We start from the raw sequence: 144,179 nt of genomic DNA on the forward strand, positions 1-144,179 counted from the left end.
CACTCTTTCAATCCACTAAGGACTTACATTTTAGATTTATCAGCTAATTTCAGCCAAATTGCATTGTGATCGTCGGAATAATTTTTTTTATTAAAAAAAAAAAACATTTTTTGAAAAGATTTAAAGTCCTTTGGGCAATTTTTCCTAGGACCAAAAGGTGAAAAGTTACGCTCATTTGAACAAACCCTGTATGACCAAAATGTCCAACTTAGACTCGGCCAGTTCCTGACCGATAGAATTGAACATTTATAAGTTATCTCACTGGATACAAAATTATATAATTATAATATATAATTTGTTAGTATAAAACATTTTTTCAAATGTTTGGTATTTGTACTGGCAACACTTAATTTTTTAGTTGTCAATTATACAATTTTGAAATAACATTTCAATTAATTTTTGTAAAAAAGGAAACAAAAAGATATTAAAGATAGTATAAACAGGAGCGTGGAGACAATTCGATACCGGAAGATAAGGTAATTAAACATTAATTTTGTTATAGCAAAGATTTAAACATATGTATGTATATTCATAAATCCATATTTTTTCATTTTTGTATATAGATTTTATTAAAGGATCTAATAAAGGAACGTGTTGATCAAATAGAGGACAAGAATACGGACACAAACACCAACCAAAGGAAGAAAAAAATATGGATGGAACAGCAAGAAAAGTGTATTAATTTTATTAATTTAAGATTAGTTAATAAGATTAGAATTTCTAGTTTCAACAATTTATGTCACTGAAATCGCTGTGGTCCACTGCGATGAAAATTCAAGCAACAAAAGGAAATGAGGGACTATCGTAGAGAGATTCTTAAAACTGGGGGAGGACCAAAACCGGTTGAATCTACATTATTGGCCAACGAACTTAGCGTTTGGTTACTAAATGAGTTCGTGGTTGATACTAATGTCGGGACAAGAAGACAATGCAGCAGTAAATATTGTTAGCTCAGCTAGGCTTGCCAGACGTACTGTTTTCAGCAGTACGCGTACTTTTTTTTAGTAATTGTACTTTTTACTGCATAACCCTTAAAGAAGTACGCAATTGTACTTCTTTTTAGTAATTGTACTTTTTATACCCTACACCACTTTAGTGGGGAGGGTATATTGGGTTTGTGCTGATGTTTGTAACGCACAATAATATTGGTCCTATACCCACCTTAAAGTATACCAATCGGCTCAGAATCAAGAATCAATTTTCTGAGTCGATTTAGCTATGTCCGTCCGTCCATGTAAACCTTGTAATCAAACTACAGGTCGCAATTTTGAAGATAATTCAATGAAATTTGGTACATGATCATCTATTGTCCCAGGGACGAAGCCTATTGAAAATGGTTAAGATCGGTCCATTATTTCACCTAGCCCCCATACAACTGAACCCCCCAATAGGGCTTGTAATCCTTGTAATCAAACTACAGGTCGCAATTTTGAAGATAATTCAATGAAATTTGGTACATGATCTTCCTATTGAAAATGGTTAACAACGGTCCATTATTTCACCTAGCCCCCATACAACTGAACCCCTCGAATAGGGCTTTTAAAACTTGTAATCAAACTACAGGTCGCAATTTTGGAGATAATTCAATGAAATTTGGCACATGATCTTTTATGGCACCGTAGACGAAGCCTATTGAAAATGGTTACCATCGGTCCATTATTTCACCTAGCCCCCATGCAACTAAACCCCCGAATAGGGCTTTTAAAATTTGTAATCAAACTACAGGTCGCAATTTTGGAGATAATTCAATGAAATTTGGCACATGATCTTTTATGGTACCATAGATGAAGCCTGTTGAAAATGGTTTACATCGGTCCATTATTTCACCTAGCCCCCATACAACTGAACCCGCCGAATAGGGCTTTTAAGTTCATAATTATGTTTAATATACTCATATCTCGACAAAAAGCTGCAATAACCAAGTTGTATACAAGACTTGATGACCCCCACGAATTCTATAATAATAGGTTCTCATATGACACTAGCCCCTATGAAAAGCCCCCATCAAAATTTCACTTAAGTGTCCACAATTTTATTCAACAATAAACGGCTTAAGTATGTATATCTAAGGCAAGGTACAATTCAACTTAAATGCTTTATTATGGCAACTAAATCACATTATATTTTTGTCAAAGGTGTAGGGTATTATATGGTCGGCCTCGCCCGACTATAATTTCTTACTTGTTTTGTACTTTTTTTATTTTACCATAATTTTATAGGTTCAAATATGACCATAGGCAAATAGTCTATAAAATCGCTATTAATAATTCTCATCTATTTGAAAGTGGATTTATTAAGCTTAAAAAGGCATGATGTTTGAATGCCTTTGTCTTGTATAAAATAATGCGTTTATTAAAAAAACTTTGAAGTTATTAATATTTGATTTAGAAATTAACGTACTGAAAGTTTTTAATGAATTTTCGACATAAAAAAATACTGAACGTCTGAAGGACATGTTTGAATGTTAAAATCTAGCCCAGCAATTATAAAAATGTATCCGGCCATTCAAATTTTTCGAAAATAAAGTATCTGAGGAAGTTGTAAGAAAGTCATAGACTTGTAATAATTGATATGTTTTAAATAATGAAAGAGTTGACAAATGGCAAATTTGAATAACAGAATAAAAATTTTATGAGTTCTTAGACAAATGTTTTTTTATATAATTAATTTTATATCGGTATAAGTATGCTTCCATTTAAAAAATAATAAGTTTGAAAAACTTTAACCCTCTATAACTCAACATCTCCAAATTTCAAATTTTCTACAAAATAGCAGCACAAATTTAATAAAATACGTATTTTTTAATTGTTAATTTACCCAGCAAAATAAAAGGAGGTATTTTTGTAAATTTGAAATTTTTTGAAGAAAAAATATAAATTAATAACACACAGAAAAAAATTACAATTGTTAATAAGTAACAAAAGTAAATTGTTGAAGTCAATTTAAGTTGAAAACAATATTTTTTATAAAAGTATTTATAAATGTTCACATAATAACAATTTTACACTTCTGGAATAGAAATAATATACATGTACGTATGTGTCAAACAAAATTTACTAAAATCTTTTTAAATTTTCTATTTAAATGAAAAATAAATTAGAATAATATACAAAAAAAAAATCATTAATAAATTTCAATATTTAGTCACTGAACCCATAGAAGGATAAAAAAACTAATATTTTGGTATAATGGTCTCTGGTAGGATTTTTCTTTTATAAACTCAAATCCCCGGGTGGAATTGACTACGATGCTGGTGTTAAGTCTCACAAAGAGAACGTGTATTGGCCGATGATTGGGATAACTTTTATAACTCTTGTAAGGACTGTTAAAATAGATTCGCTTCATGAATAGTCTATTTAGACCGTTTAAACAAGAATGATTTTCTCCTATTGCAAATGGATTTTGGGTGATGGTCCGCAAATACATTTCTTATTTTGAATGGAATAAAATAGGTACAATTTATGAACTCTCCTACATACATCAAGACGAAATCTGCGAATGTCTCTCATTTATACTTCTCTAAAAAATGTAGGAGCTGTTCCTAATCAAACAGTAAACTATGAGCGTGCAAATTACTTTGATGCCCTTAAGTTTAAGATAAGTATATCTTGCCTCTAATATGTATATTAAATAAAATTGATTCTTATTTGCATATTACAGTTTGGTATGCGAAAATTTCACAAAACCAAGAAAAATCTTTGGCATAGTTTGGTCATGTTGTCTCTGAGTACATGACTGCCGCAAGGGCACCGATCTTTAGCCAAGAACTTTATATACAAAGAATGATATATGTACGTCTTTTACAGGAGATTTGTGCATGATTACATGACTTCCACGAGGACACTGATCTTTAGCCAAGAACTTCTTTATCTACAAAGACGTGCATACATCTTTTACAGGTGATTTGGTCAATTATATAATTTAGCAAAGTAAAAACAATTTTCATTTACTACTTACATATTCTTACTATGTATTATTAATAAAGATATTTATTCTTAACAAAATATTAAAAAAATAAAAACTAAATTGCATTTTTACTTATTGATGGAAAATGTACTTTAAAAAGCAACAAAAATTTGTTTAATATGAAAAACCCATTGTAACAATATAATTGCTGATTGCTAACAAATTTGTTTTTCAATATGACTAATATGTTCATATAGTAGCATATAGGCGAAAGGGATTGTCAAAGACCTAAGTCCCCTGTCAAAAACCTAACTGGTGAGAATGTATTAGTAGAAGCACAAAAATAAACATAGTTGTTCAAAAGATACTAAATAATAAATGCATTTTTGATGCCTTATTTTTTGTATATTATTACTGGGATTTCATATACTAGTGAATGAAAATAATAGTTAATTAATTTTCTTAGAAGATATTTCATCTTAAAACATATTATAAACACGTATTTTTGTTATTTTTTTTCTGCACTAATGGACAAAGAAAAAAAGTATGTGAAATACTTTTTCCATTTTCAATACGAAAATTTACAACTTTTCTTTTTTCAGTTTTAATTAAAATGAAATGTCAAAGAATAAAAAATATTTTTTTTTTCGTTTGTAAAATATAACTTATTTTCGGGGAATTAAATACATTAAAAGTGTGGCAAAAAATAATAAATATTAAGTTTAAGTGATAAGAAAACCTATTAAGTGCTAATATCCTCGCAATTTCGCGATGAAAATTTGAAGGTTTGTGAGTGCGTTTAATGTGTTTTATTCTCTCAGAACTCGTCTGTGTGAAGATAATAACAAATTTTGTTTGACAACCACTTCAGTTTCGCCTATATCCCTACTATATGAATATGTTGTTGAAAAAAAATTTTGAGATTTAACAAACCTAAGTAACAAAAATAATTATTGTATCTACAAAAACGGTTGTTGATGCCTATTCAATTAAAAAATTAATTGTATTGACGAATTTAGTAATTAATATGACAATTGATTTGTCGTAATTTTTTTCTGTGCACCCGAATATTAATTGTTATAAATTAGTTATCAAATGAGTTTGTTGTGAAAAATCATAACAACCAATGTCAATCTTGCCTTTTTCGAACAATTCAATTGAAATTTTTTTAAAATAAACAATTGTACTTTGTTTTTACTCAATTGTGCTGCTTTTTTAACCACTATGTACGTTTTTTGTTGATTTCAAATCTGGCAAGCCTAAGCTCAGCTGAAATAAAAAATGAATTTACCTCAATAAAGAAAAAGGTAAAATTATTAATACTTATATATAAAAAATAAAAAATTAGATATATCATGTGATTTTAAAATATGTTTTTAGAAGAAACCAAAAAAATATGCACGACGAAAAAACTAAATCCATTGCTAATATAGATACGCAATGCCGCAAAGAGCTCCACATTCTGCAAGTTGAAAATGAGAAAAAAAGAGGTTTAAATCTGGATCTAGAAAATAAATTGCTCAGATCCAAAATAATGATTAACAAAAACAAATTGGATGGTAAGTATTTCGTTTGATATTTTTATTATTATAAAAATTTATATTAATAAATGCATACATATAAAAAGTTAAAAGTGTTTTTAAATAAAAACTATTTAAAATAATTTTTGACCGAGTATCTTGTTGTTCCGTCCAATTATTTTGATTTTCTTCCATTATATTTTGTATATCAATTGTCACATCTATGTTAGAATCATTTTAAAAAAATATATTTTTTACAGATTGGGAAAAAATGCAAGCAAAAGAAAATAGTTTAAAATTAATGAAATGTTTATATTTTTAACAAAATTGTATAATTATACATATAATACCTATACTTTAGCTGTTTAAAATTCCTCAACAAATTTTGTTGAGCTATAAATTTAAGAAGTGGTCCTAACCACCGTTCTATTCTTCCAAGTCACCGTATGGAATTTTTTCGACCATGATTTATTTCAGACCTCTGTGCTGCGAACGGTTTTGCATTTGATAGGTTATCTTCCTCAAGCTCCCTTCCCTTTATAGCAAGTATGTACATTCGCTTATTGTTGATTATCCCTGAGTGATGTTGCGTCCTCATGATTTAGAGTTTACCACTTTTAGAGTATTCGTCCAACTTTGAACCCCTCTAACTCTGGCAGTTCTTGGCCGATAGAGCTAAAAATTTATAAGTTGTCTCACTTGGTACAAAATTGACCAAATTTTGAGGAATACACGTTATCCCTTTAAACAGATTTTTTCGTCTTTCAATAAAAGACTCTGATTCAAAGAGATATTTAGTCAGTAAATTTAGATCTTTTTCAAAAAAAAACTGATTTGGTGATATTAACTCACTACACACTAGAATATTCAGTAAAACGACATGTAAAAATTTTCAAATAAAATAAAAAATTCTAATAGTGTAGATACAATATGTAATGATGTAATACGTAATGAGTCTTACTAAAAAGTTTTTGAAAATTTTCCAAACATTTGCATTTTTCATTTTACCAGTGCCCCTGTTCTGCAACTTTCGAGTCGAGAAAAAGACATTGAAATATTAGAGTATTTAAATACATTTAATAGCCCGATAATAATCTATTTTTTACAAACGAAAAAAATATTTTTTATTTTTTTTGACATTAAATTTTTATTGTTAAAATTAAAACTGAAATAAGACAATGTTGTAAATTTTCGTATGGTACAAGAAAAAAATATTTTAAATAAATTATTTATTTTTACATATTAAAAATCCAACATACATTCTTCTAAAATGATTTTAGATAAATTATGTTTGCAAAATATTTAAAGAAATCTTTTAAAATAAAAATTTAAATGTAATATTTTTTTTCAATATTAGGACACCTCGGCTATGTTAAATTTTTAAAACGATCCTATTTCTTCATTTGAGTTCCGATTTAAAAAAAATTTCGTATATAGAATCTCCTCATCGAGCACTATAAAAAATGTCGTAGCAGTAAATTATCTCTTATAGTTTAGGAGATATTCGCATTTGAAAATTAAAATTTTTAGCGTCCTTACTTTAGTTTTTTGATAATAGCGGGTCCAAATATTCCCGATTTTCGGCATTTTTTCTTTATTCGCTTAACAACAAGTTTATATATCAAGCAGTGAAAGAATTATGTAAAAATCATGACTGAGTCCAAAGTTATAGGCATTTTAATTTAAAAAATTAAAAAAAGGCGATTTTTTGCCATTTTTTTGGGAAAAAAGTATCTTTTTCTTTTTAAGTTATCTAAAAAGTTTCTAAGAAGATGTATATAGAATTTATACTTTTTGGAAAGCTGACTTTACATAAAATACGATAAATGAAACAAAACCTAAAAATTTTTGATACCGAGGGGACCAGGTCCATCCAAAAAAACCCTATTTTTTATGGAAAATTCAATTTTGAGCAAAAATTCTCAAATGTCATAGTCGATATCAAATTATAGTGACCTGTTTTATATGACCCAATATGTTCTTAATCATTTTGTAACGGGTTTCGATAACCCCGCCCCTGGTATGGATATAATAGGCAAAAAATCCCATTTTAAGTGACAAATTAATTAGGGAAAACTCAACATCTTTTAGGAAATTTACCTAGCACTATTATTTTCATCCATAAGGTTAACTCTTAAATTTGTTACATATATGGATGAAAATAATAGTGCTAGGTAAATTTTCTAAAAGATGTTGAGTTTTCCCTAATTAATTTGTCACTTAAAAAACATTAGGTAGGCATGTTATATATCAATGGAAAGGTAATTTTGTCTATTTTTCAAAACTGTAAATAATAAAAAAAAAATTAAAAAATGTGTTTTATTAAGTTTTTGCGAAGATACAAATTTTTCAAATTGCAATAGGTAGATTTTTTTACTCAAAATCCAAAATTAAATAAAAATTTCGAATTTTCTTATTAGAAATCCCGGAATTCCCGGAATTAAAAAATTCGCGGAATACTTTTTAAAAAAAAAATTAAAAATGTGTATTATTAAGTTTTTGCGAAGATACAAATTTTTCAAATTGCAATAAAAATTTTATTTATGAATATTTTTTGATGAAATTTTACAGTTAGGTAGATTTTTTTACTCAAAATCCAAAATTAAATAAAAATTTCGAATTTTCTTATTAGAAATCCCGGAATTCCCAAAAAAGTTTTAAAAAATCCCAAAAATGGGATTTTTTGGTTTTTTGCCTATTATATCCATACCAGGGGCGGGGTTATCGAAACCCGTTACAAAATGATTAAGAACATATTGGGTCATATAAAACAGGTCACTATAATTTGATATCGACTATGCGATTTGAGAATTTTTGCTCAAAATTGAATTTTCCATAAAAAATATGGTTTTTTTGGATGAACCTGGTCCCCTCGGTATCAAAAATTTTTAGGTTTTGTTTCATTTATCGTATTTTATTTAAAGTCAGCTTTCCAAAAAGTATAAATTCTATATACATCTTCTTAGAAACTTTTTAGATAACTTAAAAAGAAAAAGATACATTTTTCTCAAAAAAATGGCAAAAAATCGCCTTTTTTTAATTTTTTAAATTAAAATGCCTATAACTTTGGACTCAGTCATGATTTTTACATAATTCTAAAGAAAAAATGAAGAAAATCGGGAATATTTGGACCCGCTATTATCAAAAAACTAAAGTAAGGACGCTAAAAATTTTAAAATTTTAATTTTCAAATGCGAATATCTCCTAAACTATAAGAGATAATTTACTGCTACGACGACATTTTTTATAGTGCTCGATGAGGAGATTCTATATACGAAATTTTTTTAAATCGGAACTCAAATGAAGAAATAGGATCGTTTCAAAAATTTAACATAGCCGAGGTGTCCTAATTTGAGGACCCCCCGCCGGGCCCCTAGTTGGCCTATAAGGTCCAAATTCAAAACCTAAACTCGACAACACCTCCTCTTTGTGCATACCAAATTTCATCAAAATCGGATTAACCGTTTAGAAGTTACCGAATTATTTCCCTCTTTTTTTTTCCTATACCACTGTGCAGCAGACATATGTAGGTACAGCGTTTCACTTCTTGATGTTCAGTGACTGAACCCATTACAATTAACCAAAATATATTTAAATTACGTGTGTTCACCCTGTTTTAAACAAGACGATTATGAATTTTTCGAATTTTTTTTCGATTCGAAAGTTACAGACACAGAGCTGTGTTTTATACAAGCAACAACAAAATAATATATTTTGGAATTGTCAAGAAAATAAATATTAATTTACAAATTTTTATTATAAATTTGAAAAAAGAAATAAACAATAAAACAATTAAATTAATGACGAACAATTATGGATGACCAATATACTATGTATAAATATCGGTTCGATTGTTAAGGTAAGATTTTATTGATAGCAGCCTTGTCAACAATTATAATTTTCAAGGTTGATTGGAACCGATATGCAAAATTATTTATTTAATTTTATAAGCAAATTAATTAATTTTATATTATATTTGCTGTTCTTAGAGTACAGCCGTGCAAAATATTTGGTAATTATTTTTTTCATATTGTTCAACTTTAAAAAACTATTCGTTATTGGTTCTGTGAAATGCAGTTTAGATACATATGTATGTATGTATTTGTGCTTTTAGTGTATACGGTATAGTATTTGTGGTGAAAAATTTAGCTAGGAAAAACTGCGAGTTAATTTTTTATTAATTTTTTAGAAAATATGTCGACTGTGGAATATGAATAATATCTGGGGTTCAGCCAAATAAATGAAGTTGTTGCAAAATATTGGATGTAGTATTTCATCGTGAAGCGTCATTTAGCTATGAAGGAGAATAAATTGAAAAAAATTGGACAATGCATCACAGTGGAACAAATATATACATTTGTCAGAAGTAAATTAAATTTATATTGTTGTCTTTTCTCAAAAAATAAATATTTATACACCAAATCTGAACAAACTATCCTCTATTGGATTTATATTATTAGTCCAATTTCGGCGTTTGTATTTTATTTCATTTAAACTGTCCAAAATTATATGTAGTCTTAATTTTTAATTTTATAGAATTCTGGAGCATATATTTAATATTATACCTATGTAGGTCCTAGGATTACAACAACTTTTGGACTTTTATCCTACTATCCTAGATAGTATTACGTCATATAATATCTTACCATTTCTACTCTATTGAAGAAATATTGTTGTAAAGAAAATGGAAACTAAATACTAGTTAAAAGGCTAAAGAAAAAATTATTAATTTTATATGTAAAATTTTTGCAGTTTTTTTAATAATACTTCAGCAATTATTAATATTAGTAAATTAATATACATAAATCAGAACCATAAATTGTTGAATGAAAAATATCTATTCTAATGATCGAATAGGAACTATTTTATTATAATTATAATATTTATTCTAATCTTATTTTACTTTTCATTACAAAAAATATATATAATTAATTTAAAATATTTTCGGTCTATTCTCATTGTAATATGACATAAATATATCTTACATAGTTCTAAATATGTATACTGTAGTTTTCAAAAAAGTTATCAATACGAAAAGAATACTACTAATTATAATATATTTACAAATTATGTTTTCCAATACAGCACGTTATAGAACACCATGTATGAATGCCGGATATTCCGAAGTTCACTAATCCGATAGACCACATCTTTGTCTAAAATATCACTATACATCTCTAATGGATCAGATCACAAATAAAAAAGATATGAATTAAATTCCGTTAAATTGGGGTTTTCTCCCACTGTGCGTTGTGAAGGTCACCAAGCACAATCTTTTAGTCATTACATATATAAGTAAAATAGCATTTAACTAAAAATTACATCTTTTAACAGGTTCATCCTGCCATTCACATCTACATGATTGAAATAAAATCTGAATTTATCCTAACTCCCGAAGCATCCTCGGAGAATCTATTGCCGAAAGATATCTACAACCTTTGAAATCTGCAATGTTCAGAGATAAGGTTTTCGTCACCATCTCTGTTATTAATTCCACATGTTTTACATTAGACGTTATTATTTCCCTTTAGAACACTTAAAAACGTGCAGCAAGAATGCCAAAGGCGTTTTCCGCTACTCGTCGCGACGTGCCCTTGACATACGGTTGGTAAAAATTTAGTTTTCCTTACAGTTCCTTCGCTCATACGGCTTTAAAATCCTTGTGTTCAAACGGAAAGCATCGTCCGCCAGAAGAATCACCCTATTGAATCCTTTGTAATTGAAATAGTAAGATCTTTCTGCAGCCTTCGGATTAAAGGCTATATGCTTGAGTCTAAAATGACTTTATATACATATGTATGTAGATATATATCGAGGGACTATATTCATTAGTCTAGTATCTAAAATAACATAAGTTTTCAACTATAAAATACTAAATCAAAAAAATAAATAACAAAAGAAAGCGGGAAAAAGGATGAGAAAGAAATTCTACAAACTAAATTTCAATATGGTGGAAAAACAATTTTAGAAAAACAAATTAATATATTAAAAGGAAATAATAGCAAATATTTGCAGAGAATAGAAAAGGAATTTAAAGAAACAGGAAATATTATAGAAAAAAAGGTACAAGTTATCTTTTGGAATGTGGTAAAAACCCACATTCTAAAAGATTTGATACAAAAGTGAAAACATTTGCTTTAGGTATATACTTCCTGTCACCAATGTGCTATAAGTATTTAAAAACAGACGTGGCGGACACTAGGACACTTCATGAATTTGCCTCGGAGTGGCCTCAGGACTGAAAAAGTCCCATCTTCGTTTATTACAGATGAGGGCAAACAACTTATTTGACGAAAAAGTACGTTACTACATCTTGTGAAGACTTCGAAGACTATGGTGATGGAAATAGAACGTCTAGAATAGCCACTAGTGTAATGTTTATTTTTGTTCAAGGAATAAGTGGACAGTCTTGGAAACAACCAGTTTGTTAATACTTTGTTCACAATCGTTGTAATGCTAAAGCAAGAAAAAATATCTTTTTGAAGTTATTGAAGGCTTACAAAGTACTGGTCTTATGTCTGTTCATTAAGCGACCAGGGAAGGAACTTTGTCAGTTTATTTAATTATTAAATGTTTCGTGAGAGACTGATTGTAAAATAAATCAATACACTAAAAATATTTGTCATGCATGATAATCCACATTTAATAAAAAGTACTAGAAATTGTTTAGTGAATCCTGAAAATAACAAGGGTCTTCATTTAAGCGTTCAAAACCCTCGTAAACTGAGCATGTTTCCATTCTCGCAATTGAAATGTATGGGGATTGATTTGCACAACCCAATTAAGTTTGAGCGACTATTTAGACTGGCAAACTTCATCGGTATCTTTGTGCATTTATGTATAAAACCGCTTTGTAATTTTCAAATTTAATTTTTTTTAGTCTTGAATAAAAACACATTTTTTGTTTATTTTATAATTTCGTTTGACATTATTTTAAAATGTTTACAAATGTTGTAATTGAACAGAATTTGAACAGGGGTTTCATGAAACAAGTCGAATAAAGTTGCCCACTTGCACAAATGGCAAACTTAATTCTTTAAAAGAAAACCCTTTGTGTATTTTTTGAAGACTGTGTTGGAAGGATATTGAATATTTTTATGATATTGATTCGAATTTAGATATAAGGTGTGCTCCTAAAATAACTGATATACACATAAAGTTCCATAGACTTCAAAGTATGAAAGTTCGTCTTGTAACTCAAGTTTTTAGTAACACAGTGGTTTCCGCAATGAATACACTCTAAGGCACCAAGTATTCCTAATACAAGCGTGGGAGGGAAAATTTTATTTTTTTACTTATTTTCTTTTTTTCCTCATTTTTATATTTTGTATGAAAAATTTTCGGTTCCCCCGGGGATCCGCGCCTATCCGAATACTTCCCAATATCTCATTTTTAATAATTTATTTGATATACGCAACAATTCAAATCCAAATCCGTTTGAAAAGGATTTGTTTTGTGGAAGTGAAAATTATTTTTTTTAATTCAACAGACAAAATTAAAATTATTAAAGTAATCGACAACACGAATAAGACATTACAAATAGGTTTTCATATGTTGTCGGTTGGATTCTCAACAATGAATCCCTAGTTGAATTGGTTGAGCATTTAAAAGACTGTGATTTTAAAAATATTGCAACTAGCTGTTTATGTCAGAATTATTTCGAGATTTTTTTGGAAACACAAATAGTGTATTCGACAATGTTTAGTTGGATTCTTTATTTCACATATATTTTTTTAATAAACTGGACAACTGATTATATATTAAAATGATACTGACTTATGGTGATTTTTTTTTTTTTGGCATAAATAATGTAGCCCTAAAAACCTGAAAATATGCTACATGTTTCATCCTGAATTTAATCAAAGGGTTAGAAGTGCAGCACTATTGAAACAGCTGTTCTGGTTATTGTAGCTATATCGAAAAAATCCAAAAAAATGCTAAAGCCCATGGTAAAAATACTATTATTTTTTTTTCTTTAAAACATTCTTCGTAAAGTTAGCTTTCCGAAAATAATAAATAATTTTATTGGAAATTATTTGGATAATTAAAAAAAATATTTTTTCATTTTGTATATAATCATTAGTTTCAAAATCGTTAATTACTTAAAAAACGCTAAATGGATAAAAAAAACAACCTAAATAATTGCATAAAGGGCAATGATTTTTGTTCTTTTATGATCGTTTAAAATGCAACACATTATGAGGTTTTGTGTAACCTCTAATAAGTGCTACAAAACATGTTGGCAAAATTTTTTATCAGAAAAGAAATCACCATTAGATGATTCCACACACCATACTGCCTTCCTGTGGGTTATTAGCATTCATAAACAATGGACGAACATTACCGTAAATAAAACTTATCGGAACATTGGTAAACGACGAAACATTGGTAAATGGGCTAGCTTGAGATCACGGACTTTGTACAGCAATATTTTTTGTTATACAGACTTTTATTCGAAAATTGCTGTTAAAATAAGAAATTCATAATTGGGCGATTAAAATCTCTTTTTCTTAAATCTTCTTGATAAATACTTAAATTTTTTTAGATTGTGTTTTAAAAGTAATGTTGCAGTTCCTCTTGACCCCCAGTACAAATCGTCCATGGAATATTTGTATTTTTATTATTTCTTAATATTGTTTTCAATTTTCTAAATTTTCGAATTTATTTTTTGTTTTACTATTTTTAGAATGTCAATCATTTTTTAACAATTTTGTATTTCATTTGATTGTGAGTACCGAATTAGGCTTTTCCTTCATAACAGAATTTTTTATAATTATAACTAATTGTACCATTGAAGTAACTAAGAACATGTTTTAACCATAATATATTTTAATGCAATTGAATTTTCGGTAACAGTTACCAATAATTATAGTTAAAATGAAAAACAAAATAAAAATTAAAACTATTTGATATTGGGCCATAATTAGGCTTGCCAGATTTGAAATCAACGAAAAACGTACATCGAATAAAAAAGTACAATTGTTTATTTTCAAAAAAAATTAATTAAATTGTTCTAAAAACGCTATATTGACATTGGTTGCTATGATTTTTCACAAAAAACTTATATAAAACTAATTTATGGCAATAAAATTAATCCAATTACAAATCATTTTATTAATATTAGTGTGCTATTAATTTATATATTTTCTTTAAAAAGTGTAAAATTCCCTAAATTTTAGTTTCGTTTGTTTACATTTTCAAATATTAACCATTTGTTGTGAACATATGTTTGATATCTTTTTATGGAGAAAAAATGTCCAGTAAAATATAAAAATTCTCTATCTCTAACTGTTACAACAACGTTACAACTTTTACTCTGTTATTTAAATTTGTCATTCTTCAAACATCCTAAGATACCTAATTTTCGAAAAATTAGCCACCCTGCTACGAAAAATAAGAATGGTAGTATAGTTTTTTAAAAATCGTTCCACAGCGGAACTGGATAAAGCTATCGACGGAGCATTATGCATTACATTTTAACATTCAAACATGTCCTTCACATTTGCAGTCTTTTTTTATGCCGAAAATTCATTAAAAACTTTCATTACAGTGATATCTTAATCAAAATTTAACAACTTTAAAGTATTTTGAAGAAACCCTCTATTTTATGCATGACAAATGCATCGAAACCTCTTATAGTTGAATTTGCCTTTCTGAGCTTAGTAAATCCACTTTCAAACTATGTATCTCTGAAGTCCTTAAATAGCGATTCTATAGAATATTTGTATATGGTCATGATTACATCTATACAATTATGGTTAAATTCAAAAAAGAAGTACAAAAAGAAGTACAAATACTAAAAAGAAGTACATTTGCGTACTTCTTTATGGGTTATGCAGTTAAAAGTACAATTACTAAAAAGAAGTACGCGTACTGCTGAAAACAGTACGTCTGGCAAGCCTAGCCATAATCATAGTCATCAAAAAAGTATACTTTAAGAATCATTTATTAAAATGTATACTTTTCAGCTACTATAGACGAGAAAAGGCCTACTTTTTCGGCTAAAGTCAGTTTTATACTTAAAACAAGCTGAAGTTGTTTTTAACAAAGTTAACATCGCTTTAACTCTATCATCTGTTTGTCATTTATCAAAAGTTACAAAATCAAAACAAACCAAAAACAAACGTTGTATGAATTACAATTGCTCGAACTTGAATTCGATTACAATTATATTTATAACAAACAATAAAATATTAATAACAATTATAAAATAAAAGCTCTTGCAACCGAATTTCAACCAATCTGTTTTCACTGTGTATTTAAGAGTTCATTCATGGAAATATATAATTTCTTTACAAAATTTCATTTAAATGATTTTTTGAAGATTTGTTAAAAAAAATTTTAAAAATATTTGTATTTACAATGGAAAATTTGTGATTATAGTCATAGAGAAACGCATAGAAGAGAAACATGTCATTATTTTTTTGAAAACATAAAGTAGGCCCTTCACACATATGGATACTATGAATTCACCACACCACCCATGGTAAAAATATCAAGGTAGTGTCATTCTCTCTTTTTGTAGCCATATTAACGTTCTGACGTTTACTGGTATTTTAAGAAATCGTGCTACCATACCTTTCAAAATTATGTATACCAATTTTTCAATTGTTTATTATATTTCAAACTAAAAAAATATTTAAACTAACAAACTTCAATAATAAAAAAATTAGAAAAAATATCAATAATCAGAAATTCAAATACATATGTAAGTGATTTATAATGAGCTGCCTATTTCCTGCATGTGAAAACACTAAGCATCTTTGCAAGGATACGGAAATTAAAATTTTCAAATTTCCTGCTTTACCATATATTCGGGGAAAGTGGCTTAATGCCTGTAAATTAAATGAGTCTCAGTTGCCAAAAGTTCCATACATATGTTCTCTTCATTTTGTAAAAAAAGACATCGTCGTGGGTAATAAATGCAAATTAAATATAAATGCAATTCCCTCTAATGAATGGTAATTATGTGACAATATTAGTGCAATTTTTAAGTAAATATTTAAATTTTTAGTTTACCAAGCAATATTTGTGATGATAATAATTCATTTAAAGAAAATGAAGAATATTTGGATATCTGTAATAGGTATGTAGATGCACATACATATATAGTTATATAGATGCATAATTGGAATTAAAATGTGTTTCTCAAGTGTAACTTATCCATTATTTTACGTAGCCGCCATTCAAAAGTCTTTTAGACCAGTGGACTATCTATAGTCCATATTGAAGTCTATAGTACCATAGTCTAATTTACATTATAAACTTTAGTATATTTGTTAAAGTCTATTATTCAGAGTACACTATAATCGTCCACTAATCTACAGGCTCAACTATAGTCTAGAATCTAGTCTCTAGCCCAGGCTGTGCTCTAGTATATTTCAGACTAGTCTATATCACATTACTAAACTATTGACTAGACTATAGTCTAGTCTACAGTCTACATCATAGTGTAGTTTACATTCTGAATTTTAGTCTATATACATACTAAACTAGGTATTATATATAGCAAAGCGAATATATAACTACTACCTTTCATGTTTTTCTTTTAATTGCAAATATACAATTTAGAAACAATGAAAATCCATCAGCAATTTCAAGAAAAGTATTGCTACTAAAACTGAGTAAGTCATTTCACCATTTAATACTACTGGTTACAATTACATATTTTCATATTAAACATTATATAGCGTTTTACTCGAAGACTACCGCTTCACTAGTTCTTTGGCAGATAACGAAATTCGCGATCTTAAACAAAAAGTCGCAACTTTAGAGCTTCAAATTTCCACATTACAAAAACAAGAAAATATTTTGACTCCAAAAAATCTAAGATATAACAAAGAAGATATCTCAGAAGCAATAAGAATTTATGCTGCAGGCCCACGTTGTTATAAGCTACTACGCAGAAAAGGTCACCCTTTACCATCACCTGCAACACTCCGCAAATGGGGCTCTATAATACATGTCGAGCCTGGAATACAAAGTCAAATCATATGCCAGATGGGAGCTTTTGATATAACATTGGAAGAAAAATTGTGTGTCATATAATTCGATGAGATGAAATGCCGACGACCGGAAAAAATTATATTATATTAGAACCTCAACGAATGGTACAAGTTATCATGGAACCTGGCTTAAGAGCTAGCTGGAAGCAGCCAATTTTTTTCAACTTCAACTTTAAAATGAAAAAAGAGGTGTTATTATTATTATTATTGCGGCAGTAAGTGACTTAGGGCCAGAAAATCAGCAAATGTGGACATTTCATCGTCTAAGCCCTACTTTACGCATCCTTCCGATGGTAATAAATTAGTATATGTGTTTGCTGATGTACCACATCTAATTAAATTGCTGCGGAATCATTTTATCGACAGTGGCTTTATGTTTAAGTGTAAATTGTTAACAAAATACGCTATCGGACAAAATAAAGTGTAAAAGAGTATGATCACAAATTTTCTCTTAAAATCAAGTGTAAAAGAGAAAGTAGATAATTGTTTTTTGATATCCCGTTATAGATAATTATATTATTTATATTTTACAAGCAAAATTATTTAGGTCAGTCTTTCTTTTTATGTGCATAGGACAAAATATTAAAGGCAAGTAAAATATAAGTGCGACAAAATAAAGTGTAATTTTTGGTGCAAAATATTTTAACTTTTTTTCCAAAAATTTTTTAAAAATAAAAAGGTAAGTTAATTTATGATATCTCTTTTTTCAAAATACATTAAAGTTTTTTATATTAGAAACTGATCAAATGGTTAAAATTAACATTTAATTAATCAATTTTACCAGACGGCCAAAATGAAGCCTTTGTCCACAGAAATTAAAGATTTATTGGTAAAAGATCGTGAAAATGGGATGAAATTCAAGGAATTGGCCAAAAGATATAAAATTTCATTATCAGGAGCACGAAATATAGTAAACATGTACAAAATAAGAAAGTCAAACGAAAGTTTAAAGAAGTTCTGTGGAAGAAAATTAAAGACTACAAAAAAAGATGATGGCCATATTGCAATTCTAGCGAAAAAAAATCCTTTTATATCAGCTAGAATGGTTAAAGAAGAATTAAAATTAAATATTTCACGCAGTACGATTCAAAGGAGACTCAACCAAACTGGCTTAAGAAATTTCTATTCGAAGAAAAAGCCCCTGTTGCGTGCTGCTAATATAAGAAAGAGACTAGAATTTGCAAAAAAGTACGTAAATATGCCCGAATCGTTTTGGAATCGAATTATTTGGTCAGATGAATCTAAGTTTGAATTAAAAAATACAAAACGTCGACAACGTGTATGGTGCGAGCCTTCCCAAAGACTGAAGTCGAAAAATATTACCCACACGGTTAAACATGGTGGTGGAAGTCTTATGGTATGGGGCTGTTTCTCAGCCGGGGGAGCGGGTAGACTTGTAAAAATCGATTCAAAAATGACTGGGGAGCATTACGTAGGCATTTTGAAAGATAATTTAAGGAGTAGTGCAGAAGATATGGGCTTGGGGGAGTTCATCTTTCAACAAGATAATGACCCCAAGCATACGAGCAAGGTGGCAAAAAACTTTTTTAAAGAAAATAATATCGAGCAATTGGAATGGCCTGCTCGGAGCCCCGACCTGAATCCAATAGAACATTTGTGGACTGTTCTAGATGACAAAATTCCGTTAGAATCCCGGAGAAACATCAATTTATTTTGGGAAAGGATGCAGGAGGAATGGAATGCGATTCCAAATAATGTCTTAAACAATTTGGCTCTAAGTATGCCAAAACGTCTTAAGGAGGTAATACTTAATAAAGGAGGAGCAACAAAATATTAAATTTTTTTATATGTCATATATAAAATAATATAACATAAAATTTACACTTTATTTTGTCCAACAAAATAATGATGTTAGTTTAATTTTTTAAGTCAAATAGAAAAATGTGAAGTAAAATAATTTTTTTTATTATTATTTTTATAGTATTTTGTACTACCTAAATGAATTAAAAGTTAATTTTTATATAACATAATCATTTCACAAGTTTTTTAATGAAAAAATACTGCATAGGCACTTTTGCACTTTATTTTGTCCGATAGTGTATATGGTGAAAGAACTTTTATCTCTAAGCAATTCCGACCTTAATATAACAAAGAATTTTTCTGTAGATATGTTGAATGTGAAAGTAGCAGGCAGTTTAAAGTTATATTTTTGACAACATTTTTAGTTTATGTTGTCCCTTTTCAACAAAAAGGTCATAACTTTTAGGACTTTTGTTTGTCTCTTGGGTTATTAGCGAACTAAGAAAACTAATCTTTCTCTTACAGCGAGACAAAAAGTTAAAAATGCCACAAAATTGTTCTCACACACTAATGCAACGGCATTTATCAGATGTGCACAACTAGGCATATGCAGAGATGCTGACGACTTTGTGTTGTGTGCTGAAATTTTCCAGACAATCAACGATTGGTTCGATATATTTAATTCAAGAACAGCTCAAAAAGCAAGGCTTATGGGTTATCGCTGGCAGAGCAAAACCAAGTTTTGAATTCAATGAGCGAAATTGTACTTAATTTTTTTCCACCCCGTCATAGAGGCAACTTCTTACCCTTCCAGCGAGCAATTTTGCAAAATAATAATGCACTGCCACAGTTGCTAAAATATGTGGAACAGATGTACGGATGTAAATATATTTTAACATAAAAGTTAAATCAAGATTGCATGGAAAACTTCTTTAGTGCTATACGTGCAAAAGGTGGGTTGCATGACCACCCATCCCCGCTTGAATTTAAATATAGATTAAGAAGTTATCTTCTAGGTATAACATATAACATATTAATGTATTTTTAACCATTCATTGACATATACCTATATGTCAAGAAGAGCAACTAGAGACAAATAATTTATATGTATTTTTTATTCTTAAACTTAACATTTTTTACAGATTATAGAGCAGCAAGAATCTGAAAACTTTTTGGAAGATCTCAACAATTTCAATGACATTGAAATGGATGGGTTAGAAAATTTTGCGGGGTATTTCATTTCAAAAATGGGCTTAAAAGAATTTGGTTTCCAAACTTTCGAAAAATGTGATCAAAATTACACGTACATTAACTTAAAATCTGAAGGTGGTCTTTATAAGCCAAATAACGAATTTTTGCCAAAAATTGAAAACTTAAATCAGATTTTTATTAAATTTAATGGTAATTCTTTAAATACTAATCCAAATTTTATGAGTATTTTAATATCCATGTCAAATTTATTATTAGATGAGAAAATAGCTAAAAGATGTTATTTAGGGCAGAACTTTCTTTAAAATTCGATTTTAAATAGAAATTTAAAAAATTGTAAAAATGACCACGCAAATAAAAAGATTAAAAAAATTACGACACAATAAAATATTTTACAAAATTTGATTTAAGTCTTTTATTAAATTGGGATTCGCTAAAAAGGTCAAACATTTAAATATACTTTGCTTCAGATAAATTATTATTCAAAACATCACTTGTTGTGACTTCATTTTTTCATTACAGGTTCTTATAATAATTTCCAATAAATATTTTCCCATTTACTAAAAGTGGCAACGCCTTTTTTATTTGTTTATAAAAAGCTAAATTTCAAAAATACCAGTAAACTTCAAACAATTTTTTGAGAGAGAGAAATGACACTACCTTCATATTTTTATCATGATACCACCTGTTAAAGTTCCCCACATTCATTTGTCAAAAAGATTGTAAATAATAAATTAAATATTTTTAATTTTCAATTAAAAGATATTAACATTAAAATATGTACTTTCACTTACTCGTCATGATTGTCATTTATGTTTTTTCCCAGTTATTGGAGAGGACGCTTCGATATGCACTGTGGTTTAAATCCAAAATCGTTGGAAGATTTATGAAAGGAGAACTTTGTATTTCTGAATAAGTTCGCTGATATTGCCGAAAAGACAGCGGATACATCAGTAGATCAAAATACGAATTCTTCAAATAAGCCAAAGACATTTTTCTCACTCACAGAGCAAATACTATGGTAAGTGTGCTGTGGATAGAACCCTAAATATACCCTGACATGGTATCTGTTGTCTCGACAGTTCGGTATTAATTATAGACTTTATCGTGATTCAGACTTTTAACCAACATTCTCTTCCCGTGTGTTTGGGTTTAAACGGCAACTTGCACCCCGAAGTATGTCAATAAGTAATATGTATGTAAAATTAACGTTTTATTCATTTTAAGATGGCAAACATATTGTCTTTCGAGCAAAATCAATGGATGGTTTTTACTCATAATATTACCTTAACGAAGTAGATTGAGTAGATTCTTTGAATATTGTAGTATATTTTGTATCACTAGTTAATTTTATAAAATACTTGATTTTAGGAACGCTAATTTCATCAAGTATAGTGTTGAAGTTAAATAAGTATCTGATTTTGATACAAACTTAAAAAAAAACAAATCCAAATCCCACAATATACATAACGGAAAAGTAGTAGTTTTGCCATTAAATTTCTTGTATACATATACTCGTTAGATAAAGTTTTAAAAGTTAAGTTTGTATAGTATGCGAAATTAATACATTTTAATCTTTAAAACTCAACACCAAAAGAAAGCTCCTATGTGTTCTTGCAACATAGAAAGGCTCAACTGTTTAACAAAGGTTAAGTATGATAGTCAGAGACTGAAAATAACTGGGCCACATAACCAAAGTGATTGAATTGTGATTTATTTTTGTTTTTTAAAATAAATCACTCAGAATAACAGTTATAAAATGATTTTTACTTAAATGGTTTACTATAACCTTTACTACTTTTGTTTTGTTACTTATGTTTTTGGCTGAGCACTTGGTTCTTGCATTCCTCTTTTCTCTTGCTTATACGAGAGTGGGAGAGTACATTGTTGTTGTTTGCTATGATTTCTGAAGAAAGTATGTGTGTCCTAATAGTGTATTTACATTTGCGATTTATTGTTTTGCTTTTAAAAATAAAAATCATAAGCAAATCTTTTCAAAAATGTTTACAAAATAAAAATCAATTGTAGCGAGTTATTTTGTATTTCTTTTCGGTTTCTCTCAACCACTCTCTGTGATAAACTGCAAAAACACAATTATAAATGGTGATCACAGCAATTAACCTTATAAAAACAAAGTGGACCCGTTATTTTCAGTCTCTGATGATAGTACTGCAAGGCTGACTTCCAAAACGTCAGTTGCTTTGTATACGAACAAAGTATAGTGTTTCATAACGCCGCAGTACAAAACATTGACAATGCATACTGTTTCAAAACGTCATCGACAAGTATTAGAAACGCAGCGAAATGGCAATCAGCGCATCAGTTTTAAAGTTGATGCTTGTTAAAATTATTTGCTGAACAATATTTTGCATCTTCTATATTTTAGAATATGAAAATAAACAAAGCATCGTTGCAATGTTTTGAAACTTTACATGTGTACAAGATTTAAATACCGCAGTGAAATTGTGTTTAAACTTTGTATTAGTTTGGAAGTCAGCCCAATTTGTTTTGGACGTCAGCCCAATTGCTCACTCCTCAAGCAATTTTCAAGTTCCAATATCTTTAGAAAGTAAAATTAAGAAGATAAATAAATTTAATTAAATAACGTAATAATCTCGATAGCATATTAAAAATGTCAAATTAAGGCCTTATACAAATTTCAACCCCGTATTTTGATGCAAATGAAACAATGGAAAACTATTATAATACCGCTAATGTTCACTCCTCAAGCTATTTTCAAATTCCAATATCTTTAGAAAGAAAAAGTAAGAACACAAATGCATTTTATTAAATAGTTTATTAATGCCGATATCAAATTAAATACTAAATTAAGGCCCTACACAAATTCCAAACTCGTATTTTAATGCAAATGATACAATCAATATTAACGGGGTCCGAAATTTGACGAATGTTAGTACAGATTCATTATACATATGTGGATACAAGTGTACAAACAGTGTACTTATATTTACAATTTTAGTGATGAATTATTAAAATGTAGTATAATGGAAGAAAATAAAACACTTAAATACAAGTTTTTCAGAAAATACGCTAAACTGATGGGCAAGAAAACTTCAGTTTCGTGAAGGCTTTCAAACTAATTTAATAACACTAATGAAAGAGGAATTTCTTTCGCCTATTGAAAAGATTTGTGTTGTTTGTTTTGACGAAATGAAGGTGAAATTTGCATATGCACATGATCCCAGTACTGATTGTATACGTTTTGGAAACAATTTTTTTTTACACAAAAATGGATAAAAATTTACTATACAAAATAATTACTACATTAAAATGCAGCATTTGAAGTTGTGATATGGGGCCTACAAATCAATCTCTTTTAAAGGAACTTAATATAAATACAAGTAAGATTTTTTTAGTTCTTCATTTTCATTACAAAATTTGTTTACACTGTTTTGAAAATCCAACAAACCCAGAAAAGCCTATTTTTGTATTTGCCGACCCTCCACATCTTATTAAACTGATAAGGAATCATTTTCTTGAAACAGGTATATATTATTCAAAAATATTAATAAATGATTTTATATATTATCCGTATGGGAATAAAATTGATGTACAAAACAATATACTTAATACAATGACCTCATTAATGAGTGAAGTAATTATACCAGGAAAAAATCTATTATTCAATTTCAAAAGGTGTTAAATTACTAATAAATCTTTTCAAGAATTTTACCAATATTTGAATAGAAAACATTCAATTGAGTATATTATAATAAGCCGCCTCAATCAGGATATTGTGGTCTTGACGACCACCCAAGTCCCATACAATTTATTTATAGGTTTCGAAAATATTTACTAGGTAAATGAAATACATGTTTATTTATATAAATATTTGTATATCTTAATGAAATATTTATTAACAGCCAAAACCAATGAACTGATGAAACTGACAAATTCCCATTTGAAAAATCATGTTTGCAATACACCAATGAAAATATTGAAGAATTGGAAAAAGCAGGAGGATGAATTGACTAGTGTAATTGAAAACGATTTTGATTGTTTTGAGGATGATGCATTAGAATATGTAGCAGGGTATATAATTCAAAAATTAAAACTAAAAAATTCGGAATCAACAAATAACGAAGAAGGCTTCAATTGGGTCAACCGAATTTTCAAAGGAGGACTCAAAAAACCCAATATTGCTTTTTCAAACAATTTAAAGGATCTTGAAAATGTGCTCAGAAATGTAAATGGTGATTCGATTATTACCGTTAATAATTTTACTAAATATTTGTTAGATAAAAGTTCTCAAAATGTTTTACCGAAAATGTAAAGCCGTTTTTCTTTAAAATAATAATGCATTTTCGAATGAACTTTAGCAATATTTAGTAGACCCAAATTATGGGTTTATAATGGTAGATGTAGGCACCAATGGCAGAGCAAGCAACGCTGCCGCTTTTAATGCATCCACTATCGGTAATGCCATTACAAATTTTTTCTGAACTTCCCTGAAAACGAAGAACTTAGTGCCGGTCCACACACAGAAACTTTGGTTGAGAAACTTTTTCTTAATTCTCTTTTAAAGTTTCCTTAATGTCTACACATAGAAACTTTTGTTTCAGAAAATACGTGTTAAAATATTGTATATAAGTTTCCGACGATGCCTTTACATTGTCTTCAAGAATCTTAAAGCCAGACAGCCAAAGACAAGATAAGGAAAATACAGTATTGATTTATAATTTGTCGCGAACACGTCGAGTCGTGGAAAATAAATTCGGCATACTAGCAAACAGACTTAAAATTTTCTTTAAAGATATCAATTTTTGGCTTGTTGTGCCCCTTACAATTTCATACTTAGAAATTTCGAAGAATAGCATTCTACAACTATCACCGATTTTTGTAGTTTAGACATTCTTCCATTAAGTAAGAAGAATCTATCAATAAATTTTACTTTTAATTTTTGTAACACAAATTTATATAATAAAATGTATTTTCATAATTAAATTTTTCACATTTAATTGTCTTTGTTTCTTTTTCTATTCAAATAGGAGCATCATGATCTTTGTTTTGACTTCATCTTTAAGATCCTTGTCTGCTATTTCTTTCATATTAACTTTATTAGGCTCTCATCATATTTTGGTTGGTTAACGGATTCCTTGAGCATGGAAATAACATTGCTTGCATCTTTCAGTAAGCTATCGCAAGTTGTTAAGAGCTCTTGTCTGTAGTCAGATATGTTTTCGGTGAAATTCTAACTTCTTTCCTTTTTCATTCGGATTGTAAAATTGTATATGTACATGCAACCAAAATCATTTAAATGTTTCGAAGTTGGCTTACGTCTCATGATCTCATGATCTTCACAAGGTAAACGAGTTTTGCTCCGAAAGAAGTAATAATTTCATTCATTCGTCGATTGACTCAGTACCATTATCAGTATGCAAAACTTATTTATATTTCCACTAGTCTGATTCTCTAAAAGCTTTTTAAGTTCTTAAAATATTCCAACAACTTGCTATTTTGACTTTAGAAAGTATCCAAAAACTCAATAAACAACTAGAACTACTAAAGGAAACTTACTCCATAAGACTACATAAGTCGGAATGAACAATTTCTAAAAGTTCTGTTGCTCTAGATCCACGATCTGTAAATGGCAATCGACTGACTTTTCCATTCATACTTGTACGGTATAAGTACTTGTACGGTATAAGTTTCATCAAAAGAATATGTCTAACAATGACGTTAAGTCCCTAATCGGCAAAGAGCTTTGTTTAGAGCCTTCTTGCACTCTTAATTTCACACGCTTGTATGCTTACACATGTATAAAAAACGATAAAAACCTGTAAGAGAACTTATTTTTTACTCTCTACCGATGTATGGGTTGAATGTATAATTGGAGAATAGTATCAAAAAATTGAAATGAGTTTTAGCAATAAAACTTTACAAAGAGGAAAAATCTCTTCGCGAAATACCTAAAATTTTTGACAGAAGCCATTGTACTTTTCGTCTAAACGAGAATTAAAATTTGTTCTTGCCGAGAAATGGGAAAAATTTAACCGACTTTTTGTCGCAAGTTAATGGAAAGCATGTCTAAGAGGTAAGAGACGGTGATTAAATCTAAGCGTCTTCATACAGATGGACTTTTTTTTATTATATAGTTAATGATGTACGACTTTGACTTTTAAATGTACTTTCTTAAATTTATATTAAATTTTTGTTAACCTTTTCTTTTGTATCAAATAATGATTTATTTTATTACTAAAACTACCAATAAATTTTTTATGGAGTGTACGAGATTGACTTTAAACCACTGTATATTGTATAATCCAAAAAACGTCGTCTCGAAAAAAATGGCTTTCAATGTTTAATGTCATTTTACTATTTTTTAAATAACTTTTAAACAAATGAAAGGATTTCAAAAATTAAACCAGATTCAGATAGTAGAGATTAATACGTTTCTTATCTAGATTTAGTTTTTAATTATCTAATATTAGTGAAAACTTCAGTTTAAGTTTTTACGTTTACGAAAAAAATTTCATCTCACACAGAAAATAATGGATATATTTGAAATTTGATAAATCTATATGAAAGACTTTAGTATGACGCATGTTTTGCAGACCTCACTTCAAAAAAATCGAATTTTGGATTATGCTCACTAAGTCTTGTAGTAAATGAGCGATATCATCTACTAGTGACCTTGTTACAATCATTTTAATTATCGATTAGAATCAAAAATTACCTTGTGTTGATGCTTGACTTTTGTTGAAATTTACAATAAATTTCAATGAATATCGGGAATATAATATGTAAACTTCCATTGCTCCCAGCCAGATAACGAAGTTTTTTCAATATTTAAAATATTTTTCTCAAATTTTAAAAATTATTTTTTCGACAATCCAATCAACGAGCTCTTAATGTATTAAGGTTTATTGAAAAAGTAAAAAAATATTTAAAATACATTTTAATTATAAATGAATACTCGATTAGTATATTAATTCATTCGTTTTGAAAATGTAAATATGTATTACTTATAAAAATCGAATGCGGAAAGCCATTTAAGATTCCTGATTAAAGCCAAACTTCAATAACATAAAGTACACTAATTACGATTTTATTAACATTCTTATTAAGTGATGGACTTGCTGTTTGTGAAAGTATTTAATGAATAAATTATGTAACTCAAATTACAATTACAAGCATGTGTTATTTATGGTCGACGAACTTTGAACTCATTTAAATGCCACCAAGAATAATAATTACAAACACACATAGACATTTGAATTATTTGTACACTTAATGTATTCTTAAAGGAACCTTGTATTTACTTATTTTTTATACATATATATCGTCACCTAAAACGCAAACGGCCCTATCTAACATTTTTAAAATTTTACAGGAGAAGCAAAAAATTATTTAAATTGAAAAGTTTGTTTCTATCGACGCGATTTATTTCTTGTAAATAAACAAATTGTTTAATAGTGAAACCTATCATTTGTTATGATAGTTGACAATGGCGTATATAAAAATGTTTAAATGGGATTTTTTACCTTTAATATTTAATTGTTTTTGTAGTTAGGGGCTTTTGTTTTTTGTCAATAAAATCGAATTTTGGTCGGAGGAGCCCAATTTTTGGTGTGGACATTTGTTTGTTTACATTAGAATCAACAATAAAATCGATTTTGAATTTTTGGTTAGTTAGAGTCGTTCGCGTTTCAGGTGACGATATGTACATATGGATACTACATACATATTACTACTACATATTACTCACCTGACATTTACCAGTAGGATTTTGAGTTAACTAAAAACAAACTTATGGTTAACCACAAATGAGTCAGAGGTGACAAAAACTAAAATACTATTCAGTTTTTCAATGTAATGTTATAGGAACGAGTCAGTACTCACTCTCTATACATCACTTTCAGTTAACCAGAAGTTACTTCATGATGAGTAAGCTTCCAATGCATAAATAAAAGATCAGCTGTGAATTACTTGTGCAATTTTCTTATATTTTTATACTATTTTTACCAAATTATTACTGATTATAAATGCAATCTATATGCAGCAACATTTCATATCTATATACTACAATATCTTATGTCTTATATTCCTCAAAATGTTAATTTATTAATAATAAATTCATTTTCCATTGCTAAAAATAATTTTCATGTTCATAATTTAATTTTTTCTATACAAATTGTTTGACAAATTTGTTATGAGTTTCTATTTTATTTTTATACCCACCATCAAAAAAGATGGGGAATATATTGTTTCTGTCATTCCATTTGTAATATTGGCCATAGACCCACAGAAGTATATATATTGTGGGTCCTTATTAAATTCTAAGACGATCTAGCCATGTCCGTCCGTCTGTTGAAATCACGATAGAGTCCACCCGGGAGGAGCTAGTTGAAATTCGGCACAGCCGAATATAAAACTCTTACTTCTTTATTTAAAATTTTATTAAAATGTTTGTTCATTTTCTCGATAATTTTTGAGTTACTTTGAAGCTAGTCATAATAAGTTGGCAAACAGTTAATTTGATTTTTAGTTAACTCACAAAATCCTACAGGGTTACTATAACATGAGAAAATTGTTCCCTAATACAGATAATCAATATTAAAATTCAAGCCATATAAAATATATTGAAATTAAATATGGACGCACCAAGGTTGCCGAAATTAAAATTCAGTCAGTCCAATTGCACTGGCTAAATAATCGCCTAATGTTGAAAAACTACAAAAAAGCTACAGTTGAAGATAATAGCAGATGCTCCTGGAACATTGGCAATAGTAATAGCCATAGGGATCATAATGTCCCCAAAATACGCGAGGAGATCAAACTCCAAATTTTATTTATTTTAACAATTTGTTGACAAAAAGGGCTATGTCCGATGGTTAATTTACAATTTTTATTATACCCACCATCAAAAAAGATTGGGGTATATTGATTTTGTCTTTCCGTGTGTAAAACATCGAAATATTGGTCATAGGCCCACAAAAGTATATATATATATTCTGGGTCCTTATTAAATTCTAAGACGATCTAGCCATGTCTGTCCATCTGTCTGTCTGTTGAAAGCACGATAGAGTCGAACGGAACGAGATAGAGGATTGAAATTTTCCACAAATATTCTCTATAGGTAAGGTTTGTTTGGTATTGAAAATGGACAATATCGGTCCACGTTTTCGGATAACCCCCATTCAAGTGGACCCCCGAAAAACAACCAACCACACCACATTACTGGCTTAAAAATACCAGAAAAGTGATGAAATTCGACACACGTATGTTTTATACGAGGGAAAACCTCTCTACCAAATGTATTGAGGATCGGTCCATAAGAAAATTACTTTAGCGATATTTGCTGAATTAAAAATACGTGAACAGTTATGAAATTTTATATAAGAAACATTTATAGGAACGTAAATCTTCCTTCCGAATTTCATGCGGAAAGTGTCGGGAAGTGATATTTAATGTAATGATGTTTTGTATGAACCAAAATGGGTCTAAAAAAATTTTATGAAAAACGGTGAATTATTAACCCTATCTCTCATATAAGGTCCTCTTCAGTTAATTTGATGAGCAAACCTCGATGTTTATAGGGGATCATTCCTTTTAAGGCATACAGTTTGGTGGTGGGTATATGAGATTCGGCACAGCCGAATATAACACTCTCACTTGTTTTTTTTTTCTATATATCGAAATTTTGAAAGAAAATAGATTTAATTTTGTATCTTTCTTCAGTAGTACTGGTAAAATTTTTGAAAATAAACCTTGATTTTTGGGGCCCTTGCACTTTTTTGGGAACCTAACAATCAACTCAGAAAAAATTTAATAAAGTGGAACCTCGATTTTCCGTAATATTCGGGACCGCATTCTGTATAATCAATTTTCTCGGATAATTGAGTACCAATTTTGGCTAGTTTTTAAATATGTAGATATCATCATCATCATCATATATATTAATACGCAAAGCCAAAACGATTGGGAACATTTTCCGGCTCTATTACTTGACCGATTTTGTTGATTCTTTTTTTGATGAATGCAGATTCGCGAGCCTCACTGCAGAATCTATATATGATCAAAATCGGTTCAGTATTTTCGGAAATATAAGCGTTTAAAGTTTCTACCAATACACAATCACACAAACATGTGCTTGAATTAAAAAATATAAAACAAAATAAGTAAGCAAAACAACAACACTGTTTTTTCATAAAAGAGAGGAGAGTGTAAAAACAAGTTACTTCTCTGTTGATGGTTTATTTTTGTATTTTGCAAATTGCAATGATATTTTTCTTGTTGTTTTTAATAAGATTTTTTAAACTAATAAGTTTACAGACAGGCTTAGACAAAGCGAAAATATGATTTTATTGTTTTTTATTTTTTAAAAGTGTAAAGTGATAAATTTTGAATGTAATAATGATATATTATATTAATGATGTAAGATACAAGAGGATGATGATGTTTGACCTGGGAAACATTGGTGGGACAACAATTCTACATAAATGTTAGTTTTTATTGATTTTAAAGATTTTAATGATGGACAAAAACAAAGCCTTTTAAAATATAAGTAGGATAGTTTAGTTTGTCATGTCGGTACATGATACACCGTAATAAATGAATCAGTATATCGCTAATACGTAGGTTTAGCACAGTGAGGATTTGATGATATTCTTCTTTTTCCGGTTATTCTAACCAATTAGGAAAAAGGCGGTTGCTTACATGTATATGTTTTATAAAAATAGAAAAATGTTGAAACGGGTCAAATATAAATTATGGTTGATGACTGCCCTTTCTTAAGGTGGTATTAGAGTAAAATACATGTCGTCTAATACCACCTTTAGCAATTTATCGTTTATTATTCTTTTACTTGCAATTAAACTTACATACATACATATGTTAATATAAGGCTGGAATTTATAGTATTACTTAAATAATTATGAAAAATTAAATAATAACTAAATCTTAGTCTTATCTCCAGATACAAGAATCTATCCCTGTTTCAAGATCTCTCTTGCCTATGCACTTCTATGCGAAAGCTAATAGAATGCCTTATAAAAGGAAGTAAAGATATTTATTAAAACTTAAAAAAACAATAATTTAAAACTTTCATTCCAAAAAAAGATCTTTTTATTTTATTCAAAAAACAAAAACCCGGAAAAAATTCCACTTTTGATCGGAATGAAATCCTTTTACAGTCCTGATAGCAATAATTGAAAAATTGAATTTTAAATGAAATTTTGTTAGATCGTAATTTGCAATGTACTTCTGAAGGACTACTTCAAGTCTACCTTCTGCGGAAAAACATAGTTACAAAAGATGAAAACACAGAAGATACGTTGAATTTTGGTTATTAAAATCTATGTCCAGTTTTGAAAAAAAGCTTATAGGTTTGGATTCTGTGCGCTCTTGAGAATATTAATCTATTTTTGTTTTTGTTATCTGTCAGCTATAAAAACCAAAAAACAAATTTGGATAGTTTCATAAACAAATAATGATTTTTCGAATTCAATTGTTACAGCCCTATTGAAAATATTTTTAGCGGTTTGTACTTTTCTAATTCCTCTTAAAAAATTACAATTTTACTTCCAAATAACTATAAAAAATATATTATAAAAATTTATTCTTGAGAATGACTTCAGGAGTAATGAATTTGGAATCAAATTAAAGAGACATTCCGCCTATAAATAATCTGTGTTAAAATCATCACTTCTCTAGGTCTTTTCTTTTTTTTTTTTTGCTGGGATATAGAGATATAGGTTGAATATTATTACAGGTTACAAAGGAATAGTGCTGGGCAGGTTCGACATTGTTTACGACAAGGGGCATTGATGATTGCTGGAGGAATTGGCAGATTGTTAAACATAGGACAATATCATATTGTAAGGAATGAATATATCATATTGTAAGTTTTGCAAAGATTTTATGAACTTTTATGTAGGGGATAATAAATCGAAAAAAGGATTGTTCGTTGTTTTGCTTTTAAAAATGTTCAAATATTTTTGAAAAATATGTTGCATAAATAATTTTAGAACTTAGATTTTAAACATCTTTCAGAATTTTAACCAAATTTTATCACATTTTCTAAAAGAATACGTTGATCAAAGCAAGTTATACGCATTGATAATAGCAATTGTAATAAATTTTTTCAGACATTTGGACTATAAAAGTACGGTTTTATTTTGCAGTATAAGAATAAAATCTTTACTTCAATGGTGCCGGTCGAATTTCGGCCGCGGGGCGAACTCTAGTTTATCTATATAATTAATAGGCAAGACGATTTTTTGTGACCCCTTTTACTCTTACAGTATACATCTGATCTTGGCAAAAATTATATCATTTTAAAGGTATTTGTTCGCAGATGTGCACAATATATATATTAATGAGATCGGTTCAGAATTTTAGGAGCTATAAGAGTTTAAAGTTGTTACTAATACATAGAAACAATAGTCACACGTACGTATTCTTGAAATTAAAAACAAACAAAGCAAGAAACAAAACAAAAAAAGTAAACAACACGGCTTTTTGAAAAAAGAGAGGAGAGTGCAGAAACGTTTAACTTCTCTGTTGCTGTTTGATTTTTGTATTTTGCATGATATTTGTTTTTGTTGTTGTTTTTAATAAGGCTTAGGTAATGCGAAAATAGGATTTTATTGTTTTATATTTTTGTGTAAAGTGCTAAGTTGTGAATGAGATAATGATCTATTTTGTTATAATATCGTTACGATTGTTACCAAATCGAAAGGAATATTTTTATAAGAAGTAGGACTTCAGTTTTATATTCAGAGTTTTCGATTGGAAGTTTTTCGTTATTTAAACTTTTCAAAATAGTTAAATTGAAGGACATTCCCGAGGAAACAACGAACTGGGAATATAAAAACATGCGTAAATAATGCTTGGGGACACCTAAAGAAATGCCAAACAATGTACTGATATTGGTGTTTGAACTGGAAAATTATTGGTAGGACATCAGTACCGGAATTCAGTAATTTTTTTTTTAATTTTAAGTATTGATATCTAAAAGTAATGACAAATATCAGTTACATAAACGAATTTCCCTAACTTTTTAACAACCGTAGAATATTTTAAAGACAAATATCGGAAAAATATAAGAATGTCAAAAGTTATGTATTGAAATATTTTTAAAATATAAAATTATTAACGTGAACTTTTAATTTATTTTTTACTTTTTCGATTATGTTTAACGAAAAAAATCGGTGAAATGAAGTTCAGAATACATACCACATAACGACAAAATGTTGTAGTTAAAAAAAATACTGAATTGCGGTACATAATTATTAGTTTTGATTGATTTGGAAGATTTAAATGATGGATTAACGAAATGAATTAAGAAATAAAAATAGCCTGTAAAAAATATAAGTAAAGTTTAGTTGGTCATGCCGGTATATGATACACCGCAATAAATGGATATGTATATCGCTTATATGCAGGTTTAGCACAGCGAGGACTTGATGATATTCTTCTTTTTTTGGGCTATTCTAACCAATTAGGAAATAGTAGTGTAAAGTGAAAACTGTAAGTTGAATATGTGATGGTTATTTGTTATATAAAAATAGATACAAGTTGAAACTACTAAATATAAATCATGTCTTTTGGGATGAAGAGTGTTTAACCGTACTTAGCAATTTATCGTTTATTATTAATTTACTTGCTATTAAAGCTTGCATATATTAACAAAAGACTGAAATTTATAGTTTATTAATGTTTTCTTTCAAACAGTACTTGAGAAATTAAGGCCTTATTATGCATATACAAAATCAGTGTGTAATTGGAAGCCAATGCATATCGTTATGCGGTTCTATATGAAGGCTAATAAAAGGCCCATTAGAAGGCCTCATAGAATATCTACTATTAAATTCTATTAGAAGACATTAAAATTGAATAAATGTATGTCTGCTGAAGTCTTTGTCGAGTGTTATAAGGGAAAATTTATACAACATATACCTGTTGGATGGACTACTAATGACATCCAAATAAAATTTATTTATAATTAGATAAGACATTATTTATTTTAAATATTTTTACTGTTTTCACAAATTATTTAGAACATTTCAACTCTGTATTTTGAACAGCTAACATTTCTTTACTGGTGTGTACACTGTACAGTAGAGTACTCCAGCATTGTGAAAGATGCGTAAATATGTAGGGGATAATAAGTCGATAGAAGAAATGTTCGTTATTTTTTATTATTTTTAAAATAGTTGAAATACTTTTGTAAAACAAGTTGTATAACTAATTTTGAGAATTGAGGTTTTAAACTTCTGATGGAAGTTTTACTAAAACCCATCACATTTTCTAAAAGAAAACATTATTCAAAGCAAATTATACACTTTGATAATATCAATAAAGTTAATTTTTTACCACAGATTTGAACTACAAAAATAGGGTTTTATTTTAGCTTATTTATGCAATTTTTCCAGCATTGGTTCTGGTCGAATTTCGACCGCTGGGCGAACTCTAGTATTAATTAATGTACATATTTATATATAAAACTAAATAATTCAACGATTTTATTTACATATATATATACTATGTTTCAGACAATAAAAAATAATCTCCAATAAAGCAAAATTTCACAATCTGTTTATTAAAAAAATTTTACATGTTAATATGAATAATTGTATTCGTTGTTGAATTCTTTAATTAACGTCGATTACATGTTCCAATACTCCACTGGCACTTGGGATTTCCAGCATCAATACCCGTAACATTCCTGTAGCCATTTATACTTCGACGACTTTGATCGTACCTCTCCACGGAACACATTATATAATCATTTTGATACAGTATGACTTTATCGTCGACAAATTTTACAGTCCAAATGTGATTATATGGATTGCTATTGTATGATGGATATCCAGCGATCTTGTTATCAGAATTTTCCATCATATAATAGTAGACATTATAGGTAGTACCCAATAATGTTATTTTGAAATCGTCCAAATTCGTTGCCGTCCCCTCAACTAAATCAGCTTTCGTATGACCAGTACTATCAATACTGTTCTTATCATACCACAACCAGAGATAACGACTTTTAGCATCGACAAAACTATTTACAGCGGAGTAAAGGAATTCAGAAGATTCAATATTTAACATACAAAAATAGGGCCTGAACAATAAATATTTCAAATAATCAGGCAACTGGTCTATGGCTCTTTCAACGCCACTTTTCAGTTGGGCTTCAAGGTTATTGAAAAAAACGTTATTTTTAATTGCTAATATTGTTAATGCAAATTTTTGCAGATACTTATTATGGAAGTAGCCCTTTGAATTGTGTATTGCGTTTAAGATTAGCTGAGTTCTTACCATCAGTTCAAATTCATTTTCATTAGATTTGTAAATTTGTAATAGATCATCAATTAATTTATGGGGAGCTTTGTCGTTGTAAACTTGTTTAATAGCATCCTCAAATATGTCCTCCACCAGAGGGGTCTCGTAGTTGTTTCTTAGAGTTTTGTAGATGACATTTAGTTTTTCAAGCTGAATAAAAGATCCATTCGAACTCAATACTTCAGATAACATATTTGCATTTTCCTCCCGTAGGTATCGACGCGTAGAGTAGTGTAATTCAGATAATGCTGCTTGTTTTCTTTCGATTTCTCTATACATTTTAGTCGCCTCCAAAATATCATTTGTATTGTTGTTTTGCCTTCTCTTCCAAAGATCGAGCAAATCATTATCGAAATCTTCTACGTCATTTATATTTTCACATGATGCAATGTTTAATACGAATAAATAAAAGAAAAATATTAAAAATTTATGGCGATATTTTAATGTGATCATGTCGAAAGTTTACACTGGAATAAAAAAATATACTTGTTTAAATTGTCTTCGTAAGTATGTATGTACATTAGGTATGTCCCAAAATGAAAGTTGCTGATGTTCCCACCGAAAATGAAAATTTGGTTCATTCTAAGACACCATTTCTCAAAATTTTTGTCCTGACGTCACTATTTGGGGAGCTGGATCAAAGGATAAAAAGGTCCTTTTTCAAGGTTTTTATGATTTTTATCATATTTTTTGCAAATAGACTATATGCAAATTAAGTATCATATGAAAGTCTTTGTGCGACGATTTGACGATTTTGTATACAACTCATAATAATTTGTAATATCGTAATTTTTCGGAAAATTTTTAAGTTTTTAAAATTTTTACATAATATTGTTTAATGTAATTAATTGAAATTATTACATTATAAACCTTATATAATTTCATCGAAATGGTTTTTTCTGTTTTTCGAAATTCGATATGTTTTGTATTTTATTTAAATATTTTTAATCCTATTTTCTCACTGGTATTGTGCTAGTTATATTTATCTAACGTACATAATATGTACATCCACATACCCGCAATTTCATTAGCTTTACATTGGTATATAATACTTTATGGTTTTATTCTACTATAGATCATATCTATATCTAAGCATCTACTTGTTTGTTATACTTGCTTTATGAATAACGGTTTGTATGTGTTGTTTACATTATTTTGCAATGTTTTGGTATAATGGTATAATATAATATAAAAATGAATGTGTGTTTGTATTTATGTTTGTTTGGACTTTATAGACTGCTAAACGGCTGGACCGATTTTCCTGAAATTTTGACAGTGTCTTCCTGTGTGTCTGGAAGGAACTATAGGCTACTTTTTATTTTAAAATTTCATATGGGCAAAGTGCCACGCCCACATACATAATAAGTATTTAAAATCACATATCTCAGAAACAGCAACAGCTAGAGTTCTCAAATTTTGTATGGACAACTTTGACATCCACATGAACATATGGGCGTAAAATCGGCGGACTAGCTATAGTGGGCGTGGCCCCTCCATATAAAGAAAACCTTAAATTAGTATATCTAAGAAAATATAACAGCTAGAGTCCTCCAATTTTTCGGAGCTACTTTAGAATCAACAATAGAATACTTAGGACAAAAAAGAGCGGACTAGCAATAGGGGGGCGTGGCACCTCCCATATGAATTAAATACAAAAAATCGTTTATTTTGGAAACTATTGGAGCTGGAATCTTTAAATTTTGCACACGGCACATTAACATTACCTCCCATATGAATTAAATAAAAAATTAATTTTTCTTGGAAACTATTAGAGGTAGAATATTAAAATTAACATAAAAGTGAACATTTGGAGGTAAAATTTGCGGACATTCATTTGGGGTTCTTAAACCTCTCATATCAATTAAATACAAAAATGTGTATATTTATATACATTTTACCTCTAATAGTTTCTCAGATATATCTGGGAAACTATAAGAACTAAAATCCTTAAATTTTTCGCCAACAACTCTGACATGTGAATAATTGAATCTAGAATCCTAAAATTTTGCACAAAGAATTTTCACATTCTTGTGAACATGGGAAGTACCATACCCCTATTGTGGACTATCAAAAGGAGCTACGGTACCTCCCACATGCATTAAAATAAAAATTCGTACAACTGGGAAACTAATAGAACTAGAATCTTCAAAAATCGTAAAGTGCGGTTTCTATTTATACTATTTTTAGGGTAGCAAAGCACACTGGGTATAGCTAGTAGGGGTATATAAATTCAAATAAACTTCGCTCTAGATTGCATTTTGAAAAACGGAAAAAAACATTTCCGTAGATTTTATTGAGGATTGTCATGTATTAATTTTAACGAATTATCTTAAATTCATCTGTGTTAAAATGTAAAAAATCTGAAAATTTCCTGAAAAATTAGAAGATTTCGATTATTTTTGCAGTTTCAGAAAAATTTCTGATATGCAATTTAAAGCGTCTCTCAGGGATCTTTCTAATGATACCAATATTTCATATCATTCCTTTGGAAGAAATGTGAAAAAATCATAAAAACCTCAAAAAAGGACCTTTTTATCCTTTGATCCAGCTCACCAAATATTGACGCCAGGACAAAAGTTTTGAGAAATGGTATCTTAGAATTAATTAAGCTTTAATTTTAGTTGGGAACATTGACACCTTATTTTTCGTCCATACAAGCGGGCCACCCTAATGTACATAAATAGTATATTTTGTTATTTGCAATGGTGATAAGAAACGAAAATCACAAATTAAATTTTGTATAACTATGTATATTTTACTGTATTAATTTAATTCCATTACTATGTGAAGTTTTTTTCATTTGTTATATTTTTAATATATGGAGTTTGACATCATCGGTTGTGTGAAAGAATATTTTTTTTATATGGAGTTTGACACCTTAGACAAAAATTTTCATGAATTATAAACATTCTGCTGTTAAAATGACATCACCTTTTTAGATGCGCCTTGTAAAAGCATTTACACACTATCACAAAAAACTATTTCTATCTCTTTCAACACAAGTTTCACACTAATTTTTTAGCTGTAGTTTATACATACACTAGCTATACCCAGTGTGCTTTGCTACCCTAAAAGCAATATAAATGAAAAATCTTCTTAATAATTTTGAAGATTCTAACTGTAATGTTTTCCAGAGATGCATTTTTTCCGAACGTTAATTAAGATTTTAATGTAATCGATGACAAAGTAAAAAAAAAATCTAATATTTTCCCAGATATACGAAATTTTGTATTTAATTCATATAGGGGGTGCCAAGACCCCATTGAAAGTCCGCCCGTTATTCTCTAAATGTTCACATTAATGTCAAAGATCTTCATGTAGAATTTGAAGATTCTAGCTAGTTTCTCAGATATACGAATTTTTCTATTTAATTCATATGGGAACTCACAGCCCCCAGATGAAAGTCCGCCCTTTTTTTCTCCAAAATGTTCATATGTATAATAAAGTTCTTCTTGCAATATTTGAAGAATCTTGTTCTATTAGTTTCCCAGATAAGCGAAATTTTGTATTTAATTCATATGTGAGGTGCCAAGCCCCCCATTGAAAGTCCGCTCTTTTTTCTCCAAAATGTTCAGATGAATATTTAAGTTCTTAGTACAAAATTTGAAGAATTTAGTTCTATTAGTTTCCCAGAAAAACCAATTTTTGTGTTTTATTAATATGGGAGGTACTGCTCCCCTCATGGGTAGTCCGCCAATTTATTTCCCAAAATGTTTACATGGATGTTAAAGTTACTCGTGCAAATTTTTAATATTCTAACTATAATAGTTTCTAAGATAAACGAATTTTTGTATTTATATGGGAGGTGCCACGCCCCCTAATGCTAATCCACCCACTGTTTATCTTAAATAATTATATTGATACTAAAGTTGCCCCGACAAAATTTGAAGACTCTAACTATTATATTATCTCAGATATACTAATTTAATATTTTCTTAATATGGGCGTGGCACGTCGCCCACATGAAATTTCAACATAAAAAGTAGCCTATAGTTCCTTCCAGACAAACAGGAAGAAACTGTGAAAATTTCAGGAAAATCGGTCCAGCCGTTTAGCAGTCTATAAAGCACAAACAAACAAACATACATACATACACACTTTCATTTTTATATATACATAGATATGTATGTATATCTCTTCATGCACAAGTTTCACAAAAACTAGACAACATCTGATTTTAGACTTTTTTAAACGTCAAAGGTGACACCACTATATACTTTGTGACACTATTCTAGCAAGGTATGTTATTTGTAATGTAATTTCATTGTTAGTAGGAACATCATCATCACCATATTTCTTCTCCATAAAAACAGGGTCATCATGATGTAAAATTAAGGATTTTTAATGCATTTCGTGTACAATTTCTTCTGCCTTAAGATTATTTATTTTCAAGATATACTTGCACCTTGTGCTACAGGCCACAATTTTCAAGATATTTTGAGTTTTTCTGCACAAGGAAGATTGCCTATTGAAAATGGTTTAAATCGGTCCATTATTTCACTTAGCCCCCATACAACCTGACCTTCTGATTTTGGGTTTTTAACACATAACTACGTCAAATATACTACTATCTTATCAATAATTGGCAGAATTATGTTTTATATAATGATCGGCCGTCGTTTGACCCTAGCCCCCATACAAACCCCCCTTTAAAAAATATCTTAAACGTCCAAAAATTTGCTTATCACCATTAGTATCGCGATGAAATTCAGCATAACTAACCTTTATATAAAATACATCCCTCTTCCCAATTTGAATGAAAACAATCCACTGTGCACCAGCGGCATGTGTTGATCTACTCGCTAGTCATGTGTCGTCGTCATCCTGCGATTGTGAGCCAATGACTACTATAGAAGGGGGTACCTTACCTTCAAACAACCTCAACATGTGGGCGACATCATTACCAAGTCTATACCCCACCAAAATCCGTTATCTGGGGCACAGAGGAAGAAGAATTGCTCCACAATACCATATTAAGACTCTTTTTTTAATCTCTTCTAAGACGAGGAGAATCGTATTTGCCGATGAGTCGAACATGGTATGGATGGACCATGAAACTCCTAATTAACTCTCATTTCCACTTGGTATAATGAGTGCAAGAGAGGAACCGAAAAGGAAAGAAAGGGATAAATATTTATCCTTAAAGTAAACACAGGAACTAAAAAGGACACGCATACACAGATAAATATTTACTAAACCTGGCACTTGATATAACTGGTGCCATAAAGGAACCTATATGGAAAGAAATATAAAAAAAATGCTTATGTAAAGTCAAATTGTGACTTTAGTGGCAATAGTACGAAAGGTTTTGAATTGAATTGATATATTTAAAATTCTGGCTACAGCATCCATATGACAGACATTATAACGCATGCGCTAAATTTTCACAGCATCTGTCAAAAAAAAAAAATTTAAAAAAAACATACAAAATTTTCACTAAGTCAGTGTCGTATTGAACAAATTAAAAATGAATAAAATAAATTAATTTAATAAAGTTGAAATAAACAAAAATTAAACATTTATGATTAAACGCATTCACGGCGCCATAATTAAACTTACAACAACATAACAAGTTCTAGTAAAACTGTTAAAAAATGCGTTTGTATGTGAAACGTAAAAGTGGAAATGGTGAACTCAACCTGAGTTATGAGTATGTTTAGAGTACAAAATCCATTTCGTAATTATTTGTATGTATGTGTGAATGAGTGTATGCGTGTCTTTTTTAGTTCCTGTGTTTACTTTAAGGATTGTATGTACATATGTATGTATGTTTTACATGTTTGTGTTCATGAAAAAGGATTCTAAAGTCACAAAAATGCAAATAAAATTTTGTATTGACACTGAATATTTGTAATCTTATAAGAAAAAATGTTCTTTATTTATTAAACAGGATAAATATTGAACAAATTAGCTTAGAGATGCAAAGATTTCAAGCCAATTATTATTTATCCGTTTATGAACGGAAAATAATAATATGTATCAATTATAAGACGATTTTTCTGATGTTATTTTTTGTGATACCCTTAGAATTATCATTCCTTTATGTTGAGAGTTTTTACATAAAGGAGAATTGATTCTCTCCCTAATTTCGTTGACTATGTGTTTCCTGCGGTCCCCGTGAGAACCAAACGATATTTCTAATAAAACCGATCATATTTACTAGTGATGCATTTCTGACGGCCATACCTAAATTAAAGCGTTGAGTTCCATACAAATTCGTTGAAAACAAAAACAAATTACAAGTAACGCAACGCTTTTATTTCGGTATGACCGTGAGACAGTCCAGATCATAGAAAAAAGAGTTCTACCAAGGTAGAGTAGTATGTGCTCCTGTAAGGCTTGGCAGTCACATAGAAGGCTTTGTACCAATTCCTCTTCTTCCTCATCCAAACAACTTCTACAGTAGCTATAACGTGGATAGCCCATACATTCCGTCATACATATGTATGTCCAATCATACAGTGCCCAGTACCCTTGAGAAGCCTAATCGAGTTCTTATTAAAAGTCAAGAGAGTCTTAGTTCTATACTTTGTCAGAATGTGCCAGAGCAGTCTCGATATTCTGCAAGTGGTGATATCTGACCACCTGAGTTCAGTCTCACTCAAATCCCAGTCATCCATCAATTTCGATAAGGTCACCAGGGGAGTGTGAATATCCTTTTGCGCAAGGGTTGAGTCTAAGGACAATCCTTCGATTGTGCATTCATCAGATATTTTATTTCCCCGGATGCCCTCATGTCCTGGAACCCATAGCAACTCAACTTGCTGTGTCAGTTGTGCCAATGATTGAATACAATTGAGAAGACATTTCGACTTAATAACGCTGGAGTTAAGAGACTTGAGTGATGTAAGGCTGTCCAAGTAGATATGTATGGTCGAATTTTCGAGATTCAGTTCCCGGATTCTTCTCGCTGCTGTATCGATGTCATATATGTCTGCCCGCAAGACCGTGCAAATTGACAGATAGTTGAAGATACAACAGAAGATCTAGTTTTTTGGAGAAAATTCTGTCCTCGAACCATCAGTGTAGATTGAGATCACGTCATCCCTTAGGACTGTGTTCGCGGCCCAATCATCTCCTGTCGGTATTCTGGTCTTAAATTACCATTAAGGTCAAAACGATCTTAACCTATTCTCAAAATTTAAATGGATAAGAATTTCACCTTTCTTGAAGGTGGTCGTTGTGATATAATGTGCCCAGTGGGGCACTTTTGGTAAGAAGAACTGGCACTGTGGGATGAACCAAACGTTCGTTGCCCAAATTAGGTAAATAGATAGTTCGGGACTATCCGCCCGGACTGTTGGGTTATTTATTAAAAGCCATGCCCTTTTCCATAATGTAGATTTGCTCATAAAAACTAAAAATATATTTGTTCTCTATGGACTATAACGAAATGGAATTAGTATATGAGTACCTCTGCATTTTATTTATCTTCACTTTTGTATCACAGTATAATTTTTTAACAATTTTAAATTATTGTAAAATTCATAGCATTAAATACTTTTTTTAACTAACCCATTATCTTTTCTAAATACATATGTATTTTATTATTTTTTCAGAGGAAAATATCTTTTGGATCCACGATATATGACGAAACGTGATTTACAATTTTACTATCGCTACTACAATATGACAAAGAAACGAAAACACTTCAAGAAAATAATCATAGTGGTTCTATGCATCTGTTTCTTCTCTTATATTTTTATAGATTTTAATTTGAAAACGAAATTAATACATTTAAGGGACCGCTTTGAATTTATCGCCCGCATCGATGCCGACTACAATATAAGCCAGGCATATTTTATTGATTTGCCTGGATGCCGCATGCCTTACTTTCCTGTCACCGATGACAATATAATTCAATTCATGTATAAGCCAAGAAATTTTTCGTGCAAAAAAGCTTTAATGCGCACCAGTGATGTTGGTGGTGCAGTTCTCATGTTGAACATGAATGAAAAGGAAATCTATGACACCTACGAAATACGAGACTTGTCGGATTTGTATTGTAATTATACCGAAATACGAAGAATAAATGATCAACACAATCAATATTTAGAACCGGTTCCGTTTCAACTAGGTTACAATGCACATGTTAGTATAAAGCCGGGCATTGAATTCCTAATGGTCGAGTGCTGGCCGAAAAATAACGAAGAAAACATTATCTATAAGGATTTTCATTTCTTTGTCACTGAAAATGTTTCCTTAAATGCCATATTAAGCAGTACTAATAGAGACGAATTGTTATTGGACGAGGATGACTTCACCAAGAGCTCATCTGGGTCAAATTCCTCACGCATTAAAATTAATAATCATACTACAACCCAAAGTAGTGATAATCGTCTGTCGGTTATGATCTTGGGAATGGACAGTGTATCACATTTGAATTTCTTGCGACAAATGCGTTCTAGTGCATCATATATACACAACAAACTGAACTACATTGAATTCTGGGGCTACAACAAAGTGGGCGATAATACTTACCCCAATCTTATGCCAGTTTTAACAGGTTTTGACGAGGATGAGGTGGCCATTTCATGCCTAGGTCCACCTCCTAAATTTTCTAGTAGTCTTTATGATAACTGCTCACTAATATGGAAACGCTACAAAGAAGCTGGTTTCAAAACAGTCTACGCCGAAGATGTTGGTGCTTTGAGTCTTTTCAACTGGCGACATTCTGGATTCAAAAAGGCCCCCACAGATTACTACCTTCGGCCTGTACTTCTCGAGATGGAACGACACATCAGCTACGAGAAGCGTTTAAATGTCGCTCTCTGTATGGGTGGACGCCGGACAGCCGATGTTTTGCTCGAGTATATTCGTAAACTAATACCGGTGATGAAGCATGAAAACTTTTTTGCTTTCTTTTGGACGGTTGCAATGACTCATGACCTTTTCAATATGCCAATGTTATTCGATGAAGACATAAAACATCTCTTGGAAAACTTTGACACACATGGAATACTCAATCGCACAATTATATTTCTTATGAGTGATCATGGCATAAGGTGGGGATCGTTTCGCAAGACCTACCAGGGCATGATGGAAGAGCGACTTCCACTTCTTATAGCACTCTATCCGCCGTGGTTTAAACAGAAGTACCCAGAAGCAGTCAGCAATTTGGAAGCTAATGCAAAACGTTTATCAACGCCTTACGATCTTCATGCTACAATGTTGGATCTGCTTGACTTGCGCAAGTTAAGTGCCAAACAATTAATCAAACGCAGCGCTGAACTGAACGATCCTGATACAAGTATGCCACGAAGTATTAGCCTCTTTTTGCCGATTCCAAAAAGCCGCACTTGCGAAAATGCCTACATTGCCTCGCATTGGTGCAGTTGTCATCAGCACCAAGAATTACCCACCAATGATGGTCGAGTACAAAAAGCTGCCCGTTACATTGTCAAATTAATAAACGATCGTCTCAAAGATCATCCTCAGTGTCGTGTTTTATACTTGAACTCAATAACATATGCTACCGTAGCTGCGCCCCATCACAAAATCGTTAAAGAATTGGGGATCAGTGATTATTCAATTGATATAACATTACGTCTGCAAACAAAGCCCGGTCTTGGTCTCTTTGAATCAACCGTCAGAATGTCTAGCTATAGCACTGCATTGACAGGCACTATAAGTCGCATTAATCTCTACAGCAGTCAAAGTTATTGCATCGATGACTATGCCCTGAAAATGTTCTGCTATTGTCACAGATAAATGTTAGAACTTTTCAGGCGATTTGCTACTTACTACTTGACCCAAATTGGGTTATATTGACACAATACCAAAATTAATTATATTTCATTTTTCAATTTACAAAATTCTCATAAAACAAGACTTATTAAAAAAAAACTTTAAATTGTACTAAATAAAGCTTTAAACTAAGTTAATTAAAACAATAATTAAATATAACTATGGTCAGTACTATACGACTGTAGAATTAGTATTCCACAAATATTATATATCAATTATACTATATACTACAACTATATTTAACAAACATAAATACAAAATTAAAAAAAAAATAGTCTTAAATATTTATCGCCATTTTCTCAATACTGGTGAAATTAGAAATTATAAATTTATTTATATTTAATTAATTCATATTTGTATATATAAATTTATAGCATTTAAAATTTCTGAAATTATATTCTTATTTTAAAACCTTAAAAAATACTAACTTTTAAATATTTTCTGATCAATTTCAAAGCATTTTTTAAAATTGTTAAAATAATAATCTTTAAATTATAAGGATCCATAACAATATACGTTTTTTCATTTGAGGTCAACTTCGTACATGTTTAAATTTTTTAAGTTAAAAATTATTTTAAAATGTTCATGAATTTTAAAATATGTTCAGAACGTAAGCTTCTTTCTTATCTTTATAAACCCGGTTGATATTTGTAAAATTTGTATAATAAGTACTAGCTACACCCAGTGTGATTTGCTACCCTAAAAACAATATATATAAAAGACCCACTTCACGATTTTTAAAGATTCTAGCTGTAATGGTTTCCCTATACATTTTTTTATATTTACTTCATATGGGATATGCCTCGCCAACTATTGCAAGTTCGCCAATTTTTTCCAAACATCAATTTTGATTTTAATGTCACCTATGAAAAACTTGAATAATCTAATAGTTTCCCAAATATACGAATTTCTATATTTATATCGTATAGAAGATGCCAAGCCCCTATTGAAAGTCCGCTATTTTTCAAAGTTCTTCGTGAAAATTTGAGGACTCTAGCTCCTATAGTTTCCCACAAATACGAATTTCTGTATTTAATTCATATGGGAGGTACCCCACCCCTAATGCTAGTCCGCCAATTTTTAACCGAAATATTCACATGGTTGTCAAAGTTCTTCGTCCAAAATTTGAAGATTGTAGCTCTAATAACAACCCAGACATGCGAATTTTTCTATTCAATTCATATGGCAGGTATCACGCGCCCTACTTATACAATACAGATACTTATACAATTTTTTGTATTTAATTCATATGAGAGGTTCCAAGACCTCCTAATGAAAGTTCGCCCATTTTTCTCCGTAAATTTCACGTGGACGTTAAAATTCTTTTTGCAAAATATAAAGATTATAGCCCTAATTGTTTCCCAGATAAACGAAATGTTCTGTTTAATTCATATGGGAGGTGCCAACCCCCTATTGCTAGTCCTCCAATTTATTACCCAAATATTCACATGGGTGCAAAAGTTGTTCGTGAAAAATTTAAGGATTTAAGCTCTAATAGTTTCTCAGATATACGAATTTTTTCATTTAATTCTTATGGGAGGTGCCAAGCTCCCCTAATGAAAGTCCGTCCGTTTTCCCCCACATGTTCACATGGATGTTAAGGTTCTTAATGCAAAATTTTAAGATTTTAGCTCTAATAGTTTCCCAGATAAACGAATATTTCTATTTAATTCATATGGGATGTGCCACGCCCCCTATTGCTAGTCCGTCCATTTTTTGTCCTAAATATTCATGTTGATACTAAAGTGGCTCCGAAAAAAATTAGGACTCTAGCTGTTATATTTTCTCAGATATACTAATTTAAGATTATCTGTATATAGGAGGTGACACGCCCACTATATCTAGGCCGCCCATATGTTCATATATCTGTCCAAGTTGTCATTAAAAAATTTGAGGTGTCTAGCTGTTGCCGTTTCTGAGATATGCTACTTTTAATATTGATTTTGTATGTGGGCGTGGCACCTCGCCCACTTGAAATTTTTAAATAAGGGGTAGCCTATAGTTCCTTCCAGACATACAGGAAGACACTGTGAAAATTTCAAGAAAATCGGTCTAGCCGTTTAGCAGTCTATAGACTTCAAACAAACCCACAAACAAACAAATAAACACACATTAATTTTTATATATATATAGATTTTAAATACATATGTACCTAGGTTCTATATAAAATTCAACACAACAAATTTTATACAATACCAAAAAACGAATATATTAAGGGTTTTCATTTAAACGCATAAGTTTACGATTTGTGCAAGTGTTTCATGAAACCCCTGTTCAAATTTTGTTCAATTACAATATTTATAAACATTTTAAAACAATGTCAAACGAAATCAAAAAAATAAATTATTTTAACAAACAATTGTACAAAATATGTATAAAATGTGAATATTTAAGTCCATAAATTCAAAAGTGAACAATAGTGAACGGATTTATGAAATGCACAATGAGTTTGCTCAAGTTTGCCAGTCTAAATAATCGCTCAAACTTATAAGGGTTGGGCAAATCAATTTCCATACAATTCAATTGCGAGAATGGAAACATGCACAGGTTGCACAGTTTACGAGGGTTTTGAACGTTTAAATGAAAACCCTTATTGTTATTTTGAGCAGAAAATATCTGCTGAACAAATGTTATTATTAATAACACTCAAATTGTACGCCACCGGTGGAATGCTGATGACGATTGGCTACTTAAATCGTATCAAAATCAACAATATCGAAAGTGGTGACTCGCATTATATATATAGTTTTTTTAAAGGACAATTTTATAAGATTTCCACTGTCGGAAAAGGAACTTCAACAAGCTAAACAGGAATTTTTACAACTTGTCAAGTTCCTAAAAGTTATAGCGGCAATGGTCTGCACCCAATAAAAATTTCTTAACCCGGTATTAAAAAGAAAATTTTATATTATTCCTAAATTTATATATACAGTGCTGTGCAAAATAATAGGCTGTTAAAAAGGAAATATATTTGTTTTGATATACATATCTCTCGTAAAAATTATAATTTTAAAAATATTTAGGTGCCATCGTTTTTGGTATTGTCAGTACTAAAAATGGTGGTTATTATAAAAAAATGTATTTTCCTGTTTTAGTGGTATTCTTTATCTTTTCAGAAAAAGATGTAATTTTAACTGTGCAATAGACTTATTTTAAAATGTTACTTCCTGTATGAAATTAAATACCAATAGAAGGCAATTTTCGTAAAAAAAAATATAATTAATAGAAACAATCCTAGATAATTTCGATTCTTTAACTATTTTCAAAAATCGGGTTTCGGGATATTAGATTTTTTTACTTTAAAAACAAAAAAGTTTTACCGGTTTTAAAGCAAGGTGAAATGCAATAAGTCTATCAAATAAATACATGTATTCATTATTTTTCACTTTTACACGAATATAAAAAGATTATTTTTTATCCTCAACTGGAAAAATCAGGAATTATTTTGAATTTTATGCCCTATGTCATTACAATTTATATTATGTGAGTCAGGTAACGTTAGTAAAAATCAAAAATAATAGTACTTAACTAAGCTTAAAGGACTCCAATAGACTCAAAACCACCTCCAGAATTGATTAATGTTAAATTACAGATCTGAAGCTTAAAGATATCTGGGAAAAAATTGGTATATAGCACTTTATGGTCCAAGAAAGATGGTGATTAGTTGCTTTAAGCCACATAGCCCCGCTAAAATACTCGTAAGCTCCTCGATTATGCAGCAATCATTATACAATTAGTCAGGAGTATGTTTTAAGGCTCTACAAATAATTCTGTACAGTTTTTTTTTTAAATCGGACCACATTTGACCCAATGCCCATATAAGACCCATTTCAAAAAGTTGTTTTTATAAATCTTATATATATTAGTATCGCACTTAATAGTCATAAATAAGCAATAAATGAACTTAAGCCGTAAACTAAATTTTATGAGGATCAATATAAACCTAAATTCCTATAGATTTCCCTCAGAAAATCGGTGGTCGTCTATAAATTTTATATTTTTTTAACGTTCGAAATAAAACTCCGAAGCAAAAAACTGGTCCAGAAAACCGGATAGTTCTCGTTAGTGAGAAGTATTCTATGCGTTTTAATGATGAGCACCTTGGTTCTGAATTTCTATAATATGAATAAAAAAAGTAATTTTGTTTTGTTATTTCATGAAATAAAAATATTCTCTTAAAGAAGTTTCAAAAAGTCTATTATTTTGAACAATAGAAAAATGATCTTTTGCAATTTTTTACGTTCATTAAAGTTTTAGTAAAAACAGTGTAGTTTTTGAGTAAATAATTAAAACTTCCACATTATGAAATATTTTAAACAAATAACAATAAGTCTATTATTTTGCACAGCACTGTATGTCAATTAGAGTGTCCCGAGGAACAGTTTTTTTTAAGCATTTCAGGTAGGTATACCTTTTAAGGAGGTAAATTTATAGGATTCTTATCGTTAAATGTGCAAACAACCTGTGATGCAAATTTAAAAATTACCAATATTGTAGCTAGTTGGCAAGGATCTGATCATGATTCCAATATTTTTAGAAATTCAAAAATCTACTCGAGATTTTTTGATGGGCGAGGGCTATCCAAATAAGAACACGTAGCTATGTCGAAAGAAGCTATGGGATATGGAAAAGAAGATTTCCAATTTTATCATTAGACATACGTTTAAAATTTGATAAAGTTCAGAGTATCATTGTTGCAACAGCTGTTCTAAATAATATTTGCTATATTAACAACGAACAACAAGTGCCAAGTGTAACAGATAAAGTTGAGGAAGCGGTAAATTGTGTACTATCGGCTCGAAACAACAATGGTCCCAATAATGATAGTAAAAATCAAATTCGACGAAAACTTATAAATGATTATGTTAAAAAAATAATCTAAAAGTTATAAAATATGTTACCAAACAAAAAATTACATTAATAAAAAACTAAATAACAATTCATTTAATTATTATCTACGTTCATAGGTTCATATTATGAAGTTAATAACAAAAAAACACTATAGGTGTTTAATAAAAAATTTTGAAATACACTTACACCTCGTTTTAACACGACAAAATAACATACAGCAAAAATTCAATTAATAGAAAAAAAAATAATTAATAATATAAAAAAAATTCTCAAACGAGATCTATATGATTATTTAAAATTCTTTGGGATGTTTTTTTTTCTGATTATTTAATTTTTCTTGAATTTCTAAACTATTCAACTCCACTCTTTGTTGCAATACACCGATTTCCATTTAATTTTTTTTCTTTTTCAGTGTCCATTCCTCTTGCATAATTTCCATTTTCAAATTATTTTTTCAATTTTTTGGCAACATCGGACCAGCAGACACCTTTAGTTGTTTGCTTCTCTTTCGTTTCTAATGCTTTATGTCTTTTAGTTTTTAGCATTTTTGGGGAGTAATGCTTCCATTTATCAAACTCCTGAGAACATGCTAAAATATTTACAAATATATAATAGGAATGTTGGCAACCCCAAATAAGCAACTCCTATGTTCTTTGTACTAAAATTATAACTGTCGTTTTTATATTGTCTTATATACATACTTTTATATTGTCATACATACATAGTTTGCCGCTATTACATTTTGTTATGTTTATTGTACATTGTTAAGTCGTCTAGTAAACATCACACAGTCATATACGCGGTAACTATTTTAAATTAATTTGTTATTTGTTTTATTATTAATTATTGTTTTTAAATAAAGGTTAACTTTGGGTTAGAATTAAACTCCATTGTTTCACTCAACCACCTGATAATCATAACAATTGGCGACGAGGATTTTAAACATAAAAAAAAATTGCAACGACATTGCAATATAAAAAAAAAACACGATCGTTTTATTTTTTTTTGTTGCGAGTGAAATTAATAAACACAATGACTTCTTTGGAACAAGTGGTTGGACAACTCCTAGCGCGTCAACAAGAGGCTATGGAAAAACAACACCAACTAATGGAAAGACTGATTATTGCTACACAAGGATCAACGGCAAGTAATGTAAGTGGGTCAACAACACCTTCTGCAAGTGTAACTGCCCCAGAAGCCTTGATGGACATTTTATCGAAAAATATACGTGAGTTTACCTACGAACCTGAAGAAAACCAGATTTTCGGCACTTGGTACGAGCGCTATGAAGATGTTTTCCAGGTTGATGCAGATCAACTTGATGATGCTGCAAAAGTGAGGTTATTGTTGAGAAAGGTTAGTAATGGCGTTTTTAACAAATACAAAGACTACTTACTTCCAAAACAACCTCGTGACGTCACATTCCAACAAACAGTGGACATCTTGAAAAAACTTTTTGGAAGGAAAGAGAGTCTATTCAGTACTCGTGTAAAATGTATAACAAATGTAAAAAAAGAAGACGAAGACATAATCAGTTACGCAGCCAAAGTAAATCGCCATTGTGAAAATTTTTTAATAAATAAATGCACTGCGGATAATTTTAAATGCCTTATATTTGTAAATGGATTGTCATCGCATAAGGATCAAGAATATAAAGCGAGACTTTTGACTCTACTAGAGTCTGAAACGGAGCAAAATCAATTGAATTTGGATAATTTAGTCGCTGAAGTGGAACGTATCAACAGTCTTAAACGCGATGTTTCAACAAATGAAAATCCAAATGTCAACTCAGTTCATAGTTCCAAGCAACGTACACCACAGAATGCTAATAAAGACCTAAAGCCAAGGCGACCGTGCTGGCAATGTGGAAATATGCATTTTGTCCGTGATTGTGGTTATACAACACACAAATGCTCACAGTGTGGTAAAGTTGGACATAAGGAAGGATTTTGCTCATGCTTTCCAGATAAAAAGCCAAATATAAACAAAAATAATCAGCAACATCAAAATAAAAGTAATTTCAAGAAAACGCGTAAAACAATAAAAAGCGTATATGCAACCACAGCAGCATGTCAAAATAGACGATACATTTCATTACAAATTAACAATGTAAATCTCTCTCTTCAACATGATACTGGTTCGGATGTCACGATCATCTCAAAGAAGAACTGGGTTAAAATTGGTAAACCAACTTTAGAAATTTCTCAGCACAAGCCAAGAGATGCTTCTACAAATGAAATTAACATAATAGGTCTGTTTCAGTGTACAGTGGTTATCAATAATCAAAACCAAACATGCAACATTTTGGTATCATCACTTCCTGATTTAAATCTTTTCGGTTCTGACTTAATGGAACAATTTAAATTGTGGAACCAACCCATTGATTCTTATACATCGTGTAAACAACTTCAAGTTAACAACACACTCACAGAATCTGAATTGCGTAAAACATACCCAGAAGTTTTTAGGAATGAAATTGGACACTGCACTCATTTTAAAGTTCACCTACAACTTAAACCACAAGCTGTTCCTGTTTTTCGTCCTAAAAGGCAAGTAGCGTATGCAGCAAAAGATCAACTAGACAGTGAAATTCAAAAACTTGAACGGGAAGGTATCATTTCACCAATAAATTTTTCTGAATGGGCTGCACCCATTGTGGTGGTGAAAAAGGCTTCTGGTAATCTACGTATTTGTGGGGATTACTCCACTGGACTAAATGATCAGCTAGAACCTCACACGTTTCCACTACCTCTTCCAGATGAAATTTTTATAAATTTTAACAACTGTTCAATATTTTCAATAATTGATTTAAATAATGCCTACATGCAAATAGAAGTCGACGATGACACGAAAAAACTACTAGTTATTAACACTCATCGTGGCTTGTACACTTTTAATCGGCTTGCCCCAGGTGTGAGATCGGCTCCTGGTGCTTTTCAACAGTGTATGGAATCAATTATTTCTGGTATTAAAGGCGTTTTTCCTTATCTGGACGATGTTATTGTAGCCACACCAACACGCGAAGAAAATATAGCAGCTGTAAAACAGGTATTTGAACGTTTAAAAAAATACAACATTACAGTGAATTTTGAAAAATGCAAATTTTTTAAAACTTCGTGTACATACCTTGGTTACCATTTTGAAAAAAAAGGCGTTTATCCAGATAAAAATAAAATTAAAAAAATTTTACAATTTTCGCCTCCCAAGAATATTAGTGAATTGCGGTCTTTTCTAGGAGCAATTAACTACTACGGTAAATTTCTACATGAAATGAGAAAGCTTAGAGATCCTTTGGATAATTTACTCAAGAAAAACACAGCATGGAATTGGTCATCATCATGTCAACGCAGTTTTGAGCGGTTTAAACAGCTTCTGTCATCTGATTTGTTGCTTACTCACTTTGATCCAAAGCTTCCTATCAAAGTAGCAGCTGACGCCTCAAACGTTGGACTGGGTGCATATATCTGTCATGTTTTTCCTGATGGCAGCGAAAAAGCAATTTATCATGCGTCAAGGTCTCTCACTCCAGCTGAGAAAAATTACATTGCAATACATTTCAACTCATGAATTCGGAGCAGCTGATATTTTATCTCGTCTTATTTCCAATGTACCAAAACCAAACGAAGACACTATCATCGCTTGTATTCAATTGGAAGATGACATCAAAAAGGTAATTAACGATATCACAAATGCCTTGCCGGTAACATTCAACATGATTTGTGCTGCAACTAAAAAGGATTCAAATCTCCAAGATCTTATAAAATTCTTACAAACTGGTAAGTGGCCAAATGAAAAATCTTCTGATATTCAGTGTTATTTTTCGAGAAAACAAGATTTAAGTATTGTTGATGATTGTGTTATGTACGGGGAGCGTATTATAATACCCAGCTGTTTTAGAAAACGCATTCTAAAAGAATTACACAAAGGTCATCATGGTATCGAGAGGACAAAGGCACTGGCTCGCAGCTATGTTTATTGGCCCCATATGGATGATGAAATTAAAAGGTATGTACAGAATTGTGCCAAATGCTCTTCAGTAGCAAAATCGTTACCAAAAACTTCACTTTATTCATGGCCATTAACAAAACAACCTATGGAAAGAGTTCATATAGATATAGCCGGTCCTGTTGATAATTTTTATTATTTCGTAATAGTAGATTCATTTTCGAAGTGGCCACAAATTTATCAAATTAAATCGATTTCTTCAAATTCAATTATAAATTGTATGCGCGATTTCACTTCATTGTTTGGAAACCCTGAATTAATAGTGAGTGATAATGGAACTCAGTTCTCCAGCAGCATGTTTTCCAAGTTTTGTCAAGAAAATGGCATTTTACACAAATTTACAGCTCCATACCACCCTCAATCAAATGGTCAGGCAGAAAGGTTCGTTGACACTTTAAAGCGCGCTTTGAAAAAACTCGAAGGAACGGGCACTTCTAGTGAAAATCTACAAACATTTTTAAAATGTTATCGTTCTTCACCAAATCCTAGCTCTGGTGGCAAATCGCCTTCTGAATTGTTCGTGGGGAGAAAAATAAGGATTAATCTTGATCTACTTAAAAAGCCAACAGAATCCCAATTACAACGAAACGAGAAAATGGAAGAACAATATAACAAACGTAATGGTGCTAAAGAGCGGATATACAATATTGGTCAGAAAGTTTACGCAAAATTATACAAATTAAATAAATCTGAATGGTTCCCAGGTATTATCAAACGAAAACTCGGAAATGTCAATTACGAAGTCGAAATCGAAAACATTCCTGAATTTCGTGCAGTTAGGTCTCATACAAACCAACTAAGACCTCGTTATTCTGAATCTGAGAACATAGCAGCTAATGATGTTTTATTTGATTATTTCAATTTAACAGCTCAACAGACTCCTCCTAGAGATCAAAATATGAGAGACAATGAGATTGAATATGTACCACTCACTGATGGACAGACTACATCTACAGATGAATTGCAACCTGTTCAAGATCCACTTCTAGTTACTTCACCATCTGGTTCAACAAACGTGAATAGTCAACCGACAACTTTAGAAAAGTTAACGTCAACATTAGAAGAAGGTGCAACGACTAGTAATTCAACAACAGATCCTGTAATTCAAACAGATGAAGCTTCCCCAGCTCTTCGAAGGTCCAATCGTAGGAAGCGTCCTCCTGTATGGACTCCAGATTATCATCTTCTTAAAAGAAAGAGAGATGTTGGCAACCCCAAATAAGCAACTTCTATGTTCTTTGTACTAAAATTATAACTGTCGTTTTTATATTGTCTTATATACATACTTTTATATTGTCATACATACATAGTTTGCCGCTATTACATTTTGTTATGTTTATTGTACATTGTTAAGTCGTCTAGTAAACATCACACAGTCATATACGCGGTAACTATTTTAAATTAATTTGTTATTTGTTTTATTATTAATTATTGTTTTTAAATAAAGGTTAACTTTGGGTTAGAATTAAACTCCATTGTTTCACTCAACCACCTGATAATCATAACAAGGAATTTGTCCAAAATAAAAAAATGCAAAAACATGTCGTAACATTTATTTCTTCACAACTATTTTCAGCAACATCTATAGGCTTATTTTCTAATATACATATGTATTTATTTGAATCTCTGAAAGGAATATAAAAATATAAAATTTTAAATGAAATTAGATAAATTTAGCAGGATGTTTTGTTTTATTTTTAATTTTTTAATGACTAGACTATAGACAAGACTAAAGACTAGACTATAGTCTAGTCTGTAGTATAGTCTGTAGCCTAGTCTATAGTCTAGTAAATAGCCTAGTCTATAGTCTACTCTATAATATAGTCTAGTCTATAGTCTACACCATTTTTAAATGAAATTGGGAAAATTCAACATGAAATTGGGAATTTTCATTTAATATTGAGAAAATTCAAAATGAAATTGTGATTTTCAATATGAAATTGAGAAAATTCCGAATAAAATTGAGAATTTCATATTAATATTGAGAAAATACCAAATGAAATAAAGAATTTCAATTTCATATTGAGAAAGTCCTAAAAATTGAGAAAATTCCAAATAAAATTGAGAATTTGCTTTTAATATTTAGAAAATTCCAATTGATTTTGGGAATTTCCAATTTGTATTAAGAAAATTCCAATTGATTTTTAGAATTTTATTTTCAAATTGAGAAAAGTCCAAATGTAATTGAGAATTTTTAATTAAAATAGAAAATTCCAATTCAAATTGGGGAAAAAAATTGAAATCAGGGAAATTACAAATGAAATTGAGAATTTAGAAATTTTCAAATGAAAATGAAAACCTTTTATGTTACAATTCTTTAACTATGTATGTAAAAAAAATGTTAAATCCAAGTATGTTGGATTACTTTTTTTTTTGGTCAAGAAGGCTTTTAACTTCATGTCAACAAAAAAAATAATTTCTTATTATTAAGGCCCAATTTACATGAAGACTTTTCAGACGTCTGTTTTTTCCAATTCTCTTTTGAGAATCTTCCAAAAAATCATGAACATTTATACGGTGATTTTTTACATGCAACTATGCATGTCTTTTTTTGATGTTTAATTGTATAATCCTTTTTAATTACTTATTCGTAATAAAAATAAAATGAAATTTTTAACATAAAAACCATTTAATTTGATTTAAAAAAATTTAATAACACGCTATAGTATTTTTTTAATGCAAATTTTAATGTTTTCATGTAAAAAAAGACATAATTATTTTTTTACATGAGCATAATATCAACAGTACGAATGAGTTTAAAGAGGAATGTCAAAAACAATCATGAAAATCCCAAATCATGTTTGTTTTCTTACCCCCCATTCTTCTATACCCCGCTCACCACCAATCATCGACAAACATGAAAACAGACGTCTGGGCAAACATGAAAAAAAATCATCGTGTAAATTGGGTGTAAGTAACATTCTTAAAAGTGAAAACGGGTGAAATTGAGTTACACCCAATTTACACGATGATTTTTTTTCATGTTTGCCCAGACGTCTGTTTTCATGTTTGTCGATGATTGATGGTGAGCGGGGTAGAGAAGAATGGGGGGTAAGAAAACAAACATGATTTGGGATTTTCATGATTGTTTTTGACATTCCTCTTTAAACTCATTCGTACTGTTGATATTATGCTCATGTAAAAAAATAATTATGCCTTTTTTTTACATGAAAACATTAAAATTTGCATTAAAAAAATACTATAGCGTGTAATTAAATTTTTTTAAATCAAATTAAATGGTTTTTATGTTAAAAATTTCATTTTATTTTTATTACGAATAAGTAATTAAAAAGGATTATACAATTAAACATCAAAAAAAGACATGCATAGTTGCATGTAAAAAATCACCGTATAAATGTTCATGATTTTTTGGAAGATTCTCAAAAGAGAATTGGAAAAAACAGACGTCTGAAAAGTCTTCATGTAAATTGCGCCTTAAAAGATAATTGCGGAATTTGTTTAACAAATATGACCCGCGATGAAATAAACCGACTCATTCCATGTCGTCACTTATTTCATAAAAAATGTATAACTATGGTCGCAACCAATTGTCCTTTGTGCAGAGGAGAAATTGAAGATAAGTTTTGAAGTCAATTAAAATAAATAATGTTATAAAATCCTATTTTCTTTACAGATTCAGAACATATTATAAGGAAAAAATATACAAATTATTCTAATACCGATCGCCATCGAATAGTAGATGCAGCAAATAAAGGATTGGATTGGGTTGAACTGGCAGCATCGCTAAGCATTTGCTATAAAACTGCACATAGATGGGCGATGCAAAACAATTCAACTTTGTTTTGTTTAATTTTTATATTTATGTTTCATTGTTATTTCCTTACATAGAGTACAATAAAATTTGTTTTTTACATACATATATCTGCATTCATATTTTTCTACTTTTTTTAATTTCTCTATTTTATTAGAAATTTTCTCATTTGAAAATTTCAATGGAATTTTTCTCAATTTCATTTGGAATTTTCCTAATTTCAAATTGTCTTTCCCAATTTGAATTGGAATTTTCTCTATTTTAATTAGAAATTCTCAATTTCATTTGGACTTTTCTCAATTTGAAATTAAAATTCTCAAAATCAATTGGAATTTTCTTAATATAAATTGGAAATTCTCAAAATCAATTTGAATTTTCTCAATATTAATTTGAAATTCTCAATTTCATTTGTATTTTTCCCAATTTGAAATTAAAATTTTTAATTTTATTCGGAATTTTCTCAATTTCATATTGAAAATTAAAATTTCATTTGGAATTTTCTCAATTTAATGGGTAATGTTCCCAATTTCACTTAAAAATGGTGTAGTCTATAGTCTAATCTATAGTCTAGTCTGTATCCTAGTATATAAACTAGTCTATAATCTAGTTTATAGCCTGGTTTATAGTCTAGGCTATAGCCTAGTCTATAGTCTAGTCTATAGCCTAGTCTATAATCTAGTCTATAGCCTAGTCTATAGTCTAGTCTACAGCTTAGTCTATAGTCTAGTCTGTATCCTAGTATATAGTCTAGCCTATAGCCTAGCCTATAATCTAGCATATAATCTAGTCTATAGCCTAGTCTATACTCTAGTCTATAGTCTTGTCTATAAACTACACCATTTTAAGTTTAAATTGAGAAAATACGAATTCATATTGAGAATTACTAATTAAAATTTAGAAAATAAAAATTTTAGTTCAGAAATTTAAATTAATATTGAGAAAAACCTATTTGAAAATGAGAAATTCAAATTATTATTGCGAAATAATAAAATAAAATTAAATTAAGAAATAGAAATTAACATCGAGAAAAAACAAACTGAAATTCAGAATTCCAACATTATATTAAGAAATTACAAATTGAAATTGAGAAATTAATATATGACAATAAGAAATTTAAAATTTGTATGGAATTATTTGAAAATATTTTTCTTATAAATTTTTTAAATAGGATATGCATTTAAAATACTATAAATTTCAATACAAAATTATTATTTCCTAATATTAATTTAGGTTTTCTTAATATCATTTTGTATTTTATCAATTTCAATTTGTATTGTCCCAATATTAATTTCGATTTCTCAATATAAATTGGGTTTTTCTCAATATTAAGTTGGAAATTCATCAATTTCATCAATTTTGATTCCTAAATTTAATTTGGTATGTCTCAATATTAAATTGGATTTCTGAAATTCATTTTGGTTTATCCCAATATAAGTTTCAATTTAAACTTAAAATGGTGTAGTCTAAAATCCATACCATTACTACTATTACAGCGTCGGTTATAAATACTTACTGTCATCATCATAGATGGACTCATGTCCAATTAATTGTTCCTCCTGTACTATATTTAGCACATTTTCGTCTAGTGTTGGGATGTTTTATACGGTTCTATCCTGTCCAAGGCAAAGTTTTTTTTAGCTTCCTTCTTTATATTTTCATATTTTGTTTTCAAAGTTTTGTAAGAACTTCAATGTTCTTCAATTTCCTCCCATCTTATTTTCTCTTCGGAATTCGTCCTGCCTGCTTTTTTTTGCACTCAATTATGTTCTTTCTATTTTCTACCATTTTAAAAGACACAAATTATTATTTAAAAATTACAAAATTAAATATATTTTTACAGAACGCGGCTGTCAAATTTTAAGAATTGCCGTATTTACGTGAAAATTGTTAGTAATGCCATATGTAATTTAACGAAAAAGTATGGCAATGCTTCCAAATTTTCTAACTTTTAACTGATTACTGGAAAACACAATCATCAGTTAAAGTGTGCCGAAATTTGTTCCAAGTTTAATCTAACAGCAAGTTAAGCCTAGTTTAAATGAGTAGTAAGAAACCCGCCCTGAGTCAACTAACTGATAATTATTATTGCTCTCAAATTTTGAGCTATAGATAATATTGAGCTATTGTCGAAATTTTATCAGAAATAATAATTTTGTTCGACAGTTCTGAAATTACATCTAAACTTCTCACAAATATTACATTAATTTGGATATTCATTCCGGGCCAGTAGTATAGTTTTTTCTTGCAAGTGTCTTTTCGATACCCAGATGAGGCGAATGCAGCCAAGTCGGTATCTTACGTTGTATTTTTGCTGGTATAACTAAATAGTAGAATAATAATGTGATCATGTTCATCCTCAAAATCGGCGCAAATAGCCACATAGTCAAAAATATTAACACAATTTTTCTTATCCAATGACATGTGCCAAAACTCGCTTCCCCGTGAATTGTTTTCTCCTCTGAAAATGTTCATTCGTACTTCGCTTATACTCATTTGGATGGCCAAATATCTATGGACCCCCACAGTTGAAACAAAAATGATTAATAATTTTTTGATCGGAATCCCTTTCCAGACCAAAAATATCGCGCTTTGAAAATTTCAAATATGTTAAAATTGTCTAAAAGTATACACATAAAATTGCTTTGAAACTTTGAAATTCCTTTAAGTACAGAATAATTTTTGATTTCGTTTTAAAGCCAAAGATATTGTCTTTAAAATCGAGCAAATAAAATATTTTACTTCCAAAAGGTTAAAGGTCAATTTTAATAGTGTATAGTACAATGTCAAATAGGTCAGACAGCCCCGTGTTAAAAATTATAAAAATTCATACCTGTACTCTCTTCTATATTTTAGTGAAATTTTTTTCGATGGAGAATCGTATAGTTCAGGAGTTATTAACCAAAACGTACGAAAAATTAAACAAACAGAAAAAAATACAAAGTGGAATCAATTTCAATTTATATGGAAAATGCTATTTATCTCAAACTGCAGGACCAATTTTAATAAAATGTAGAAGAAAATTATTAAGGACAAAATTTAGCATTACTGAAAATTTACTTTGTTACCACCTTATTAAAATACACGGTGAGGTACGTGGTGTTAAATGAGAGTACTTCGATTATAAAAAATATAAAAAAGCTTCACAAATCTGCAAATAAAGACCGATTCGGCAAAAATTAAATTGTTCTTATAGTAGACATTACGGATATTATAAAACTTAATGATAGTAAAAAGTTATAAAAAATTTAAAAATTATTTTATTTTAATTGTTTAACTTTATTATTTAAATTAAAATTTTTATTTAAATTATATCTCTTAAACATTTAAATTTAATTAGTATTGCTATATGGATCTAGCTTTACTATATTGTATAGATTACGAAAAGTTTATGATCAGTTAAATTTGATCTTATTTATAGATGTTAGAAGCTTTAAAATAATGTTTGAAGTCGAAGAGTTCCTTTTATTTCAATATTGTAATGACAAAAGATATTTTATATTTCATGTAAATCGGATCAGTTGTTTATGACATACGATGTAATATATCACATACATTGAAATTGATACTAATGTGTATTTTTCTGTTTGTTTAATTTTTCATACGATTTTCTAAAAAAAAATTGTTTTAAATTACGTTTTGGTTAATAACTCCCGACCTACAGGAGTCTCCATCGAAAAGTTTTGACTAGAATGTAGAAGAGAGTTTAGGTATTCTCATACCATGTATTTTTAAAATTTTTACCACGGGGCTGTCTGACCTATTTGACATTGAACTATACACTATGAAAATTAACCTTTAATTTTTGGAATTAAAATATTCTATTTACGCGATTTTAAAGACAATATTTTTGGCTTTAATATGAATTCAAAAATTATGTTGGACTTTAAGTAGTTTCAGAGTTATGGGTAATTATATGTATCTACTTTTATGAAATTTTAACATATTTTTCAGTTTTTAAATCGCGATTTTTTTTTTACATTGGAATGAGTTTCCATTCAAAAAGTCAATGATATGTGAAACATATTATATATTTTCCAGTCTGTTCTGTAAACCGAATCCGAGTAAATTTCTCGTTTAAAAACTAGTTCTCATAATTTTTTTTCGTTTTAAAACAGAGTACACCAACCTAGTCGAAAGTAAATCGAATTTAATATTATTCTAATAAATTAAATAATTATTTTTTGCGTTTTTTTATACAATTGTAACTTAATATAAATTCTATGGACATTTTAAACTCTTTTCATTTAAATGCATATGTTCATTTTTCTGAATTTTACGTTCAAATGAAAATTCGGTTTGCAGAACACCAAATACGGTTTATAGAACAGACATGATTGTATGTGCGGTAAGTTTCATTGAAATCGGAGATGGTAAATCCGTTTTCACATGGATTCTCCCAAGAGTCTTCTATAACAATGCTAATCCGGTATTAAATTACTTTTCAATTTAAGCAACAATGTTGGATTTCATCCGAACTTATTCACAGAAACCAAGTATACCAGTTCCAATCAATAAATTTAACGTTTTTATTAAACTGGTATCCCAAAATTAAATTCAATTATGTATGTACTTTTATATTTTAGAGTACAGTGACGCTTTTGCGTTTTTGTATTAGTGACCAGATAATAATGGCCAACTATTGCTAATATTTCAATATTGTAAACTCATTTTAATTATTAATTTAATTGTTCACTAATAGGCAAATTTCGTGACTGTTTTCTTCACTATTTGGTACGGCCAAATTCCAATTTTCATTTCATCACTTTCATTTTCATCATGACTATCTTCAATAACTGATAAGCCACAGCACCGTTTTCATCATCACTACTCCCCTCTTAATGATGGCTTACAATAACAGGCTTTTCACGTTGCTTGATATTATCTATATTCATCAAATAATATAATAATTGGGATCCTTGCATACGAATCAGGTTTCTTTCCAAACCATGTGTTTTAATGTTTTGTAGCGAACTTGTTGGTCATCGATTTATCGCGTATGTCGCTTTTAAGGCACCTTCATGTTACATATTTAGCGGTACATTTGAATAAAAAAGCATGGCTCTTACCTTATCCTTTAACGTGCGGTTGAATCCCTTAGCCACACCATTCTGCTGAGTACTACGATAATTTTGGTCTCTATTTAGATACCTTTTTCCTTTTACCAATCTTGCTGATCTTTTGGTCAGAAATGATATTTGATATTTTGAATCCAAACATTGCAGTTACCATGGCTTCATATTCATTTAACCATTTAAAAACTTGAGATTTCTCTTCTGAACGGTAAATAACAGCAAAAGGACTAAAATTATCAATGAATAATCCAATATAACGAGACCTATCCACAGCAACAGGATCTATCGGCCCACAGACATCCGTATAAATAAAAATTTGTTCAGAAAGCAAAAACAACAAAATTTAAGGGATTTAATTCCCTTTTCGGTTCATTATTTCACATTTAAAATGGGGAGTTATTTCATTATGAAATAATTCCTCAAAATTCCAAAATGAAATAAATCCCTAAAAATATTTTTGGGCTTTATTTCATTATATTAATGATGAAACAGAACTGGGGCATAGCGCTTTTTTCCATACAAATTGGCATTTTTTAAGTCATAGAATGCGCTTGTAAAAATAGATTTTATTTTATTTTGAGAGCGTTTATTTTTATGCTCACAATTTTAGGTACTCATTCTCCCAACAGCGTTACCATACTTTCAAAATATTTTCATATATTTTATAAACAAAACCATGTAAATAGGCAACGAAAAATAACAAAAGGAAATAAATAGAAATATGAGAGAATTTGGCGCAATTTACATGAAGACTTTTCAGACGTCTGTTTTTTCCAATTCTCTTTTGAGAATCTTCCAAAAAATCATGAACATTTATACGGTGATTTTTTACATGCAACTATGCATGTCTTTTTTTGATGTTTAATTGTATAATCCTTTTTAATTACTTATTCGTAATAAAAATAAAATGAAATTTTTAACATAAAAACCATTTAATTTGATTTAAAAAAATTTAATTACACGCTTTAGTATTTTTTCTCGGGGGAGTTTTCCAGATTTTTCCTACCGAGCGCGTCCCCGGGTGGCGGATAGGGGGTGGTGATGGACCATCTGTCCTCTCCCAGCTTTAATTTCACTTAAGCTGAGGGAGGGCAGATTGTCCACCACCTGGGAATATTATATTCCCCGCGGACCAAAAAACTGGAAAAAAAAAAACAAATATGGAAAATAAAAATAAAAAGATAAAAGTTACGGTGCAGGGCCTAAATAACCCAGTACCGGCGGCAAGTGTTGATCTACTCGCGAGTCACGTGTCGTCGTCATCCTGCAATCGTGAGCAGAATACTACTACGGAGGTGGGTACCTTGGCCTCCGTGGCGGACAATGCGTCAAGTGTACAGCATGCCGCTGGCAAAAATATAGGGGTGAAAGAGAAGGATGTACTCGGAGAGAGCTCTAAGCTACCTCAGCCTTTAAATATAGGTGAGGGTTCCGACTCTGAATCCTCAGATGATAATAAAAATAATACCATTATAGCAAATCCCAAAAAGGATGAAGTAGAGCAAATGGTGAAAGAGGTGAGTGATAGCATAGCTAAACTACCTATTACTAAGAAAAGACTTTCTGGAGCACAGAGGAGGAAGTTGAAAAAGATGCTTCAGGAAATCATAGTTAGTCAATCCCACGACACTCCAAAGGAAAAATCGAACTCTCTCACAAGATCTGAGGCAAAAAGGATCAGGTCTCCCGAGGAGTTGACAACTGAGAATAAACCTAAGAAGAAAAAGAGCTCCCCGTCTTCTAATACACAGTCGAAGCCAAGCCATACTTCACTCAAAGGAATCTCAAGTGAGAATCCTGCGAGTAAGGGTGACAACGCCAAGCCAGATATTCCGAAGACGAACACGTCGGCGAAATCAACCTCGAAGGTAAGGGAATCTCAAAAGAAGTCCCGAAAAACGAGGAAGGAGAAGCTAGACGGAGGAAAAGGAAAAGAGCCGCCATCTTACGCCACAGTTGCCAGAAGTAGGCACCGGGACGATCTCTGCTATGCAGTTTACGATGCCGGTAATCCGACAGGCAAAATTCCAATAGACCAACAGAGTAAAATAGAAGACCTGGTCAACAATAAGATAGTGGACCATGCAATCGCTTCGAAGGGCAAACAACCAATAGAGAGCGAGAGCTGCGAGTTCAGCATGGGCGTGATGTTGATGAGGTTGGCATCTCACCAATGTGTTAGCACCCTAAAGAACTTGGTGGAAAGTATCCCTCCTCCCTGGGACGGCGCTAGGCTGGGACTGGCAAAGAAGAGCGAGCTTCCGGTGCTCCTAAAGTCCACTGTCTACATAAAAGGATGGGGCAGTAAACTGGCTAATGAACGTATACTGGAAATTCTTGGAGGTCAAAATGCTGAGCTGGCCGTGGAAAAATGGGATGTCTTTTACAGGAAAGAAGAACCTGAGGGAACTTTATTTGTAATAGGTATCGACCAGAAATCCATGGCTAGTCTTGCCAAGAATAAAGGTAGAGCTTACTTCGCCTCTAAATCTGTCATATTCAAAATTGGGAAGGTGCCGATTGGAAGGGCTGTTACAACAAGCCTCGAAAAGGATACTAAAAAACCTAAGACCACAGCATCAGTATCCACTACTGATAACGTTGAGGAGTCAAATCCTAAAATCGAGGAATTTACCATTAACTCGCCAGAAGAAAGTGTAGTTGCCCTTTCCAAAATTGGGAAGGCGCCGATTGAAAGGGCTGTCAAAACCGGCCCCGACAAGGACACTAAAATACCTAAGACAGTACCCAAAGCATCATTAGCAAGTACTAGCAATGTTGAGGAGTCAAATCCTAAAAGCGAGGAGGAAATCACTCACCCGCCAGAAGACAGAACAGCAATGCTCTCCAGAATTGGGAATGTGTCTATTAAAAATATTGCTATTCCTATGCCTGATAAGGACACCGCAGTGCCATCAACAGTACTCACTGCATTAATAGCCACTTCAGGCTATCCGGAGGAGTCAAATCCAAAGAGCGAGGAGGTGACCACCAACTCGCTGGAAGACAGTTTAATGGATGACCATGATTGAGGTTATCCAAATAAACCTCCATCGGAGCGAGACAGCTACCAACGCTCTGATGGCTAAAATCAACACAGGTAAAATACATATAGCTTTAATCCAGGAACCTTGGACGATTCGCAACAAGGTTTCTGGATTAAATCACGTAAATTTCCAACTTTTCTACGCTGATACAGGATCTCGCCCGAGAACATGTATCTTATGTCACAAGAACTTATGTTTTCTCCTCTCAACAGGATTATCAACATCGGATGCAACGGTGCTGAAGCAAGGTCGTGGCAACATATTCCTTGCATCTATTTACCTGCCTTTCGATTCTCCGACACTACCACCAACGTCGGATCTGATGAAACTGGTTGAAGAGGCACAAAGGAAAAATAAGAAAATTGTAATAGGTTGTGATGCCAACTCGCATCATGTAGCTTGGGGTAGTACAAACACCAATCGCAGGGGACAAGCCCTCATGGATTTCTTTAATACTAAAGACTTGATAACATTGAACTTAGGTAATAAAGCTACCTTCGTCAATAGAATCAGAGAAGAAGTATTAGATATAACTATATGTTCAGAAGAGCTTATAAACGAAATTCAGGATTGGAGAGTTTCGGACGAGCACTCCTTTTCTGATCATCGGTACATAAGATTCAAAATACTAAGGCCACCACCAAAGCCGATAAAGTTTCGGAATAAGTCTAAAACTAATTGGACAATGTTCGGGACCTTACTAAAGAACCGTTTAGGTCAGGACACTTTTCAATGTCGAAATAAAGAGGATATAGATGCCAAAGTGGAAACGTTCACAAGTGCCCTGGTTGAATCGTTCGAGGACAGCTGCCCTCTGCGAGAGCGGAGATCTGCCCAGGAAAAACCCTGGGTAACTGGGGAGATCCGGAACCTTGGGAAGACTCTTCGCAAACTATTTAACCGGGCACGGCGTAAAAAGACCGCAGTATACTGGGATGAGTATCGTAATAAACTTGGTGAATATAAGAAAATCGTTCGAAAAGCCAAACGAGACTCCTGGAAACTTTTCTGTGAACAGGTAGATAGCGTAAATGACGTATCGAAGATAAAAAAATTCCTATCCAAAACTCATGTCCAACCGGAATCTATGATCGATGACACGGGCAGGAGGCTTGAGGATATGGAGGAGACAATGAAACTCCTAATGGATTCTCATTTCCCACCCGGTATATCGAATAACATAGATGAACCGATATTGGAGGAAGGGGAGGGTAACACGGAAATAGTAATTACAACTGACATGGTGAAAGGGGCAATCAAGAGCTTTGCTCCCTATAAAGCTGCAGGGCCGGATGGAATTTTCCCGGCACTTTTGCAGATGGAGGCGGGACTGGTTTCCGTACATCTGTCACAGATATTCACGGCATGCTTAAAATTGGCATATACCCCAGTTAAATGGCAGGATGCAAGGGTAATATTTATACCCAAACCAGGGAAACCTAGCTATGCGACACCTAAGTCCTATCGACCAATAAGTCTTACGTCCTTCCTACTTAAAACCTTGGAACGGATAGTCGATAGCATGGTTAAAAGCAGCATACCATACAATGACCTTAAATATAAGCAGCATGCTTATGTAAAGGGACGATCGGTGGAAACCGCTTTAAATGAAGTTGTCCACTACATAGGTGAATCTTTCGATAGCAAACTGTATACACTGGCAGTATGCATTGACATCGAAGGCGCTTTCAATAACGTGCACACTGATACCCTTATCCAATCCCTAGACCAGTTTTATGTTGACCGGGTGCTCCGTAACTGGATCAACTACATGCTAAGGAACAGATGGATAAGCTGCGAGATGTACGATATAACTATCAGGAAAAAGGTATTTCGCGGTATACCACAGGGTGGTATTTTGTCACCTTTACTCTGGGTCACCACGATTAATAGCCTCCTAAGGACCCTAACCGAGAAAGGACTTAGACCTGTCTGCTATGCAGACGATGTCGTAATACTTTTAAAGGGAAAGGATCCAAATTACTTGTGTAGAAGAGCTGAGGAGGCTCTGAATACGGCCTTGAGCTGGGCTCAACCGAGAGGCCTCAATGTTAACCCGACGGAGACGGAAATCTGTCTTTTCACAAGAAAGACAAAAATTTCTACATATACTGAACCTTGCTTCTTGGGCAAGAAGATACCGGTGACAGACAAAGTTAAGTATTTAGGTGTAATACTTGATCGGTGCTGGGCGATATGTAGGAGAACCATAGGCATGAAATGGGGTCTTAGTCCTACTATGACAAATTGGCTTTATAAAAGTGTAATTAGACCAATTCTAGCTTATGCTTCAATAATCTGGTGGACTGCTTTGGACAAAAAGTGTAATATCAAACTACTACAGGGAGTTCAGCGTACATGCTGCTTGGGTATAAGTGGTGCCATGTGTACTACTTCAACCAAGGCTCTGGAAACGTTGCTAGATATTCCACCCATTGAAACATATATAAGATATGAGGCGGCGCTTACAGCCGAACGGCTCTTTACTTTAGGCGAACTGGCCAAAAACGGTTATAGGACACGTCATCAATGTATACTGGACACATTGGAAGGTTATACACATTCATCGGACGTGCCTGATCGCATACCAGACACTGAATATGTCGGAAACTTTGAAACGCTAATCCCAGATAGAATGTCTTGGTCAAGCGGAACATTAGAGCAAATACCAGTAGGAATCCGTTGCTACACGGATGGCTCTAAATTAGGGGACAAAGTGGGTCTGGGGTTCTATATTGAAGACCCAGAAACAGAAATATACCACCGTTTACCTAATCATAACACAAGCTTCCAGGCAGAAGTACGAGCAATAACGGAATGTGTAAATTGGATTAGAATAAATATGGCGCCCACAGGGCTTAATATATTTACCGACAGCCAGAAGGCAATTTGTGCGATATCAGGTGATAGAATTAAATCTAAGACCGTATTGGATTGTAAGAAAGCTTTAACTGAATACTCTCCCAGAGGTAAGGTTCACATCATATGGGTACCAGGCCACTCGGGAGTAATCGGCAACGAAAGGGCGAATGTAATAGCTTTAAAGGGAAGGGAGCTCGATGTAGTTAACCTGACAAACGCAAAACCATTCGACGCAACAAAAGCTGAATTAAAAATATGGATGAGAGAATCCCATAAGGCCTCTTGGAATAATGAAACGGTGGGTAGAACCACAAAGATTCTATGGGGTGACCCTGATGAGAGCAAGACGAGAAATCTTCTCAAAATGAGCAAGTCTGAGGTTAGTATGATGGTACGTATTCTCAGTGGACACACAGGATTACGAGCACATCTATACAAAATTGGACGTGCGAATTCATACGAATGTAGAGCATGTGGAGAGGACAGTGAAACTCTGGAGCACTTTCTTTGCCATTGTCAGGCATTCGTCGAAGTTAGATCCAAGTATCTTGGAAGTGATGTTATTCCGGAAATAACATTCTTAACCAACACCGATTGGAAGATTCTTAGGAATTACGTCCAGGAAACTGAGTTTCTGAACATTCAGTAAACAATTTTTTTTTTTTTTTTTTTTTTTTTTTTTTTTTTTCTTGAATTGGAGCGCACAACAGGCCCGATAGTGGCCTAGGTGTATTTCTTCGGATTTGATGTAGTATACATCCTCCTATCAACCTAACCTAACCTAACTAGTATTTTTTTAATGCAAATTTTAATGTTTTCATGTAAAAAAAAGACATAATTATTTTTTTACATGACCATAATATCAACAGTACGAATGAGTTTAAAGAGGAATGTCAAAAACAATCATGAAAATCCCAAATCATGTTTGTTTTCTTACCCCCCATTCTTCTCTACCCCGCTCACCACCAATCATCGACAAACATGAAAACAGACGTCTGGGCAAACATGAAAAAAATCATCGTGTAAATTGGGTGTTTGTAGTTACTGCCCAAGGCGAATTCATACAAGGTGGTGTTATTCAATCAGCTGATAATTTTTTTCTTAATTCGCCTGGTTTACGTAGCTGTCAAAGTTTGTTATTGTTTACATTTTTATATTTAAAAATGTCCGTTAAACGGAGAAAAACTTCGCTAATATTTTGAATTATTTATGTAAAAAATCTAAAAATACAAATATCATTTTATGTAAATAATAGCATAATTGGTATGTATACAAATATGTTATTTAAGAAAAATATTTGTTTCTATTAAATGTTAACATATTACACAATATTGTTTTATATTTTATATTAAAATTGTGTAGATAACGTGATTAACTAAAAAAATCTCTTTCGGAACACTTAATAATAAGAAACGCATATGAAGTATTTACCCGGCTGGCGGCAGCTGACTTCTACGTTATGGTTTAATTTTGAAATCTATTAAATGTTAACAAATTAAACAATATTGTTTTATATATACACTATGTAGATAAAGAGATTAACTAAAAAAAGTCTGTTCCGGAACGCTTTATATAACAAAACATATATGAAGTATTTGCCCGTCCGGCGGCTGCTACATTATGGTCAAATATTGAAAATTACTCCGCCGGAGTAGAATTATCCATTCGCAACAAATATTCATTCAATCGTAATATAATATTCTCATGAATATGTACTTTTTTATGTTTATTTTTCACAAAAAATTAAGTTTTACTTAACTTCAGGCACTTACTTAAATTTTGCAAATTAATCTGCCGGAATAGAATTTTTCGTTTGGAACAAACATTATTCAATTCAGAATATATTTTCCTCACAAATTTTAATATCTTTATCTTTTTTTTTTTAATAGAATATAAACATTTTACAAAAATTTTTCATCAAATGAATTCGCCTTAATTATGGTTTTTGACATCTACGTAAACCAAATGCAAAAACAAAATACATGTAAAATGTTGTTGTTGCAGAACTGCCACCACCTTATCTGAATTCGCCAGCGCTGCGAATTATGGCCCCAGGTAAAATGGCCCCAAAATATAAAACGAAAATCGCCCCAACGTTGGGGTCAAAATTCATTATGAAGTATAACCCTAAAATTTTTTAAGAAAAATCACCCCAAAATTAATGAAAAATCTCCCCAAGGTTGAAATGAAAAGTGTCCCCAAATATTGGGTTAATTTTTCGTAATGAACAATTACCCCAAAAATGTAAATGAAATTTCACCCCATTTAATTTTAATTCATAAATGTCATAAAGTCCAGTGTCATATTTTCCATTGGCGTTATGACTCACTAAATTGAGTCTAGTGTCCATGGACGTTATAACAATTTCAAAAGTGTCACAATGCATATGAGCAATGTAACATAAAGTCCATGGATTTCAAAGAGTCCATTGATCAAAAGAAGGCTTAATTTAGCGAAGCCGGTATTCGAAATACCCTAGAGTTTAAAACCCTGCGCCCGGCCGAAGGCCGGCTATCCAGAACACTTTTTAAATGGAATCCAAAATGCAACATACACCAAATTTAGGATAAATTCTTTTGAGGGTAAGAATGTCCCTTTCTTAAATTCTTTACAAATTTTCAAATACAGTTCTGTTTTAAAAGTGATACAATGTCAATGGACATTATAACACTTTTAAAAATTGTCATAACGTCCATGGACACTATGCAACTTTTTGGTGTGTCATATCGTCAATGGACATTATGACACCCCACCTCAAATATATGCTAATATATTTATAAAATTTAATATTTAATAATATTTGTTGTATTTTCATGAAATGTTTGTTAATTTTGAACATTTTATGAAAATACAACAAATATTATTACATAAAATATTTTTTATAAAATCGCGCGATTTTATGTAATAATATTTGTTGTATTTTATGCATAAAATATCGCGCGATAATGTTCTGAATTTTTATAAAATATTAATAAATAGTAATAATGAAAGATCACCCCTAATTATTATATGGTTTTTAGGTCCCTTTTTAATTTTTTAATATTCATATATTTTACAAAATTTAAGAATGAAAATTAGCCCCAAAGGAAAAAAAGTTTTGTTTTGGGGTATTTCTTCATTTCATTTTTATTTTTTTGCAAAATGCAGTATTACCCCAAAGGTAAAAATGTTGAAATACCCCCAAAAAAATATGTAAAAAAAACAAAATTTTCGTTTTTTTGTTTCCTGTATCTTTGTTGGGGCCATATTTCGTTTTATATTTTGGGGCCATTTTACCTGGGGCCATAATTCGCAGCGCCGAATTCGCCTTGTTACTGCCGTAGCTTTAATTATGGGCTTATGTCGTTTTGACAACGTTTTTGCTTGAAGTTACAGTCGTGTTCTGTTTCATCATTTACTTTTATTACATGAAATAATAAATATTTGTTTGATAGCCTGCCTTCGGCCGGGCGCAAGGATTTTATCCTCTGAAGTATATTGGACACCGGCTTCGCTAAGATTACTCTCTCCCTGTCTGGAGATCTTAATGCCTTTGGCCGGCTCTTTAAGAAGTATTTATTAAGCGAAGCCGTTGTTAGACATACCATAGAGTAGAAAGTCCTTGCGCCCGGCAGGCCGTCTATTAAGGAACTCTTTATTAAGCGATTAAACTGAAATGTATTAAACTTTGAAGCCCCACTCAAAAGTATGAGCGACCTACTTTTTTAAAAATGTCACTAACACCGACTTGTTCCATAATTTGTTATTTTCTATATCTAGATGTCGAATTTTTAAATGGGAACTTATTTCATTTTAAAATTAGGGATTTGTTTCATATGAAATAAATCCCAAAAAAAAATTCATTTCGTTGGGGCTTTTTTTCATTTTTTAATTTGGGAATTATTTCATAATGAAATAAGTCCCCAAATTTGGGAATTATTTCATAATGAAATACGTCCCCAAATTTGGGAATTATTTTATAATGAAATAAGTCCCCAAATTTGAGGAGTTATTTCATTTTCATTTTTATGACGCCAAATAACTCCTCAAATTTGGGGACTTTTTATACCCTTCACCTTCGTGAGAAGGGTATATATAAGTATATATATTCTGAATCCTTATGGATAGCGGAGTCGATTAAGCCATGTCCGTCTGTCTGTCTGTCTGTTGAAATCAGTTTTTTGAAGACCCCAGATATCTTCGGGATCCAAATCTTCAATAATTCTATCAGACATGCTTTCGAGAAGTTTCCTATTTAAAATCAGCTAAATCCGTCCATAAACAACGGAGATATAAACAAAAATCCGAGACAACCTCTGAAAATTGCATAAAAAATAAGCAACAACAACACTGCTTATTCATTGCGTTGTGTATTTTGTTTTTTAGAGTATTTCGTTTCGTATGTTTCGTTGGCTGTGTGTTTCATTGCCTTGTGTATGTTGTTTTTGTTTCTTGATGTATACAGTTTCGTATGTTTGGATGTCTGTTGGTTTCATTGCTTTGTGTATTTTGTTTTTGTTTATTTCGTTTCGTATGTTTGGATGTCTGTTGGTTTGCCTGCCTTGTGTATTTTGTTTTTTGTGTGTTTGTTTCGTTTATCTTTGTTGTTGTTCATTATGTTTTGCTATTGCTTTAATAATGATATAGTCAGGAAAATGAAATAAATTTAAATTTTATAAAATTGATATTTTTTAAATACACTATGGTGAAGATTATATAAGATTCGGCACAGCCGAATATAGCACTCTTGTTTCATTGTAAAATAGCTGTCCAAATTAAAAATGAAGATAGCCCCAACGAAATGAAATAACTCCCTAAATTAAAATGAAATAACTCCATAAATTAAATTGAAATAAATCCCTAATTTTAAAATGAAATAAGTTCCCATTTAATAATTCGACATCTGGTCATAAAAAATAAGAAATTATGGAACAGTTCGGTTTAAGTGACATTTCTAAATAAAGTAGGTCGCACAAACTTTCGAGTGGGGTTCCAAAGTTTAATACATTTCAGTTTAGTCGCTTAATAAAGATCTAATGCTCTCTGTGAAAGCTAATAATTAAGCTTAACCTGAGAGCATCATATAGTGGACAAGTAGTCCTAGAGGTCCGACAGGTGATTTCATTGAAACATCTGATTTGGGCTCACATTTTTTTTAAATTATTCGATTGTAAATTCTTCATTCCTGAACAGACAATTTTTTCGCAAAATATATGTAAATGAGAAACTTTAGGAACCAATATAAAAGATGAATTTAAGAACTAGGGTTCTATAAATCGACTTTCGAATAATCGAACAATCGACTTTTTGTCGAAAAAAGTCGAAAAGTCGAAGTCGACTATTTTGTTCCAAAAAAGTCGATAACTCGACTATGGTCTGTGAAAAAAGTCGAAAAGTCGACTTTGTTAATAAAAGTCGAAAAAAGTCAAAAAGTCGGAAAGAAAGTTGAAGAAAGTCGAAAAGTCGTAAAAAGTCGAAAAGTCGGAAAAAGTCGAAAAGTCGGAAAAAGTTGAAAACTCGAAAATTTTAGAAACAAGTCAAAAATAGTCGAAAATCTTAAAAAAGTGGAAAAAAGTCCAAAACTCTAAAATAGTCGGAAAAACTCGAAAAAAGTCAAAAAATAGTCGAAAATAGTCAAAAAGTCGAAAAAATCGAAAAGTCGGAAAGAGTCGAAAAGTCGAAAAAAGTCAAAAAAAGTCGAAAAAAGTCGAAAAAAGTCGAAAAAATTCGAAAAGTCGACTATTTATAAAATACTTATAGTCGAAAAGTCTAAAAGTCGACTTTTAATTAAATGAAAAAAGTCGAGAAATCGACTTTTCATAAAATTCAAACTTAGTTCTAAATTTGTATCGTTATTAAATTATAATTGAACTCATTGGTCATTGTTGAACCAAATAGTTTTTAGTTAATTGTTAACGTTTTTTTCAGACATTTTTCGACTTGTCTCGACTTTTTTACGACTGTTTCCGACTATTTCAGACATGACTTTTTCCATTTTTCGACTTTTATTTTCAAAATCGATTCTTCAACTTTTACACGATAGTTTATTTATCGACTATTAGGATAAAAAAGTCGAAAATTTCTTCGATTATTTTAAAGTCGATTTGTAGAACCCCAATTGCTAACACTCATTATAAGACACGGCAGCACTGATTCCAGCTGATAGACATGTCATCATTTTATTGTGAATATTGCTATAAGAAGCAGTTTTATTTTCTTATCAGTGTTTTTGTTTTTTGTTTACATTCATTGTACTTTCAATATTGAACTATTATTTGAATTCAATAGGAATAATTCATTAGAAATAAAAATGCCATCAACAGATACTCTACGAAATGTTGAGCGAGGAGGCGAACGAGAATTATCGAGTTATATACGACAAAGTGATAAAGTCTATGAACATCGGGAATCGCAGGCCACAGCCATGACGGTAGATTATACGGGTCAGTGGGTGTTGTTGGCAGGACGACGTCATCTAGCATTGCAGTGTTTAGGTCAAGACGATGATGATGGCTTCCTAAGAAAATATAACACAAACTCAAAGTATGAGGTTTCGGCAGCTGAATTTGCTATTTGTCCTGAAAGTAAAGAATCCTGTGCTATTGCGGTATGATTCTCTTGGGTGATACTTTTATTATTATTTGCTAATCGGATGTACATATATTTTTTTTAGACAAGTCAACATATTGATGTTGTCACTTGGGGAGCTGCTGAACCTCGTTATATTCATTCACTTCGCGGTCATACACGTATGGTGACTGATATTGATTGGCACGGTAAAAATCCAAATCTTCTAGCCAGTTGTTCAATTGATACATTTTCACATATTTGGGATTTGAGAGATTCTCGTAAACCAACATTATCATTTAGTGCAGTTTGCATGTGTAAGTCAATATTTTTGCGTATACTTATATCCATATGTACATTTGTGCCTACATACATATCTACATACAATATTTTTGTATAAACTTGTTGCATTTTTACAATAGTTCTTAGTTGTTCTTTTAGTAAATTCGTAGTTTTGTAATATGCTTATTGTTTAACTTTTATGAAATTTTGAATGCTAGTAGACTCTGCCATATTTATGATGTATATCAGATGCGGCGTAGATCAATTGTATTGTGAGCGAAGAGTGCTACAGTCCATCGACACGGTCCAGGTCTAGCTAGTAGCATTCATAAATCTCTTATATGGCATTGTCTTTTCTATTCTCTGCCATATGTATGAGGTATATCAGATTCGGAGTAGATCAATTGAATTGTAAGCGAAGAGTGCTACAGTCCAGCGGGTCCAGGGCCGAAATTATGGCATACGATATCGATCGAACTCTCCAATAAGATTCTATTGAGATTTCAATCGATATCGTATGCCGCAATTTGGGCCCAAGTCTAGCCAGTGCCATTCATAAATATCTTATATGGAATTGCCTTCTCTATTTCTTACGATTCGTAATTGTAGCATTGATAAAAAACATTTTTTGTATTGTTTTGGTACAGCCGGAGCAACTCAAGTTGGCTTTAATCGTGTCTCCGGAAATCTTTTGGCTGCAGCACATGATGGTGATTTACGTATTTGGGATATACGTAAAGGATCATGTCCTATACACTATATTACTGCTCATCTTAATCGGTAAGTACTTACATATTTATGTTTACATTTATAATAAAAAATACTTTTAAGACAATTTTAAAAGAAACAATTCGCAACTACTTGTGATTTTGAAAATTATAATTCGATTTCCTTTAAAAAACACATCTAGAGTTCATGGTATAAATTGGAGTCATCGTAGAGAAACTTGTTTAGCTACAGCCAGTCAAGATGGTACAGTGAAATATTTTGATATTAATAATCCAAGGAGAGCTGAGAAAATTATAACTACCACGTCGCCAGTATGGAGAGCAAGATATACGGTATGGCAAAAACTAAACAGTTTATTTAAAATGTATCTATCTAAAACTTTTTACTCCTGATAGCCCATCGGTAATGGCTTAGTAAGTATAGTGGTACCACATTTAGGACGTGGTGAAAATAGTTTGCTACTATGGAGTAATAGCAAGCAAAATGATCCGGTATGTTCCTTTGTGGGTCACACTGATGTTATATTAGATTTTGCATGGCGTCCAAATCGCATGAACCAAATGGAAATAGTGAGTGATTTTAATTGATTTTATTTTTAATTTAAATTACAAATAAATACTATCGTTATTAGGAATTAGTAACCTGGTCACGCGATCGCACTTTGAGAGTTTGGAAAATTGATGATAAAATGCTAATGCACTGTGAACCAGATAATGATTCGAATGAAAATTACGACATGACCCAAGAGATGCGAATTGAAACGCCTACAAAATTTCAGCCCATGCATTCTTCCTCTTTTCAGAAACCATCATTGCTTCGCACACAACCAGTAGCAGCATCGTTGCCTATCGAAGCAATCGATGCACTGCATATTTCAAACATGGTACGTTCGCGTTCTCCACCACCAACTATTTCATTGCGTACGCCTGCACATAGGCGTAAAGAGGAAACTGCAGTGGCACGATCGCTTACCGATCAACCGACTTGTTCATTACATCATGAATTTTCTTTACTAAATACAAATATGCCGCATATTGAAGTCGATGTATTGGATGCTATAAAACGATATGCTGTTTTTAATATTTCGGCAGGTGGGCATGTTATTGTTTTGCAAACAACGTTTCCCACCGAGTATCCTAGTCCTAATATATGTCCCGAATTCACATTCTGTCCTGGAACTACAATTCACGAAAATCTAACTAGATTAATGATGAAAGTGCTAAAGACAAATGCCTTGACACGCGTTAAAAAGTCTCGCACCTGTTTGGAACAGTGCTTGAGAGCACTGGTGACGGCAATGAAAAAGGTAAGTTTATTTTTAAGAGATCATTGTATTACACTGTAAAGTTTCCATTTGAAATTTCACTTAGTCTGGTGGTGGTTCTGACAAGTCACAAATGCGTTTGCAATCTCCTCGTCTGGAAGGAGCCTTAAGTGGTGCTTTGCATGATGCTTGCATACCATTTCCCAGAACTTCGGCAGCTACTTTTAATCCAGTAGGAATGTTGTGTAGTTTTGCGCAAGTTCTCAATACAAAACGTTTGACTCTAAGACATCAGAATACCACTCCCCGCACATTGTCCGCCATCAATGGCGGCGGCCTTTTAGGCAATGTAATGGGACCCCAACCAGTTCTATACACCCATCGGGATTCGAATGCCTCTTTTTATTTACAAGATCGTATGAGCTCTAAACATGCAAAAAATCGGTCAATTCAAAAGCCAGTACGCTCGACCGCTATTGTTCACATATACGAATGTTATAAACTCCTCAATATTAGTCGTATAATGGCCAAAGAGTATTCCTTAGATAAGAGGAACATTATTGAGACATGTCGCAAGAATCGACAAATATGTGAGAATCATGGTCGCTATGATTTGTTGCCTATTTGGACTATGGCTGAAATGATAGCCACTCCCAATGTACCACAAACCGAAAGCATGAAATATGAAATGATTCTCAATGAAGATCCGTTTAAGAAGTGCCTTTTGGAAGCCTTAATTATGCATTTCGCAAGTATGGGCGATTTGCAAACGGCCGTGATGTTGGCTTGTCTGTTCCATCCTTTTGGTATTAATGGCATGAGTGTATGTGGTTCCGGAGTGGTGGGTGGTGCTGGTACCAGTGGTGCTAATGTTATGGCATCATCTTCTAATAATCTAAGTTATCATAGTAAATTACCAAATCTTACACCAAATACATCGCCTTATCACACAGTCTTGCCCATAGACACACATGCTTCGCCGTCCACAAAAAATGGTGCAACTGGTTCGAATGTGGCGCTTTACCTTAAACAGTTGCGCAGTAATTCATGGTCTGATTCCCTAGACTGCGTAGACAGCAAACATGTTAATAGTGAGTTGTATGCATGTTCCCTAATACGTCGATCTCGCATACCACTATTTGATCAATTCAAGAAGTTATATGCAGAAATATTGTACGGTTGGCAATTGTTAACAATTCGATCGTTGGTAAGTTTGTGCAGATTTAATGGAGAAAAAATCAAAGAGATAATATTGTATTTTTATGTCTTATAAGATTTTAAAACACACCGCATTTAGCAAAAGTCCACCGCAAGGTGTTGAATTTGTCACAGAATGTTCGGGCTGTAATAAAACCAAACGTACTTCTGCTTGTGGTCCTTGTCAGCGACCAGTTCTCTTTTGTGCCTTATGTTGCATACCGGTAAAAGGAGCAGCAAATGCTTGTTTAGCCTGTGGACATGGTGGTCACTTGATGCATATGATGCAATGGTTCGAGGTAAGTCAATAACATTTATTCCCAACTGACTATCGGGGAAAAATATACATAAACAGATATACGATTTCTTAGATGTAAATTATTAATTTTGATATTGCACCAAAGAATTTTTTTTAATATGTAGTTTGATATGGTCTAGAGTCTAGACGCCAATAATAATAAGTTAATTTTTTTAATTAATTAATTTCATCTCTTTCCTTTCAAGAAACATAATGTATGTGCTTCTGGATGCGGCTGCCATTGTTTAGAGCAGACAGCTCTAATGCTGGAATATATTAAATAGTTAAATACCATAAGTATAAACAAAATAAATAGTTATATAGTTTGTTATTTTTGTTTCATTTTAACTTTGATTTGTTTTATTACTTATACTAAACGTTTTTTTTTTTTCGAGGGATAAATATTTTTTGTTTTTTTTCAAGTACAATATATTATGACATTAATTTGTTACAAAAAATACTTAAACTTAATGAGCTGTATAAATGTTGCACATTTTAGTTTTTAATTAAAGACAAAAGTTTTCATATTTATCTGTTATTTAAAATTAAGACAGTCAGTCATACTTAAAAGTCTGCAAGCGTTTCATTCAGTTTGGTTTGCTCCAATGGGATGCGTTCACATGTCTGATTTAACTTTATTGCTTTTCTACTTAATACGCCACAAACATTAATGAGTTGAAAAGTTAATTTAAAGTAATGTCCTTAAAAATTTTTAAAAATAAAATAATCTTGCACATACTTTGTACGAAATGAAAAAAAATAATACAATTCTTATGGTCAAATTTATTTTAAATGTCGTCAATGAATTAAAATATTACGAAGGGAGATAGAGATAGATACACAAATTAATCAAAAATTGTCACGATAATTCTTATCTTTAAAAAGTGGAAACAAAAAAGAAGGAAAACACAAATCATGTAGATGTAGAATTTAGCAAGAATTCAATTCTTTAAAATCATAATATATAGAACTAAAAATGCTTGGCGTTTTTTGATTTTAAAATTTTTTTAAATTAAATCGGTATGCGTTTGAGTGGAGAAAGGGAAAGGCCGCGTATTAGAATTGATCTTTGTAGGCCTGCACAGCTTTCATTAGCATGCGTACATTGCTGCATTGTGAACTCTTGGGGTAGTTAATAAGAAACATTTGGCAATTGCGGAAAAGTTCTTGCAAAACTTTCGGTGCATGTTCTCTTGTAATAGGGTCCATTGGGTTAATGGCCAATAGCGCTTCAGCCAAATAACTAAAAGAAATGGAGATAGTGTATTATATTAGAATATAAAAAACATGTTTGTATAAATTTGAGGCTCATACTTCTGTTTGAGTTCATTGTGATCGCTCATATCGGCCGAGATTTGCTGTATTAAAGAGAGCAAAACCTTTTGTTCCAAACAGCAGTCAGGTGTAAAGACGGCATTATGGTCGGCACTCTTCAGGGTGAATTCCACCAAACTTAAGTCATTGGCTAGCAATGCTTGATGGAATGCTTTATTTATCTGTCCCTGCAACAAAAGATGTCTAATGGTATCTTTGACTCCGTACATAGGTGCAGGTGTATTCGCTTGTGATCGTATGGCTGCCACTTGATTTTCGAAAGATTTTCGCACCTAAATTTTGTGATATTAAATAATTATTTCAATTTAATGGCAAGCGTACTTTTACTATGACTTTACCTCCGATCGTATGGTTTCTTGAATTTGTCGCGACAGTAGGAGTTCCAATCCTTTGATATCTTTACGTGTTTCTAGCATAACATCTTGTACACCGTTGCGATGTTTAGTTAAAATAGAATCCAAATGTTGACGAAAACCAGAGAACTTATTAAGAATTTCCTCTGTAGAATCGTGCATTGGCTGCAGTTGTTGTAAATAATTATCAAATTGTTCCATAACTAAACCCAAATGTAAATGTTGCGAAAATATTTATTTATCTCAACGACTGCAAATTTAGTAAAAAGGAAAAATACTTACATTCTTTAATACCCACCGAAAATGCTTCATGTAATTGTTTAAACATGTTTTGGGAGGATTTTTCATAGGCGGGAATTAAAGTGCTGGACATGGATTCAACGAAAGCAGCCTGCAAACTACCCTGTACTCCAACCAATACTGACTTGCCAAAAGTATCGATAATCGTCTAAAAGAATAATTTTGAAAACATTAATTTACAAAATTTATGTACAGACAGTTCCAAAAACATACTTTGCTCTTGCAGGCTTGTGCAATATTCTCCTTAATCATTAAATCGAATGCTGAGAGTTTTTGTGCCACATTCAATTGTATTTGCTGCTGCATATTATCGAGTTTGGCTGCCAACATAGGAGCCAATTGCCGTTGTATTTCCAGAGTCATTACTTTGGACACCATTTCGCCAAATTGAGTCAGCACGTATTGATTCATTATTTGCATTATACTATCACGCAATTCGCGATTCTGAACATCTCTAAAAACATAAATCAATTGAAGTAACGTTTAATAAATTCATGAACATTTACTCACTTTCCAGCTAAAAATGAGGACAATTTCCGATTATGTTCAGTTTCGTAACGGATCAAATATTTCTCCATTAGTTTGGATAACTGCATTTCCAGTTTGTAGCCAAATTCAGACATATTTTTGGGTTTAAAGTTTCCATTTGCCTTTTTCAGTTCGGACACTTCATTTTGTAGACTATTTATTTGTATCGATTGCATTTTAACCAAATCTGGAAATAAAAGTATTTTTGTAACGACGAAAATTGAAGTACTCAGAAAAAAGTAAATAGTAAAGTAGCTGTTGTTAATTACCAAATGTTTACTACTTTCGACCAGCTAGCGATCTGACTATCTCTTTGTAATAGACATATTGTCACATTTTAAAGATTGGTTTACAACAAACTTACCAATTAGTTCACTTATTTTTCCATTTATGTCACTCAAATCGTTAGCAACATTGTTCATATTATTTGCCGCAATATTGTTGTTATTATTGTTGTTGCTACTATTGTTGCTCGTGTTGCCGAGCGTTGGTGCCAAATGACTATTGCTAAGGTTTGACATTGAGGAGGCATTAACAGCTTGTGAAATTAGATTAGCTGCATTTTGCAACTCAGCCGAGTGTTTATTATTCGATACTTTCGGAACATCGGGCACTTTGGGCCAATTTGTGGTGGTTGTAGTTGTTTGTGCTAATTTAGTGTTTGTTGGATCTGAAGCTAAAATAAATGCAACGTTAATTTTGTAAAAAGAGTAATAAATAATAGTTTAAAATAACAACCAGTAACATTAATATCATCTGTTCCTGTTGCATCAGTTTCGGTGGCATTTTCATTGTTTTCCTCTAGCAACTCATCGCCACTATAGGAACTCTTATCATACTCCTGCAAAGACATTATCTCTTGCACTTCACGACTAGGACTTGAGCCACCACTAGCCAAATTTTCACCTATATTTCTACCAGGATTTCTGTCAATTGCTATAAGAATTTTTAGTTTCAATACAACCGTATAACTCATTAATTGTATACATCATACCCATAAAGTTCTTTTGTGATTCTAGATTATGGTGTTTCAGTTGCATTTTTTGTTGCTCTTTGTCTTCAATGATTTTATTGTTGACCAAATTCAATAGGTTTATATTTTCGGGTTTAACAGGGGCTGCATTTTGACCAGCTACACCAGCCAACATCAAAATAGTATTAAGCACTTCACTGCTGACATTTTCAGGAGTTTTGCGCTCTATAAAAGTACAAGTAAATGAAAAATTAACAATAGTGAAAGTTATATAACAAATCTATACCATTGTTGGACGATGATGTGGAAGTGAAAGCATCCGGCGTCATGAGATTTAATTGAGGATAATTCTTATTTGAGGTTGATACTTTAGGAGAAGGATTACGTGAGTCGGCATTATTTTCCGTAGCAATAACACTTGGTGCCGCAGCTGCAGCAGCTGCAACTGCAACCACAGTCGACCCAGCTGAACTTGAGGCAATATTAGCTGTGGAAGATACGTTGGAGGAGGATGCAATATCTAACAAAAGTTCCAAAGCATTTTGTTTGTTTCCTGAAAATTCATCCTTAATTAGAGGAATATTACGTGTAAGCTCTTCTACCTCGCTTTCGTTACGTATAACCTCTACATCGTCATCATCGTCAGTTCGTTCATTATTTTCACTTGCATTCGATGCCAGAGCTTTATTGCTTATATTATTTCTGCTTACAGCACTAGTATCGCTGCTTGACATGGTGCTCTTCACATCAGAATTCTCCGGCACACTTGGTTGGTACAATATATGACACTCTTGCATACTTTTCGCCTGGACAACGTACATGTGAACAACAACGCAATAAATAGACGAAGTTTCTTCATCGTAGTCATCTAGTTCTTCACACATGTAATTATCGTTTGAACACTTGTACCGTCTTACGGCAGCATCGACTATGGAGAAGGAGAGTATACCAGAACTGAGAGGAAATTCGGAAATACTTTTGATGTAAACGACAGCCGGCGTTGTCATCTGGGATGTACTGCTGGAGGCAACGGTACTACCGCTGTTATCTTTATTGACTACTTCCTCACTATCAGATGTTTCTTCTTTGATTGCCGGATAGCAGCTGCTCGTGTTTATGATTTGCATCACATAACAGGTACGTGTCTCTAAGCTGGACACAACCAAATACGACGAAGTTCTATCCAATTCCGCTATGAAACGCAATGGCTTTTCAATGCTACAACTGAAATTTATTGTCTGCAAACAATTCCATGTGCCGCAGTCCCAAACTTTAAACTCCGTATTGTTATCAGCCCCCGTTATAGCAAATTTCCAATATGTACTTGATGCGCAATATTATAGTAAAATGTTTTATAAGTGAAAAAAAAAAAAACTGGTTAAAGATATGTATGCCTTACTCTGAATTGTTTTTAGTTAAATTGTCAAGAAAGAAGAATGATGATACTGGCTTATCATTATACGGTTTCCATTCGTGGAGGCAACGAGGATCCTTGTCATGGATATATACTTGATAGAAGCGTATAACACCATCGGTACTACCAACACCCAATGTGGAGCCATCTGGTGATAAAGCAACCCAAGTTATTGTTTTCGTCTCGTCATAATGCCTCAAATAACCCGATTTTATATCACTTGCTTGACATTTACCCATCTACAATCAATATTACATACTTAAAATAAAAGAACGAATCTCTTACATACATACGCCATACATACCCCCTGATCGGCTACGACTATATTAACATTGAAACACTGAAACAATGATCCACGTGCCCAAACAATAAGTTGACTATCGTCGTCATCCTCTCCTGGCAGTTCGATAAATGGACACCACGATATTTTATCATATTTTGGAGTATAATTTGTCAATGGATCTTCAATCTTTAGAATTAAATTGCACACTAATGTCCCCTCCTGCAATACGATTTGGTGCACATACAGAGAATTTGCATCAATCGATGCCAATATATGCTCTTTTTCAATGTGAGCAAATTGTAAATCTAATACTTCTCCAGACATTCCCTTGATTAAAGCACGCAAGCCTTTAGCCGTATTGACAACACGAACCATGCCTTCCATGCGCGATACTTTGTTGTTGACTGTGAAAAGCATATAATTATTATGAGAATTATGTTTAAAGATCCAGATATTAGTAAGTACAGTTAAAAAAATATTAAAATTTCTGTTCAATGAATGTAAAATTAGTAGATTAGTTACGATCAAGGATATAGATATTAATTAAAGTTAAATAATTAACAGTCGAAATAATCCTAAACAAAACTTTCTTGGATTCTTTTTCTAATAATTTAATTTAAGATAATTTACTTCCTAAGGAATTGCGATACATCAGTTGGTTATGTAATAAGCTTGTTATATGTGAAAAACCTGATCATGGTATTGTTTTCCGGCACCGGTACTTTCTGCATTTGATAAAGATTGCGACAGTCAAATTAGAAGGTATTGCGTACGAGCAAATGCTAAATTTGTAATTAAATGCTTGTAAAAATTACTGATAATTTCAAATTACTTTTTCACTTATATTCATTTAAAGCTCATTGAGTTATAACTTATGTGAGTGACATTTCATGTAATCTGCAAATTTACTAGGATAGCAAATAATATATCTCCATTTTAAATAAATGTGTGGAATATTTCTGTTCTTTCTTCGTATGAAAGGTATAATAGTGCTGGATTATATCGAAATTTATAGAATAAACATTGAGAAAAAGTAAATTTCCAAATAAACCTGTGATCTCTGTTCATCGGCACTTTTTATCAAACTTCAAGTTGATATGTATTGGTACCAATATATATTCAATTATTTTTGATAATTCGGGTATTTGTAGGAGTATAAGAGTAGTTGCAATATAACTTTTATATTATGAATATGACATGTTCTAAATGGGTAAACGAATTTTCCATCAACGTACCATTTATGGCATATGCAATATACTTCTCATCAATATGGACGGCAATCAAATGTCCTGGGTAGTTTTTCACCTCCCATATGTAGTCAACAATGTTCTTCAACTTAACCTTTGATGAGCCATGATCATGTGTGCCAGGATTAGCTATGATTTTAACATGTTTACTTTTAATTTCCTGACAACATTGTTTATCGCCAGACTTAAATGATCTGAGAATAAAATGAATTAGTAATATTTAATGATTTTTTAATGAAAACTTACATTATTTTAGTATTATTATTTATAATATTATCAGTATTTTCCGCCATAGTATTTGATGGCAATGGAACGACTCCAGCAGCTGGGATTTGTTGACCAATTGTACTCATGATTTGTTTATTGAAAAGGCGAAAAGAAACTTTCACTTTTGATTTAATAATAGGGGACAATTGCGGTTGTTGGTTTGTAGTTAAGATTATTGATGGATTGGCAATGGAAGCCTGTGAACTTTCGAGAGAATTGCCACGCCTTTGAAAACTCCTCAATAATGATTTCTTTAAAACAGCGTCAACTGTTAGCAGCGCAACTAACATTTACAATACAAGTTTATAATATACTATTGAACTTTTAATTATTATGTTCTAAAGCGCTTTTAAGTTGAGTTTTTTGCATTACAAATAAAAAATATGTACTAAACCACGAAATTGATGTAGATCTTTTCTTTTTTGCAATTTTTCTTTTTAAGTGCAAGTAAAAATATTTTTACACTTTTGTTGTTGCTCTTCTCAATTATTTCGCAAAAGTTTAACTTTTGCAATTCCTTACAATGTAATTGGAAACAATATTTCACAAAAAATATATTCTTTATTAAAAGGCATACAAAACTACTACTTATTTTTCACTTTTGCAGTTTTTTCTACTTTTTTGCACAAAATCAGAAATGCCGCATCCAGCAGATACCTGCGCTGACAAATACTAAAGACGACGAATAACACTAAACATTTCGGCGGCGGCTTAAAAGCGGCGTTAATCCGCTAAGCTTTCTGCTGTATGAAAAATTTTTTCAACGATATTAAATAACAAATAATAAAAACAAACGAAGAAAATAAACAAAGGAAATATTTTGAAAATCGGTATTTTAAAAACTGTTTTATGTTAAATCGGGGTTTATTACAATATTCTGCTGCGTCGAATCTAATATACTGTTCACAATATCATATATATAATATATAATTTATATAATATATAATATATAATTTATATAATATATATTTATAATTTATTCTTATGAATACTCCTCGAAGTTATTAGATACATTTTGTGTCCTACACCTATATTTTAAAAACTCCTTAATGTGTTTTTCCCGTTTTCTAAATATGGCAATGTTTTTTTCTATATTTACATTTAAATTAAACTTCAAAAATCGCCTTTCTTGAAAAAAAATTAAATTGAAACAACCTTCTATATTTTTTAATCATGATAAAATGGTTAAGATTTTATTAGTGTTTTGTTCCTTAGAAGAGTCAGGGAAATATTCCTGTGAAATGTAGTGATTTTTAACTTCCCTATTCCCGGGAATTTTAGTCGGGAATTCCGGGAATTAAAAACTACTAAAAATGCAACCATGATTATTTAACACATTTTATATGATGCAATTATTCGCCATTCACGCTCCCATTCGCCATTTAACCCCAATTACACACTGAGTAACATGATTGGCCATACAAAATTTCAGCTGAGAATTACACAAGCTGTATGTAATTCAATTTGAATTACGCACGAATCACGAATGAATGAGTGTCATCCCTAATTTTTATCTAGTATTTATCATAATCAGCTGTTTGTTTGCATTGGTTGGAGACAAATAAAAAATAAAATTAAAAAAAATGCAAATAAATAGAAAATATATAACTTAATTAGTTAAAATAATGTAACAAACTTATTTTTGTATCATATACACACACACAAATATTCCAAAAAATTACAAAATAATGACGAACAGTTTTCGAGGTTGAATGATGAACGAGAGCATGAATGACGAATATTTGCATCATGTGAATGGTGTATTAAGTAATTCAATTGTCCGTGTGAACTTGCTATTACTTGATTTAAATAAAGGTTGGCTATCTTTACCTCATCTCAACTACTGTTATTTTGAATTGTTTTTAAATAATTTTTCCTATATTATACCTCGGGGGAGTTTTCCCGTTTTTCCTACCGAGCGCGTCCCCGGGTGGCGGATAGGGGGTGGTGATGGACCATCTGTCCTCCCCTAGTTTTAGTTTGAATCAAGCTGAAAAAAAAACAACATGGAAAATAAAAATAAAAAGATGAAAGTTACGGTGCAGGACCTAAATAACCCAGTACCGTCGGCAAGTCGCGTGTCGTCGTCATCCTGCAATCGTGAGCAAAATACTACTATGGAGGTGGGTACCTTGGCCTCCGTGGCGGACAATGTGTCAAGTGTACAGCATGCCATTAGCAAAAACATAGGGGTGAAAGTGAAGGATGTACTCGGAGAGAGCTCTAAGCTACCTCAGCCTTTAAATATAGGTGAGGGTTCCGACTCTGAATCCTCAGAAGATGATAACAACACCATTATAGCAAATCCCAAAAAGGATGAAGTAGGGCAAATGGTGAAACAGGTGAGTGATAGCATAGCTAAACTACCTATTACTAAGAAAAGACTATCTGGAGCACAGAGGAGGAAGCTGAAAAAGATGCTTCAGGAAATCATAGTTAGTCAATCCAACGACACTCCAAAGGAAAAATCGGACTCTCTAACAAGATCTGAGGCAAAGAGGATCAGGTCTCCCGAAGAGTTGACAACTGAGAATAAACCTAAGAAGGAAAAGAGCTCCCCGTCTTCTAATACACAGTCGAAGCCAAGCCATACTTCACTCAAAGGAACCTCAAGTCAGAATCCTGAGAGTAAGGGTGACAACGCCAAGATAGATATCCCGAAGACGACCACGTCGGCGAAATCAACCTCGAAGGTTAGGGTATCTCTAAAGAAACCCCGAAAAGCGAGGAAAGATAGGCTTGACAGTGGAAAAGGAAAAGAGCCGCCAACTTACGCCAAAGTTGCCAAAAGAAGACACCGGGACGATCTCTGTTATTCAGTTTACGATGCCGGTAATCCGACAGGCAAAATTCCAATAGACCAACAGAGTAAGGTAGAAGATCTGGCGAACAATAAGATAGTGGACCACGCAATCGCTTCAAAGGGCCAACCACCAATAGAGAGCGTGAGCTGCGAGTTCAGAATGGGCGTGATTTTGATCACACCAATGTGTGAGCACCCTAAGGAACTTGGTGGAAAGTATCCCTCCTCCCTTGGACGGCGCTAAGCTGGGACTGGCAAAGAAGAGCGAGCTTCCGGTGCTCTTAAAGTCCACTGTCTACATAAAAGGATGGGGCAGTAAACTGGCTAATGAACGTATACTGGAAATTCTTGGTGGTCAAAATGCTGAGCTGGCCGTGGAAAAATGAGGGAACTGCATTTGTAATAGGTATCGACCAGAAATCTATGGCTAGTCTTGCCAAGAATAAAGGAAGGGCTTACTTCGCCTCTAAAGCTGTCATATTCAAAATTGGGAAGGTGCCGATTGGAAGGGCTGTTACAACAAGCCTCGAAAAGGACACTAAAATACCTAAGACCACAGCATCAGTAGCAACTACTGATAACGTTAAGGTGTCAAATCCTAAAAGCGAGGAAGATACCACTAACTCGCCAAAAGAAGGTGCAGCTGCCCTTTCCAAAGTTGGGGAGGTGCCGATTGAAAGGGATGTCAAAACCGTCCCCGATAAGTACACCAAAACACCTAAGACGGTACCCAAAGCATCATTAGCAAGTACTGGTAATTTTGAGGAGTCAAATCCTAAAAGCGAGGAGGAAATCCCTCACTCGCCAGAAGACAGAACAGCAGTGCTGTCCAAAATTGGGAAAGTGTCGATTAAAAAGACTGCTCTTCCTATGCCTGATAAGGACACCGCAGTGCCATCAATGGTACCCACTGCATCAATAGCCACTTCAGGTTACCCGGAGGAGTCAAATCCAACGAGCGGGGATGTGATCACTAGATCGCTGGAAGACAGTTTAAATGGATGACCATGATTGAGGTTATCCAAATAAACCTCCATCGAAGCGAGACAGCTACCAACGCTCTGATGGCTAAAATTAACACAGGTAAGATACATATAGCTTTAATCCAGGAACCTTGGACGATTCGCAACAAGGTTTCTGGATTAAATCACGTAAATTTCGGAGCTGATGAAACTGGTCGAAGAGGCACAAAGGAAAAATAAGAAAATTGTAATAGGTTGTGATGCCAACACCCACCATGTAGCTTGGGGTAGTAGAAACACCAATCGCAGAAGACAAGCCTTCATGGATTTCCTTAATACTAAAGACTTGATCATATCGAACTTAGGTAATAAAGCTACCTTCGTCAATAGAATCAGAGAAGAAATATTAGATATAACTGTATGTTCAGAAGAGCTTATAAACGAAATTCAGGATTGGAGAGTTTCGGACGACATAAGATTCAAAATACTACGGCCACCACCAAAGCCGATAAAGTTTCGGAATAAGTCTAAAACTAATTGGACAATGTTCGGTTCCTTACTAAAGAACCGTTTATGTGAGAACACTTTTCAATGTCGAAATAAAGAAGACATAGACGCCAAAGTAGAAATGCTCAGAAGTGCCTGGGTTGAATCGTTCGAGGACAGCTGCCCTCTGCGAGAGCGGAGATCTGCCCAGGAGAAACCATGGGTAACCGGGGGGATCCGGAACTTTGTTAAGACTCTTCACAAACTATTTAACCGGGCACGGCTAAAAATACCACAGTATACTGGGATGAGTATCGTAGTAAACTTGGTGAATATAAGAAAATTGTTCGTAAAGCCAAACGAGACTCCTGGAAACTTTTCTGTGAACAGGTAGACAGCGTATCGGAGATAAAAAAATTCCTATCCAAAACTCATGTCCAACCAGAATCTATGGTCGATGATACGGGCAGGAGGTTGGAGGATATGGAGGAGACAATGAAACTCCTAATGGACTCTCATTTTCCAGGAACCTTGGACGATTCGCAACAAGGTTTCTGGATTAAATCACGTAAATTTCGGAGCTGATGAAACTGGTCGAAGAGGCACAAAGGAAAAATAAGAAAATTGTAATAGGTTGTGATGCCAACACCCACCATTTAGCTTGCGGTAGTAGAAACACCAATCGCAGAAGACAAGCCTTCATGGATTTCCTTAATACTAAAGACTTGATCACATCGAACTTAGGTAATAAAGCTACCTTCGTCAATAGAATCAGAGAAGAAATATTAGATATAACTATATGTTCAGAAGAGCTTATAAACGAAATTCAGGATTGGAGAGTTTCGGAGCACTCCTTTTCTGACATAAGATTCAAAATACTACCGCCACCACCAAAGCCGATAAAGTTTCGTAATAAGTCTAAAACTAATTGGACAATGTTCGGTTCCTTACTAAAGAACCGTTTATGTGAGAACACTTTTCAATGTCGAAATAAAGAAGACATAGACGCCAAAGTAGAAATGCTCAGAAGTGCCTGGGTTGAATCGTTCGAGGACAGCTGCCCTCTGCGAGAGCGGAGATCTGCCCAGGAGAAACCATGGGTAACCGGGGAGATCCGGAACTTTGTTAAGACTCTTCGCAAACTATTTAACCGGGCACGGCTAAAAATACCACAGTATTCTGGGATGAGTATCGTAGTAAACTTGGTGAATATAAGAAAATTGTTCGTAAGCCAAACGAGACTCCTGGAAACTTTTCTGTGAACAGGTAGATAGCGTATCGGAGATAAAAAAATTCCTATCCAAAACTCATGTCCAACCAGAATCTATGGTCGATGATACGGGCAGGAGGTTGGAGGATATGGAGGAGACAATGAAACTCCTAATAGACTCTCATTTTCCACCCGGTATATCGAATAACATAGATGAACCGATATTGGAGGAAGGGGAGGCTAACACGGAAATTGTAATTACATCTGATATGGTTAAAGGGCAATCAATTCGCTCCCTATAAAGCTGCAGGGCCGGATGGCATTTTCCCGGCACTCTTACAGATGGAGGCGGGACTGGTTTCCGTACATCTGTCTCAAATATTCACTGCATGCTTGAAATTCACATATACCCCCATTAAATGGTAGGATGCAAGGGTAATATTTATACCTTTTCCACCCGGTATATCGAATAACATAGATGAACCGATATTGGAGGAAGGGGAGGCTAACACGGAAATTGTAATTACATCTGATATGGTTAAAGGGCAATCAATTCGCTCCCTATAAAGCTGCAGGGCCGGATGGCATTTTCCCGGCACTCTTACAGATGGAGGCGGGACTGGTTTCCGTACATCTGTCTCAAATATTCACTGCATGCTTGAAATTCACATATACCCCCATTAAATGGTAGGATGCAAGGGTAATATTTATACCTAAACCAGGGAAACCTAGCTATTCGACACCTAAGTCTTATCGACCAATAAGTCTTACGTCTTTCCTACTTAAAACTTTGGAACGGATAGTTGATAGTATGGAGAAAAGCAATATACCCGACAAAGACCTAAAATTTAAGCAGCATGCTTATGTAAAGGGACGATCGGTGGAAACCGCTTTAAACGAAGTTGTCCACTACATAGGTGCATCCTTTGATAGCAAACTGTATACACTGGCGGTATGCATTGACATCGAAGGCGCTTTCAATAACGTGCACACTGATTTTCTTATCCAATACCTAGACCAGTTTTATGTTGACCGGGTGCTTCGTAACTGGATCAACCACATGCTAAGAAACAGATGGATTAGCTGCGAGATGTACGATATAACTATCAGGAAAAAGGTATTTCGCGGTATACCACAGGGTGGCATTTTGTCACCTTTACTCTGGGTTACCACGATTAATAACCTCCTAAGGACCCTAACTGAGAAAGGACTTAGACCTCTCTGCTATGTAATCTGCTGTAATCCTCGACCGGAAATTAAAATGGAGACACCACATAGAGGATAGGATCAACAAGGCACATTGGTGCTGGGCGATATGTAGGAGAACTTTAGGCATGAAATGGGGTCTTAGTCCTACTATGACAAATTGGCTTTATAAAAGTGTAATTAGACCAATTCTAGCTTATGCTTCAATAATCTGGTGGACTGCTTTAGACAAAAAGTGCAATATCAAACTACTACAGGGAGTAGTTTGATATGGTGCCATGTGTACTACTTCAACCAAGGCTCTGGAAACGTTGCTAGATATTCCACCCATTGAAACATATTTGAGATATGAGGCGGCGCTTACAGCCGAACGGCTATTTACTTTAGGCGAACTGGCCAAAAGCGGTTATAGGACACGTCATCAATGTATACTGGACACATTGGAAGGTTATACACAATCGTCGGACGTGCCTGATCGTATACCAGACACAGAATATGTCGGAAACTTTGAAACGCTGATCCCAGATAGAATGTCGTTGTTACACGGATGGCTCTAAATTGGGGGACAAAGTGGGGCTGGGTTTCTATATTGAGGACCCAGAAACATAAATATACCACCGTTTACGAAATCATAACACAAGCTTCCAGGCAGAAGTAAGAGCAATAACGGAATGTGTAAATTGGATAAGAATAAATATGGCGCCCACTGCGTTTAATATATTTACCGACAGCCAGAAGGTAATTAGGGCGATATCAGGCGATAGAACTAAATCTAAGACCGTATTGGATTGTAAGAAAGCTTTAACTGAATACTCTCCCAGGGGTAAGGTTCACATCATATGGGTACCAGCCCACTCGGGAGTAGTCGGTAACGAAAGGGCGAATGTAATAGCTTTAAAGGAAAGGGAGCTCGAGGCAGTTAACCTGACAAACGCAAAACCATTCGACGCAACAAAAGTTGAACTAAAAATATGGGTGAGAGAATCCCATAAGGCCTCTTGGAATAATGAAACAGTTGGTAGAACCACGAAGATCCTATGGGGTGACCCTGATGAGAGCAAGACGAAAAATCTCCTCAAAATGAGCAAGTCTGAAGTTAGTATGATGGTACGTATTCTGAGTGGACACACAGGACTACGAGCACATCTATGCAAAATTGGACAGCGGATTCAGACGAATGTAGAGCATGTGGAGGACAGTGAAACTCTGGAGCACTTTCTTTGCCACTGCCAGGCATTCGTCGAAGTTAGATCCAAGTATCTTGGAAATAAACTGACTAACACTGATTGGAAGATTCTTAGGAATTACGTTCAGGAAACTGAGTTTCTGAACACTGAAAAATAATAATTATTATTTATTTTTTTTCATGATAAGGAGCGCACAACAGGCCCGGTAGTGGCCTAGGTGTATTTCTTCGGATTTGATGTAGTATACATCCTCCTATCGACCTACCTACCTACCTTAAAATACCCTTTCAGCTCACTATCATTACCGCTAAAATAACGTTACCGAAATATTTCAAATACTGTTACTTATCTTTTTCACTGCTTCGAAACTATTGCCGACACCATTGTTTGTTTGTTTTTTTAAATTACTTAGTTTCCAAAAACTAAGATTTATTTGGCCTGTAATAAGGTTATACAACGCCATCACCAATTATAACGTGGATTCAATTACTGAAATTGCATCTTTAAATATCCATGAAATGTGTACGGGTAAACCATTCCTGTGTGCATTTTTAGCGGCCAAATCAACGATCTCATTGCCCTTAATTCCTCCGTGCCCCGGGATGTAAATAATGGCGATCCTTTTAAAACTGTCAGACATCCTGTTCAATATTCTTCCAACAGTGTAATTATCAAGATTCCGGTTCTTAAGTGCACAAATACTACTTTTAAAATCTGTAAAAATTGCCAATTCTTTAGATCCTTACGAATTGCAATATCAATCGCCAACAGATCTGAGGTCATAGATGAAAGAATTCTACGTGTATAGCCTGACTCAACTCTGTCCATATTGTTCATATTGTCTGTAGATTTCAGCTATGCCCGTATTAACACCGAGAATGTATGTAGAAATAGATAGTCTGTACATCAACGCTTTTAGGAATTCCCTTGCAGTGACAATAACGAATCTTTATTTTGGAGGTAGCTCCGCTGCCATGTGGTAGAGAATGTGAGTTGGAGTCGATCTTAGTAATCCCAGACCTTGTCTAAGGAAAACATTCACCTGGGTTATAAATTTCAGGGCTGTTTTACTCAGGTTTGCAAACCGATGGTTCAAGATACGATAAAAATTGCAAGTTCTGTTTATGTTACCAAAAATTGTTCTTATATGACTCATGAATGAATTATTACAAGCTATAGTTCTCCCCAAATACTTGATTGCATTAACTTCCGGTATTAAAATTGATCCAACAGAAAGATTCAGAGTTCTAGGTCTGTTGTTAAAATGGATAGCTTAGTCTTCTCAAAATTAAAAGATAGTTCCAGACTCGAACATATACTAGAAAGTTCCATAAGTTTATTCAGCAATTAGCATCTGTCAATGCACACAACGAAAAAATCATCTGCGAATTGGAAAAGAAATGTACATGCATCCACTATCGAGTGTAATTTGATTGTAAAAATATTAAAAAGAATAGGAGAGATTGCACTACCTTGGGCAAGTCCCTAGTTTGTACTAACCTCCAGGTCACCAAGATCGGTTGATCATTTCTTTCTAAAAGTGTAGGATCTGTCCGAATAATACCTCTTGCCATAGAAAAATAAATAGAACTGAGACTGAGAATAAGAAATATTACTCTCTCACATGTACAGGTTCTGTGTGAATTTAATACAATTGTATGAGTATTTTTATTTTTGTTTACATAAAATAACAAAAATATGAAAGTACAAAATGTATCCGAATACATCATACCCTACCACATTGCGAGTAAGTAGCAATAAGTTATTTAGTATTTTTTAATGTAGAAGTTATATTCAAGAGATTGATGTTTGCTTAATTAATGAATGTACTACTCATTATAACAATATATAGTCAAAATTTCGTATATATAAAATTTGTTGAGTCGAATTTTATAAATACCCTATTCTTGTATAGTATGTACCGCTTACAAAAAAGTTCAATAGGCTAATTTATGGACGGATTACATCATTACATCGACGCAGGTGTTACAAACTTTAAGAAATATACAAAATGCCGTTCCCATTAGTGTTGAAATTAACAATAATCGTTCATATCAAGCGTTAATTTTAGCATTTGCACAATTCCTTTGGCAAAATAGCCCCTGCTGCTGCAAAAAGTTAAAGTTATATTATGCTAAAAGTTATGTTGTTCCTATAAAATTATTGAAAACATTTTCAGAAAAAAACTAATTTTTCAATCGTTTTTATTTTTTTAATATAATTTTCAAGTGTCAATATTGACTCAACCCAGCAAACACAAAGAGTTTATTTAAAATTAAGAATAATTTTTAATGAAGATCTTTCTTACATTTGTCAACTGATATTGAATAAAAATGGCTAATTCAAACCATTATTTCATAAAATATCGAAATATAATATCAAACAAAAATATAAAAACTTTTTAAACGAAAGAGTTTGTGTTTGTTGGGTTACATAATTTTCAACTAATACATTCTCACGACTTAGGTTTTTGACAGCAGACTTAGGTTTTGTCATACTCAGTTTCAGTTCTATGTATACCTTTTCTATGCCTCTTGCCTTAATATGTTTCTCAATATGTGGTTTAATCACAGCTTCAAGACATTTAAAAATGATCGATAAAAGGCAAATCGGTCTGTAATTTTGAATTTGCGAAGTGTCAATTATCCTTCTCCATTTTCCCGGAATCGTACCATTTCTCCATAAAGCGTTGATCATGTTAAATAGTTTTTCCCTTTCGATGGGGTTTAGATTAATAAGCATTCTGATTCCATCATCTCCTTAAGCTGAATCTGGGTTTCTGGAATTAATGTAGTTTTTAAATCCATCAAGGGATAAGATAGGTACGATGTTTGGTGAAATTATGAAATTAATAAGATCCTGAGTCGGGGTAGAGTTGGAGCCAGCAATCATATTCAAAAAATCTTTCCTTTGTTCGCTATGCCAGGTGTTGTTGCTATTCTTTGGTAATTGGTATTTCTTCAAATGCGCAAGCTTCTTCTACTTAATAGAGGTAGGATGTGATAATTCTTCTAAGATAGTAGCGAAGGCTTCCTTTTTCTTTTCTGAATTGTATTTTTCAAGTTTGGAACTAGCCTCTTTGAGTCTTACAAAATCTGCGATAAATTTATTCTTAAAGAATCTCGATCTCATCGAATTTCTGCTAGCGAAAATTTTATTGGCCTTCGACATTTATAGTACAAAGTCTTCGAATTCTCTCAATATCTATATTGCCATTGATTTAAAATCTGCCCAATTCAGTGTAGAATCTGGATTTATCTAGAATGATATTATTCTTTTACGATACTGGTAAATTTAAAATGTCTATTACGATAGGTAGATCATTACTACCCGTCAATTTCGTATTATGTACCTTCCATAAGATATCCGAGTCCATTTGATTACAAAAAGATACATCCAGTGCTGAAGGTTGGAAATTTTCCGTTACGTATGATACTGATCCATTATTAATGCAATGAAAGTTAGTATTAAACATGATGTCCTCCAAAATTTTACCATCGTGATCCTCATGATTAGGGTTCCAAAGGAGAGCTTTTGCGTTGAAATATCACAGATAAAAGTTAAGTTTCTGTTGGTACGAGTGAAAAGAAACAAATTTTCTCATTTCCGATGCAAAATCTTCTAAAGACATACTAGGCGGGCTATAGTTGACAATTATCGTTATATTTCTCCTCAGATTTAAGGTAATAATAGCTAGAGTATCAGCGTTTGTGTCAATTAGATTGATTGTACACCTAATGTGTCTTTTTATATAAAAACCACCTCCACTCCACCAGTTCTACTTTTCCGATAAAATTAAATTCAGCTAGACTGGTACAGGAGTTGTCCTGTAACCACGTTTCGTATAGTATAACAATATCCATCAGGAAATTATTCAAGAATAATTCCAATAATTCTTTGATACCCTTCTCCTTTAAACTTTGGATGTTGAATTGTAAAAGTTTCATTCTGTAAAATTGATTTTAAAATTTATCTTTTATAATGGATTTGTAAATCCTATCCGCATCTATATAATTCATACCTTTATTCAAATTCTCTCTCATGTTAAGGAGGATATTTCTTATATTTTCAGGATTAAGTTTGCCACGTGTCCAATCTGTGATCATATTCGAAGTATCTTGAGACACTTTGGTCAAAATATTTATAGCTTTGCTTTTCTTATTGTTGATTGAATGTTTCGTGTTGTCACTGAAACCCTGATGATTACACACAAGATTTACAGCATGATGACTAAGTATTTCATGATGTTCTCTCATAGTGTTACGCGCATTAACCTCTTCTCTAGCTTTATTCACATTAATCTTACTGCTTTCGAATAAGGAAGAACTCTATGAATGTCCCTAATGGCCTCATGGTGTATGTTGCGGTTGTTTCCAGTGCTTTCGGATGGTCTCAATGGTGGAAAATCGTTCACGTCTACCAAAATCTCAAAACGGTTAGAAAACACTTTGGAAAACGTGTTCTAGCCTCCTTAATAGTAAAGCTTTCAATGGTCATTAACTTTTTTATGGCATAAGCCTTAGTCCGAGCTGGGCAGTCCCTATAAGTCGGTGGATGTTTATCATTGCAGTTCACACAGCACATATCCAGGCTTCTTCTTACACTTCTTACATAGATCAAAGGTTTGCTTTCAATGTTGCGCAAAGTGATTAAATCTGTAGCATCTATAGCACCATCTAAAAGGAATAAGTATTTCACCCTCAATTTCGTATAGCCGTAGTTAATTTTCATAGGGATTTCGTTCCCCTTGAAAATAATTTTGATATTCTTTGTAGGTGTGAAATTTACTTCACCATCCGTGTTCTTCTGTCTGCATGTGATTCTTATTATTTTTAGTACCTCAATGGGAGAAGAAATTTCCTTCACGAATTCTTCCTCAGAAATATCCACCGGGACACCGGGAATGAGCCAACATTTTCGAACTTAAACCCTTCTCATTGATTCTTGGATCATCCATGGAATTGTTAGCAGCGGAAAATTCTTAAACAATAATTTACAGCGACCGTAACCTATCTTCGAGGCTTCTTCTATATGTTCTATTCCAAGGTCCATTACCATCTTGCACACAGTTATAGCATTCAAATAGTCACAGGAGTACACAGTGTACACTAAACAGGTATATGCAATCGAACAGCTGATCATTTCTTGTTTTCTTATTTGCATATCTTTTCTGTCAAAATTTGTTTTTGTTTATATACAATTTTTGTTTAAATTAAATGTGAATAGTAAAAAATTAAAAATGTTTAGTTTGTAAAAAAAAATAATAGTGTTTGCACAAAAAATAGATTTCAACCATCTTCCGCATTGCGCCCTTATGTTTAAAAGTAGGATTTTCCCTGTTTGTATTTCCGTCCGATAAATTCTATTTATTATTCTTCGTCCGAACTGTATTCCAAGCTGAAACTGACTTACCTGTAACTGCCATGTTGAAATCCATTTCACTCTCATCAGATTCTTGAGTCTTCTGAATTTTCCTCCTCTTCTCCTACCCCTCGTCCACCTCCGGCTGGCTAAAGTCCCCGGCAACCAAATAGAATTAAAAATCGTTTGTTAGTATCCAGTGTTTTCTTGGACAACGCCACCTTGTTTCAGCTTACGCATTGATTTGATTTTTCTCCAAAAATTTAATTACATTGTCACTTATAACTAATTAAATTACATTTGTCTCAACATAAAGGTTATCCTACTAAGACTTATTTACATTTTAAGGCACATATAACAGCACAGCTGTTTACATAGCTTACGCATTATATTCAAATATTTTTTGTACAATTTATTTTGGGGTTTCCTTCCTTAATACAGCAATATTCCTAAATAATAAAACAAATATGTATGTATATATGTATTATATAAAATTACAATGAGTACTTACCAGAGATTCACAATATTTTCAGCTATTTTTGTAGATAAATTGACAGAATATGTTTTTACATATAAAACACTTCATATTAAAAAACATTAAAATTCGTATTTATAAGCACAATATTTACAAGTACATGTATACATACATATTTATATATTTAATATTTTGACAATCAAATTTTCTTAATTTTCAATCTTATTTATTTAAATAATTATTTGATAACAAAAACACTTTTAAGGGAAACACAATGTGAAATAATGTACACTAAGCAGAGCTTCGAATTAATCAATTCAATTTGAGCTTAATTCACCAAAATCCTAATTCAGAACATTTTTAATTCTCAGGAATTAATTTAATAACTTAATTCAAAGGCTTTCAGTTTATTTCAATTCATTCATACTTACACTAAATTCATTCATATTTGAATGGTTCAACTTTTCTTTAATTCAAATCTACTCCAAATTTAATTACGAAATTTTTTTAAATTTAATTTGTAGTAGATTAAATGAAACCCCTTTCGTTTATAGCCAAAGTGTTGTATCTCAAAAACTAAAATTTTAACTTAAAAGGTTTTTCAAATTTTAAGTTTTTTATATCTATATAAAAGAGTGTATGAGTATAAGTTTTAAATAACTTATTTTACAGCTGATATTTGTAAGTTTTGTATAATAAGAATGATTATTCTGACTAATAATAAACACAAATTCTGTACACAAGAACATTTTTCTATTTTTAAGTTATAACACTATTGCTGCAAACAAAGATACATAAATACATGGTGTACCTAATACACTCCTCGCCACTTGAATAGCACATATATCAATTTTTTTCAAAGCATATATTTTTGGATCAGGAATTTCTGGAAACTTGTTTTTCCCCTCATTATAATATTTTTTGTTCTGAATAAAATGTGATACGAATGGTTGTCATGTCTGTAATATTTGATTTTATATAATTTTATTTGTAAATTAACCGAAAAAAGCTACTGTGAAAAATTCACCACTTGAATAGAACATCCCCCAGAAAAAGCGATTTTTTAGCAACTTTTGCAATTAAAACTTATTGATTCAGATTATTTACAACGATATAAATTAAACTAAGCTATTTTAGTAATGTGTTGAACCTCCTTGGTTGACTAACACTTCACAAATCCTGTTTGGAAGTGATTCATATAGCTTGGCCATGTAATTCAGTTGTACTGTGTTGTATTTTGAACAGTGTCGCATACCCAACAACTTGGGGTATGGATAAAGAAACATTGTTAGCTACATATAAAACGATTGGTCGGTCAGTGGTTAATTATGCTGCTCCAGTGTGGTCACCATCGCTCAGTGATACCAAGTGGAGAAACATTCAAAACTGCCAAAATGCCGCCCTAAGGACTGTAACGGGCTGCTTACAAATTACCTCGGAACATCACTTGCACGACGAAACGAAGGTCCTCCCAGACAAGGAACGCAATGTCATGTTGACTAAACAGTTCCTCTTGGGATGTCATGGGAGGAGTTATCCCAACTTTAACATCACACAGTTGGATGCTCCCCCGAGATATGTCAGGAAGGATCTTCGTATATACGAGGAAATCATATGCAGATATGTGCAGGATCCATTGGATCAGTCCTCGTATACGGCAGCTTTGAACGACTGCGAACGCGGTCGCAGGATACCGCATGAATGTCGTACTTGGAGGTCGCCCTCCAGACACGGAAGAAAACCTGCCGCAGAAAACAAGAGTAGTTTTGGCACAAATACGATCGGTATGGAGCAACAGGCCCAATGCCTACTGGTCACGTATAGATCGTGTCATCCCCAACGAATGTCCTGCATGTTGTCAGGGTCCTCATGACACCTACCACATATTCAACTGCCTAGCCAACCCTACTTCGCTCTGTCCAATGGATTTATGGACGCATCCAGTTGAAGTACCCCAATTTTTAGGCCTGGACATTGATGTAGAACCTCCCAACTGGATTATTGTATAGTTTCAGCTGTTACATATATACGAAGATCCTTCCTGACATGCCTCGGGGGAGTATCCAATTGTGTGATGTTAAAATTGGGATGACTTCTCCGATGACATTCCTGGAGGAACTCTTTAGTCAACATGACATTGTGTTCCTTGACTGGAAAGACCTTCGTTCCGAAGTAATTTGTAGGCAGCCCGTTACAGTCTTTAGGGCGGCATTTTGGCAGCTTTGAATGTTTCACCACTGGGTATCACTTAGCGAAGGAGACCACTCTGGAGCAGCGTAGTTAACCACTGACCGGCCAATCGTTTTATATGTAGCCAACAAGGTTTCTTTATCCATACCCCAAGTGCTGCCGCAGCACTTCTTTCTACTTCGCAATTTGTGCGTGATTGCAGTGGCGTGAGCTGAGGAAGTAAAGAGGCTATCAAATGTGACCCCCAATATTTTTGGGTGGTGCACTGTCGGAATTTGGACTCCATCGACCACGATGCCAAGGTTTAGGTTTACTTCCTTTGTCCAGGTGGTAAAAAGTGTTGTTGACGACTTCGATGGTGATAATTGCAGGTTACGCGCAAGAACTGATGTATTTCGTGGAGATAACCATTCACCAGAACGCATAATTCATCAATGTTGTGGCCCGTCGCCATGATTGTACAGTCGTCCGCATATGAAATCACTTCCACGCCTTGTGGAGGTGCGGGGAGCTTAGAGAGGTAGAAGTTAAACAAAAGTGGAGATAGTACTCCACCTTGAGGTACGCATTGTTTAACTCTACGGGGTTTGGAGCGTCTGTCTCTAAACTCCACGAACGACTGACGGCCACACAGATAATTTACGATCCACCTCTTCGTGTTGTTGGGCATTGTGGATTGCAGGATATCCTCGAAGAGTGTGGCGTAACTGACAGTGTCGAAGGCCTTCGACAGGTCAAGAGCCACTAGGACCGTCCTTTCACAGGGCCTCTGCTGATTTAAGCCTTGTGAGATCTGAGTGGCAATGGCGGTTAATGCTGTGGTGATGCTGTGCATTTTGCGGAAGCCATGCTGGTGACGAGCTGCTGTTAGGTGGCTGCACAGCTGGGGGAGGAGAAGCGCCTCAAGAGTCTTCGCGACTGGTGATAGGAGGGAAATCGGCCTGTTTGATTGTCGGTATTACAAAATGCAAAAGGCAAAATGCGCCCGAGCACCCTTCAGGGTCGGAATTGGGGATGTCTGCAAACTTAATAGCGACCCTGTCATCCTTCTTCGTCGGGTTGGAGAGAGATCGAACTGTAGACCACAACTTACTAACACCCGAACTCAGGTTGCAGTTCTTCAAGTGATCCAGCCATCTTTTCCGCTTGTCCTCATTTACCAACCTGCTGATTTCAATGTTCAGCTGGGTGAGTCTTGGATCACCTGGGTTGGTATTTCGGATGTCATCTCTTTCATCTGCAAGCCTGGCTGCTTTTGCTGGGAAGTGCGGCCGTACCACGGATATACGACCAGCAGGTATAAAGCGAGCAGCTGCTGAGATGACAGTTTCACGGAACTTCCTCTCTGAATGGTGTACGTTGGAGGGAAAATTTAGATCACAGAAGTTGCGTTCGGTGAATTCTCTGAAGCCGTGCCAGTCTGCTTTCTTTTGGTTTACGTATTGACGGCGTTCAGAGACGATAAAATCGTTAGGTCGATCCAGAGAAACGATTATGGGTAAGTGGTCTGATCCCAGAGAAACTACGGCTCGCCATGTTGCTTAGTTGATCAAACCAGCACTCGCTATGGTGATGTCGGCGAGCTAGCGCAGGTACCCATAATCCGCGTGGGAACATCATCATTGTAGGTGGACTCATCAATCTGTTCCGCCAGCAACGCACCTCTCTGGTCTTCCCCTAAAGAAGAGTGCCAGAGCTGATGGTGGGCGTTGAAGTCCCCTAGGACAAGACGCATATCGCCGTCTAACAAAGTCCTGATGGCGGGACGGTAGCCTGCTGGACAGCTGGCTAAAGGCGTAATATAGACATTATAGAGCACTAAGTCAGTTTCTCTCGATCTAACTGCAATACCTTGAACTTCAAGATATTGGTCTCTGGAAAAATAGAGAAAGAGCTCTATACTGCACGGTGTTGTGAATGATGAAAGCAAAGGCCCCACCGTTACTTCTGGTGCGGTCTTTTCGGAGAATGTTGTATCCGTTAGAACTTTGTAGACTTCGTTTCGTCTCCTGGACCGCAGCGACCACGATGTTGTTGTGCTGCATATATCGGGTTATCTCGGAAATTTTGTTTTGGAGGCCATTGCAGTTGAACTGCAATATGGATATCAACCCAGGTCTCCGGAGTGCAATCGAGAGTGTTAGCGGCGACGGTAGTTGTTGTTGCTGCTGCTGTTGTATTTGCTGCCGTTGTTGTGATTGCAAGGGAGAGGGCGGAGGGGTAGCGTAGGAAGATGACGATGTTGTTGTCGATAACGCTGATGAATCTCGTCGTTGTTGTAAGCAGCATGGGGCGATCAAATTTTCCGACCACTCTCGATGATCGTTAAGTCCGGAGCAGTTGCTGAGATGACACCAGCCCAAACAAGAGTTGCACCTTAATTGGATGGACATATGGTGCAGTCGGTTCTGGCAAACTGTGCATGCGGAGCAGCAATGCCGGAAGATGTTGCTGCGCTGCAGAAAATTGTATTGTTGTTGCTGGGGTTGACAGCCCTTGGTCGAATGGTCGTAGGTTTTGGTTAAAAAAGGTTATGCGCCATATGCGCAACACCACTCGGAAACCGTCGCCTAAAAACAAAAAAAAAAAATAATAAATAAACAGGAGAGAAGAATGAGAACCCAAGGTGTTTTAACCTGGAAGTTTTACCAAATCGATTGCATAAAGAAATAATTGTGAGAGAATCTGAGTCTCCCTATAAAACCAATTCGCCTGAAAAAAATAGTAGACTGCGAGAGTTAAGTCCCGCAATTTCTCCCAGTTCGTCATGGAACCTACATATTTCCTAGCCTTTTTACTCTTTTAGGAAAGTGGTAAATTCAATCGACTCTAGTTCCCCTGCATCTTCCCATATTCTGCATTAGTCCGGTATATTACTGCCCGACTTACTGACAATGGATATAAATGTGCAATGTTAAGTTAATCCAATCCATTCTACTATTCCAAGACTGGTTGATGATGTCAAGGATACTCTAGTAGCATGCTCATCAACTTATTTGCATCGGTATCGCAAACTATTCATCAGATTCAGTGCAGTGATTCATTTCCGAACAAACGAAAGTTGCTCGTAATGAAGTAAAATGTAGCACTACAGGTCTAATCTATATAAATAATTAAACATAAAATTATTATGCAGTAACAGTAGTAATTTTATTTTTAATTTTAAAAAATATAGTCGAAATACAGAGTTGTTTTTATATATGTTTTTACATATTTTTATTTTTTATTTGTTTTGTTTTAATTAAAATAAAGTAATAAGAAAATTAAAAAATATATATTTGTAAATATATTTAAAGTAAAAAAATTCATAATAAAAAAAATTAAAAGATCTACATACATATTTGAAAATTAAATCTTCATTTCCGGAATGAATAGATCTATTATATTCTAATACAATTGATGTTGATTGATAACTTGTTATATGTACTTGTTAATAAAAAGTAGAGAAATTTTAGAATACTAAACATAAATTTAAATAAGGAATCTTTGTTTTTGTAGAAAAATACAATAGATTTGTTTTTGTTAATTTTGTTTTTTTTTTTCGGTTTATAAATTTTTCTTTCTTTCTTAAAGAAATAAAACGTAATAATTGCAATAATATATTTTAATATCCACATAATACAATACACACACATAATATGTATCTATTTAATTAAAAACAGGAGTTTTCATATTTTAATAAGTATTTTCTTTTCTTTTTTAACTTCATTTGTTTAAATTGAGTTGAGTTGATTTCAGAGATAATTTGTTTGGTTTTTCATTTTGTTTTTGTATTTTCTTTACTATGAGAAACATTTGTTAATATATGTATGTAATATTAAAAATAAATAATTATGAATAAATAACAATTTATACACATATAATATGTACGAATGAACAGACAAACTATAACCATGACTTGGAAAACATTCCTCCCGGGTCTCTTCAACGATAATGCGATCTCTTTTCTAAGTCTTTCAATAGAAGGAGATAGAGGAAATATGGGAAGAAATAAATGATGTACGAAAGGCAAGTAAGTAGGAAGAAAAGAAGATGGTTATGTCTTTGATTTTTAGCAGCCTATAGTTTCTTTTCCTTTTTATGAAATCAGTATAATGGTTGAATAGAGGATTCTTTCTTCGTATTTTTTATAACAAACAACATCAAATCTCTACCAAAAACAAACAAGTAAATCATAAAGCTGCCTAAACATTAGAATGGACGCCAGAACTACCGGAGCCACCAGTAATGTTGGCAGTAACTGGTGCTGAAATTGATGAACCTGTACGTACAACTCCTCCGGTATGACCAACTGGAGCCATTGTTGGCGCTGTAACATTCTGCAATGTTGCCCCATCATTGATAGCATTTGATGCTGAAGAAGTTGCTTCTAATTTTAGTCTCATTTCTTCTTTCCGAGTCTGTACGGTAAGTAATTCATCGCTGAGATCGTTGCACAGACGCAATAAAAGATTATTTTGTTCGCGTAAATGACGCAGTACTTCAGTCATATTATTATTATTGTGTTCCTGTTTAAACGAAACGTGACGTAACGTTTCACTAATTGCATTCACCCTCTTTTCATAGAGTTCCGAATTCGGTAATGCAGTTGCCGTAGTCATCGCTGTAGCAGCAACTGAGCCAAATGGTGTTGGTGCCGGCCCTATTGGTGGAACTCCACTCGCATTGGCGGACAAAGATGTTGGCGATTGAGAGTTGCGTGGAGTATTAGGTTTGCGGTAAACTTCAAAAGCCGATACTCGTTGATTCGATTGCAATGAGAGTCGTGTTGGTGGCAGTGCGCCAGAAGCTGTTTGAAGATTTCGTCCCGCTAAATTTTGTGGTGGCAAGGAATGCATTTGTTGGGGTTGTAGATCATTCTAAATTATGGAAAAAATTATTATTTAATGTTAACGTAAGGATAAATAACTTTATTTATTGAAACGAAATATTTAGTTCAGTGTAATAAATATTCCTAGTACGTATGTATGTAGATGTGTACATTTTACTAAGAATTAAGAACAAAAAATACTTACGACTCCGGTCCCAATGTTGCCATCGGTAAAATGGGTGAAATCAGCAAATCCAGTTGATGTTTGTAAATCAAAACTAGCTTGGGCTATTATCTATTAATGAATGAAAGATAATCATTATAAATATAAATATAAATACATGTATAAATATACATATGAAGTATGTAATAAGAAACACCTAAAAATAGATCTTACCTCAGGTTGTGGTTCACTTGGTGTACCAATTTTAAATTTATTCAAATCTAAACTGCTACTGCGGCCATGGCGGTGAGGCCGTGGTGGTGGCAATGGAGGAGGCTCTTTTTTATTTACCAGCATTGAAACAGATAAATTATTATTAACAAGTCCACTGCCAATACCGCCAATAGCATCGTGATCGCCAATTGCATTCGGTATATTACCAGCAGTAATCGGTTCACGCTGTGGTGGTGGTGGAATAGCACCAATGTTTTTTATGGGTAATTTCTTAGCTTGAGGCCTTTGTATGGCTCGCAGATCATTATTTTGCAAGGAATCACGATGTGGTTGAGTTGTGCCGGCAACGCCACTGCCATGGCTGTTAGACGACGATACTGAAGATGATTTCGGACTTGATTCACGTACACACGCACCAGCTCCATCACTAACATCATTATTATGTTTTTCAGCAGCACCAGCTGTTGATGTAATAACACCGCCTGCTTCATATCCCAACATTAGTTAGTCAGATTTTTAACAATCGTTTTTGATAAACAAAAGAAATATCTTACCGACTGGAGTTACTCTTAATGGCACTGGATGCAAAATCTGAGGATCGGAAACGACAGCTTGAGCCGTACGTTGCATATCAAAGTTAACTGGTTTTGGACCAGGACTAGAGACATTCGATGTCGGAGATTCATTAAATTTTGTCCATTTGTTTGGTTGTACATCCTTGTGACAATAAACACCTTAGTTATGAAATATTTTTAATTATTAAGAAGTATTTACCTTAGCCCACATTATAGGAGGAGGGGAGGAAGTTGGCGCAGTAACCTCTGTAGCTTCTGCCAGTGGTGGAATTGTCCATTGATTTGGTTGTACATCCTTAAAAAAATAATTATACAGATGAGCAATCTTTATACTAAAATGAAATCACTTACCTTAGCCCACAAATTAGAAGAAGGAGAAGATGTTGCTGCATTAACTCCTCCCCCAGTGGGAGAATTTGAAATACTTTGGAGTTTTAAGGGTAACGGCGGTGGAGTTACTTTTGGAGAATTCGAAATACTATGGAGTTTTAAGGGTAAAGGTGGTGGAGTTAATGACTTAGGGTTTGATGTAATAGCGTTAGATCCTTGGCGTGAACTTACACTAGCCTGTAAGAGTAAAAAAATAAGTAGATAAAAAGTGAAATAAAAAAAAAAAACAAAACAAACCTGAGATGATGTTGAAAGTGTACTTAAGTTCATAACATTATTTTCATTTAGTCCCCGACCACCACTATTTGCTCCTACAGCAACGGCAGCATTTATTGTAGCATTGACCCCTATAATTGTATTATCGGTATTGTCTTCATCGTCGTCGTCATCCAAATGCAAAAGATCCGCCTCTGGTGGATCGGCTTGAGATGTCATTTGACTGCCACCCAATGCAGTATGTTGCAGCACATTTGGATGTAAACACACCGGCAGAGTAGCGGGCAAAGGAATATTGTTTCGACGCAATACAACCAAATGCATTGCTGCAGTAAATTCGGCCAAGCTCAGAGCACCATCGCGCGTTACATCACATAATTGCCAAATGTGACGCAATTCTTCAACGGGAATTCGCGACTTTTCGAAAAATACTCTAAAATTAGATATTAATACAAGTTGCAAGAAAGAAAGAAATTATAAGTTATTTTTATAACATTTCATCACACCTGGCAACTTGTCCAGATAACAGCCCATTTGGATCATGCTGAACAGCTTTAAATTGTTTAAAGTAGTATTCTCTCTGCTCGGGTGTAATTTGATAAACCGTTTCCAAGTCTGTTTCATTTTCATCATCACTACTGTGACGATCTGAAGATTCCTCCTCTGTGCCTAATAGTTGTCTGTGCTCATCTCCCAGTAATCCATGCCAAAGGGTTTCTTTGGCCCATGGTCGCTCAGCCACACTATTAGTAGGCGTTGGGCTATCACTATTCGTACTCCACGCCTCTGGGGAAACACCACGCCTATGATGCTGATTTTTTTGGTTTAAAAAGAAAATTTTAAATTAACAAATGCGTAATTTTTTGTTGTGAAGTAAATATTTGTACATATTAGGTAAATTTTATATTCTGATCGGAATGGTTTCAATTCTGTATTATTATTCCGATTGATTTTAATAAAGCTTTTTCAAATTCCATTTATTTATTTGAAAAATAATTTTAATTTAAAATTGATTTTGTTTAGCCATGCCACACTCAGTGTAACCAAAGCTTGGAAAGAATGAATTCTACTTGGAATTAATTCCCTTATATTTTTAATTCGGCTTTCAATTTTTGAATGTACCATTCTTTAAAATCATTCTTTGAATTTAAATTCTAAAGCTGAATTCCTTGGCTTTATATTCCATTGAAGTAATTCCTAAGAGAATTCATTCTTTATAGGAATGAATTCAATTGAATTATCATTCATATTTGTTTAATTCCTTCTATTACAAATTGAATGAAAGAAAAAAAATTTAATTCAATTTTTAATATACAGAATGCTTTTGAATTATAAAACAAAACTTTCATTCAATCTATTTCAAATTGAATGGTTGAAAAATTTTTAAATTCAATTTGTAATAGATTGAATTCAAACAAAATTTATATCATTCAGAGGGAATTTAAAAATCAATAGGAATTGTTGAAATTTATTTTAATTCAATTTGTAACAGATTGAATGCAAACAAAATTAATTCATTCAGAAGGAATTTAACATTCTATAGGAATTAATTCATTAGAGAATTAATTCAACTACATCGAAAGCTTTAAGAATTAATTCTATTAATTAAATCAAAGGGAATGAGTTTGAAGAATTGTTAATTCTTTAAAATATAACTCAATTTCAAAAAAAGAATTAGGGAATGAATTCTTTTAGAGCTTTGAGTGTAACTTTTGTCGTCGTAGTCAATGGAGTGCAAATTTCGAGTAGACTTGAATAATTGCCGCCGTAAGGACTGTTAAGGATTGTTGCATGCACAATTAACTCTGAACACCACCTACACGACAAAACAGTTCCTCCTGGGATGTCATTGAAAAAACCTACTGCAGAATACAAGAATAATTTTGGCACAACTGAGATCGGAATGGAACAACAGGCTTAATTCCTACTGGTCCTGTATGACCGTGCCATCCGTAATGAGTGCCCATCTTGGGGTTAGATTAGCCCTACTTGACATTGCCAAATGGATTTATGGAAAATTTAATGTAGCAAATCACACCGAATATGATAGTATTTATACTTCAAATGATTATTATTTATTATTAGGTTCGAAATAATTTGCAATTACAGTTATAGAATGTACGTTTTTTGTCAAATATTTTATAGGTGTGAACAAAACTTAAGTATGTATTGAATAAATTTTATAAAAAAGAAATACTATTGTGCAAATATTTCACCAGTACTTTTTAATATGTATAATAAATAAAGAATGTACCTTGTTATGGCCGCTAACTCCAGCTACACCTTCCTCACCGCCACAACTAGATTCGCCTTGTTCTACTTCGGAATCAGTGCTCGGTACATCTGAATTTACTGCAGATATTTCCGGCTGGTGCGTAGCAGACGAATTTCGACGCGACCCCAAGGCATTAGCATCGGACCATTCGTATAATCGTTTTAAAGAGTTTCTTCGGTCGGTTACTGGGGGTGGAGGTATTGTGTGGTGATGTTGCTGATAGGTATTCGCCATTTCCATTTTATTCGATGAGGACTCTGCCCAACTAAATCGTGGCAAAGGTAACTGCACCGATGCGGCTATCAATTCTTGCCTTAAAGGCATCGATGCTTGATGGGCTGCTATTAACTTGAGACAAGAATAGAATTGTACACGGGAAACATGTAGGGCAGTGTCTGGTATTCCAGCTAAAGATGTAATCTAAAAAAGTGCAGTATATATCAAAAAGAGGATAGATTTTTATCTTAATAAGAATTAATTAATAAGAATATCGTTAATTGCAATATACATATTTGTAATATTTGAAAATTTATTTTTAAACAAAATCCTTGTAAATGCATTTTCTTATGCAGATTTTAAAAGTTATAAAACTCATGTTAGGTGAAAAATTTTAAATTTGGGATTTGAGGCCTCTAGCTGTTATTAGTTTTGCGGATTTACGAATATGAATATTAAATTTATATGAGAGGTGCCACGTCCACTATTTTTAACTAGTTCACCAACTTTTTTCCAAAATGTGTATATGCATTAGGGTTATAACTTTAAGCAGTTTTTCCAAACATCAAAAATACTATAACAAGGCCTTATAGAACGTGAACAGATGTTACGAAATATGACATTATTTATTCGCGATGGTGAAGAAAGTTTTATATAATTTTTTCTAACTGAGAAAAATAAGTATTTTTGTAAGTTTTGCATTTTTCGATAATTGTCTTAATGTCACTCTAGTACTAATACTAGATCTACAGACACTAGTACAAATTGGGTTAGAGATTATATGGAAAAATACTAGTACTAGGAGTAGTTGAATGGCGCCACTTGTAGACTGATTTTTGTTTGACATGTGTTGAAAAAAATAAATATTTTAAATTATTAAAATATTATTTTGAAACATTTTGCATAAAAACGATATTTTCAATCATATTCCTTCAAATGAGACAATAAATAGTGCATGCAAATTTAGGTCCGGTTGCAAGCAAATCCCCATATAAGTAAGTGCGTCTATTAAATTTAAAAACTGCAATAAGTTTAATATTTGTTTTATCGTACGGCAAATGTTTCTATAACGAAACCTGAATAGAATTTTGGGACACAATAAAATCAAAGATATCAACGTTGGTGATCGGATAGAACCAGAATTTCTTCAAACATTCATATTGAATTGTTAGGTAAATGTATTTACAATATTTTTTTATTCTATTTTTTATTGTATCTTTAGAAAAAAAGGAGGATTGCAAAAGAGAAAACCACCAATTATGGAGACTTTTTATGAATATTAAACTAATATCAAACTGGTTCTAAAGAACCCAATTAGGTCCAATTTTTCAAACACACTCATTGTTAATTTGATCATTATGATGATATAGGAAAGTACAGTTTGGTACTAGTTCCATTTCCTGCTGGCTACATACATATGAATATCCTCGAAGTTTTTTCAAATAGGATAATCTTAACCCAAAATATAAAATGTAATGTTTTGGTATTCTTACTTATTTGTCGGCCTTGTTTAATAAAAATGAAAGAAATTTATAGCCTTTAGTCCGGTATTGAAAATAAATATTAAACCTTTAAATACAATCTATAAGAGGTTTTGACCTGCTTTTTTACCGTTTTATTCATTTAACAAAATGAGATGTCCCAAACATTTTAAAATTTGTTAAACAAAGTTTAAAAAACTCTTATAGGACTATTGAAAAAAATCAATATTTTTCGGATCATAGCTGAGATCAGGTTCACGTTATCTTATAAGGTCAAAAATTCATATATACCTATACATACGCGTAATTGTAGATTTATTTTTTGTGCAGTGCATAGGTATCTTTATTGGTCGAAAATTACCGACGAAAATTTCAAATCGAAATCAATTTATACATATTTACCTCCAGTATCTTTTCGTTGGAGAGATTTGCAGAACGATATAATTCTGATGCTTTGAGCATCGGAATTTTACCCGTTTTCTCTTCATCACAACATAAGAACAAATCACCATAGTAACGGCTTTCTGTTTCGGTCAATGAGACCTCTTCCATGCTGACGATTAATCTTGAGGATGGTGTCGGTTTTCGAGTAAGCTATGATGACGACGCTGAGCTATTGATGATAATAGAAATAAGGCAATCTATATTCGATACATATTGAATGAAATTCATTTATAACACAGAAATGTACATGCAAACAAAAATTAACGAATGCATGAATAATTTTTAGATTTTTTTTCAATTATTTATTTTGTTCATTTCGGTTACCTGTTTGAATAAAGACAAATAATAATTATTTTCGGAAATTTGCAACACGTAAGTGTAGTACTATAATATCTGCCCCCCTATATTGTAGATGAATGCCTGTTGTTGTTGGCCAATAAAATCTTGTACAATGAGCCAACTCGATTTTTTCTTCAACTACTACTATACAAACACTTTTTTACAAATGCTTTTTATCGTATTTTCCTTTTTACAAGTTTCTCGTAGGAGTTATTTTCACATTTATTTCTTCTTTACAATTTCACAATATTCCTATAGAAATATTTATGCTAAACGCTGTTTTAAAAAAAATTTTTAATATTTAATTCGATTTTTCACAGAATTAATAAAATAATAAACTCAATTAGTTTTACTCCTTTTTTCTGTCCTCTCACTTTTCCGACTTTTTGCATAAAAAGGAAAATGCAAGTGTCAAAAATGACAGTATTTTGCAAGAGGTATTATGACACTTGTTTTAAGACTTCATTCTTATAATCTTCTGGAGCAAATTATGTTCCAGATTTTTTTATGAATACGTAAATCTTCTTCCAAAAAATATACTTAGAAGCATAGATATTCGAAATATTAATAAGAAAATTATTTTTTGTTGTAATTTGGCTTTTTTAATTATTTTATTTTTTATTTTTTCGTAAAGATGCCAGTTGATTGATTCACAGAATTATTATTTTTCGGCACTATGACATTTCTTTCGCAAAGTGAAGTTAATTAAGCGATTTTCTTTACAACTTAGCGGATATATTTTAGGAGGAATTCTAGCGAGTTCTCGATGAAGGCACATTGCACAAATATTTGTAGAAATAATCTTACAGTAGAGCAGTTACACGTTCAAGTTTTTGTTTTGTTTCATATAAAATTGCATCTGTGATGAATGCTGCAAGCAATTTTACTTTTCAAGATGCCAATTCATTTATTAACAATAATAATTCATCTATCTGTGGGCTAGATATTTAGGAACAAATCTAGACCCCTGAAACAGTTTTTATCGTGGTAATTTTTTTTATTGTTTTTAATCACATTTTCCGTGCAGCCGAGTTTTGCCCGGTCGTAGGGACTTTTTCTCTGGGGTGTATGGAACACCGATTTTGGAGCAGACAAAAAATTATTTGTTTTTCGTATAAATTTTTTGAAATTATCATATTTGTTTTTAAATCGCTAAAAATATAAACATTTTATATTATTACGTGCATGAGTTGACATCACCACATTCGTATGTTTTTATTTGTTGTTTTTGTAACAGCTGTGTGAAGAAATTTTTCCTAACAAATAATTGTTTTTTATTATTAATTCGCAATTTAATACTATAAAATAAAATGTTCGATTCGGTGTAAGAACGCCCGACGCGCAACTTGTGTTTTTTTTTATACCGTGTGAAATTCGATTTTTTGATTATTATTTTTGACTGTATTTTCATCCCATTAACGGACGATTTCATTATAGTCATCTTTTCTACTACTCCATCTGTGGGTATTACCTGTTTGTTCTTCTGACGGTGCCTTTTTAGTGGACATTATGGAGGACGACCCGGACGGGGTTACACCTCGTCTGGAACCAGGGGGGGCAGGACCCCCTCAGAAAATGTTGATAATTGGAAGCACAACTGCGAATGGGGAATCGAACATATCATTTCATGCTAGGAACAATGATTTTGAAAAATTTGCTGAAAACCACATGCCTAATAGAAAGCGAAAACAAAGTGACAGTACAATTCCAGATGAAGAGGAAGACGAAACTGAGGACCCGCTGGTCTTCGTCTCGCAGAACATGCCAACAGTATATGAGGATGATCATAGAGGCCCCTTCACTGTATACGTGGACACAGCGAAAGCGGAACCAAGAACACCAATTAATCAGTATAGACTTGCGAAGAAACTACTTGATCTCAAGGTAGGAGATATAGACAACATTATTAAAATAGGTTATAGTAGATGTAAGGTGACGTTCAGATCGAGATCGGCAGCAAATAATTTTGTGAATAGTAAACAATTGGAGAGTGCAGGTTACACCCCAAGAATCTTTGCCCACCTTTTGACGAAAACGGGAATAGTCTTTAATATACCGGAAGAGATCTCAATGAAGGAATTATCAGCCATGCTAACATCACCAGTGCCTATAGTCAAATTGATAAGAATGACGAGAAAGAATGGAAACGAAAGATGTGCCACTATGAAGGTAAAGGTTGTATTTAGAGGACTGAACATACCGAAGGAGATGGACTTTGCTTTTACGAAATTGATAACCAAACCTTTTATTCCTTTCGGACAGTGTTACAACTGTTTTAAATTTAACCATATGGCGGACAACTGTAAGCAGAAGGAGAAGACATGTGGCAAATGCTTTACTAAACACACTTTGAATTCTGATTGTGATACGGGAATGATAACTTGTACAAATTGTAAGAACTTGCACCCACCCACCGACCGCAATTGTCCGGCTCGGGAGAAAGCGTTGAATCTGAAGAGAATTATGATTCTGGAGAACTTGAGCATCAGAGAGGCTAGAACTAAATATGCTGGTATCATAGGTGGAAACAGATTTGAAATATTAGGTGATGACGGTGTTGAGGTGAATTTCCCTCAATTACGCACCAGACCGGATAAGATCATTGATAACTCTATTGAAGCAGCGAGACACGTACATAGAAACCAATCATTTGCGAAAGTTACCAAATCAAACCCCAACAGGATTAGAGAGGAAGAGAGAGCAAGAAAAGATATGGATCAATGGAGACAACTTAACAGAGAGAACCAAATAGTATTACAGGAGAAGAGAGATATTGAAAACCCCCACTCGGTTACAGAGGTGGAAAGACTAGCTACCCAATTAAAAACCTTGGCGAACTCATTCTTCAGTAAATGGGGAGATGACTCGCTTTCAAGCAATGACAGAAGATTCGTAGGTGAAATTGCAAGAGCTTTAGACAGAGCGCTAATAACTAAGGACAGAGATGAAATAATCGCATCCACAAGTGGTGCGATTGCAAAGAATTACTAGTACATTATGAAATTTTTACAGTATAATATACAGAGTTTGGGGAAGAAAGGTAACAAGGAACTGATTGAATTATATATGGAGAAGAATAACATTGAATGTGCAGTATTATATGAGATCTGGTTGAAGGATAATAGAAGTACCAATTTACTGAACTACAACTTTATTGGTAATTTTCGGAATGATGGATATGGAGGCGTTGGCATTTACCTGAGGAAGAATATAAGATTCATGATTAATAGAATTGACACGGATGGTGAGGTAATATCAATATCGACTTTGAATCTTCCATTTAATTTTAATATTACTGGTATTTACTGCCCACCGGATGTGAATGTGAAACATTTCGGGGACATTGTGGAGAGGAGCATGGCCTTTTTTGAAGATTCGCGCTTGACTACATTTGTATGTGGCGACTTCAACGCCAAGTCAACCTCTTGGGGAAATATGAATACCGACAGAAGGGGAGCCTCTCTTGACAATTTAGTACGAAATTATGGTTACACAGTTCTGAATGACGGCTCCAAGACTTTTGTAGGACCATCCGGGGAATCTGCAATTGATTTAACACTGGTCAGGAGTAACAATAGATTAATACAATGGAGAACTTTGGATCTAAGGATTACGGGAAGCAATCACAAACCTATAAACTTTGAATGGAAGCCTGACAACAGACCCAGTGGCAGTAGGCGTAAACTAATTCGGAACAAACTTATTGATACTCTAGGGAAAATGGAGATTGAAGATGATATTGTGAGCATAAACTGTAAGTTCAGGGAGGCTATCCAATCATGCACTGTGACGCTTAATGGGGAAAACCATTATAAGGCAAAGGCTTGGTGGGATAAAGAATCTGAGAAGCTCTTCAGAATCAGAAATGCGGCCAGGCTGAAAAATGACAGATACAAATCATGGCAGAATAATATAATAGCTGTTGAGGCGGATGAGAACTTCCAGAAACATATTAGGAAGAGGAAACACGAGCATTTTAGGAAACTGCAGGAAGAATTGTCTAATCCGGAAACTCAGGAGAAGATGTGGAGACAGATGAACAACCTGAAGAAATATGACCGAGTAAAAAAGGTGAATAACAGCTGGAGCTCTCAGCAAAATACTCAATTTTTGAATAACATGACCTCCTGCACGGACTCGAGTAACTTTGTGCCATCAGATTACCCACTAGTGCAAATGGAGGATATCAATTTGAATCTGAGTGATTTCGAAGATTTTTTAAGTTCTCGTAAGCCTGACTCTGCAGGCGGAGCTGATGGAATAACTTACAGAATGCTTTTAAATCTTTCGGATAGCGGCAGGAAGAAATTGTTTGCAGTGCTCAACAGAATATGGATCTCTGGTAACATTCCTGATATCTGGAGACATATAAAAGTTCACCCCATCCCTAAACGTGAAGATTCGGTGGATATTACTGATTATAGACCGATATGTCTTCTGCCAGTACTTCTCAAGTGCATAGAGGGTATGTTGAAACCACATATGGAGCAATTCGCAAATTCCAGGAAGATCATACCCGAAAGGTCTTTTGCTTTCCGCAAGAATATGAGCACGACGCAATGCATTAACGATTTGATAAATACAGTTCAATACCTCAGAACTGAAAAACGGAAAGTAGTGGCGATTTGTATTGATATAGAAAAAGCGTATGACCATGTGAACGTGAACACCTTAGGAGCCAAATTGATGGAGATGGGTTTTAATCGTAAATTGGTACTGTGGCTAACATCATATCTCCAAGACCGTACACTTCATCTTCACGATGCGAAAACTAAGACTAATCGTGGACTGGCTCAGGGCAGCGGCTTGAGCCCAATACTGTTCAATTTGTACACGGCATCACTTCACAACATAGAGGATGAAAACACGTATATTTTTCAGTTTGCGGACGATTTTTTCATTCTTGCATTTGATGAAACTTGGGATGAGGCGTTGGACATCCTGGAACGCAAATTTGGTGAATTCATTTACGATTGTGAACAATTGGACCTTAATATAAACTACGACAAGACCACGGTGACATCATTTGGTAGAAGGAGTTCTCAAATTAATCTCAATTTCAATGGTAGAATGTTAACGGAAGTAAAGGAGATCAAATATCTTGGCAGGATAGTCTCGGCGAATAATTCTTCACTATCTCATGTGACGCAGGCAATATCGAAAATAAACCGGACTTGCAGGTTTTTGAATACGACAAGTGGTTGCCTTTATGGAATACATCCGGCAAGGGCCATCCAGTTTTATAGAGTTTATGCCCGATCACAATTGGAATATGCTGCGTCATCTTTTGCGAACCTTTCCGGAAGAGCCCTGGCTAAATTTCAGACTCAATCGAATTTCCACGTTAGAAGGGCCCTGGGTCTTATGAAATCCACCCCGGTACATGTCTTATATCATCTAGCGGCCGAATTGCCCCCTAAATATAGAATTCAACTGGCAGCAGGGAAAGATCTGGTGAAACTATTCCATTTGGAAATGCCTTTGGCAAAATTGCTCCCAACCTTGGAGAAACCTTTGGACACGAGTTATTACAAGATGTTTGATAAATTCAAGAATGTACTCTTGGACGTGGAACAAATACGTACTTCTACAGTGGAATCCCGAAAAGTGCGAACATATGAAAACTTCTATCATAGCAACAAGGCGAACCTGAATCCTCAGGAGGTGAATCAAATATTTCTCAGTAAAAAAAACGACATCATGAGCAGGAATTTGGAGCTGGTATATACTGATGGTTCCATAATGGAGAACCAAGCTGGTGGAGCCTTCTTTCATCCAAGGTCTAACACTGTAAGGAGATTTAAATTGTCGAAAACAGTGTCATCCATGTCGGTGGAATTGCACATAATGGAAAAGGCGGTAGAATTTGCAAAGGAGATGAACTTTCTGAAATTGGCGATACTTACTGACAGCAAAAGTGGTGTTCTGGCCTTGAAAAACGGTGTTTCAAATGCGGCATGTTCCAGAATTCATGATTTGATAGATTCCAGCCCTACACTTTCCACTGTTGAGTTTCATTATATCCCTTCGCATAGGGGAATATTCGAGAACGAACGTGTTGATGAAGAAGCTAAAAAGGCCACTCAAGATGGCCTGACATTGCAAATAAAATGGTCTAAAGACGAAGCTATAAGGGAGATCGAAAGGAGACTACATGATGAGTGGGAGAGAGAATATGTTGATCTAAGTCGTACGAAAGGTCGGGAATTCGGAAAAATATTCCCAAGTCTCCTTAGGAAACCTTGGTTCAACCATAACTCCTTGGGGATGAATGCTATTCAGATAAGACAGTTGAACAGAATACTCTCAGGCCATTCCTTCAGTCCACATACTTTGGCTAGATTACATGTTTTGGATGATGACACTTGCCTTCTGTGCAATGAAGTTGACGACGACTCACATATCATATTCGAATGTACCAAATACAACCACATCCGCTTGAGGTATCCGGTATTAGAGCAGTATGATAATACCACGTCATTTTTCAGGAAGGAACCTATTGAGAATTATCATTTCATTACGGACTTTATTAAGGAGGCTAATATTAAACTTTAGAGAACTTTAGATTTAAATTGTTGGTGGCGTTTTATCCCTTTGGACCAGCCAAGTAAATCTCCCATCCCTTGTTTTTTTTTAAGGGGGCACGGAGTAATCCCAAAATCGACAAAAAAAAAAAAAAAAAAAAAAAATAAAATGTTTTCACGAAAAAAGTCAGAGCCTGCTAAGAGAAGAAATCATAATTTATCACAGGTAATAATAAAGAAATAAAAGTAATTTATTGATTTAATGAGCATCAATGATGATGCTATCAAAGAAAAATAGATGAATGACTCATTTTTTATATTTTATATTATTTAGTTCGGTCTTACGGATATACCAGATGATTTTGATCCTAGCTTAGGCTTTGACGGAGGGGATCATGATGCTAATGATAGTGATTTAGAAGCAGAATTAGCTGCCATTGCTGGGGGAGGTAACAAAACAAAACCAAAACCCAAACAAAAACCAAATCTTTTACCAGCTAATGAATTGGATAAAATGATAGCAGATAGTTTAAAAGATATAGGAAGTGATGATGAAGACGATGAAGATACTGAAAATGACACCGATCTCTTAGGGGAGTTGCAAGGAATTGTTGGCGAAGATTTGGAAGACGGAAATGTTGAAGAAGATCCTACAGAGACTAGTCCGATGGAACCAGAAAGTAAGCCAGAAATATTTTTGCCTACAACCGACATAAGCACCGTTGATATAATTAAGCAGCGTATTGAAATGTACAAAATCGCTGAAGCTAATGCTAAAGCTGCTGGAGAAAGTGCTAAAATGCGAAGGTTTAATCGTGGTCTCAAAACTCTAAATGATCTTCTACGACAAGCTAATTCAGGTAAAGCCATAAATCCTGACGATATACCTCCGGAGGTTAGTGTAAAGCCAGCAGCTAATAGTAATTCGGGTTCAGATAGTAATCCCACTCCTGTCGTCGAAGAACCTCCTAAAGTACCTACAAGACAAGCTCCATTGCCTCCAGCCCAGAGTCAGGAAGAAACCAAGCCAAATGAAAACGATATAGCGCCTCAAACTTCGCAGATTCATCCTTTAGTCCAACAAATGCGATCACGCCAGCAAGAATACAAAGCAGCGGCCTTACAATCCAAGCGTGCTGGAGATACAGCCATGGCATTGCAATTCTTGAAAGTTGTCAAACAATTTGATGTTGTTGTAAAGATGTGTGAAGATGGTCAAGAAGTTGATCTAAGTGATATGCCACCACCACCTGAACAATTTAAAGAATTTATGGAAAAAATGCAAGCTGCATCTGAACAACCAGCAGATCCATTGCCGATGTCACCGGCAGCGCCCGTCACCGAATCTGTATCTGTTGTAGAACCGAGTCTTAGTACTGCCACAAATATGTTGGAAGCTTTACAGCAGCGTCTAGCTAAATATAAATCAGTCGAAGAGTCAGCAAAAGCTGAGGGTAATGCCAGTAAAGCAAGAAGATTTGGACGCATAGTTAAACAATATGAAGATGCAATTAAAGCCTATAAGGCTGGACGACCAGTAGCCTACGATGAACTACCAGTCCCTCCTGGTTTTGGGCCTTTGCCTGTAGAAAATGCAGCTGCTCCGCCGACACCAAAGGTTGATTCAGTGCCACCAAGTCCACCTACCGTTTCAACTACTGCATCGACACCAGAACCTTCACCAACTGCGACTGCAAAAAAGCCATCGACTCCGCCCCAACATATTGATCTAACGACACGTACATCGGGAAATCAACAGAAAAACAATTTGGCCGAGCATCAAATGAAAATTTTGCTAGAACGTCAAAAGGAATTTAAGTTAGCTGCTATAGAAGCCAAAAAGGCTGGAGAAATCGATCAGGCCAAAGAATACTTGAAAATCTACAAAGGTTTTGATGCTTTATTAAATGCTGCCAGTAGTGGCTTACCAGTAGATTTAAATACTGTAAGTAAAAATTTTTTTATTTTAAAAAAACCTTTTCCAAAAACTAAATTTAATTTTAAGATAAATACATCGAGGGACTATATTCAATAGTCTCTATCTGTCATTTTCATGAAAATAAGATTTTGATGGCAAAATATCAAGCGAACTATCCCGCATCAGTGACATAAATTTCAAAAGAAAAAAAAAATATTTTTTGGCAATTTTATAGCAATTTTTAAATTTCTTTATCTTAAAAAAAGAAAAATTCTGAATGCAAAACTCTCTATCTTATCCAAAAATTGCTTTAAACTCTATTATTTTGGATAATTTTCTCTTGCATAACTAGTGTTTTTACTAATTTGGACATGCTGAACACAAATCGCCACAATATTTAAAATCGGTTTAATATTTTTCGAGATATCGCTCATTATGTTGATACTATGTTTAACCATTGATTTTGGACCAAAACCTTATAGTCTGCTATTTTTTATATTATTTTTTTTATTTCATTAAATTTTATATTATTTTATTAAATTGCATAAAATATAATATTTATTGATATTTAATATAATACAAAATTTATATTTCTATGAAAAACTCTATCTGTAGGTTGTAAACAAGTTTTCCTTTATAAATTTGTGAATAATTTTGCAAATAATGCAAAATTTTAAATTCTTTTTATATAAGGATTTAGAATATGGTCGTAAAAATAATAATCACGAATAAGCAGTTTTATTGCTCTCCTGAAAACTAGTATTATTTTAGATAGAGACTATCGACATATTCTATTCGGATTTTCGAAAACGTTAAAAATTAAATTTTAAAAATTATCAAAATTTTTAAATTCGAAATGAAAAATGTGAAAAATTTCATCTTTTTATAGCTTTAAAAATTTCAGCATATTCGGATTAGAGACTTAGTTAAAAATTTTGTAGCAAATTTAGATCCAACATAGAATTAAAAAAAAACATAGTAGAAAAATAATGTTTTCTTTATACCATGAAAAAAAACTTCCAAAAATATTTTTATTCACAAAATTCCACCTGATAAAAGTTTATTAACTTCGTTTTTAGAAATAACATATTAATATCAACTTTTTTAGTTGCCAGTGCCTCCGTCGCAAAGAGATAATCTCGAGGCTTCATTCGCTATAATAACAACAGATGAATGTGATCCAGATGACGATATTTCTGATATAGGTATTCGGATCGAAGAACAATTAGCTAAGCAGTTGATGATGTGTAAAAATACAAGGTAAGTAGCAAGAAATTCCAAGAGTGTTCACTTTTAAAATGCAAACATAATTGTACTTTAGAGATCATCACAAAGCTATGGGTGATATTGCTGGCATGAATCGTTTTGAAAATTTGGCATTAACTGTTCAGAAAGATTTAGATCTAGTACGTTATTCGAAGCGTAAAAATTTCCCACTGCCAAAATTCCACTACGAAAAACGTAGTTTTAATATAGTACATTGTAATACCGACTTAACTGATAATGAATTAGAAATTATTGTCGTACGTGGTATAAATTATAATGTTCCTAATCCAAAGGAAGTCGATACCTACGTTAAAATTGAGTTTCCACTGCTTAATGTAAGTAATAACAATATTATAAAGTTCTTAAAATTAAAAAACATGAAATTTATCTTTCAGGATGAAACGTTCAAAACAAAAACCAATTTGATTAAAGACACCGACAGTCCTGATTATGATCAACATTTTAAAGTTGATATTATGCGAGGCAACAGACAATTCCAACGTATTTTCAAAAGACATGGTGTTAAATTTGAGGTTTATTCAAGAGGGTAAGTTGTAGTATAAGAAATAAGTATTTGTGTATATTATAAACACTTTATAATATACTTTATGTACTATATGTATGTAGTATCTGCAACGTTTGTTTTATTATTTGTATGTACACATATTCATTATGGCATCTGAAAACCCGCAGACATGATTCATTCATTGGTAATATGTATTTCATTGTTTTTTTAGGTTCGAAATTGTTTAATAAAAATCTTAATGTTACCATTTGTCAATAAGAAAACAAAGGGCATTACAATTCAAGCACTTTGTTAACATAAAAATACATGCTTACTGTAAGTAGGCTAAAACAGATTTGCTTGAAGCTTCTTTCATTATAGATTTGGGATGGAAATATCCCGGAACTTTTAAAGTATCAATATTAAACTGTTTTATTGGTTAGTTTATTACCATTTTATGTAGTTGTTGTTGTTGTTGTAGCAGCGACACGTGTAAAGTCGGTGTGGCTGAGTTGACAATCCTTGGTCGTTGTTCGTTGAACTCCGAGTCGTTCCGGTGCGAAGAACCGATTGTCGTGGGACAATGTAGTAGGGTTGGGTAGTGGTAGTGACATTTTTCAAATTAAATAAATATTAATTAACGATTCTCTTGATTGAGCGTAAGTTTGAGCAAGTTATTTTATTATCATTATCCGTTCAAGAAATAATCAGCTTCTACGAGTTTAATTATAAGGGTGATCTTCGCTTCCTGGAACGCAGTAACCACCATAAATTTACGTGTAAGAATAGTAGTTTTTCAGAATAATAGACTTTATTATTAAATATCCAGTGGGTTTGATTGCACGTACAATATCACAATTTTTACTCTAATATTGGAGATTAAATTTATCTGGTCAGCAAGACTAAATCGGAATAATGGAGTGCCCAAGCAAGTATAACACAAGCACACATTTCACATATTACGACTTTATTAAACAAGGCCACTTTGAGCACTATAATTTATTTATCTATGCATTATTATTTGTTTATCATATAAATGGGGCTAGAATCATATATATACATAAAACAAATTGTACTATATACATATTAGATGCAGTTTATATTGTTGTGGATTAAGTCGAATACTGCCCATATGTTGTTTCAGAGGATTTTTACGTTCGGACACACTCATCGGAACCGTTAATGTCAAATTGCAGCCACTAGAGACAAAATGTGATATACACGATACATTTGATGTAAGTTAAAAATGTAACAAAAGCTAATAAACCTAGGAAATTGTTAAAAATAAATTGTAATTGCATTTACAGCTTGTTGAGGGGCGTAAAAAAGTTGGCGGTAAATTGGAAATTAAATTACGAGTTCGTAATCCCATATTAACTAAACAAATGGAACATATTAACGAAAAATGGCTGGTAATTGACACCTGAATGAAATTGGATTTATAAATAAAAGAACGAAATTATATATTTATCTTAGAATATAAGAAATATTTTATTTATTGAACAAATCTTAAAAAAACGGTGTTCTTGCTTTTACGAATTATATATTGTATAAAGTTGTCTGAATATTATATAGACTTCTACTACATGTATTGGTTTTAATAACTCTTCAAAAGTGTTAAAAATTGTGTTACAAATGCGTATTTTTATTTTATTGCTTGTAATTTAATTATATTAAAGCTAAAATCAGATATTTACTACTAAATGAACTTAAATATTTATTTGGTTAATCTCTTAATTTATTCCATTAGAATTGTTGAATTATTTGATTTCAATGTACTGTACTTGATTTGAAAACAAACTGGTGTTGTTAAATATATCAATACCACGTACTTTGTAAAAACCTTAAAAGAAAATCAATAAAAAAAATAATTCAAGTAATATATGTTTTATTTTTTTACTTAAGTATATATACATTTATATTTAAATAAAGTTATGTATTTTTATTTTTTAGCGGAGCTTAAAAATAAATTATTTATATTCAAATCATTCAATGAAAAAATAATTATTTATACACTTTTACACAATTTTTTTAATTTTATCATATTATTTTTTCTATAAATGTTATAAGTAGTAGCCCTTGGAAAAGTAATACGTTAGGTGAGCTTGACAGGAGAATGTATACTACACACATCAAATCCGAAGAAATGCACCTAGGCCAATGTTTGCTGTTAAAAAACCTTATATAGTGATATATGAAAATATTATCGTCCGATGTTCAGAAACTCGTGGGTCGATTATGTATCTCGGTTGCCACTTCAGTTGCGTTGCCAGTTGCCAAAATGTGTGGTTTTTTAAGCAATAACTTGGACATTTTATAAATAATGAATTTTTTCGTCCAATGAGTTTTTAGTTGTTTGAGCCATTTCTAGACTTAAAACACTCTCTTATTTTGAAGCTGGCAACGCAATTGTAGTTCAGTTTCCATACATAATCGAGTGTTCGTGAAATGACAATAAGAAACCATCATAGCAAATCCCAAAACGGATGAAATAGAGCAAATGTTGAAGGAGGCTAAAAAACTGCTTTTTGGAACACAGAGAAGGAATTTGAAGAAGATGCTTCAGGAAATCGTAGTGAGTCAATGGCACGACAATCCAAAGAAAAAATCGAATTGTCTCACTATCTAAGGCAAAGAGGATTAGTTTTTTAGAAGAGTTGACAACTAAGAATAAACCAAGATATACCCTCATTCAAGGGAATTTCAAGTGAAAATCCTGCGAGTAATGCCAGATATTCCAATGACGCAATCAACCCCGAAAGTGAAGATGTCTCAAAAGAAGCCCCGAAAAACGGGGAGAAGACGCCGAAAAAGGAAAAGAGCCGCCATCTGACGCCAATTTTGCAAGAGAAGATACCGGGACGATATCTGCTATTCTATGTACCATACAGGTAATTTGACAGGCAAAATTTATATAGGCCAGATAGAGGAAGGTAAAAAATCTGGTCAACAATAAGATTGTGGACCACGCAATCGCTTCATGGACAAACAATCCATAGAAAGCGTGAGATGGGAGTTCAGCATGGGTGTGATGTTGATGAGGTTGGCATCTCACCAATATGCTGGTACGCTGAACTGGGACTGGTCAAGAAGAGGGATCTTACGGTGCTGTTGAAGTCTACTGTCTACATAAAAGGATGTGGCAGTAAACTGGGTAATCATCGCTCAACCGGGACATGTTTCCTTGATGAAAGACCCTCATCTTGCTGTATTGCAATCCTGGGGTATAAAGGTGCTACCAGTACCTCTAGTCTGCCGGGACTATAAATTGATAATGTCAATTCACTCCTCGGAATTTCCTTGGAATGATTTGACATGGGGTCGAACCAGAGAACCACATAATCTGGTACTACGGGCGGCCAGTTGGCCACAGGTCTTGTCCAGGCAGGTAAGTTGGCGGTGGTTAAAAGACTGATGCACGGTGAAATCTATATTTCGGGATAAGTTGGGTGTTGTTGCCAAATGACAATAGATAGCCAACAGAGGAGTTACTGTGGGACTAAGCGTTGGAAATGAGTTGGTGTTAAATGTATATGATACAGAATGAATGTAGGGGTATACGGATCTCATCCGCTCGTATACCTAGAGTGAGTCTGTCGTACACTGAAAATAATCCATGCCTAATATACACGAAAAATGTTGTACATTGTACGAAATGCTTCGTGGTTTCGCACCACGAAATTCTTTCGTAATATATACGAAATTGTACGAAATATTTTAGTAAAATGCAAAATAATTTTATATAATTTTAGAAATAAAAAAATTATTCATTTTACGATTTTTTTAAAGACATAAATATTTTAGTTCTTTTAAAATAATTATTGTAAATTTAGAAAAAGATTGCGAATTAAAATTGTTAAATTTTTAAGATTTTTTTATATTGTATTTTATTTTATAAGGAAATCTTGTTGTATTTTTTAGTAGAAATTTGTAACCGTCTATGGCCTTATAAAGGCTAGGTTATGGTAATAAAATAAATAAATAAATAAATAAAAAAAAAAAAATTTTTATGTTTTTTTAAAAAAACATAAAAATTTCCTGTAAATTCAAAATTACGTTTAATTTAACTCCCTTAAAATTACGAAAATAACAAAAAAAATCGTAACAAAATATTTTTTTTTGTGAAATCAAAAATAATTCTTGTATATTACTAAATAATCTTATTACGAAAAAATTCGTTACTTTCGTTAAATATTACATGCCTTAACGAAATTATTTTTGTAAAAGAAAACAAAGTTTCTTAATATATACGAAAAAAGATATTACGACAGGTTTTCGTACTTTCGTAAAATTAGAAAAGGGGTTGATTAAACAATCTTTCGTATTATACACGAAATTTTCGTATATATTACGAAAAAAGTAGTTACGAAATTTTTTTTCGTAAAGTTAAGCATGGATTATTTTCAGTGTATGTTGTTCTCATGCGAATGAATGAGAAGTGTACAGTGTTGAATGGTGATGGATAAAAGGTATTTTATGCAAGTGATACCATTGAATTTTCCTTCCTTGTCCATGTATGTTCAGAGCAAACTCTGTTCATACCTGATTTACCACAGTGTGTTCTTTGTGAGTAAGAAAAAAGTCTAAGCTTATTTGATGGATTCGTACTTCGGTCTACCGGTTACGTCTCTAGGTGCTGTTGCCGACTGAACAGAGGCCATACCATCTGATTGGTTGTAAACGGAAGATAGCTCAAGTACTTGAGCAAAGTGCACTTATACTGGATCGGAATATATGTACGTAAATTGTCAGAAACACAATGGGGCGGTGGTGAGTAGTCACAAAAGCTCACCCAGTGGTTGAAAAAGACCACCGAGAAATAAACCAACACGGCAGGTGTTCACGAAAAGCACTCGCCATCATTGGCTAATCAGCGCTTATTGGAAATTCTTGGAAGCCAAAATGTTGAATTGGGTATGGAAAATGGGAAAGAAGAACCTGAAGGAACTCCACTTGTAATAGGTATCGACCAAAACCCCATGTCTAGTCTTTCCAAGAACAGAGTTAGAGCTTATTTCGGCTCTAAAGATGTCATTTTTAAAATTGCAGATTGGAAGGACTGTTGGAAGGAGGTTACCATAAACTCGCTAGAAAAAAGTGCAGCTGGACCTTCCAAAATTGGGTGTCCACAGCATCATTAGCCTCTACAAGCAACGTTGAGGAGGTCAAATCCTTAAAGCTATGTGCAAATCAACCACTCTTGGGAAGGTGCCAATTAAAAATACTATCACTAGGCAAATTAAGGACACCAACATCGGAGCGAGACTGCTACCAACGTTCTGGGACGATTAGAAACAAGGTTATTGGATTAAATCACGTAAAATTCCAACTTTTCAAAGCTGATACACGGTCTCTCCCGAGGACATGTATCTTATGTCACAAGAACTTCTGTTTTCTTCTCTGGAGAAGATTTTCCCTGGAGAAACTCTGGGTAACATTGGAGATCAGAACTCCTCAAAAACCCCAGTGCACTGGGATGAGTATCGTAGTAAACTTCATAGCAGGGGAGATCCGCAAACTAATTAAAGGCCGTAAAAAGACCGCAATATACTGGAATAACTATAGTAGTAAGAAAATAGTTCGAAGAGCCAAACGAGACTCCTAGGAACTCATGTTCACCGGAAGCTATGATCGATGACATTCGTAGGACGCTGGAGGAGACAATGAATCTCCTAATGGACTCTTATTTTCCTCCTACCAGGGTACCTTAAATGAACTGATATTGAGGTTAGGCTAACACAGAGATAGTTATTACTACTGACATGGTTAATGAGGCTACAGGAACAGGTGATATTTTCCCCGCGCTTTTGCAGATGGGTACTGGTTTTAGTTCATCTGTAAAAGATTTTCACTGCATGTTAAAAATTCACATATACTCCAATTAATTGACTGGATGCAAATATTATGAGACACCAAACTAGTTTTATGTTGACCGGGTGCCCGGTAAGTGCAGCGAAACGTACGATATAACTTTCAGGAAAATGGTATTTCGCGGTACAACCACGATTAATAGCATCCACGAATACTACCTCAACCTATTGTCACAACATATATGAAATATGAGGCGGCACTTACAGCCGAACTGCTCATAACTTTAGGTGAACTGGCCAAAAGCGGACTCGTCTTCAATGTATACTGGGCTCATTGGAAGGCCATACACAATCATCGGAAACACTGATAGAACATTAGAGCAAATACCCGTAGGATGATACACGGATGGCTTTCAACTGGCGGAGAAAGTGGGCCTGGGGTTCTATATTACCTTCCAGGCAGAAGTCCGAGCAATAACGAAATGCGTAAACTGATTAGAATAAATATGGCGCCAACAGGGGTTTACATATTTACCGACATCCAGAAGGCAATTAGGGCGATATCAGGTGATAAGGTTAAAGTCGTATTGGATTGTAAGAAAGCTTTAACCGAATACTTTTTCAAAGGTAAGGTTTACATTATATGGGTACCAGGCCATTCGAGAGTAGTCGACAACCAATATATTAGCTTTAATGAGAAGGAATTCACGAGTAACACTCTTAGGGATTCACGTGTAACACTAGTATAGTGCTTATTCAATGAGGGAGTATTCTTAATGGTAAAACCAAAAAATTTAAACGATTTTACTCAATTTTTGTGAAGGAAAACAATAAAATATTAAGTCTTAGGTTTTGAAATAACGTTATATTTAGTCCTACATATACATACAATCACTTACCATTAACATTTACTCCATCCGAAGGTGCAAAGTGAAACGATGGAAATGGTAGATGCCAATCAGAAGAAATGTTTATCCATGGCTGTGTATTATTTGTTCTAAACCAAACGTCATATGTCTTGAGACACTGTACTGATGTTGGATCGATCTCTTGCCACGTAAGTAATACTTCATTATGTGTCACAGGCGTAAGTAAAAGATTTTGTGGACATTTTAAACGAGGTTTTAAAATTGAACATATTCTAAGTAACATTAACCAGGGAGACTTAAATGTACTCAGATTAACCGTGAGTGTAGTATTAGTTAAAGTTCCAGTTGTGAGTATTTTGGGAGTTTGTTGGCGACGCATCATTTCACGTATTGTTGCATTGGGATACGGTGGACTGTTATAATTTAACCAGACATTGAATGGATTTGTGTGACCTTGATCAATATATTCTATAATAAATGCGTAAATTTCATTATCACACACATGGATTTGTGGTAAAATAATGTATTCCCTGCTTCGGTAAATTATTTCATCATCAGAAGATCCTGGTATCGGTATGATTAACCAACAATAATACAGTGGGTATTTGTCTGAGTCAATAGTTTTTAAAACATTAAGAATATTGTCATTTTTCGTTTTAATTGTCAATACGTCCGAAGCCATATTTGCCAGACGTGACATAAGACCCAAAGCAGCATAAACGGGTTTCTGTATAAATTGCGAATGCTGTGGAATAGTATTATTCATTCGAAAATGGGCCAATAGCGTCCTCTGAGAAAATTCATATGGATGATAGCTGAGAAATGCATTATCGTGACTAATTGTTTCCAATTTGGAAAATAAAGTGTTTGTCAATTTAACTTTCCAGTGCTCTAGTATAATATTGACTAATGTTACAGCATAGCGAACATCTGCCTGGAAATTCCGAGGTGTAGACCAACCAGAAATGGGATCAGATTCACTTAAAAATAATCATGTGTATTAATAACATTTACAAATTTAAATGCAAGTTAATTTGTCTCACTCGTTAGAAATTGGTAATTTTTGTAAATTTGGATACTTTTCATAGATTTTTTTTAATAAATGCTTTGAATTGTTTAAAACCACAGATGCATTTTCACCAGATCCCTTGCGATGGTATGTCAGAGTTTCGATTGGGCAGCTTTCTAAATATTCATTACAAAATTCCAAAACACTCCAACACAATAAATGCTGAGATCGAGTCTTGAATAGACCTGCTGGTCCTCTCAAAGGAATATGTAAACTGTCAACGGGTCTGGTGCCAGCGATTTTGAGTCCAAAATGTAAGGATTGAATATATGTAAGATAATCTACAAATTATATTTAATATTGATACTTTAGATTTAATACATTTAACCCATTTTTTTCGAAAACATTTACCCCGTATTCTTAAACGTACTATTAATCGTTTATTTTTGGTTTATTAAGGACATTTTCTATACAAAATTACTACAAAATAACCATCAATAATTTTATTAAGCATTTATGAAACAGACAATTAATAAAATTTCAATAATTAAAGAATGCAACTTTAACTAATGAGTACGTTACAATATGTAGACATATTACCCTTTGTCGAATCTATTATATCCACCATAAAAATATAAAATTAAATTAATTGTTATTCATTGTTAACATGTTAGTTACATACATACAGTTTTTTTTGGTGGGTTTATGAATGTTAAGATTCGATAAAGAAAAATATAAAGCTCATACTTCTCACTACGAATAGTTTCCTTGAAATAACTTCACAACCATTTTTTAAATGAAATTAATTTCCAATAAATATTTGTCAAGTACATATGTACAAACAAACCTTCAACTGAAAAATTTAGTATATTATATGTTCGTAAGTCTGGTTCATTCCATGTTTCAAATCGCCAGTTTAAAACCTTTTTTGCTCCAAACATATCTGCAAATAAATGTAGAAACAATAATGTGGTAATTTTCATATCGAAAACGATAGTATTTAAAGATTTCAATTGTATCTGAATTTAATAATTCATATAAAGATATTTTTTTATGTAATTTAGCTTTTAACACCCTGTAACAATTTAGAAAAAAAGCTTTCACACATAGAATAGTTGATATGCATGTGAAACTAGAGTTCATTTATAGTAATTCTACATATGTCCTTACAAAAGGACTTCAAAATTCCAAGGACTTACAATTTCAAACAAACATTTTAAATATTTTTATGTGTTGTAATATAGTATGCTAATATTAGTATTAAATGAAAGCTGGGAATCTGTACATTTTATCTATATTATTTATTTGACTTATTTAAACAAAAAATCTAAAATGAAATTAAAATTAATAAAGGTCTCATATTCGAAATCAAAATTTTTAAAAACGTTTTGTCACAAATTTTCTTTTAGCTTCCATTTCTTTTTTAATCCTAATGAATTGAAACACACAATATTATTATGTAGCAGAGATTCTCAGCTTCATTTGATATTAATATTTATACCAAATTTTTTTAAACAAATTTAGAATTCCATCTTTTGAAATCGTATGTCCTTCAAACTTTAAGGTCCTTTTACAGGGGCGTAAGAGCTGATTATGAAAAACTGAGTATACAGAGTTAATACATATGGTCCACAGTTTCCTGTACACATAGATTTTTTTATGTGTGAAAATGACTGTTGCACGGTGTAATAATTCACAAATAACCCAGAGATTGATTACAAACTAGATCATCGAAATAATTAATTCAACCATAACATGCATATACTTTCGAAATCGTAATTCGGATACATAATATCGAGGGACTATATTCAATAGTCCCTATCTAAAATAATACAAGTTTTCAGGAGAGCAAAAAACTATTTATTTCGCTAGTTCATGAAGATTTTTAAAAAGTTTCTTCTACAATATATTTGTACGAACATATCTAAGACTCTTATGTAAAAAAGAATTAAAAATTTTGAGTTATTTGCAAAATTATTCACAAATTTATATCAAATAGAGCTTTTTTCCTTCCAAAATTTTCATATTACAAACAGATAGAGAGTTTTTCATAGTAATAAATTTTTTTTATTCGATTTAATATCAATCAATATTATATTTTACGCAATTTAATGGAGTAAAAGAAACCAAATTGTTAAAAAAGTACCAGATTATAATGTTTTGGTCCAAAATCATATAACGTTGATTAAACACGGCAGTAAAATTAAACTAATTAGTGTCATAATGAGTGATATCTCGAAAACTATTTGGCCGATTTTAAATATTTTTACTTATTTGTCTTCAGCATGTCCAAACTTGTTTTGCAACAGAAAATTATCCAAAGGAATTGAGTTTAAAGCAATTTTTGGAATAAATAGAGAGTTTTGCATTCAGAATTTTTTTTTTTTTTTTTTAAGATAGAAAAAATTTCAACATGCTATAAAATTGCCAAAAATATGTTTTTGTCTTTGAAATTCATATCACTGATGCGGGATTGTTTGCTGGATATTTTGGATCTAATTGAAATCGTGGACCGATAATGCCCATTTGCAATACCAAACAACATTAATAAAAAATATTTTTGGAAATTTTAAGCCCTTTTACCGATTCCGCTCTGTCTCTATCCCGATTTCAAATGACGGACAGGCGGACATTGTTAAAAAGGGTCGCGCACCAAATGTCTGTCCATTTCTTTAACTTTTCACCTATTGGTCATAGCAAAAATTGTCCAAAGGAATTCAGATAAATATTTCTTCATTCTTTCCAAATTTTTTTTTTCTTAATTTTTTAAAAGAATTAAAATTTTTTTTTAAATTTTTTTTTAAATATTTTTTTAATATACTTTTTTTAATTTTTTTTCAAAATGGCCATTTTAATTTTTTTTTTTGCTTAAAAGAGAGTTTATACAATTTCCTTAAAGGGCTTTATAGTCCCATAATCGGATGTGAGTTTGATAACCATGAAAATAAAATATTTTTTAACTTAAGAATACATTTTTTCAGTATTTGGCACTTAACTTTCCCCTATTTTTTCAAAATGGACGTTTTTGTTGTATATTTATACCCACCATCAATCTGGGTCCTTATTAAATTCTAAGACGACCTAGCTATGTCCGTCCGTCTATCTGTTGAAAGCACGATTGGGTTCGAACTGAAAGAGCTAGAGAGTTAAAAGTTTCCACAAATATTCCTTATAGGTAAGGTTTGTTTAGTATTGCAAATGAGCAATATCGGTCCACAATTTTGCATAGCCCCCATACAAATACGAGTATAGAGATGAAATTCGACATAAATAAGTTTTATATGTGTCCAAATCTCTCTACCAAATTTTATGACGATCAGTTTATAATTGACCTTACCCCCCATATAAGGTCAGAAAATGACATTAATACTCATTACCGGCTTACAAATACTAATATAGCGATGAAATTCGACATAAATAAGTTTTATATAAGCCAAAATCTCCCCCACATAAGGTCCCTATCAAAAAATGATTTAAACTTAAAAATACTAGTATAGCCGAGAAATTCGACATAAGCAACTTTTATAGAAACGTAATCTTGCTATCGAATTTAATGCGGAATAAGTCGGTAACTCACCCTAAGGTTCGCTTAAAAATATGAGTACAGCGATGAAATTTGACAAAAAATAGGTTTCATATAAGCTAAAATGTCTATTAATTTTTTGGAGAATTGCTCCATAATTGAACCTACCCCCACTTAAGGTCCTCTTCAAAAAAATATTTTAACGCTCATTACTGGCTTAAAAATAAGACTATAGGGAGGAAGTGATCTTACCCCTATATAAGGTTCCCTTGAGAAATTTACTTTAACGCTAATTACTGGCTTAAAAAACGATGAATTTAAACAATGAAAATAAACAACTTTTGTATTAATGAAAATCGCATTACAAAATATTATGAGAATCGGTCCACAATTGAACCTACCCCTCATATATAAAACCACCATGAGAAAATTACAAGTTCTTCATCGTTGTACTCGCCATAAAAAGTTTTTTATTATAATTCTTCATTCCGAATTTGATGGATTTGATTGGTCTATGGCTGACCATAGCCAAAAAAACGAAAAGCTATGTATATAAAAGGTCTCCTTCAGATAATTACTTTTACGCTTATGACTGGATTATAATATTGCAGAAAATTAAAAAAGTACCAGTTGAAGAATGAAAAAGTACCCTAAAGTCCCTTTATATAAATAGATTTTCTTTCAATTAGAACCCTCTATGTTTTGTTGGTTTTAAGTTCCTAAGTTCAAAGCAAACGACTTTGGATGTTTATAACATTTTACAAATTCATAAATTACTTTTATACTAATAAACGAATTTGAAAAACATGACCTGATTTACAATATAAAGTAAAGGTTAGTATTTTTCTCATCTGAATTTTTACTAATCAAATATAATAAGTATGTATATGAAAAATCATGAGTTTTATTTCTTACTTTTACAATAAAGAATCACACTCACGGCGGAAATAATTGACAGTTTTTAAAAATATATAAAACTATATAAAGACATTGGCACGGCTTTTATTTTGTAGTACTCAGTTTAGTAGTAGGTACATAAATTCACGATATGAATTAGTTAATAAATTGTCTTAAATGAATTATTTATAAATAGAAGTTTGTAACCGCGTATGTATGTAAATAGGAAAAACTATATTACAAAAAAGTATTAAAAGGTCGTGCCTACTTTTACCCCTTAAAAGTCCCACTGTGCATAAAGTCGATAAAATAATATACAATTTACTTACTCAAATAATGTTTGGTTACTTGGTAACTTAAGTTTTCCCAATAGAAATCATTCTGAGTTGGATTTTTAAGAAAAACATTAGACAAATTTGCCATGAATTCTATAACAGGATTTAAATCCATTTCGTCTAATTCCATAAGGAATTTATCCAAGACATTAAAATCATAAATAGGTACTCCAGATTGAGTGTATTGTTCAAATTGCAGGAGTTCCAATAGCCAATGTATTCGTATATGTGTTATGGAACCTCTAGGTAGTGCTGATATATACAACAGATTCATTTGCATGGCGTCTGATAGAAGTGAGTCTTTAATATCTTCATGTATTATTCTGCCGGCGGGACATAAACCTGTGTTTGTCCAAAACTTTGGAAAGTTGTAATATGGAGTATCACAGGTATAATTATATCTATGCAGGTTTGAAAGACTTAGTGCTCCCACTATAACCATCAAAGAACCGGCCATTATTATTATTATTACTATTAATTCCACTTTATTTTGCAATTTACTAAATGTTTACTAAAATAAATTTCTTACTACTTGGGATGTATGTATGTAAGTGTGCTTGTTTGCAAGCATGAATCCCACAAATTGGTGATAAGAATCAGCTGTCCATGTATAAAGTCATACATACTATTTAATAAATATTTATATTAAGGCACTTCTAATTTTAACAATTAAGAGTGTTATATTCTGTTATGCCGAATCTTATATAGCCACCATCAATTCATACATATACATAACACGAAATCTACCCTATATAAAACTTTGATATCGATCCATTTGTTTTTGTTAAAATCGAATCGATACATTTGTTTTTGTTAAAAAAATTTATTATAGACCGAGCCCTTCCTAATTAAAAAGTATTAATTTAAAAAAAACAATAAGTTTTTATTAACTTTTTATAACCATAAATTGTTTTTTGTAAGAGTGGTTATATTGGTTATATTATAAACCGATCCTCACAAAATTTGGAAGTCAGTTTTTGATCGTTTAAAACTTATTTGTGTTTACTTTCATTGCTGTATTTTTAAATCAGTTATGAGCATTAAAGTTATTTCCTGAAGAGAACCTTTTATGTGGCATTTGGTCAATTACGGATTTTGTACATAGATTTTGGTCACTGCATTGAAAATATAGGTCAGTCTACGAAAAATTACCCTGCTATGCAATATTATTCATAAGTCCGACCAACGCGAAAATATCGTCCGTTGAAGTTGTATTTTTAATCAGAGAGAATGTATCTCGCAACATCTCAACATGTTCCTATTAACGCCCAGTATCTCTCAACAAGGAGGAGCTAACCGTAATCTGGTAACTTTGACTCCTTCAACAATAAATTATATGGTATTATACCCCTTAATACCTATAGTGAATAGCTGTTAAATTTCTACATGAAGGCACAGATCTATAGTATTAATGAATAAAACGTTTTAAGGAACCTATAAAAACCTTTTCGGCCTTTTAAACAAAAAATAATGAGTTTTCGAAATAAGGACGTAAAATATATATCGAAAATGTATTTATAGATTCCTTAAAACGTTTTATTCTTTAATACTATAGATCTGTGCCGCCATGTAGAAATTTAACAGCTATTCACTATAGGTATTAAGTGGTATGATACAAGCCAAAAAGGTTTTTTAGCTTGTTTTTACACATTACATTAGGGTGGCCTCAAAATGGTACTTGCTGATGTTCCCATCGAAAATGAAAATTTTCTGAAAAATTACAGCATTTGTAGTAATTGTGTTATGTCCTTGAAATCATCTCCCAAAGACCTTTCATATGATACTAAATTTGTATCTTATAAACAATTAAACTTTAATTTTAGTTGGGAACATTGACACCTTAATTTTCCTCCATACAAACGGGGCCACCCTAATGTATATTGTTTAATCGAAAAACAGTTTTCGGTAAACCGAAAAACCGATTTCTTTATAAGTCGGTTTTTTATAAATGCTACTTTGGACTCACCTAATATTTTTTTGTGATGTTTATTATACCCCATAAATATACATACATACATAAGTTTGTCATTCCGTTTGTATTTTATATGTACATACCCAATAAGCATAAACCTTTGAAATGATGTAAATACATATTTGAAAACATATTTAAATATCATACATCATAGCCTTTGAGAACAAATTTGAAAATTTTTGTTTTCAAATGGAAAATTCGTGCCATCTCAAACAACAAGGCAGTTAGAAATCAAACCTGTTTTTCAAATGTATTTCAAATTTAAAAAAGGCTAAAGATAAGCTTGAAACTGAAAATTTTTTCAAACGTATTTCAAGCAGAGACAGTAACTGTTATAAATTTTATTATAAAACTTAAAATTTAATAATTATTTTTCAAGCAAAATTGTTTTTCCTCAAAAATAAAATTTAATGTTAAGTTTTATTTTTTGTTCAAAAATAAAACTTATTTCTTGATTTTTATTTTTTGTTCAAGAAATAATAACCTATTATTTTTGAGTTTTATTTTTTTCATTGAAAAATAAAAATAATTTTTAAGTTTTATATTTTTGCTTGAAAAAATAAAAGTTATTCTTGAGTTTTATATTATTTTCTTCAAAAATAAAACCTAATATGAAAATATATTCTTACAAATAAATGAAATTTTGATTAAAATATAACATTACAAAGAAGTAGTTGTGTTATATTCAGGCAAACCGAATCTTATATGTATTGTCACCATCTAAACGTATCTAATAAACTTAAAGTGAGTTTGGAAGGAGGTCTTAAGAAGATGGTTGTGTATCGATCTATTCGGAATTCTTTATTACGATTAACTCACTTATTGGATTAACACAGTAACTACTATATTATGAAGAGTGCCTTTTATGGGACTTAGGTTATTTATGTACCGAACTCTGTGTTAAACTAACTTTTTCAACTTTTCAAATGAGACCTAATTTTCGCCACATTTTACATGTGATTTCGGACAACTTATACTCTTAGGTATTATTTGATCACAACTGCTATATAAGAGTTTAAACTTTATTCTGGAAGGACTTTTCAGGTTTGCACTATACAGTGCATCCAACAGTCAGATGTTCGTATTTGACTACATTGTCTTAGAATATTATAAGAACCCAGAATATATGTATGTATGATCTTATGTGAATTTACGACTGCGATAAGTTACAAACGAAATGACAAAATCAGATTACCCCAATATTGGTGGGTATAAAAAGAGATAATGTATCCATAAATTAGTGTTTATGTAATCCAAAAAAACCTTGACATAGACATAAAAATCCGAATTTTCAAACTAAACCTTATATTGGATGCACATATTCCATATTGAAAATTTTATAAATATCAATATTATCATAGCTATGCGTTTTAGATAGTGAAGAGTTAAAATGCATACTTTCCTTTTTTTTGAAAATTTCTTAAGAAAAGCTCAAAAAATATTATAAAAAGTAATTTCTCTAAACATTTTGTAAAAGAAAATGTTTTCATATTGAGTTTTATTTTTGAAAAAAATAAAATAAAACTCAAGAATAATTTCAAGTAAAAAAATAAAATTTAAAATAGATTTTTATTTTTCAATGAAAAAGATAAAAATCAAAAATAATCGTTATGATTTGAACAAAAAAATAAAACTTAAGAAAAATTATTATTTTCTGAGTAATATATAAAACTCAAAGAATAATAATTAAAATTAATTTTTTTAAATAAAACATAAAAAATAAAAATCATTGTTTTAACCGATAATGCATCTTTACAGAAAACAAATGGTATATTCAATTGACTTTTACTCTTAATCCTTGTATTTGATTTTTTTTTTTTTTTTTGTTTTAAATTTTAAGAATAATCATTATTTTCTATCCCTGATTTCAAGTATTCTTTATTAGTATTTTCATGCATTTTTCAAACCCTAATTATAATGCTAACTATTGCAAACTTCATATATTTTTGTACATCACCTGAAAACAGGACATTCATTTTATCATATTGTCAAGACGGCTTTTGTAAACAATAAAAAAAATAATACGAGGATTTATTTAACTCAAAGAAAATATATTTATTAATTTAAAATAAACAATACGGATATTAATAAAACAAATACGGTCGCGCACGCGTCTATTCTCTTGCGAATTCAGTTCTATATTAATTTCCTGACTAACTCAGAAACAAAATATATTAAATACAGAGTCGTATTCTCAACACAGGGTGATAGCTCGGCCTATCCTGCTACCAAATCGTCCTCGATTTCGTTGTCGTCATCTTCGGAAGGTTCATCCAAGGTAGGACAGCTATTACACCATGGTTTCATCTTATCTGCTGAATACACAGAAGAAAACTTTCGGTTGGTGACCTGAATTCCCGGCACGTCCTCTATTAGATACCGGTCATTTCCAAGGACTTTAGCCACAATATATGGGCCTCGAAATTTCGGCTCAAGTTTACGTGAGTCTCCTGTGGCGGGTGCTTCGTTTTCCAATACAATGATGTCGTTTTCGGCATACTGCTTCGGGGCGGCGTGTTTCGCATTAAAACGCTTCTCCCACTTTTCGCGCTCTTGTTGAATATTCTTAGCTGCAATGTTTCGCTTCTCGGTTATTGGCAACGAATCTTCATCAATGTCGTCATGTATGGCTGCGACCAGATAATTTTGCACTACATCCCGCAGCTTGAAGTCGAAAACTAATTCATTAGGTGAGAATCCAGTTGTTAAATTTATTTGCGAATTTACAGTCCACTGGAGCTCTCGTAGTGTTAAGTCCCAGTCCTTCGGGTTTTCAACGGTTGTTCGGATATAGTTGAGTATTGATTGGTTGGCACGCTCAACCTGTCCATTCGCTCTCGGTGTTCGTACGGCTGTCTTTACATGTTTGATAGAGTTGTGAGCACAAAATTCCTCAAAAACCTTTGAGGTAAATGCCGTACCACGATCGCTAATGATACGTTTTGGAAGGCCAAAATACGACGTCATTTCATTTAAGGTGTTGATAACGGGTAACGATTTTGTACTACGGACGGCTTTGACTACCAGATATTTACTGAATGCATCAGATATGGCAATTATGTAGCATTGGCCCCGTTTACATTTAGTAAATGGACCCAAATGGTCAATGTGTATTGTCTGGAAGGGAACTGGTTCGACTTCATCATAGTGTAAACGGGCTTCTGACTTCCCAGCGTGAGCCTTATTATAGCAACAATTTATACAACTGGCGATGTAGTCTTTGGTGTATTTTCTTATTTTAGGAAACCAGAACTTCTGTCGTATCCTTTGAATTGCCTTCTCCAAGCCGAACTGTCTTCTCCAAGCCGAACCGTTGCGCATGCAGAATTCCATCTTAATCTGTTTATCCTGGTCGGTTTTCCGATCTCCACGTAAAACGGAAATAATCTTCTGTAGTTTTTCATCACCCAATTGCATAGTGACTATCCAGTCATCCAAGTCGGCAGTAATTTTCATTATATAGTCTGGCTCTATTTCCACTGGTGGCATATCGGGAGCTCGGCTTAGGGCGTCTACATGTAACATGCGCCGGCCCTCACGGTGTATTAGAGTGAAATCGTACTCTTGTAGTCTTAACCACCACCTAGCTATTTTGGGTTTAAGTTCTTTGTCATTCTTCACCTTCGCGACAGCAGAACAATCAGTCACGAGACGGAATGGCTTGCCAAGCAGATAAATACGAAAGCGATCAAGTGATTCCACCACAGCCAGGACTTCAAGTTCGTAACTATGATAGCGGCTTTCAGCATCGGTACAGTGTCGGCTAAAATAGAAAACGGGTTTCCAGTTGACATTATCATCGGACTGCAATAAAATACCGGCGAGACCCAAACTGCTTGCATCGGTGTGAACTTCGTGTTGGGATTTGGTATTATATAACGCTAGTACGGGTGGACTCGTAAGTATTCCGATGAGTTTATCAAATGCCATTTGTTGATCTGGGCCCCAGGTGAAAACAGTTTCGGTTTTCCGTAATAGTTTCGTGATCGGCTTAGTTATTAACGAGTAGTCTTGGACAAACTTTCTGAAAAACCCAGTTAAGCCCAGGAATCTTCTAACTTCCGTGATATTGTTCGGTACGGGAAAATTTCGGATGGCACTTGTTTTAACGTCGCCTGGTTGGATACCATTTTCATCGATTGAGTGTCCCAGGTATGAAATTTTCGTCGCCAGAAAAATGCACTTATCAAACCGAAGCGTAAGACCAGCTTCCACTAGAATTTCAAAGAATCGTTCAAGGCGAGAAAGACCCTCTTCTACGGTTTTGCTTGGAATGACCACGCCACTAATATCTCTCCATTGCCCATCTTCGAAATAAGTTTGTCCATAATAGACTGGAAAACAGCCGGGGCATTGACGAGCCCGAACGGCATGCGGTTATACTCAAAATGTCCGTCGTGCGTAACGAACGCTGTGAATTTGTTTGAGTCCTCGTGAACTTCAATTTGATGATACCCCATTCTTAAATCCAAAGTTGTAAAATATTTGTTGTCGGCCAGCTGGGCGAATTGTTCATCCATGATAGGCATAGGGTATGGCATCTTATCCGTGATTGAGTTGAGTTGGCGGTAATCGACACACATGCGATGCTCGCCATTACTTTTGGCCACTAAAACAACAGGTGAAGCGTAAGTTGATTCCGACGGTCGTATTATATCGTGTCGTAGAAGGTCATTCGTTATACCTGTTAAAATGGCACGTTTAGCAAATGGAACACGATATGGTTTCATTTGAATTGGTGAATCAGATTTCAGGTTAATTTCCAACTTGGCCACGTTACACCTACCAATCTCGGAGGTATTACCAGCAAAACATTCATGATATCTCAAAAGCACGAGTTTGAGTTTTTCCACCTCAGTCGGTATTAGTGTAGGAGAGTGGTTGACGTTATCTACTTTCTCCAATCGACAAGCATCGTCCTCTATAATCAACCGTTTACCCTTTCCACACAATATGTCACAGCCCAACAGCACGTTCTCATTCATAAAATTGTCGTCTACAACAAGTAGATTACTCACAACACTATTCCCATCAATTTCAACGGATGCCTCAATTTGTCCGGTACATACATATTGACCACCAGCAAAACCTTCCAGCAAAATGTGGGTATCCTCAATATTACCCACTATGGCGGCATAAGATTCCCCAACTAACGATCGGTTACTACCAGGATCAACAAAAGCATTTGTCGTGTTTCCATTGATCTTCACTCTCTTAATAATCACGTTACTTTTACCACCCACAAGTTCTGGTGTAACATCATCAATCTTATTCACCGTTCCCTTTGGTCCAGCTTTTTCAGGGCACTTATCGGTTGCATGTGTCGTTCGTTTGCAATTGTCACAGCGGGGCTTACGTTGCGGTTCAGGGCACTTTACGGAGTAGTGGCCTAATTTAAAACAGTTGAAACATTTCACATGTTGTTCGCCCTTAGCATCGATATTCTTCTTATTGGTTGGTGTAGCCACCACAGGTAAAATCCTCCTTGGCACATTGGTTGCATGTTTAATCTCATTATAATTGCAATAAATAATTATATCCTTCAATAAATCGTTGCACGTCTGATAGTTGTTGGATATTTTTCTCTTAAGATCGGGATCATTTATACCGTTTATGATATGACGTATTATTGCAGATTCGGGAATATATGCCTTAGACCCTATAGCAACCATTTTATAAAAGTAGTCCTGCGGAGATTCATTATTCCCGCGTTTGGTGTTTGCCATTTCGATATGGACATCGGCCACATTTGAAGTAACTGGAAAATCTCTCAAAAATTTCGCACAAAAATCGGCCCACGTAACAAATATTTCCACTGTGGAATCAATCCAGTATTTTGCAGGACCACTTAACTTCTGTTGCACTGCAAACAATAATATTTGGTCATCCCAATTATAGGCTCGCTTAAGACTATCAATTCGTCTAATAAACTGTTGAGAGTTCAAAGATATTTCAACAGATGGGTTGAAATCCGGTAACAGACCAATTATCTCGTGTACATTGTTATACGGGTTATACGACGAGTACCGGATCGGTTGTGTTGGCGGTGGTGCGGTAAACGGTGAATTACATGTAGGTGCCATAAACGCAGCATTAGTCGGTGGGTTATACGTTTGTGTTGTAGTCGGAGTATACGGCTGTGTTGTAAAAACTCGAGTAGTCGGGTGATACGTTTGTGTTGTAGTTGAATTATACGGCTGTGTTGTAAAAACACTTGCGATCGGGTTATAAGGTTGTGCTGAAGGTGCACACGTAGTCGGGTTATACGCTTGTGTTGTAGAAACACACGAAATCGGGTTATACGGCTGTGTTGTTGCAACATTCGTGAGTGGGTTATACGGCTGCACTCTAGAAGCACACGTAGTCGAGTTACTCGTTTGTGTTGCAGAAACACACGAAATCGGGTTATACGGCTGTGTTGTTGCAACATTCGTGAGTGGGTTATA

The 144,179-nt window shown here is 32.9% G+C and overlaps 9 protein-coding genes and 1 pseudogene across 23 annotated transcripts; 6 read left to right on the plus strand and 4 right to left on the minus strand.

Annotated features, from left to right (window-relative positions):
• Positions 1-41,141: 41,141 nt before the first annotated feature.
• LOC119603005 lies at positions 41,142-45,699 on the plus strand. 2 transcript variants are annotated; one of them, XM_037954868.1, is made up of 2 exons: positions 41,142-41,471; positions 43,270-45,699. In XM_037954868.1, exon 2 carries the CDS (start codon positions 43,298-43,300, stop codon positions 45,419-45,421), a length of 2,124 nt encoding a protein of 707 aa, XP_037810796.1. In that variant the 5' UTR covers positions 41,142-41,471; positions 43,270-43,297; the 3' UTR covers positions 45,422-45,699. The 2 variants fall into 2 exon arrangements, with proteins under 2 accessions (XP_037810796.1, XP_037810788.1); XM_037954860.1 differs by having other exon boundaries at positions 41,142-41,360.
• A 5,060-nt stretch (positions 45,700-50,759) lies between these two features.
• Positions 50,760-53,875, plus strand: LOC119603022 (uncharacterized protein K02A2.6-like). 2 transcript variants are annotated; one of them, XM_037954887.1, is made up of 3 exons: positions 50,760-51,110; positions 51,171-53,356; positions 53,460-53,802. In XM_037954887.1, exons 2-3 carry the CDS (start codon positions 51,341-51,343, stop codon positions 53,541-53,543), a joined length of 2,100 nt encoding a protein of 699 aa, XP_037810815.1. In that variant the 5' UTR covers positions 50,760-51,110; positions 51,171-51,340; the 3' UTR covers positions 53,544-53,802. The 2 variants fall into 2 exon arrangements, with proteins under 2 accessions (XP_037810815.1, XP_037810807.1); XM_037954879.1 differs by having other exon boundaries at positions 51,171-53,875.
• Positions 53,876-54,020: 145 nt separating this feature from the next.
• LOC119603427 (uncharacterized protein K02A2.6-like) lies at positions 54,021-55,535 on the plus strand. Its single transcript, XM_037955462.1, has one exon. It carries the CDS (start codon positions 54,021-54,023, stop codon positions 55,533-55,535), a length of 1,515 nt encoding a protein of 504 aa, XP_037811390.1.
• Positions 55,536-75,247: 19,712 nt separating this feature from the next.
• On the plus strand, positions 75,248-79,730 carry LOC119603046 (GATOR complex protein Wdr59). Its single transcript, XM_037954910.1, has 9 exons — positions 75,248-75,652; positions 75,719-75,929; positions 76,542-76,674; positions 76,805-76,955; positions 77,019-77,192; positions 77,255-77,929; positions 77,994-79,094; positions 79,162-79,383; positions 79,589-79,730. Exons 1-9 carry the CDS (start codon positions 75,356-75,358, stop codon positions 79,664-79,666), a joined length of 3,042 nt encoding a protein of 1,013 aa, XP_037810838.1. The 5' UTR covers positions 75,248-75,355; the 3' UTR covers positions 79,667-79,730.
• Positions 79,731-79,760: 30 nt separating this feature from the next.
• Positions 79,761-86,754, minus strand: LOC119603037 (enhancer of mRNA-decapping protein 4 homolog). Its single transcript, XM_037954898.1, has 14 exons — positions 86,062-86,754; positions 85,804-86,009; positions 84,590-84,972; positions 84,271-84,524; positions 83,158-84,194; positions 82,893-83,096; positions 82,637-82,834; positions 82,263-82,574; positions 81,881-82,085; positions 81,584-81,824; positions 81,353-81,518; positions 81,056-81,273; positions 80,697-80,989; positions 79,761-80,625 (listed from the first exon to the last, which is right to left on the minus strand). The coding sequence occupies exons 1-14, from the start codon at positions 86,370-86,372 to the stop codon at positions 80,439-80,441; spliced, it is 4,215 nt and encodes a 1,404-aa protein (XP_037810826.1). The 5' UTR covers positions 86,373-86,754; the 3' UTR covers positions 79,761-80,438.
• A 15,518-nt stretch (positions 86,755-102,272) lies between these two features.
• Positions 102,273-104,355, minus strand: LOC119603437 (annotated as a pseudogene).
• A 737-nt stretch (positions 104,356-105,092) lies between these two features.
• Positions 105,093-113,797, minus strand: LOC119603054. 5 transcript variants are annotated; one of them, XM_037954938.1, is made up of 12 exons: positions 113,480-113,797; positions 113,091-113,381; positions 112,725-112,935; positions 110,605-111,045; positions 108,857-109,161; positions 108,372-108,783; positions 108,096-108,311; positions 107,944-108,039; positions 107,724-107,886; positions 107,170-107,654; positions 106,978-107,067; positions 105,163-106,821 (listed from the first exon to the last, which is right to left on the minus strand). In XM_037954938.1, the coding sequence occupies exons 3-12, from the start codon at positions 112,872-112,874 to the stop codon at positions 106,147-106,149; spliced, it is 3,033 nt and encodes a 1,010-aa protein (XP_037810866.1). In that variant the 5' UTR covers positions 112,875-112,935; positions 113,091-113,381; positions 113,480-113,797; the 3' UTR covers positions 105,163-106,146. The 5 variants fall into 5 exon arrangements, with proteins under 5 accessions (XP_037810884.1, XP_037810866.1, XP_037810858.1 ...); XM_037954930.1 differs by having other exon boundaries at positions 113,459-113,797; XM_037954948.1 differs by having other exon boundaries at positions 113,646-113,796.
• Positions 113,798-114,291: 494 nt separating this feature from the next.
• Positions 114,292-125,055, plus strand: LOC119603084 (coiled-coil and C2 domain-containing protein 1-like). 9 transcript variants are annotated; one of them, XM_037955023.1, is made up of 8 exons: positions 114,292-114,410; positions 119,794-119,855; positions 119,964-121,574; positions 122,656-122,807; positions 122,869-123,148; positions 123,209-123,360; positions 124,409-124,553; positions 124,626-125,055. In XM_037955023.1, exons 2-8 carry the CDS (start codon positions 119,799-119,801, stop codon positions 124,743-124,745), a joined length of 2,517 nt encoding a protein of 838 aa, XP_037810951.1. In that variant the 5' UTR covers positions 114,292-114,410; positions 119,794-119,798; the 3' UTR covers positions 124,746-125,055. The 9 variants fall into 9 exon arrangements, with proteins under 9 accessions (XP_037810951.1, XP_037810943.1, XP_037810895.1 ...); XM_037955015.1 differs by having other exon boundaries at positions 114,343-114,472; positions 119,671-119,855; XM_037954967.1 differs by having other exon boundaries at positions 114,343-114,470; positions 119,661-119,855.
• LOC119603444 lies at positions 117,225-119,660 on the plus strand. The gene has a single exon (XM_037955486.1). It carries the CDS (start codon positions 117,225-117,227, stop codon positions 119,658-119,660), a length of 2,436 nt encoding a protein of 811 aa, XP_037811414.1.
• LOC119603134 (alpha-L-iduronidase) lies at positions 124,910-136,307 on the minus strand. Its single transcript, XM_037955045.1, has 5 exons — positions 135,756-136,307; positions 131,854-131,949; positions 131,041-131,347; positions 130,028-130,977; positions 124,910-125,161 (listed from the first exon to the last, which is right to left on the minus strand). Exons 1-5 carry the CDS (start codon positions 136,216-136,218, stop codon positions 125,079-125,081), a joined length of 1,899 nt encoding a protein of 632 aa, XP_037810973.1. The 5' UTR covers positions 136,219-136,307; the 3' UTR covers positions 124,910-125,078.
• Between the last annotated feature and the right edge of the window lie 7,872 nt (positions 136,308-144,179).

The sequence above is a fragment of the Lucilia sericata genome, unplaced genomic scaffold (assembly GCF_015586225.1).
Source record: "Lucilia sericata isolate MDLA Ls3-8-SP2 unplaced genomic scaffold, ASM1558622v1 Contig000009F_arrow, whole genome shotgun sequence".
NCBI lineage: Eukaryota > Metazoa > Arthropoda > Insecta > Diptera > Calliphoridae > Lucilia > Lucilia sericata.

What these genes read in the sequence shown, in the direction of transcription:
- LOC119603054 (XM_037954938.1), bottom strand. Translation starts at nt 112,874, where the DNA reads ATGGAAGAGGTCTCATTGACCGAAACAGAAAGCCGTTACTATGGTGAT. An exon ending in CACTTTCAACATCATCTCAG is followed by an intron (nt 108,312 to 108,371) that starts GTTTGTTTTGTT and finishes TTACTCTTACAG; the next exon opens with GCTAGTGTAAGTTCACGCCA. An exon ending in CAAGTGAACCACAACCTGAG is followed by an intron (nt 107,068 to 107,169) that starts GTAAGATCTATT and finishes ATTCATTAATAG; the next exon opens with ATAATAGCCCAAGCTAGTTT.
- LOC119603444 (XM_037955486.1), top strand. Translation starts at nt 117,225, where the DNA reads ATGACCTCCTGCACGGACTCGAGTAACTTTGTGCCATCAGATTACCCA.
- LOC119603005 (XM_037954860.1), top strand. Translation starts at nt 41,305, where the DNA reads ATGCGTTTGTATGTGAAACGTAAAAGTGGAAATGGTGAACTCAACCTG. An exon ending in GAACTCAACCTGAGTTATGA is followed by an intron (nt 41,361 to 43,269) that starts GTATGTTTAGAG and finishes TTATTTTTTCAG; the next exon opens with AGGAAAATATCTTTTGGATC.
- LOC119603427 (XM_037955462.1), top strand. Translation starts at nt 54,021, where the DNA reads ATGATTTGTGCTGCAACTAAAAAGGATTCAAATCTCCAAGATCTTATA.
- LOC119603037 (XM_037954898.1), bottom strand. Translation starts at nt 86,372, where the DNA reads ATGTTAGTTGCGCTGCTAACAGTTGACGCTGTTTTAAAGAAATCATTA. An exon ending in TATTGCATATGCCATAAATG is followed by an intron (nt 84,973 to 85,803) that starts GTACGTTGATGG and finishes TGCTTTTCACAG; the next exon opens with TCAACAACAAAGTATCGCGC. An exon ending in ATCACAAAAGAACTTTATGG is followed by an intron (nt 82,835 to 82,892) that starts GTATGATGTATA and finishes AAATTCTTATAG; the next exon opens with CAATTGACAGAAATCCTGGT.
- LOC119603046 (XM_037954910.1), top strand. Translation starts at nt 75,356, where the DNA reads ATGCCATCAACAGATACTCTACGAAATGTTGAGCGAGGAGGCGAACGA. An exon ending in TGTTAACAATTCGATCGTTG is followed by an intron (nt 79,095 to 79,161) that starts GTAAGTTTGTGC and finishes ATGTCTTATAAG; the next exon opens with ATTTTAAAACACACCGCATT. An exon ending in ATATGATGCAATGGTTCGAG is followed by an intron (nt 79,384 to 79,588) that starts GTAAGTCAATAA and finishes TTTCCTTTCAAG; the next exon opens with AAACATAATGTATGTGCTTC.
- LOC119603084 (XM_037955023.1), top strand. Translation starts at nt 119,799, where the DNA reads ATGTTTTCACGAAAAAAGTCAGAGCCTGCTAAGAGAAGAAATCATAAT. An exon ending in GAAATCATAATTTATCACAG is followed by an intron (nt 119,856 to 119,963) that starts GTAATAATAAAG and finishes TATATTATTTAG; the next exon opens with TTCGGTCTTACGGATATACC. An exon ending in TACCAGTAGATTTAAATACT is followed by an intron (nt 121,575 to 122,655) that starts GTAAGTAAAAAT and finishes CAACTTTTTTAG; the next exon opens with TTGCCAGTGCCTCCGTCGCA.
- LOC119603134 (XM_037955045.1), bottom strand. Translation starts at nt 136,218, where the DNA reads ATGGCCGGTTCTTTGATGGTTATAGTGGGAGCACTAAGTCTTTCAAAC. An exon ending in AAATTACCAATTTCTAACGA is followed by an intron (nt 130,978 to 131,040) that starts GTGAGACAAATT and finishes ATTATTTTTAAG; the next exon opens with TGAATCTGATCCCATTTCTG. An exon ending in GGATGGAGTAAATGTTAATG is followed by an intron (nt 125,162 to 130,027) that starts GTAAGTGATTGT and finishes TTTTCTTTTAAG; the next exon opens with GTTTTTACAAAGTACGTGGT.
- LOC119603022 (XM_037954879.1), top strand. Translation starts at nt 51,341, where the DNA reads ATGACTTCTTTGGAACAAGTGGTTGGACAACTCCTAGCGCGTCAACAA.